This window comes from Cryptomeria japonica, chromosome 10, assembly GCF_030272615.1.
Source record: "Cryptomeria japonica chromosome 10, Sugi_1.0, whole genome shotgun sequence".
Taxonomy (NCBI): domain Eukaryota; kingdom Viridiplantae; phylum Streptophyta; class Pinopsida; order Cupressales; family Cupressaceae; genus Cryptomeria; species Cryptomeria japonica.
In genome coordinates, this window is record NC_081414.1 from 764,405,250 (window position 1) to 764,549,428 (window position 144,179).

General features: G+C 36.9%; 1 protein-coding gene across 3 annotated transcripts; it reads right to left on the minus strand.

The window, feature by feature from the left end:
- Nucleotides 1-25,356: 25,356 nt before the first annotated feature.
- LOC131026991 (phosphoglycerate mutase-like protein 1) lies at nt 25,357-86,539 on the minus strand. 3 transcript variants are annotated; one of them, XM_057956995.2, is made up of 11 exons: nt 86,217-86,355; nt 81,040-81,191; nt 71,058-71,119; nt 70,635-70,742; nt 69,976-70,055; nt 69,529-69,691; nt 68,732-68,806; nt 68,434-68,522; nt 56,900-57,019; nt 26,043-26,087; nt 25,357-25,919 (listed from the first exon to the last, which is right to left on the minus strand). In XM_057956995.2, the coding sequence occupies exons 3-11, from the start codon at nt 71,115-71,117 to the stop codon at nt 25,844-25,846; spliced, it is 816 nt and encodes a 271-aa protein (XP_057812978.2). In that variant the 5' UTR covers nt 71,118-71,119; nt 81,040-81,191; nt 86,217-86,355; the 3' UTR covers nt 25,357-25,843. The 3 variants fall into 3 exon arrangements, with proteins under 3 accessions (XP_057812978.2, XP_059069111.1, XP_057812976.2); XM_059213128.1 differs by lacking the exon at nt 86,217-86,355 and adding an exon at nt 81,486-81,796; XM_057956993.2 differs by lacking the exon at nt 81,040-81,191 and having other exon boundaries at nt 86,217-86,539.
- Nucleotides 86,540-144,179: the final 57,640 nt, after the last annotated feature.

Sequence of the window (144,179 nt, forward strand, 5' to 3'; positions counted from 1 at the left end):
ATCAAAATGATTCGTTATTGCCATCATGAACTCAAGGTCTTGAGAAGACATGGGGAAAGCCACTACCAAGTGGATGCTACTATTGATGATAGATTCCATCTTACAATAGGAAGAAGACTGCTCAATCCTCTTTAGAAATTCAAATAGGTTCACACGACTTATTTTCGTCTCTCTAATATGATCAATATTGGAATGACTAAAGAAGGTGGAAAGACTAGATGAGGATCCTATTTCTTGAGCTTCATGGCCTTTTTACTTGGAGAAGTCTCTTTCATTGATATGATAATAACACTGAGAAAAGAAAAAAAGATCAGTTTTACAATAATACATTTGATCGATCATTTTATTTATCCGATTTGAACATTCTTCAAAAAATGATACAATTAGGTCATTAGGGTTTCCAAAACCCTCTTGAAATCTCCAAAATAAATTTGACGTGAAATCTCAATTTGCGTGTGTGTAATAAGCGAATTTCAAGTTTATAAGAAAAATTCACCTAAGAAAAGTGTGGATGAGGGTGTAATTCGGGTTTCTAAACCCAAATTGCACTTTGGAAGAATAAAACAAAGGTGTAATTCGAGTTTAGAAACCCAAATTACACATCAAAAAGAGAAAATACAAAAGAGGTGTAGGGCGGGGTTATAAATCCGCCGCACATCTTAGTTAAATATTCAAAAATGGTGTAGGGCGGGTTTCTAACCGCGCCTTACACCTTGGAAGAAGACATCATTTTGGTGGAGGGTGAGTTTCTAACCTCTCCCTACACCAAAGAAGATGGAAGGGCACCGGTACTTGGCGAGGTTATAAACTCGCCAAAAACCATGTATGTGACTTGAGTCAGTAAATGATAGTGGTGGTGGCAATTGGGGTCGCAGACCCGCCACACAACACAATGTGGTGTGTGGTGGGCCTATGGCCTCGACCAACACCATATTGGTATGACAAAAAATGAAAGGAAAAAGGATGGTGTGTAACGGGGTCAGAGACCCGTCACGCACCATGTTGTATGGTGCTCGATGGGCCTATGGCCCTGCCACACATCAACACCAAAAGGAAGTGCAATGCAAAGCATATAAAATTAGTGTGGGTTAGGGTGTTAAACCCATCCAACACCATAATTAAATTTGGTTTTTGGAAGGTTCCTCACCCCACCAATACCTCTGATAAAGGATAATGATGTAAAGGAAGTATGAAACGTTTCTAAGGTCTTCTGACCTGAACACCAGCACAAGACGTTGTGTTGTTTGGGCTAGTAAAATCGAATGACGCCATGATTATGTGATTTTTAAAACATTAAGATATGATAATCATTCAAAACTAAAGGGTTTCTAAACCGTAAAATAAGGAAAAAAAAAAACTTACCTGAGAAAAACGGGATGTCTTGAGATGACAAATCCTCCTCCACGTCCTCCACAATGTGAAATGAAAAATGAGGAAAAAGAATGGAGGAAAAAAAGATATAATCAAAGAGATAGATTCCTAAACGAAAACCACAAATAAGAGTTAACTCAAGTGAAATAAATACATGCAAATCAGGTTTGTAAACCTGATTTGCACCTATAAGCTGTAAATCGGGTTTACAAACCCGATTTGCACCTAGAGGAGCTAAACAAGCCAATTGAGGTGTAAATAAGGTTTGTAAACCCGATTTGCACCTAAAGAGAATACTTGGTGTAAATCAGGTTTACAAAACCGATTTGTACCAAAATTTCTCTTAAGAGAAAAATAAAATTCATGGGAAAAAACATGCTTACAACAACAAGATGTCTTGTAAAGCATGCATAGAGCATCAAAACCACATATGGGTAGGAAATTGTAGGGTACCCTCAGATTTTTGCAATGCAAAAATCGAGGATAACACACTTGTAGCATATAATGTACTAATCCATTAGAGGAGAAAATCAATTATAGTTCCTTTTAGAGAAACTAATATTATAATTGGTACAAATTCTGCATCTACTACTTTGTGGCCAAAATGATTGTATGAAAAACAATAGCCATGAAAGGAATGTTGAAACCTAGTTATATGTGGCTATCTTTTATGAAAGGATTTTTTGAAGTTGTCCTTGTTTGCCTTTGGAGGTGGATTGTTCTTTTGTGGGACTTTATTCTTCTCATTCTTATTGGCTTCCCTTTTGGTAACACTCTTGAGAACCTTAATGTAGCTTTTGGCTTTTCTTCACTAATCTTTTGTGGTAGATCTGTAGCATAGAATTTGTAGCCTCCTTTGTCTTTTGATTTTAAACAAAAATAAGAATAGTTTTAATAAATGGTGGCCTTTGTGAATTGATGATATCATCCAATATTTTAGTGCTTTTGTCAAATTTCAAGCTTTGATTCAACTATTCAATAGATTTATCTAACTCCTTTCTTAAAGAAACGATTTCAAGTTCCAATTTTTTACAATCAAAATCTTTTGCCTTAAGTTGATCTCTTATAACCTCCTCAATCTATTTTATTGCAATTCAAATCTATATTCATTTTATCTACATTTTCAAGATTTTGTTTTAGTTTTTCTTGGGCTTCACTATCCTCTTGAATTCATACCTTTTGTTTCAAAATTATTTTCTTAAGCTTCTTTCTCTCTCTATAAGTATAATAAAGTTCTTCCTCAAGATATTCTTCCTCTTCCTCTTCATTGCAACCTCTTTTAAATATTTTTCTTCTTTCTATTCATCTATATCAATCTTTCCTTCCATTGCCACAAATAGTATTTCTTCTCCATCACTACTTTAACTTTCTTCACTTCTTCCCTTCGGCGAGCTATCATCTTTTCTTGAATAAAGACTCTTTTTGTATTTGTGAGAGTCCATCTTCTTCTTTTCATATTGACCTTGCTTGTGGCTATTCTTTTGATGATTTTTTCTTCCTTTCCTTGTACGTTGTGATCCTCTTCATCCTTGCTTCTTTCATTCTTATCCTATAGACATTTAGAAGAAAAAATATGTATTCTACCACAATTAAAGTATTTGAATGGTAACTTTCCTTGATGTTTCTCGAATACTTTCTTTAACTTTCTTATGAAGTGAGCTTCTTCCTCATTCATTTCACTACTTGAACCCTCACTTGGTTCACATGCTTTATTATTTTCCTTCCTTGATGATTTAAAATTTGCCTCTCTTATTGATGGCTTGTCTTTAATCTACATTTTGTAGGCAGTAAGAATCCTATGCAACTCATCCTTTATCCATTTGTCTAGATTCTTATTTCTTCAATTGTTGAAACTTTGGAATCAAATCTTAAAGGCAACAACCTTAGTACCTTTTGAAAAATCATGGATTATTTTGTTAGTTAAGATGAGGGGGGGGGGGGTGAATCATAAAAACTCACAATACAATATATTCACCAGATTCAACCTCGGTAGCCTTTATTGATATGCAACTATGACTGTAAATCATTCAATACTCATAAACAGATACACTTAAAAAATCATAACACATTTAACACTAGATTTAACGTGGAAACTCAAATAGGGAAAAACCACTGTGGGATTTCGGACCCACTAAGAAATATACCCTTCTAGAGTATGCTCGATTAAAAGCCAATCCAGTTATAGATTACAAAAACACATTGCTAGATGTGACCCGGTTAAGGGATTTCCCTCAGACTTGTTAGAGTCTTGCACTTTGTTAGAAGTGACCTTGTCAAAGGATTTCAAACACTCCTTGAGAATGTTACCTTGCTAGAGGGTTTACAAATAAGACTGTTAAGTCCACTCGGTTAAGAGATTTCCTGTCACTTACAAAATAAATAATAGTAATAAAATATATCTGCAACTTCACATCTGAAATGCTAAAGCAGATTCTATGTGCTCAAAACAATCTTGTCATAAGACTTATCTTGCTTCTTGTTGGGCTTCTCAATCTGTTCTTCAGTCTTCTATGCTTGGTGATCAGTACTGTAGTGTCACTGTTCTTCTATTTTGCCCGCATCTTTTGTTCGTCAACAGTTTCTTATTTATGAACAATACCTAACCGCTGAATCTCCTTGATCACATTTCCCATGATCAATCTTAGCCATCAAATCTTCAAACATGACTAGGTTCATTGTATCCTTCAATCTGAAAACGTTTTACCTCACCTTGGAACTTGTGCTAGGTTATGACCATTCAATCTGCGTTGTAGATCTATCTCTTGTATTTTCAATGTCGTAGATCCTCAACAAACTTCTTGCATAATATACCAATCATCTGATCAACTCCAACTCATTAGTATTCTACATTTAATAATGTATTTATCCATCCAATGAATTCTGTTATTACTCGGTAAATACTAAACTTCACTCGGTAGATATTCTGCCTTCTTTAACCGATAGTGATAACCTTAGGGTTTACCGACTAGCATCTTGCTCGGTAACATAGAACAGTATCAAGCCTTAACTAATTCTATAGCTTGAAATATTTTCTCCTTCTTGTTCAGTCTTTGAATACTCATATATAGGATATCAAAACAATCAAAACAACATAATCTCATCACTGTCTAACTCCGTAATAGTTACCCATTGAATAACTTATTATTCCCCTTTTATTTTCACATTCATTATGTGTCTCTTACCGACATCTTTGTACTTATCAAAACATACTCATTAAGATATGGCAACATCATACTGAATCAGAAAATCAATTGCTTGACATCAATGACAAAATAATATTATTAAGATAGTAATCATCCTTTCTCAATTATATCAACAATCTCCAACAACCTTCTCAATATCCTCATACCAACAAACTTACTGAGATGCTAACAATCTCCCTTTGTGAAAATGCTAACATATTCAATGTCTTTACCAAGAGTTCTTATTGTTTTTTCGATCTCATCAACACAAAGAAAATAGGAGGCTATATTCTCTTCTTTCATCTTGAGGCTTTGAATTGGCTTGGATGGGTTTGAAGCTTTTTATTCTTCACTTTATCATCTCTCTCATGACATTCTTCAACTTATCCCACATATTCTTAGCTGATTTACAATGCATAATTTTTACAAACTCCAATTTAGATAATCCACACAAAATCACATGCTTGGATTTCCCATTGTTCTCTCTTTCTTCCTTTCTTGATTTGCTGGAGAATTGAAGGGGTTTCGTATCTATTTACAACTGATTGCCAAATATCATACCCTAGGGTATTCAAGTAGGTTTCCATCCTTAGGCTCTAAAAGGCATAATTTGTTCCATCAAACAATGGTGCCTTGTTTGATGAGAATATATATCCTTCTTGCTTGACCATATGTGCTCTCTTAGATCTTCCTTCAAGTAGTTAGGCTATCTCTAAAGGAACTCGCTCTGATACCAAATGAAGAGCACTCAGTTACACTAAGAGGGGTGGAGTGAATCAGTATAACAAAAAACTTTTACTTTTCAAAAGTTACTTAATCACAATTGCAATACTTCAAAACTCAATTATCCACAACAATAACACAAATGCAATATCTAGTAATTAGAAACATAAGATGGACACACGATTTACGTGGAAACCCTTGTGAGAGAAAGTCATGACAAAATATTGCTTTTATTAGAAACTTCTTACAATCTTTGTAGGCACAAACCCACTAGAGATACCAATCTCCACAACTAAGCACCAACTCAAAAAGAGACATCAATCTCCTTTAATACAAGGCACTGACCTCTAAAAGATTAACGTGATGAGTACTTGATCTTCTGCTTGAATAAGATCTAATTCTCCCTTATAGTTCAACTCAAAGCTTTGCCAAAATATGCCTTAACATATCTCTTAGACCTACCCAAAATTCTTCTCCAAATCTACTTATAATCTTCATCATTTTCTGCTCATAAATATGCAATAATATTTCTCATAAATCTACAATAATATCCTTCATAGGTCTATTATAATATCTCTTCATAAATATGCAACAATGTCCTTCATAAGTGTGCTACAAATGACTTTAATATATGCTCTTCTATTAAATATATTTAATGATTGTTGACCTTAACACCTTCTCACAATTGCACCTTTATATTTTCTCTAAGGGGGTTGAATACATGAAAGGAAATGATGCTTGCCAAATAAAATGATCTCTTAATTAATATCCATCTCTTGACACAACCTTTTTCACTCTACAAGGGGTCGGCCCCTTATAAAGAATATATAAGTTTATTTTTGAAAATTAAGTGCCAAGGGCCAGCCAACAAAATAAAGCATAATTTTATTTCTTTAATACAAATAAAAAACTCTAAGTTGCGCACCAAAAGGCTAATGGTCGGCCCTTAGCAAAAAAAAAATTATTTTTTATTTTATTTCAATTCCTTCAAACATGTGTCATCCCATGCATAATTATTTGTGCAATTTAATATTTAAATTGCTTCCTTCCTTGTCCAATGAAGTCTCCAAAATAGGGTTATAATGTTGGCGCAATCTAACCTCCATTCTTGGTCTTCGAACGCCTTTGACATCAATGACAATAATCCAACAATCTATTAGTTCCAAACTCTATCCAATATTTCCAAATGAATATTAAACACAAAAATTTCTAAAATGTTGTGATTTGAATTCAATAAGGGAGCTCTATCTATAGGAAATGAACTAGAAATAAATGACGGAAAATAACCTTTACCTTTAAAACAAAAAGGTGAAGAAGACTATGATCAAGGAGATTCAATTAGAAAATGGCACTTCTTCATGACTGCTTCAAGAGCTTCCATCTTTTAGTAATGGTTGTCCAGGGGAACATCTTTGCAATAATAAGACCAAGAACTTGATATGTATTCTCAAGTAATTGTTTAGACTGATAATATATTGAGGAAATAATTTCATGTTGCTTTTGATGTGTATCCTTTTCTTTGCATCAAGTTATTTTCATACTTATTTAACTCTTGGTCTTGCAACATGGATATTGAAGTTGAACAAATAAAAGATGTTGAAAGAACCTAAACATTGAATTAATTGTTCAAGAAGGTTCAATCTACAAGGAAACTTCTCACCAAGGTGATTCCATACTAGCCAGTTTCCCGCTTGACTAGATATTACAATCGAAAAGAGGAAAAAGTTTGTGAGGTTACTAATGGATGATTGTCATTCTATTTATTTGATAATTGATAATTTTTCTATTATCACTAGAACATGCACCCTTGTTGAACTCGGTTCAACCATTCAGTGAAACATTGGGATGGCCTCACAAAGTGTGTGCTCTGATGGTTTAGACCAAACCTCTAGTTATAAAGCTGGTCCATTGTTTGAGTATCTCACCTAAACTAACACTTTCATCAAGAAAAGGGAAAGAAAAGACTTAAAGCGAAACACTAAAATCTAATAGGTGACGCACCAAATGCTTATGACATGCACCATTGCTTGACATATACAATATGTTCAAAGAAAAAACTAAACTAAGCACAAATCAATTCCACATATTTGTGCATGAGTATTTCATAGTGAAGTTGAAGCTTTTGAAAGATTTCAGGAGGAGATTAAGATATTTTTCACAACGAAAAGGTTCATAACTTGATAACATAAACAATGGCCTGCACATATATGTATTTCCACATGAAGGTGAACTAAAAATAAGATAAAATAAATGACATATCAAATATCACAGTATTGCATCTATCATTCTAAAAAATTCACACAATATGGAGGATCTGAGTAGGCTAAAAAATTTTGCTCTTCACAACCAAGAAGAATTTGAATCTCTAATTAGAATGCATGTTTTAAAAAAAGAAAAGAACCCCCTTGCCTAGACGTACTATTGCTTTTTATTTTCCTCCTTGAGAGATTATCAAAGATATGGATTAAAGGAAATTAATGAATTTGTTTTTGGCTTTGACTAATTGGCTTCTTCAACAATCTCCACTTGGTGCCTAGAACCTGTTTTATTGCCTTTTCTCCTTCAAAAACCCCAAAAAAATCCCTAACAGAGTGCAAGGGTCATAAATTGTTTACTCTTTCAACTAAAAGTTGAATATCTCTATAATATTTGTCTTTTGCATAAATAACCATTAATTACCCACTATAACTGTGCTTAGTGATCACAAATCTACTCTTCTTGTAGGAATATGGAACACTTTTTCTAATTGTTTGCAATTGCTATGAATCCTTGATACCCATTATTTTTCCCAAGATCTTTACCTACTTCTTCCATAATTTCTTGAAGAAGTCTTTGAAAATTTCAAGCAAATGCAATCAACATGTAAGTCGATTTCCACAGCCTTTTCCCTCCAAATTTGCCATGAACTTCCCATGTAAGACTTGAAAATTATTACGTATGCCTTAAAAGAATTGATATGGAGTTTTGTAGCATTGCCTCTATTAGAAAACATGACACAAGTATGGATATCAATATGTTGAAAACCAATGATCTTCATTTCAAACTAAAACAACCAACATCATCGTTCTCTCCTTTACTTTTGAATAAATGAGATTTGGTCCACTTGAACTACATGCTATTACTGTCTTGACCACATTTCTCTCTACTTGATCTGTGTGGGATGTGATTTTATCAGACTGCAGTCCATGACTATTGGGTTTCGCACAATTTTTTTAATATTCTTCGATGCTCTTGATTTCACATGAAGCAACCTTTACATCGTAATTCATGATTTTTGGACAAAACTTGACAATATAAAACCTCTGTCGATAAGGTTCTTAGGCACTACATTTTTATTGTCTAACCATGGAGTATTGACACTTGCAATAAATTATTGAAAGCCATGTCACGAACTTTTATGAAACTCATCCTCAATTCGCTTACCTGTATCATCCCTAAGAAGATCAATACGAATTGCAAGGGCAACTTTAAATTGTCCTTCTATGAGAGAAAGGAAGATAGTGTAAACTATTTGCCCCTCTTCTCTAAGATCAATCTGCCCATTCAAAATAAACCCATACTTAGCTATCCACAAACATGAATTGGATTTTCATGGGACCATCCTGTCTACATCTTCCCATTCACATTCATGTCTTTCACTTTCTAATAAAGACCGCTTGCATGCACTCCTGTGAAGAGTTGTTTGAAGAGAGGCTCGTTTCAAGCATTATGTCAAACAAATCATGCTTTTTGTTTTTGGCCTCACAATTTGCATGCTAAGCATTTACAACCATTATCAAACAATAATGGGCTTTTATGAATGTCTATGCCTCTTGTTTAATATTCTACAAATTATTTCTCATTTTATTTTCACCATATTTCTCATATACCCCTTGTCAACACCTATGCTACATTGACAACTACATATCTCTGACACACTATTGGAAACTTGAGTGATTGTGTTGTCATTGATGCCAACTTGTCTTGTGTTTTCATTGATATCAACCTATCACATGTTGCAGATGAATTGTTGTGTTATGTTCACATTAATGTCAATCTATCTTGTGTGCTATGCGTTGCAAATGGTCTGAAAAAAGTATGGTTTGATGTTGTTGAGTTGTTTGGTAATGACATTGTGTAAGTATGAGGTGTTTTCGAAAGTTTGGTGTACAATATGTAGGAAACAATATTTATGTAGGATAGAGTATTTAATATCCCTATGGAAGAATGCTTTGCATTCCTTTGGTATGTGAAGATTATGGAGTGCAATTATAGATATAATTTTTTATGACCTATGTGTATCATGTTTATAGGTCCTATGTTGCTCAGATGGTTGTGTTAATTGTTCTCTTTGATAGTGGAATGTCTGTCAAAACTGGTTCAAAGAATGCTTGGCAGTTCTCTGATATGTGTCTTTATGTGTTGCAACTTTGAGGACATGTTTATTTGATTTGCGTAATGTTCCAATTCAATTTTCTAGTGATGGTTCGACCCGAAAATGAAGTTACGATGTTCTAAGTTTGATACTATCAGTTGGTCTAGGTTCCGACTGATTGAGGTAATGTGTTTTATTTGGATCATGCCTTCTTGGTTCGAACATATTTTGGTGATTAAATTTTGATATCGATATGGACCTCACCATGGTTTTTTTTATCCACATTAAGTTGTGTGCATTAGAGAATGTTTTGGGGCTAATTGATTGGTGTGCGACATTGTTTACTTACATGTTTCACTTGGTGTCGATCTAAGAGGATGTATTAGCACATGTAGTTCATTGGAATCAGTTGGAAAGGTTGTATTATGATGTATTTGGGTCCTCTCTATCTCTTGGAGTGGACCACAGTTGATGTTATAGGTCTGGGTGGGCCAATTTGTGTAATAGTGTGTGGGTTTAGGGTTTCAATGAATTATCTTGTAGATATAGTAGTGTGGATGTATGAATTGAGTATGGGATGGAAGTGAATTGATGTAAAGTGTACATTACTGATGTGCAAGAAGATTTGTTATTGCAGAGCTACGAAAGATAGTTGGGAAGAGAGTTGAGAAAGTGTTTGTGATCAAATATGTTTTCCATGATATTGGTTGCTTGACATAGTGGTTCAAGGACAGGATCATGATTAGGAGATCTTATTCATTTTATTTCATTGATCCTCTGCACCTACCAAAAGAAAGTGTGTTCCTTTTGGTAGTTTGTACAACCCTTGTATCATGCCCCAAGGTTTTGCGCCTTAGTCTTGCATGTCCTTTTAGGGGCAGTGAGCTCCTTGCCCTTGAGCCTAAACATTGTAATTATTTATTCATATTGTGAGTGCAATTCTTGTTGGAATCAAGGAACACTGAGATGGGGGGGGGGGGTGTGAACCAGTGTTCTTCCACTTAGCAACTTTTATGATCTAACTTTAAACCACTAGAAGCAAATGCATGAAACTGAAATGTAGAAACACAAAACAACCAACCACAAAATAATAACACCAAGATTTTTACGTGGAAACCAAAATGGGAAAAACCATAGTGGTATTTGGACTCACAATATTATTCCACTATGGCCAGTAGCGAAAGAATATTACAAAATGGAGAATGCACTTGCATTCAGGCATACTGCCTAGAGCTCATTGCTCAATTACAATAAGGGCTACAACCCCGGAAGGCTCATTGCCTTACTTATTAATTACAATGATGAACTACAACAAATGAACTCTGAAATAGCATCTATAATGCCTGGATGAGTTTCGATTAAGTGCCAGACACACTGATTGTATCACCTATGTTGTTTTGTTTTATTCTCTATCTCAGTCAACTACTGAATCAAGAATGCGCATGTGAAACTGCGCTACAAAGGATTCTCGGTCACCACTCGCTCGCATAAAATCATACCATACACCAAAAAAATCATCTACACCAGTCTTATATATCCACAATCACAAAATAGATCATTCACCAAGTCGGCATGCTAATGTAATGTGTAGTCATATGTCGGCTTGACAAGATCACCAAAGATAAATGTAGATCACCAAATTGATGATAAAATGATGTCTCTATGTCGGCCCAATCATTCTATACATGATTCATAGCACCGGAATCACTGGAAAGCTTCTAGACCAAAACTGCTATGTTCATCTTGAAATACCGGTTATCTGGCTACTGGTTGATGTTCGCTTTTGGATATCAAGATCTGTGATTACTGGATGGGAATTTTATGAAGAGTTGCCATCAATGACAACCCTAAACCATTAATCAAGTATCAAAAGCCACCGGCTGAGTGTCATTTGCCAACAATCTCCCCCTTTGGCATTGATGGCAACACTCATGAAAAATGGCCAAGTGTTGAAAACTTGTACACCAAACCAAAAGAATTTCTAAGGCTCCCCTTAGATAAAGAATTCTGAAACCTGTAATTACACTTTTCTACTGTACATTTTTCACCTTTACTCTCCCCCTTTGACAACAATGCCAAAGATGGGGTGCTATCCAAAACTTATATACAGAGATATTTACCAGAGACTTTACAAACATTTAAAGATGTCAACAAAAATGTTCTTCAAAATTTCTAGGTGAGTGTCCCACCCACTCTTCAAGTTGTCCAAAACTGTAATGAAGGCACTAAAAACATATGCATGAATCTCCACATCCTTCAATTCAGATGGAACAAGTTATCCCATAGCCTTCATACAGTCAACCTTATTGCTCAATATGGTGTCCAACCGGGGGCAATCAAGTTCTGGAGTTCACCAACTCTCCTCAAAAATTTGTCCTTATCCACATTAAGGCTTGATATTTGATCATTTAAATCCAATATATGTCCTTCTATGTTGTTGGTAAGGGATACATTAGGGTCAAAAGACTGTGAAATACCAACAAGTTTACCCTGGCAAACACTTATTTGCTTGTATATATCAACTATGAACTTTGGCAAAATTAGACAAGACTTGTATATTTTACCACCTTCTGTCAATACATCTGAAATAGTTTGCAGACCTTTATTCAGTCTAACTCTATCATCTTCAATCATTTTCTGGAATGTCTGCATTCTTACCTCCTTAAATCTATCCAAAACTCATTTAGTAGTAGCCTTCTCCAAAGAATCAAATTTTGTATTTACATTATTAATCAGATTCAGTAGTTTCTCGAAGGGTCCAACATTAGGATCTGACTATACACCCGAAGCCACCTTCTGCAAAACATCAACTGACATCAAAATGATCTTTTTATCTTTGGACTCTGATTTGACCAGATCCAGACTGTCCTAAGCTTGAACAGCTACTGCAAGCATTAGTTTCTCAGCAGGTGACATTTGTCCAAGATTTAGAGGACCATCTCGATTGATAGAGATTTGAGGTGGGGTCCTTGTGACTAGAGGAGTGTCAATTGTCAGATCAACAACTCCTTTACCCTTGTTTACCTCAACATCCTTTGCTTTTGCTTTCTCAGGTTCCTTTTCAGCTCCATCCCCTTTATCTTGTGCATCGATGTTTCCACTTGGTTCAGTATCATTCTTATGAATCTCAGGGACTACAGAACCGAAGGATTATCACCGATCTCAGCATCAAGGGTTGTGTTGCCTTGATCTTCCAGATGTTCCTCGGTCTGAGTTTCATCCTTCTGACCACCGAAAACACCTTATTTTCCTTTCGACTGAGAATACTTAACTGCATCTTTATACAAAGGATAATTCTTCATGATTCTTCTCTAGATATCTTCAGTTTCCTTTCTTACTTCTTCCACCTTCCAAATCATCAACCTGTTCACCCTGTTTTTGCTTCTGAATTATTTCTTGTTAGCTTCCTCAATGAGACTTTTGGCTTCATCAAGGCATACACAGGTGCAAATATTAATCAACTCTCTCTCCTTCATTTCCTTATCAATCTTACTAGCTATTAGCCTCCTTGCATCAATAATGTTGTATAGATTCTTAGGGATGCTCCACTCCAACTCAATCAAAGCTTTGCTAAAGTTATGTAAATACAAAACAACAACTTCTTCAACTTTTCTTTGATCTGCCTCATCTAGATTTTTATAATGTACTCCAATATTTTTCAAATTTCCATCAACAATTATTTCATCAATCAGTTGATTTGTTGGCAATGGAGGAATAAACATATATTTACCTTTCAGATAACCTGACTCAAGATCTTTGTCAAATTAAGTTCTAACCCTTCTTACTCTCTTGGGTCTTCTGGTAGGGGCAGGTTCAGATTTGTCTTACTTGCTTTGATGGGCTCCACTGGACCACGACTTCCTCACCACACTTACAAATTCACCTTTCTTCTTAGCCTTGCCTGCTTCCTCCTCTGACTCAGTCTCAAAGGCCACCATAGATACAACAACATAAGTTCACCTAGGTTTCTCCTTTTTCTTTAAAAATCATTTTCCGGATGGGCTTTGTCCTGAAGATAGTGCTACGGGAGCAGGGGTAGACTTGTTTTCTTTTGGTTGAGCTTTAGAGGGGACCGGTTTGGCCTTAGGCTTTCTGGTTTCTTCTTTAGCCTCTATCTGTGCATGTTTCTCTCTAGCCTGCTTCACCTCCTCCCGGGTGAATCCCATCTGAACAACAACTTTCTCAGCCATCTCGGAAACTTTCCTCTTCCTTGTAGGGGCTGTGAATTGTTTGTGCAACTCTAAGTCTTTCTTCTTGAATGTGCCAAATCTCTCTTCTTTTTCATCAACTGGATGACTCAACATATGTTGAGCATAGACATCTATGGTAGTAGCATCAAATTCATAGCCCATAGGAAGAATCCACACATTCCTTGGCTCAATTGCTTCTGTTAAGAATTGGTCCTTATCAATCATGAAGCAAATTGTTTTCTCATACTTCTCCACTATTTCTTTTGGGATTCTTTCCCTGCTTTTCATTGTGTCTTGAAAAGTTTTGAAATAACCCCATAGAGTAGATATCCTCATTATGGCATCACCAATTCCCATAATCCCTTCCCGAATTTGTATTGCAATCAACTTATCATAGGCCCATTGGACCTTTCCTTGAACACTAGGGATTTTATTCATGAAATATAGTGCCAAATAGATGATAAGGGTGCCAAACTTAAAGGTGTGCTTCTTGTCTTGTTTAATTTTCTTCATATTACTTAGCAACTCATTCAAGAGAACCGTACATAAGTCATACCTCTTGTCTTCCTTCAACATCTGATAGGAAGAGTATATGGTTGTACCAGAGATAGAGTCTGCTTGACTGGTATACTTTATATCCAACTACCATTGATGCAAACTTGACATCATGCTCTAGAATGTTATTGATTGGCATAGCTCTTTTGTCAAACTGAGAACTAGTGGCGGCAATCACAATGTAATTTGATATTTTCCTCTAGCTGGGAACTTCACCGGATGCGCTCAAACAAGTCACGACCTGGATTGCTTGCTTAGTAATCTTGTGAGGCTTATCCAACCAAATTAATTCATTATGGATTATGTTGAGTGCGAACCATATCCATTCTTTCTCATCAAATGAAAGAAAATGCACGAACTGAGTGAAACCTTTGGCCAACAAGTGTTGATATTTCGACTTGAGATTTCCCAAGTTGTCCGCTAGATGCTTGTTATAAAGGTTCATAATGTCAGCACTATCGAGTTCATCAAGATCACAGTGGATATATGCCCTTATATCTTCATTGTGAAGAATGTTGTAGGGACCAGAGGAAAATGCTCCTTCGGGATCATCCTCGACTAATTTGAAAGGATTTTTCTTAAAAATGGGTTGAGCTCTATCCTTGATTTCCACAACCAACAGGGTAGCAATTCCAGAAGTTGAAGCCATTTAGAACTTAGGGTCCGCAAAAACTGATAGTCTGAAACAAATAAATACCTTAACTCGCAACCGGGCGCTGGAATTCTCTTTAGGATCGTTGTTAAGATTGTCAAATCACTTTGCTCTTCTTCTCTACACCTATCTCTTGATTGAATTGTGAAAAATAAAGCTTTCAAATGTCTTTTTATTCTTCGAATACCTAATTCTCCATTGTAATAAATGCTACAACCGATTACCTTGATTTTCATGGAGTCGTTTACCGGAGCATCAAATCTTCACTAAATCTTCTAGATAACATCTGCATATATGATTTACGCCTTCTGCGACCTTCTAGAATTGATTGCAGATCACCGAAGAGGGGGCTCTTATAATCTACATGAAAAGTTTTCCCTAAGGCAAAAAGACCTAGTTACCAGATGAAGATCCTGCACTGAATTCGGGTGCAGATCCATTGTCTGCTTTGGATTCATCTTTTTTGACCCACATCTTCTGATGTTTGTCACTGATCTCCTCTACCTTTCCCTTTCCTTTCTCATCTGATTTGTTCTTGTCTACTGGAGAACTCTTTTTGCTTCTACAATATTTTGCAATGTGATCGGTTTTATTGCATGCACAACAAACAACATTCTGCATCAGTCTAAATTTCATTTGATTTGGTCTCATCTTGTACTAGTTAGAAATATGTCCAAACATCCCACAAGCATATCATCTCTTGTTTTGAAAGCTATTCATTACTGCTCTGCACATATTTGACTCATGACCAAAATTATTGTATATGAAACATTGACCGGTAAAGGTAGGACCATTGTTTACATTATTCATCCTGCTTCTGCATTGATTCGCCACATGACCAAATTTATTACAAGTAAAGCATCTACCATTGAATTTATGAGCATTAGGTTGTCTTACCAGAGGATTCTTGTTCTTCTTCTTATTAGGTTTCACATTGCTTTGTCTAGATCCAAAGGATTCTCCTTTCTCAAATCCAATTCCTCACATGTCCTTTCCATGTTTCTGACTTTCCAGCATCTCATCAAGTCTTGTTGAGCTAGCATTGAATTTGTCTTTGTATTCATTTGCAGTAGCAAGTTCATCTCTTAGGGCAACAATTTGTCTTTCAAGTTCCTGATCATTATTCCTTGATTGTGTCAACTGCAACTTCAACTGATCATTCTCATAGGTAAGCCTGAAACTTCATCTGCTCATTGAGTCAAATTCTCTTCATTATTCTTCTGGTCCTCAATCTCCTTAGTCAACCTCATCACAATGGATTGCATCTCATTCTTCAATACAACATTCTCTCTCTCAAGCTTGTCAACTTTGTCCTGATTCTCCATGCATTGATCTTCTTTCTCCTTCAGCTTGTCCATCAGCTCTTTCCTCGTCTCTTGAAGTGTTCACTTGATCCTTCAAATCATTAATGAAGTCTTCAGTCGCATTCAGGTTTCTCCTTAAGGAGTTGATTTCATTCCTTCTTGTATCAAGATCCTCAAGTGCCACACTAAGTTGTCTCTAAAAACCAGAATCCATTGATTCAATCTCTCGGACCTTCCTCAAGCGGTTAGGCTTCCTCAGAGGAATTAGGCTCTGATACCAATTGTTGGAATCAAGGAACACTAAGAGGAGAGGTGAATCGGTGTTCTATTGTTCTGATCTAACTTTAAACCACCAGAAGAAAATGCATGAAACTAAAATGCAGAAACTCAAAACAACCAACCACAAAATCATAACAACAAGATTTTTACATGGAAACCCAAATGGGAAAAACCATGGTGGGATTTGGAGCCACAATATTATTCCACTATGGCTAGTAGAAAAATAATATTAAAAAATGTGGAATGCACTTGCATTCAGACACACTGTATAGAGCTCACTTCTCAATTACAATAAGGGCTACAACCCTAGAAGGCTCACTACCTTGCTGATTAATTACAATGATGAACTACAACAAATGAACTCTAAAATAGCATCTACAATGTTGGATGAGTTCCAATTAAATGCTAGACACACTGACTGTATCACCTCTATTGTTTTGCTATGTTCTCTGTCCCAGTCAGCTACCGGATCAAGAATGCACACGTGAAATTGCACTACAAAGTATTCTCGATCACCACTCGCTCACATAAAATCATACCATATGCCAAAAAGATCATCTACACTTGTCTTATATATCTGCAATCACAAAAAAGATCATTCACCAAGTCAACTTGCTAATATAACGTGTAGTCATATGTCGACTTGATCGGATCACCAAAGATAAATGCGGATCACCAAATTGATGATAAAATGATGTCTCTATGTTGGCCCAATCATTCTATACACGATTTATAGCACCACAATCAACATAAAACTTTCGGACCAAAACTGCTATGTTCATACTAAAATACTAGTTAACTAGCTACCGGTTGATGTCTGCTTCTGGATATCAAGATCTGTGATTATCGGATGGGAATCTTATGAAGAGTTTCCATCAATGGCAACCCTAAACCATTAATCAAGCATCATCAACCACTGGATGAGTGTCAATTGACAACAATTCTCACCGTGTTTTTTTCCTATTTAGGTTTTCGATGTAATTTTGGTGTTCATATGTTAGTTGTGTTTTGTCCTTTCATGTTTCATAATTGCAGTGATAAGCTAATTGTGGTTTAAAATTTAAGTGAAGTGTTATGGGGTCTAGACTGATTCACCCCCCCTCTCAGTCCTATGGTGTGTTCAACACACACAATCGCCTAGTGTTGAAAGACTAGGCAACATGAAAGTTGTAGTGTGAATGTATTGGCCAAACGGGTTCTTATGATTATAACTAAGAATGTCAATTGAATCAACAAATTTAAAAAAGTAAATCCCATTCTTGTCTTGCACATATTCCCTTTTATTAGTCTCATCATCTGCAGCCATGTTTTGCTCTTTTATTTTAATCAACATCTCTTTAAGGATGGAGACTATCTTGGCAAGAAGAGGCATTAACGACCACCGCTTTGGAGCTAATTCAACCATTCATTAACTATGTCGCTTGGACTTGAACTTAATCAAGAGACCTTGTGCATAGACCTTTTCCAACTTTCATGTCATGAAGCCAATATTAGACACAAAATTGAGTAGTGACCTTGAATTGGTAAGAGCCATATATATCACCCTTTTGCTTGGTCCAATCTAACATTACATAGACTAGTGAATTTTCATAGCTTTTAACTGAAATAGTCATTAGTGAATCAATAAACTGGCCAACATCTGGAGAACTCGTATGGACTAGCTTGGAAAAGACAAGCAATAATGAGTTTTCAAACCTGCAATCTCTGAAGTCTTTCTTCATTGTATAGAGCTACAACAAGGTCTCTGAGTTGTTGCACCGTGTATGGTGACAAATGCAAAATGAGCTATAAATATAGCTCCCTAAAAAGAGTAATACAAAACTATCCATTTTTGGGGCAAAAAACTTGCAGTTGCATCAAGAAATATTTTCATAGTAATGTTGCTATTATCAATCCAAATCAACGATGCATCTTTCCCCATAACACAAAATCAACCGGACATTCTATCTTATTCTGCAATTGACTATGATCATCGCTTTCAAGAACTATTGGAACAATAGGGAAGAATTTTTATTTTTTTGCATAATGTGCACAATGGCTTATGTATATTGTTTAATAATAACATAGATTTGAGACTCACTTGAACTCGCTTGGACTGACCAAGCCCCAAGCCGGGTGACCCTCAGTGAGTTCCAGGGGCCCGATCTCCGACTCAGATGAGTCCTGATGAGTTTCAGACTAGTCCCATGAACTCACGACTTGACGTGCACTCAGTGAGTCTCGATGCCCAAACTTCACTGACCACAACACGATGAAAAAAGTAAAAAAAACATAAAAATAAAATATTTTACTTGCCTTTTTTTATATATTATCTCTACAACCCTAAAAATGAGTTCATTTCATTGTGTTGGCAAAATAGTTGGAGAAAAATGAGTTGTGAGAAAAAATAAGAGTGCATTGTAGGGCAACCAACAAGGAGGAAGACCAAGAATTCATCAAAAAATCACATTTGAGCAGCTTAATACTTACATTTGGCACATCAAGGGCTCTCAACCAATGATTGGAAAGAGGATGCATTTCATTTCAAGTTTGTTCTAAGAGATAAGATTGATTTTTTTGGATTTTGTATTTTCTAAACAAAAATTTCATTGTTTTTTGTAAACATTTCAATTCATTTCCTTTCAAAGAAAGAACAAACCCTACATTTTTTTTTGGAAGAAAGTTACAAACCCTACATTTTGTTTTGAAGTGAGCACTACATTATTTTTTGAAACAAACCGTACATTTTATTTGTATTAGTTTAATAAAATTGCAAAGTACAATGCATAAAATTTTTTATTTTATTTTTAATTGTGTCTTATTGCAACAGTCCTGAGCTTTCGAAAATCATTTTTTTCACAATGTCTACTCCGGGAACTCCAGCTAGAAAGGACCTAGCTTGGAAACATGCTAACATTTTTGAAGGGCCAAAAAAAGGAGAGGCCAAATGTAAATATCGCAAGACAATTTTTCATGGAGGCATAAATAGATTGAAATACCATATTGGCCGCATACACGACCATGATGCTAAATTGTGCAACCTAGCACCTCCTAAGGCTATTTGTGAATGCCAAGTAGAAATAGAAACATTTGAAATATAAAAGGAAATGAAGAAGAGGCAAAGGGAAGAGTTGGTGAGCAGTGGTGTTATTGGAGAGGCTTCTTCCAAGCCTCCATTTCATCCTAGTGCTTTTGATAGTGTTGGTGCGGGTTCTTGTACTAGTGTCAGTGCCAGTGGTAGTCAGACTATTAGCATTGGTTCTAGAGTTCGTAAATCTAGGATGGATTCATATTTTGAGCCACACACTACTCCTAGTTCCCAACCGCCACTCGAGAGATGGGTTGGAATAAGGAGGTACATGATGCAGTTAGACATGCAATTGGCCAATTTTGGTATTATTGCACCATTCCATTCTTTGCAGTCAAGTAATTCTTTTTTATTTGATTGTTTTACAATTATAGTTTTATTCTTTGTCTAATAATTTTTTATTGGACATACTTATCTTATTTAATTTATTTGTGACATGTGTTAGGTCTCCTTATTGATAGATAATGGTTGATGCCATAACTATTTGTGGAGCAGGGTTCAAAGCCCATTCTAAAGCTAAGTTAAGTGGCCTAATTTTGACAAAAACAATGGTTGATGTAAAAGGCACATTAGAGAAGCAGTGCAAGATATGGAGCAAGAAGGGTTGTACCATCATGACCGGTGGTTGGATCGATAGAAGAAATAAGACAATCCTAAATTTTCTTTTCTTTCGCGGGAGATTGATCATTCTACTTTCCTCAATGCAATGAATAATTTGAATTTGACTTAGTAATTAATATTTTTAATTTATGATTTATTGAATTGATTTTGCATCATTTTTAGATGGCACCATGTTCCTCATGTCAATTGATGCTTCCTCAATTCCACATGGATCCTTTCCATTATGAATTTAACCACCTGACCATGTACTATTAGGAAGCCTATTTAATCTAATGTAATGGATAATTATGTAACCGAAAGGTTATTGAGAGTTGTAGTGCTAATAGGGCTCTTGTTTAGTTTATGTTTTTTATATTGTTGTTAATAAATCTCTCTATTTATTGGGATTGAGTTGTAATTAGTTAGAGAAATAGTCATATGAAAGATGGTATAAATAAGGTAGTGCTTTAACTTGAAAAGGTTAATGAGTTATTGTCCTTATGTTGTTAGCTATGTATTCTTCAACGTGAAAACTATGATCAATACATATGATGCATCTCTAAGTTGAAGTGTAATCTTGTGAACCAGTAATTAGGTACTTACCCAAGGGGGCCCACTTAAGGTACAATATCGTTGTTGTTAGTATAGTTTAGATTTGGCCGTGTTTCTACCATTAGAGAAAGTTTCTGAATTATATTAGAATAACTATCAACTGTTGTTTTTCTTGCAACAAATATAGTTGTGATTAGAAATGTAGAATATAGTTGAAGTAGTGATAGATTTGATTTTTGTTTATTGTTTACATTCAATTGTTGTAGTATAATGTTTAGCTTTCATTGTTCATGTTCTTTCTTTGATATTTCTATTTATGTTATAGTAATATTTAGTAGTTGTTTTCCAATACTTTACTACCATTTTTGCAATTAATGTAGGACAACAACCATTGATAGGATTGTAATGCACAATACCATGTTGCACCATTTCAAGTTATACAACCTTTGGTTGATAACCAAATGTAGACTTTTAGGCCACAAAGGGTCACTTAGTATGGACCGAACAACCCCAAGTTGTGAAATAATATTCCAACCTCAATTGGAATTAAAAGACCACTTTTTTTACGTTGTTGTCAAGGATGGTGTCAGATTATGATATTATCTGGGTTGTTTAGTAAATTTTCGTGTTTTCATAGATATAGAAGTTGTTTTCGGTTAGTAGGATCTTTAGTAAACTTCCCCAGTTTTTACTAACCACGCGTAGTTATGCTGGGATAAGGGGTACAATTCTTGTATGCATAGGTGGAGGGACCCTCGTGGAACATTCCTTCCTCATAGTGACACTCAAACCTTACAAGCAACTCTGACAAAAATTCAATACCTTTCACCACCATCTTCTCAAACATCCATAGCAAGGTCAAATTCATCCCATCATTCCACACCACATAATTTTCCACCTAGGTACAAAATGGGGGATGCAAACCCATATGATGGAACTCCTACTTTCTATTTTCCCATTGCTCGACAGGAGAGCAATATTGCTTTCAAGAGCATTCCACCTTCAACTCTTCCTAACTTCCATGGGCTAATTACCAAGGACCTAAACACCTTTTTGAGTTTGATGTCATACGCCATAGATATGATTACATTACAAACACCCATAGGTTGAAACTGTTCCCTGTCACTCTTAAAGATGCTACCTTGAGATGGTTCATGAGCTTGGGGAGAGATGTAGTGGATGATTAGGATGGTATGAAGACAAATTTCTAGAAGAAATACAAAGATCATTGCAGAGGGGGAGATTTGTGTGGAGATATCTTCCATGACTCGGAAGGAAAATGAACCATTAGAGGATTACCTTGAACGGTTCTAATTATATTTGCAAAAACTCAAACATAACACTTTACGTAGAGACTCTCTTAAGTATGCCTTATTTTATGGGATTGATGAAGATTGTTTGGGTGCCTTGAACTTAATGTTAGGAGGAGATGTGACTCAAGCAACTTGGGATGATCTATGCCAACTTGCAAGGTTATTCAAGGTCCACTATGAAGAAGACTAGAAGCATATGAGGGCTAGTGCCAACTCTGCTCCTAGAGTATCACAAATGAAAATTAGTAACCTACTTTAAAACTTGAAGCAAGCTATTATCAACAATATGGCTAGTCAAATGGGTGCATTGTAGGCAAGAAGCAAGAGGAGGTAGATGTTGTGTTGGTTGAGTACTATCCTCATTGTTGATATAAGAAGAAAAATTGCAGATGTAGAAAAGTTGCACATATTGAAGACATGCCTAACTTAAGGGCACTTGAAGATGAGCATGGCTAGGTGTTCTACCTTTCCCAACAAAAACCATGGAATCCAAGGTCAAGTACACCTCAAGATCCATTGTCTTCTAATCCTTCTTATGGTAATTTTAATCAATGGCAAATTCAGCCTCCACCGAATTGGATGAATCTTGGACCCCTTGGAATCCTCCTAGGGGATGACAACCTTTCCAACCATTAAACCAGTATTGAAATTGGCAACTACCACAATGGAGAGGTAATCAACAATGGGCTAATCCTCATCAGAGATACAACAATTACCAGTTCAACCTGCCATTATGCCTAATCATGCCAATTGTCTTGCACAACCTCCTAAGTCCACCCAGTTACCAACACAACCTGCACCAAAATCAAACAACCATCCAATACAACAAGCATATGTTAATGATGCTTAACAATTTCCTACCTACATACTCGACATTAATAATATACACCTTCATCTTGCCTACGTACTTGACATTAATAATATACACCTTCACTCTTGAAAAACTCTAGCTACACCGACATGCTCAATAATTATATAAGTGTCATCAGATGATACCTCACTTGATGTGCATCCTTTGCTTAGTAGCCAATATTTAACTCTTGACTAAGAGTCTAGTAAGGAACACTTGCCTCCATTTCCAAAGAGGCGTACTGTGTGAAAACATGAGTATGAACCTACATTTGATTTCTTGGACCAATTGAAGAATGTTAGTGTTAAAATCCCCTTAGTTCCAAGCAATCAAGGATGTTCCTATCTATAACAAGACTATTAAGGAGATGGGCTTTAAAAATCTAAGCAAGAAAAGAAAGGACCCTACAACTATCCATGCAGTGGGTCAACTAGCAAATATTATGCTAGGAAAAGCAATGACTCCCAAGTACACTAATTTGCAGAGCCCTGTGGTAAATGTTACAATCAATGGTTTACTTATCCAGAAAACTAAGATTGACCTAGGAGCGACAATCAATGTGATGGCCCAAGAAATTATGCAGAATCTGCAATTACCTAATCTAATACTCACACCTACTCTCCTACAACTTGTTGATAGTTCCACAGTTAAACTACAAGGGATGGTAGAGGATTTGGTCATAACACCAAACTCTTGGGAAAACCTTGCTGATTTCATCATTCTTCAACCGAAAGCTAATCTTGGAGGATATCCAATTACTCTCAAGAGACCATGGCTTGCAACAATATATGCTTTTATAGGATGCAAATTAGGCGAGATGATCATCCCAAATGGTAATATCACAAAGAAATTAGTTCTCTATCCCCCAACTCAAACCTCATCAACAAGGTGATCAAGCCATTTGGCCAAATTTTGGAGATACAAAAGAAGATAGCCTACAAGCATTAATGACGATAGAAAGGGATCCTATATTGCAAGGACAAGATGAGGACACAATCCTTGAGCACATAATCCAAAATAATTAAAATAGACAAAAGGAAGCATCATTATGCTTACCATGTAAAACTTGTCCTACAACCTCTTCTGAGACATATATGTCAATTACACATTTACTTCACCAGTTGCTACCCCACACACAACCTCGATTACATGCCTGAATACAACCTCAATGAGTCTACTTAACACCCAAGTGGAGATTACCCCTAGAAGATACTGAAATCTCAATAGTAGACACCTACCAGAACAACAAAAACAATTGGTGTCTTTACTCCACGAACAAAAAAACAGCTTTTGATTGGGATTATAATGATATAAAAAGATTGGGCCCTAATCTATGTACACATAGGATATACATCAAAGAAGATTGCAGATTGATCAAACAACCTCAAAGGAGGATGAATCCAACAATCAAAGAGATAGTAAAGACTGAATTGCGAAAAACTAAAGTTAATTTAATTTGAAGAGTAATCAATTTTAGTTGTTGAAGTGATAGAGGGCAACCTCCTAAGGTTTGAACCTTGGTTGTTGACATTACATGCGAGAATCCCGACCATTTCACCACAACGTTTCCCTTGCTAGTATTTGGTTTTTATTAGAGGACAAGTAGGTTTTGAAGGGACCCTGACACCCTTTACAAACAACAACAAACCACTCAATTGCACTGAAACAAGTTCTGAAGGAATCCCAAAACTCTATACTTTAACATTCTCTAATATGATAAGCTTAACCAACCGACCGCTCGACCACAACAAGAAGCAGCTAAACATTGTCTGACTTCTTCCTACAAATCCGCACCCCCTCAATTCTAGGATGAGAGTTGGAAATCGATTTAGGAAGACCTTGCTTCCTTCTTTGGACAATCATCCAAGAAACATCTTCCACTAGGTCAACTGAATGGGGAGAGTGGACATCGTCCTCCCCTACTAATGTCTTCGAGGATACAACAAAAGAAGTATCCAAAGGAGAAGAAAGCTCCAGCAACTACACAACACCACAAGACCTCCTAGAGTCCCCAGATACAGTCAAAGGAACAAAAGAAGGCCTATTATTATTTGTATCAACATGATGGGTAGATATTAAAGGAGCAACAACAAGATCTGCCAAGAGAGAAGCATAATCCTCAATCACCAATGGTGGTGAATTAATAGAGGCATCCACAGTCAAATGGTCGAGAAGGGCATCACGCCACCAAGTAGAAGACTTCACACTACTGTGACATGAATGATGACAATCAAAAGCCATTTGACCGGTGATAAAGCACTGCCTTGCTAGTATTTGTTATTTTCTATTAACATTCAAAGTTTTATTAGTTTTACAGATTTTCTAAAACATTCAAATTAAGTTATTTTTCTCCACAATTTTACCTTTCATCAACATAAAAGACAAGTAAATTAAGAAATTTCTAATAAATATTTCTTTTGGGGACAAACTCTGTTCACATTTCTTCTGTATTCCATCCATGTAGCAGGCCTGGAAAGCCAATGTTAATTGGCGCAGTGGCTCAAATCTAATCGTACTTTTGGATATTTATTACACCGTTTTCCCAAGAGTCTCATGCGTATTGCAATTAATGTGTTAAAGAAAAACTGTAACAATATTAAAAGAAGTGCATTTGAAACAATGCATACAACTTGCTCTCTAAGGGGCGCCCAGCTTGATTAACAAGAACGCATTTGACAGAATAATGAAAATATGAAAAATATAAGTGAGCTGTATTGGCATGGGATTTCAGCATATCCAGAATCATGCCTCTGATATTCCTTAGCTTGCTTGTTTTTATTTAAAAAAAATTGAATTCAATATAAATGGCATCTTCTGTCAAACTGCCGTATATCTCTTTCTTTATATCTTCCTAATCACTTGGAACATCAGGACCAGGAGGAATGCCTCCCGGAAAGTCTTTTGTAGGCAAATTGTTCCCAATTGCACTGTAAACAAATAAGAAATGGGAATGTCAAAATTGCACAAAAGGAAACAATAGAAATTGTGCAGCATGTTATTTAATGAATTAAAGGAATCATTAGTAAAAAGAAACATAAACTTATAGTGACCTTCTGTCTGTTATAACAACCGATCGAAGTTCACAGTTTGCAAATCTGCATGGAAAGAGAGAAAACATGAAAAATAGGGAGTAAGTTTGAACAATAAACAAAGAGATCAGATTCTTCAAAAAATGCTTTGAGCCTGTAAAAAGTAATAAATGAAAAGCAAAACATCTGTATCACTTTTAATTTTTTGGTATCACCATTCACGTGTCTAGTCATCTGAAAATGTCATTGCATTTCTCAAATAAAATGTTATTAAACAATACATTCAACACATGAAATAGTAAAATGGAGCTCGAAGTAACATGCATGATGTTATCTAGACAATTAGTGTCATAAAACGCATAATTTCATCGGAAAGACTATTGTCCAACACTTGCCCAGCATTCCTCAACTAATTTCTGGGGCATCTTCAATAACATATAACTCCAAGTCACTAGGTGACTCGGGGATGCATGTACAGGTAGGGAAGCAGGGACACCCTTCCAAATTACATTAATGGATAAATGGATTTACATTTAAGGTTATAAGCATATTACACATATGGTCAACAGAACATGTCAGAGCATGGATATAATGCTTACCTCTATATTGGAGTTTACAGGAGACAATTTAAGCTCCACTAACTTTAGTGTACAATTTCTGTCATTACTACATATCAAGCTAATAAACACTAAATGTCAATATGAAATCTAGATGCGTTATTATTTCTCCTATTGGCTACTAAAACTTCATTTGTGTAGTGCATAATTTGATACTGTATAAAGAGAGGGCCACTTACAAGAAGGATGTTTTGTTTGTTTCATAGGTTAAAAATCTGGCAAGTATTCAAGGTTGATACAGCTAGGCAACTGATTTTTTGGCAAGAACTCACCAACAACTCATTCAAAACCCAGAAAAAACTGAGTCCAAATTAAAAACTTAGTAACAAAATACATCAGTCCAACCAAAAAAATTTATTCTCATATTTTTTTGCATCTTTTTTTTCATGCATTCAAACTGTTTGAGAGTGAGGATTGATCAAGATTAACAAATTTATTGAGCACATTTGACAGGTACGTAACACTCATACCTTTTTTTTGTGTTCTTTTTCTGCATTCTTCTAAATTTCTAGTGCAAAGGTTTGGTTACTAAGTATTTTATTCTAGTTTTCTGTTAGTTTGTAGCAGCTGTTAGGTTTTTTTTTAATTTTTCTGTTTTGCTATGGTTTTGATCCATTTTTTTCCAAGAACAAAATGTCATCTGCAAATAGGAGAGGTGGAATCATTCCTAAGTAGCCCACTTGGAAACATGGAAAAGCGGGTACAAAGCCAGGAACGGTAATCTGCAACTGTTGTGGGTTGCAAATGGGAGGAGTACTTGGAAATGACAAGTCTAACCTATTTAATTCTCGTAGGCTAATTTAGGGCTAAATCAGAGAATAAACTAATTAACTAAATAAGGTTGTCCAATAAAGCAATTTTACAGATGACTTTACTTTATAAAGGTGCTTAATGGAACATTTTAAGTGGAAAATTAAAAGGTCCCTTTGAGAAAGTTCCATGGGAAAATATAAAAGGAGAATTTGAGAGCTCATTTGCTCATGTTTGTATATTTTTCTCTATTGTGGAGTTTTGAGCTTCTTGTTCAAGCAAACCCTAGGACAGAAACCCCAAGGGAAATGGTTTTGGTGGTGAAAGATCTACACTAACCAGTTTGCAGGTAGAACCACACAGGTTTCATGCAGCAATTTAGCAATTGAAGATTTACAATTTGTGAAGTCTAAATTGTTAGTATCTGTATGATTTAACAAAAGTTCCTCGAGAAGATATTGCCGCCATTGTTGGAGGAATGATAAACTTTGGTGCTGGGCGTGAACTTACCTCTTTTGTTAGGCATTTGATATTGTTGGTTAGACGCTATATTCAAGGGTTGGAGTTGGTGTGGAAATACTTCTTGTTGGGCACTGAAATACCAACCATTGTTGGACATGGGCATGATTGTTGGGCAAACTCGTTCATAATCAGTGGCGTAGCATTGGTGTTCATTTCTTAGTCATTCGTGGAAGAAAATAGGTTGGAGGCTTCCTTGTTGAGGATGGCATAAGAGTTGATAGGATTATGTGAAAGCATGGGAGTCTCTAGAGGCCAAAAGACCAAGGGCATAGTTTAGCTGGACTCACATTTGCTGTTCAAAGTCACTTTCAGACTGGAATGTGAGAGTTGGAATGGCTTAAGGTGGGACCTGATGCAAATTGGAGACATCTGGAGTGCTGGGCGATTACAATAAATGCACAGAATTTTATTAGAGGTTTGTGCTGGAAATTTTGACAGGAAATACAGCTATCAATCTCATGGTCAAACTGGTAATTGAGATCTAAAATTCAATCTGCTGTTATTTCTGTTTTCTGTCATATCAAAACAGCAGTATGTATGGACTGTTATCATTCTTTGTTTAGTAGAAGTTGCTGTTTACTAAACCATTTATGAATGTCAAAACTGAGCTTTATGTAAGGCAATAAGACTCAAAACAATAAGCAATTTCATAGCATATTTCCAACTGAAAATCTCAAAAAAGAATGCATGCAAACTGTTTGACAAAATGTCTATTCTCTAAACATTGAAGAAAGGTGAAAAATTTCGGCATAAAATTGGCAAGGGCCTTTACATGTTATGCCATATCCTTTTATAGTGGGGCATTCGTGTTACATATATAATTGGAATCAACTAGCTATACCACAATCAACTTCTTTTATTCATTAGTCGATCTTCAATCCTACAACTTAACAACTTACCTCTTAACCTTTACCACTTACTAGCTTTACCTAGAACCCTACCTACTCTTTCTCTTACACTTTACAACAAAATACCCTACCACTTTCACTACGCTTTGTAGTGGGGCCCCTACTTTGAAAAGCGCAACTTTTCATTGATGTGAACCCATCAAATTCAGATTCGGAGTTTATCTTTAGGGCAACCTAACTATAGTAGTCAGCCAACTACTGCATCTAGTTTTGCTACTGTTTATGACTTTCAGATCAAGAGCTCATACATGTGCTTAAACTTGGTAAACTAGATACGGTGCTACTAGTCCTTATTGATCAAGAAAATCATTATCCATTAGATAGGGTACACATTAACAAATCGATTCATTGTTGATATTTCTTCCGTGTGATGAAGATGGATATAGGGTTATCATTCTAAACTACTGCATTATACTCATAGAATGTTCCTGTTTGCTAGGCATAGAGATATACCCGTTATTGATTATTGATGTGCCCTATCTATGGAATGCCCTAGTCAAGTTCTGTCAAGTGAGTGCATAAATTACAATGACCATTAGACATGTGGGATTGGAGAAACAGGTTATCACAACACAAACTAAGTGGATCTAAGTAATTTTCTTGGGAGCATATTCTGTCATGACTTCCGACACAATTCGGGACAACAATGATTTCAGGATATGCACAAAATAGATTCTTTGAAAATGCCTTAGAATCTTGTAAGCAAATGTAATTGGCAGGTGTGAAGTCTGGGTCTTTAACTTTTGTCACTGTGCTCTCCTCCTGTGCCAAAAAGGGAGCTTTAGAACAGAGTATAGACATCCATCAAATCCTGTCGCACCAGTCACAACATATCAGCCAATCTAATGACAAAATTGACAGTCACACTTAGAAATAGTTAAGCACATCTTCTCTCTCTTCATTGAATAATTTGTCTTTATAACCTCAGCTCTTAGTTTGGGTTTGATTACTCATTGACAATTTTATCATAAATTAGACTCCAAATTAATATAGGGTTACTTTATTTCCCTACAATTCCCACTTGAGGCCAACACCCAATGCCTTACTGTAATGCCTAACACCAAGCTTTCACAATGTCATTGATATGGTATCAGAGCCAAGTTATTAGAGAATTAATTAGACAGCCATATTACTCATAAGCAATTATCGGAAGTAAATAACATATAGACGCAGAGGCTATATACGCAGAGGATATATCCGACTAAGAAAATATTCAAAATGTCAAGTAATATGAGAGTGGAAGATAGACTCGAAGGAGCCTCACACTTCGTTTCCTGGAAGATACGAATCATTGCCATTCTTGAAGAACTGGAATTAGAGTATTGCATAGAAAAAAATCCAGACATGCCAAATGATGAACCAGAGAAATCTACCTGGAAAAGGCGTAATAATAAAGCAAAGAAAATAATTATTGACTCAGTCAAAGATCATATTCTTCCATCTATAGCCAGACTGCCTAAAGCATATGAAGTATTTAAAACCATTAAAGATACATATGAAGTTAACAATGCAAGCAGAATGTTAACCTTGAAACAACAACTCTTAAACATAAAGATGAATAAAGATGATACAATATCTACATACTTTTCAAGGATATCTGAAGTAAAAGACCAATTACAAACTATTGGAAATGAGGTAGATGACCAAGAAATCTCTCTCATAGCCCTAAGAGGATTACCAATTTCACGATAAAATATTCCTTAAGAAATGTGAAGTATTCCTTAAGGTGGATTTCAAGATAAAATATAAGTGTGGATGAAACTAAAAATTCCATGAGATAGAGATCAATGAATTTATCCATGGAGTGCTAAAATCCACGACCCATGGAAATCCACAACCTACAAAAATCCACAACTTTGGGGTCATTGTGGGCAATTGTGAAGGTAAGTGACGCTATCTAAATGTCTTGATAGGCAATGACGAGATACCTTGGATTGAATTGAGTGAGGAAATCGACATGATGAAAGTGAAGTGAAATAAAGTTTGTCAAGGTGAAGGTCGCCTTTATAGTGCTTATCCTCGAGTTGCTCATATCCACGACCTAGGTGGGAAGTGATGACCTTTTCCTTGAGTTGCCAAAATCCACACCTCAAGCATGGAGATGACAAGATTGAAGGTTGGGAAGAGGGGTCTAGAGGCTGATCCTCTAGTAGGAGTCCTGTGGACAGACCTGTCTCCTTCAACATTTCTATTATTCTCATTGCTCCCACAGTGCTCAGCTTCATTCCTTTGGTAATTGTTATTGTTGTTGGACTCCTGCTCCATTTTGCCCAACAATCGTGACATCATGTCCAACATGGTGTCAAACTTCCTTTCTATCCGAGCATCTTTGTCATCTTCTGCCATTTTTCCAGCGTTTCTTTCCCTCAATGCTCCTGATAATGTGTCTACGTTAGGTACTTGTGGGATTTGGTACTGCTGTCTCCTCAGTTCCCTGTTAAAATACCTTACTTCCCTTGCACTCATTCAACAATTTTGATCACAAGATGGCAGGATGAAAGCTCTGATACCACTGTAATGTCCCTGCTAATTTCTGATATGAAATCCTAATATTTTTCACTTACACATGTCAACAAACACTTGACTGTCATGGTTTATCATGCTGTTCTCAGTTTCAGTTAGACTTCAAAGACATTCTAAGCAAATTCTTCATGCAAGATGAGTTTCAACAATGATAGAATATCATAGGAAAGATTCAAAACAACTACCCCAGTGAATTAAGGACAAACAGGACTCATATATCAGTCACAACTCTTGCTGTCATTTAATCAAATATTTGGCATACATCTTCAGAATACTGTCTAAATAAGATGCAGTCCTTAAACTAATTCAATCCTCATTGAGAACCTTTACAACATGGTATTAAAGCACCATTATATGGACTGATCACAAGGACCAAGTCTCAGAATTCTGAGGACTAAGGACTGAGAACTACCCACACAATTATAACTGATAAAACAAGGAATGAGAGGCTAGGAAACTTGTATGTAATCGCCAAGGTAGACCATGTAAGATGCAAATAAACCCCCAATGAAGATGGCTCCAATGTGCAAGTTCAAGTCCAATTATGTGCCGTCCCTGCTGCTGTTGATGAAGGTCTGAAAATCTGCAGTCTATGGTCTTATTACTCCTTCAAACTGATCGAACCCTCCTCTAGATGACAGTGCCTTACTTCCAAGGGTTTCTCAAGTTATCATATGCATCTAATAGTAAAAATCGAATGTCATGGAGGCCACGGACCTGCCTCAGATCAGACTCACGGTGTGATCCAAATTGACACCAAAAAGCCTTGCAAACTATCCAAAAGATATTGCCCTGCTCTCCTATTAATTATGGAATCATCAAATGACAAAATCAAAGCAAATTGATGGAGGTATAAACAAAATCATGGGTATGAGGTTCTGCAACAGCAAATAGCAGCTCTGTATACTTCGATTTGCCACTAACAAATGATGATTAATATTGCCAAGATGCCCAAAGGTAATCGCTATCTAATAATGCCCAAAGGATGCCTACACCATCACACAAAAGGAATCCTCAAATCTGCAAGTCTGAAGCACTACCATAATCCGATATCAAAACTCCTTATGCTCAATATGGAAAGCTGAATGCTTCCCACTCTCTTCGCAACCCTTCAGAGGGTCTTTCACCTCCTCAGTTATGCTGACCAAAGGGAGGTATTGTTCCCCAAGATCTTCTGTGGACAACCTGTGTCTCCACAACTCAACAAGAGATAACATGAACAACTGATGCCCATCCCTCCATTTCCCTCTTCTATTTATTCTTTTCATAACCCCTTCATAAGATTCCTTCTAGAAGAGGGTAGTGTTGTGACCTAATCACACATCAACCCATCCCAGATAGGGACCCCCCTTTGCGTTTAGGCCCTTTTGGTCGTTTGGCTTTCATTTTTGTGTGTGTTAGTGGCAATCTCTTCAATCTCTCCGCGTTACGGGTGTTTGGGAGTCAGTTGGGGTTAATCTGCTTCTCTGTCAAGCAAATTTTGTGAGGTCTAGGGCCTGTTTTGTCCTTTTTCTAGGGTTTTGCCTTCTGTCCTAGATTTTAGGGGTTCCTGTTAGGGTTTCGGAAAAACTAAGCATACGACTGGAGTCGGGACCCTTCAGGGAACCTCCCAGCAAAATTTGAGCCCAAACGGAGTAACTTTCTATTTTTAGAAAGTCCCTATTTTTTAGGGATTTTTCCGAGTCCCAGAATGTCGCCATTTTGCCAAAAATCAAACTTACTATTTTTAGTAAGTCATCTTGCGCTCTGTCTTGGGCTCTAACTCTGACATTTTGGAAAGTTTCTATTTCGGGAAAGTCTATTTGTGGCAGGATCAGGCTAGCAGACAACGGAGAGTCAACATGCACAATCACTTCTAAATCTGGAAAGTTGAAAGCATACAGGTAGGGGTCTAATATGGCTAAATCTGAAGAATCATCCCTGGAGTGGAAGGTCAAAATATTCTAAGTCTGGAAGTCATTCACAAGCAAGAAATTCCGCCTCTCCATGGACATGGCCAAAATGCGCCCAGGTCAGGTCTGAGGCACCAAAACCAAGGATGAATTCACAAGTACAATTTTCCGCCTCTCCATGGACATGTGCAAAATGCGCCCAGGTCAAGTCTGGGGCGCCAAAACCAAGGATGAATTCACAAGTACAATTTTCCGCCTCTCCATGGACATATGCAAAATGCGCCCAGGTCAGGTCTGGGGCACTGAAATCAAGAAGACATTCACAAGTGGAATTTTCCACCTCTCCATGGACAAAGCCAAAATGCGCCCAGGTCAAGTCTGGGGCGCTGAAACCAAGGATGAATTTACAAGTGCAATATTCCACCTATCCATGGACAAAGCCAAAATGCGCCCAGGTCAGGTCTGGGGCACTGAAACCAAGGATGAATTCACAAGTGCAATATTCCGCCTCTCCGTGGACAGAGCCAAAATGCGCCCAGGTCTAGTCTGGGGCGCTGAATCCATGAAGGCATTCACAAGTGGAAAATTCATGAATCCTTGGCGTGGCAAAATTTCACCCAAGCAAAAAAATTGAAATTTCGCCTAAGGCACAGAATCCAAGATGTCAAGGAGGAATAAAAAGCAGAAATTCCCCATCCAATGAACTTGACTCCTAAAATTTAGGAAGATCCCTAAAAAAAAAGGGATATGGAGAAAAGCCAGGAAAGTTCCTTCGACAGCACGAGATGACAAGTCGAAGTGGAATTGAGCAAATCCCGAGAAAGATCCTGCAATCTCCCTCCAAAATTGGAAAGTATGAAATCAACAAGTTGGCAAGAGGAATCTTCCAAGTATGACACATGACTTGGAGCATTTAAGGAAAGTTCTAAATTTGAACTCACACGCATGGGAAATTGCCTTGCATGGCATAGTAATTAAGGAAAGTATGACGTGCCATAAATACAATTACTAATTCGATGCCTCTTGGGAATTCTATATAAGTTGGGAAAAACATTTCATTTTTCATGTGCAAGATTCAGGAAAGAAAGAATAAAGAAGTGAAAAGTTTTTTTATACTTAGTCTCTATTTCATCATTTCGAAGTATTCCCAAGATGGCAGAACCTAGCAGGACAGCTACTATCTCCAAGCAGGCAATGATCAAAGCAAAGATGAAGGATTTCTTTCCCCATTCTCGGTTGAATTCAAGATGGGAAGAGATTAGTGATACCAACTTCGGCACGTTCAACTGGGCTGCATTCAAGATAAGAATGTTCGGAACTGCAGGACACAACCCATCTCCGACAGCTGTCAAAATTGTGAGAAGTGGAATAGTTGCAGCAGCTGGCTTTCCTCCCGCCATTCAATGCCTAGATCTAGTCTTGGAATGTGCAGCACATTACAATCTGGAGCGGAAGACAATCTCAATGCCAAACGGCAAGTTACTGGCAACTTTGACTCCAGAAGCAATTGGCGAAGCCTTCGGAATCCCTTCACATTACTCCATGACGTACAGGACCAGCAACGGAGCTCAAACAGTCTATGAAGCAGGCCCCGCCAAATGTGCTGATTTGATCAACAAGCAATGGTTGCTAAAACCTAGAGTACACGTTTCCAAGATGCCCAAAACTCTCACAATCTTCGAGTTCAAGCAGGAATATGTGGACATGATAAAGATGCTGAGCAGAGTAATGGGATGCTCACATTCGGTGAATTTCGAGCCTTGGATGTTCTTCTACATTGGCGAGATCATGAATTCTAATACACTGATCAATTGGGCTAGATTGATCAGCCACTACTTGCACGAACAATTGAAGAACCTGCAGGAGAAAAGGTCTCAGTCCTTTTCCATGAGTTCCTACCTATTCTATATGCTGGCACGAAGGGGTGGATTCGATGGGCTGCCAGCAAGAGGAATCATGGGCTGCGGCCCAACTCAGCTAAAGGTGCATGAATGTTATCCTCAGCTACATCTCCACAACGTGAATTCTTACAAGTTGGTGAATGACACCTTCACCATGTACCTGACACGACTTATGCAAAATAAGTTGCACATGAGGTTGTCTCCGCAAGCAAGTGCTTTGGTCTAGAAGTATGGCGCCGCGTTCCTGCAGTTCCTCAAGTTCACCTACATCAGGACGCAGGGCTTCTCATTCTAGCCTTACAAATTGCCTAGATATCCGTCGGATAAGTTGATACTGCTCGAGCTCATGAGGCAATTGACTGCCTACGATCAGCTGCAAAAGAAGAAGAAGAAGAAGCAATCTACTGAATTTCCAATTGTCTTGGGGGATTTCATGGAGATATGCCCAAGATTGGAGGCCGCTGAAAGTGCAGCAAGTGAATTGGCGTTCTACCGCCTACCATGTTACACTTCCAGGGCCCAATATGATCCTTACAGCCAGATCAGGAAGGTTGCCGGTGTCAAATTCATACATAGATTTCACTTGGAGGATTACTGGGTAGGTGCTAAGGATGACTTTGAGGTCCGGAGAAGAATGCACTCCAGACTGCCCCTTGACACCATCAGAATAAGTGAGATTCATCAGGTACCAGACCAGGTGAAGGAAGACTCAGATTTGATGCAACCTGAATTTGAAAGGATAAAGGATCAACCTATCCTGTTGCCAGATTGGTCAAAGCCTGAGGTAGATGATTTGAACACTTTGGCCAAACCAGTGCTAAAATTCACTAAGCACTGGATTGACAGGCAGACAAGAGAGTTAGTGGAAAACCATGTCCATCTGACATACCAACTGATGGGAAATCTGGATTCTCGCAGCAAGGCAACTGAAGGCTCTTCACAGGGTTAGGCAGAAAGAGAGACACGGGTGGACAAAGGAAAAGGTGCCCCAAAGAGGCCAAGGGTAACAAAGACAAAGGATATCCAATAGGAAATCCCGTGCGAGGTTCAGCAAGAAGCCCAACAGGAGGAGCCTCCACAAAAGAGAACAAGGACAGGACGGGAACATTCACCAGTCAGCTCCGCAAGCGTACAAGAAGTAGAAATGTTCCCACATCCCGCAGGCCCACTTCCAGGGAATGTTCCAGCACCTGATATACTTAGCATCAATGCTTCACAGAGCCGTCATCAGCCAAGAAGTCAGAGACAAGAAGTTTCCCCGCACCTAGAAGAGGTTCGCCAGGATAATTTCATAGAGACTATCTTTGGCGAATTGGAAGAGGAATCTCAAGAACGGGAGCATGCAGAGGATTACAGCCATTCCATCCCCGTGCCAGATTGGTTGGTAGGCAGATTGGGAAATGAAGCAGGAAGGGAACCCAATCCTGCTCAAGAATTAGAGGAATTATTGAAGAGGATGGATCAGCCACCAGAAAGAAAAGCCCCCCGGAAGTTTTCCAAGGTAGTCAAGGAAGAATCTGGAGCCCGGACCTTGCACATTGCTGAACCCGCGGTGGATAGGGATAGGAGTGAGATTAGGCAGGAAAATTACGTCATCAGGCAGGTGGATCTTGGCCATGCTTCCACCGGTCAAGTAATGGGAGATTTCGACGATTCTTCCTTTGCCATGAAGGAGAAATTGCTGAAGTGAAAAGCAAAATGTAAGCGGCTGAAGGAGGAAAACGGACTTCTATGCGAGTATGTCAGGAGTTTCAAGAAACCCCTCAGGGAAGCAGGTCCTTCATCCACTCCCCCTCCTTTCCTTCCCAAGGAAGTAATTGATGATGCAGAACTTACAAAGGCAATGGCACAGAATTCCAGCGAATGGGTGGAAGATGTTTATGCTGAGACAGGGAAATTTGTAGAAGATCTAACTCAGCTCCATTCGAGATTCGTGGCCCTCCTGAATAGGTTGGAAATGGCAAAAGGACTATGGGAAGATGTTGATGTCTACCAAGATTTAACCATTTCCCGACTCAGGGCTCTGATGAGGACCCCAAGGCAAACACTGGTAGGCGGGAAAGTAATCGAGGAGAATGAAGCCTATGACTTTCCCCGATGGTTCTACGCCATCTGTTCAGGGAAGAACACCCTTGATAAATTCAACATTGATTCCATCACCTTGAAGGAATCTATCAGAGGGATACAGGAAGAAATCCTCAGTGCCATGGAAGCTTTATTTTCAAGGAAACTCAGCGATGGGGGAATAACAGTGAATTCCTTGAAATCCCAGTTGCATGATTTCTTCTTCGTCGGTTCGTTTCCCAAGGAACATTTTGCAAATGTTTCTTCATTCTCCGATATGATGAAGAAAACACAAGAAGCCATGGCGGATTGGGAAAGTTTCTTTTCCAGAAGTGAAGAGGAGATTGCCTTGATGGAATTCAACATCGAGAATGTGCCAAGTGTCTCCATCGGAGAATTGGAGGCCGTCGTCGGTAGGTTCATTGCATACGCCATTAATGAGAGAGATAATGGTCGTCTGTTTTTGGACGAAAGTCTTTTGACTGAACAATAATGGCGTATTTATGGCTGAAGGGAACATTGACTAGGCGCAGGACCAGTCAACGCATGCCGCCACAGGATAAGGGAATCTTCTTGCATGTCGTCCCCTCATAATGGTTTTATGACGGATTCTTCTTGCATGTCGCCGTCGCTTGGAGGGTGATGGGCATTTATGACGACGTCAATTATATTCCGAGCATGATCATCATCATGGGCGCTATTTTAGGCCCTTTTAAAATTTATTGTAAGTGGGCATAATGGGTTATTTAATGCAAATTCCCACCTTGTTGCACCTTGAGTGGGGAATCTTTAGGGAAAACCCTAATTAGGGTTTTGCATGTAATCTGGGCTTTGAGGCCTATATAAGGGGGTGACCCCCTCATTTGTAAACAGGAGAGACTATCGTCAAAGATTGTTGCTAAGAGTTTTTGAAGCAAACACTTAATACATTGTTCAATTGTTGGTGTGTTCTTGTGTTGTTTTGGAACTCGCATGGTCTCGTTCTCTTCATAGATTAGATTTGTTTTCATGCTATTAGATGAATTGGATTTGATAGGATCGCTTGTTGCCAAATTCTTGCTCATACTTTTGGTGTGCAGCTGATTGTTGCATACCGTGCAAAGTTAGTCTGAGCCTCGTTATATGTGTATGTTCAACTTCGATTGTTAGAAGAGATTGTTCTATTTGATGGTTTCTTTTGACGATTTGAAAATCTATAGCACTCCCCTTGAAGATTGCATCGCCTTCGTGTAAGTTGTGCTTTGCTGGCGAAGCGAAGTGCGGTTGGATTTTGCACAAGTTATCCCATCTCCTCGTTCCTAGGATTAGATTACCTTTAGTTTAGTTTCCCTCTGCCCTATTCCTATTTACTTTCTGCATATTTCAAAATCTAAAATCTAAAACTTAGAGCTTTATTGCAAATCATCCGCATCAATAAATTCTTGAGCTTGCACAAATTTCTTCGACATACGTAAGGCCCCCTTGGATTACCAGCAATCATATCAGCCAACTGAGTCATATCTATAGCATAAAGGTACCTTGGAGTCGGTTGTCTGATTCTCCAACTATATCAGCATGCAATCGTACTTTGATCAAGAGAGAGTGAAGTGACCGTTAGGCAACTTTATTTTGTGTTAGACGCGGTCATAAAAAACACGTCAACAGGTAGGTACATTTTATTATTTTTAAGTGACTTTTTAATTATTTTATTTTTATGCAGAAATTGTTGCCAAGCTTGTAAATAAACATCTTTTTCATTGAATTAATGGTTAAACGTGTTGTTTCTTCTACATATTGCATGGTTTCTCATTGTACCCTCATGTTAGATGAAGTTCATTGATTGTGATGGAGTAATGTGTGGATGTTGATACTTCCTTAGTTCATACTATTTGTGGTTGGATGACTTTCAATTACAGTGCAGAGTTATCCTGAACCTTAAAATTTGCTAAGATCAATTGTGGATATGTTTATTCATGTTGCGCTAGTGTATTGGGTATTTGGGTGAATGATTCATGGCATGAAAACCTTTCATTTCCTTGGAAGATTGCATCGGTTTTGTGTAGTTGTTGGCAACATAGTGAAGCAAAGCTTGGCTAAGGAACGTGTGTGTCCTAGAATGATCCAATGCTATCATTGATTTTAGGAGTAGATTATGTTAGTTTTTAGTGATCAGATTAGCAGTGTAGAACAGAAAATCAGAATGCAAAGTAAATCATACACATAACACACATGTACCCTAGGAAAACCTCCCTCTTGGAGGAAAAACCCAACAACCAAAGATCTCAGATCTGATTAGATTAGGTATAGCAGCAGATTACAATACTGCCCTTCTAGGGCATACAAAGAACCTATCTGAATCACAGTTCAGGTCAAATTTGAACAATCGCCTAGATTGTTGATTACAGATCATGTGAGGGAGTTCGCTTGCCCTAGAACAGATGTAGCACAGCCTGAAGTAACTTCAGCAGCATTGGAGCAGGTTCGGCAGCCTTGGGGCAAGCTCGGCAGACCTAGGAGAAGGTTTGGCAAACCTAGGAAGATGTTCACCCAGCTAGAAGACAATTTCGCTGACTTCAGAATGTAGTTCGCTAATCTTTTGGAGCAGAACAGATCGCATTAAGGCAGATGATATTCGCTTATGTTATATGACTTGTGACCTCAAGTCACTTCCTTTATATACATACCCTTAACCCTTATGCTTAGGTCAGCTTGGCACCAAATTACAAATTCACAAGTTACATTATAGGGTCAGACCCATTTATAACCACAAGTTACATTCACCATTATAGGGTCAGACCAATATCACAAGTTACATCAGTTAGGACCTGACCAATAACACTTTCCAAGTTACATATTAATAGGTCCTGACCTATTGAATTTACAAGTTACACAATATCCCAGATAGGCCGATACACAATAAATTTTAAGGCCGAAGGCTACATTAAAATTTACCAAGCTAGGTCGGCCCAATCAAGGGATACGACCTAGCTACATTTTCAACAGATTAGATTTCTCTAAACCCTCATCCTTTTTATCTTTTTTCAAATCAAGTAAATCTCCATGTTCCAACCACATTCAAGCAAGAGTTCATGTATAATGTAAGCCCCTTTGTGATTCCAGCAATATCACATCAAACCATTGAGCTTATCCACATGTCAAGAACTTACATTTGGAACCTTGGAGTCACCTCAAGTGATCACTTAGTTCATCATTTAAGGAAATTTTGTTAAAGAGAGCATAAGATACCTTGGTATTTTATTCTGTGTATGAAGTGCATAAAAAACACATCAACAATGCCTTAAGCAAATAGATAGCAGTGAGATGAATCTAAGTTGTTTAATTTTCCCTGCTACTTATTAAATTTTTCTTGTTGATCTGAGAAGAGGAGCACAAAGCACAAAAGCAACAAAGAGAAAGATGAAAAATTAGAAGTTGGACCTAGGCTTTGTACTGTAATTATTTATTGTGAAACAAAGCAAGTATTTTGATTTATGTTAGTTTTATGTAATTATTCAAGTATGGAAAAGACAGAACTATAATAATGATTTCTTATTGTTTTGTATTCTTTATTTTGTTTTGCATAATAAATTGCATCATGACTAATTAAAAAGATGGATATATATTAATGTAATTGTGTAGTGTTTCTGTAATGGTCATTTGGTTAGTTTGTTTAGAATATTTCCTTTTCATAGTTTGATTTTATTTAGAATGCTTCTTTTCAGTCTTTCATTTCTGTTTTAGAAACTTTGCTTGTAATTGCTTATTTAAGGAGCCTTTGTCTCCTTTGTTAATACAACATCAAATTATCATTTCCATATATACCCAAGCAAGTTATGATTTCACATTTCCGTATCTTTCTTTTTGCATACATGTTGCATATGGATTCAACTGTAAGCTATGGCACAACGTACATCTTTCCGATGACTTTTTTCCTACTTGAACTGATACCTTTATCACAAGATTACCCCTAATTAGTGTGAACATCTTTAGAGCTTTCTTCAATGAGCATATCTTTTGTTACCCTCCTATTTAATATACATGAGGTTTTCTTAGTCCATTATATTGTAAGGAAAAGTTTGAAGAAAATTGTGTTTGTTATTCACCACTGTTTTGGATCACACTCCCCATGAGCCATCATTTGCTCTCATCTTGCTAGTGGATAAATGGAGTGTGATCTGAAAGGTTTATGAATAACAAAATACACGAAGTATTTTCAAGAAGCTCTTACTTATAAAATTCATACTCTGCTTGCGATTCGAGCCTTCTGAAACGTATTTTTATGATATGCAGGAGATGGAGTGTGCGCGAGTGTTGCAGGTCCGAGCTAGGGCATCCGAGCCCTAGCCCGTGGGGGGTTTGTGTTGGGCTGTGCGAAGAGGGGGGGTTTGTTTTTTGCTTTCGTGGGGTGTGGTGGCTTCTGCAGAGGAGATCGGTGGCTGGTGGCAGGGAGGACTGCGAGGTGGCGTTGGGTTGAGAGCTGGAGCGAGGTGTGCAAGGAGTCTGGAGTTTAGCGGCAGCGGAGGGAGGAGGTTGTGGGGTGTGGAGGGTTGTGGTCGTTCTCTCCCCGTAACAGAGTTTGGGTGGAGTGTGGGGTTTGGGAGGAGTGTTCAGTAGGTAGGGTTTTGGGGTGTGGGTTTTATTTTATTTTATTTGTGTCTAACCCTTCTCCTTAGTGATGTCGGTTGTTGGGGGAGAGGCCTCGGGGTACTCACCCGGTATGGATTTTCGAGGTGCGTTGGGCACGAAATCCCCATCCCAAGGTATCAAGACCTTCGATAATGATCTCTTTGTTTCGGATTCAAGGTTTACTAGGGTAGGTTTGTTCGATGGCTCTCGAATTTCAAAGATTAATGGTTGTCTTGAGAGATGCAAAGAGTAGCCGAAATTGGTAATTCTACCTGAGATGATTGTTGAAGATGTTGAATATTTCTCAAAGCACTCGTTATACTGCATTTTTTTGAGGAAGAGGGTTTCTCTACAGTTTTTGGAGAATTGGGCTCAGAGGACTTGGGCGTCGAAAGGGGAAATGGATGTTATGTTGTTAGCAAACAATTACTTCATGGTCACTTTTAATTGCATGGATGATCGCAATCGGGTCTTTGAGGGAGGCCCATATTTTTATAACTAGGTGGGGTTGTGTTGACGTGTATTTTGTACACTATCAAACACAGAATAAAATACCCAAGGGTACCTTATCCTCTCTTGAATAAAGCCTCTGATTGCTGAAGATGTCGCGAAAAAGGATCAATCAGGATGACTCCAAGGTTCTTCGATGTAGGATCTCTACGTGTGGATAAGCTCTCTGTGGTATGATGTGATTTGTTGGAATCACAAGGGGACTTACACTTGATGCCTGAACTTCTGATTTGCTTTGAATATTGCTGGAACACAGGCTCTTACTAGCTTTGACTTGAAAAAAGGAAAAAAGATGAGGGCGAGGAAAAGATCTAATCCTAGCACTAAGAATGTAAGAGCAATGAATGATCTTTGATGAAATTTTAACTAAGTCTTGTTTTGACATCCCAAAACCATCTCCACAAGGTTAGTGCGATCTTCGAAGGAAAGCTTTATGATGTTCAAATCATCACTGCAGGCATAGACACCATCAGGTTGATGCATATCAATGAAGAAGCGACAATTGAAGTTAAGCTTAAGCTGAATGATTCCAGTTGACTACGCAAGGCAAGTCTACAATCAACAAACTGCTAGTAGTATGGATATACGAATTTCACCATCAATCAAGCACATTTCTTCCACTCATCTAATAACATGAAATCAAATATGAGAAGTATAAAGACCATGCAAATTGTCGAATCGACCCATAAATTTCACTATTTCTTCAATGAAGTTACAAGTCTTTTACAACAACATCTTGGCAACAATCTTTGCCTTCTCTCTCTACTCTACTTTAATTGCTATTCTATCAACTAGCTAATCACCTTCTAACTACTCTCTATCTATCTTCTAACTGCTTCCAACTATATCTCTTATCTCTCTATTCCTTTTACAAAATGAAGAGTCGGGGTTTATATAGTGCCCATAATACAATTCGATGGCTGAGATCAATTCGAGATCAATGGCCAAGATTCAACAATGAAAACCCTAATTAGGGTTTGTTACAACCATTACATAACATTTAATGCTTGACCAATGAAATAATTGTATTGCTTGGACACATGTCCTCTCTGAAAATTCCACCAATGGATAGCTGGGGTAGGTACATCGGAGTTTGTGCCACCTTCCATGAGTTAGGTACGTTGAATCTGGACATGCTGAGGTGGACCAATCCAACTGGAGAAGTGATGACTAGGATGCCACCTCGTCTGACACTTGTAACTTGGTAGATATTCAACTTGATGTTGTTGAGAAGCTAGCTTTAACTAATTCATCTGGAACTATTTGCTTCTTCAACGAACCCTTTGCTCTGACTCCTTTTGTCTTTGATGTGCAGGATGTTGATGTACCTCGCCTTGGAATGCTGGATTGGAAGAGGTTGCCTTTGTTGATGTTTGATCGAACAAGGTCGTCCTTGTCGATGCTAGGCTGGAGGAGGTCGCCCTTGTCCTTGCTTGATCGTCCTTGATGAGAACCTGCCGACTTGTAGATCCTCCGGGCTTTGGATTCGCCATCTTGATACCTACACAACATTTCAAAATTAGTAATATATCTTGAAGTGTAGAAATTAGGATTCAAAAGGAAGATTTAAGATTTTAATTAGGAAACTTCATGATAAATCTTGAGTTATCATTTCCTAATTAACCATGTAATTTTCAAAAACTTGGAGTTCAAAATTCAAAATCTCAACATTGGGACTAGGATGATCTTGCCATACCTCCACTTGAGAATTAATTCTAAAAAATGATGCAAAAATAGGGTGAATTTTGGCTAGGCGAAATATAGATCAAAGTCCTTCCTTTAGCAAAATGCGTCTCCTTTAGTCTTCTCAAGCATCAATTCCACCACCTTTAGTCTTCAACACTTCAGATAATTCGCTCCAAATAGGCTAGCTTTCGCACCTCCTTCCTTGCTCCTCAAATCGCACTTTAAGTAATGAATGAATGACGATTAAAATTGTTTAAAACAACCCTATTATACAAGGCACTCACCATTTCACCTCCCCATAGGCCGACTTGGCAAAAAAGGCCAAAAAATAAATAAATTTGCAAAAACAAGAGGCCGACCTAATAAAATGGATAAAAATAATACTTCAAGCGCCCCATTTTCGATTTTAATTTAATAAAAATTAATTTTAAATGCCCTTCTAATAAAAAATCGATTTTTTTAAGGCCTAAAATCAATTTATTAAATGCCAATTTAATTTAATTTTTTCAAATATTTCGAAGTTGGCAATTTGGCATCTCATGTGATTTGGAGGATATCAACATTGGGATATTGCAAAATAAAGAATGCACATGTTAAGCGCTCTGGTCCCTTGGAGAGGGACGGGAGCACTTTTTCATTTTTAGGCTAGGATTCTCAATTTTTGAAGTCAAACCTTTGTTCACCATGCTTTAGAAGATTCTTCCCATCTCATACAACGTTGCCTTAGCATAATCTCAGAGGGAATTTGTTGTTTTCAAAAAAAAGTGGGACGATCCTTCAGTGAGGTACGGGAGCACTTTTGAGTCCATTGCATGAATTCTTGATCATATTAATCTTCAATTTACCCTCAAGGCGTAGAATATCACATTTCACACCATCTTGAGCCTTGGTAAAAAATATCATTTCAAAATGCAAGGTAAATGGTCATATTTGGAAAAAGTGGCACGGTCCTTCAGTGAGGGATGGGAGCACTTTTGCCAGTTGTCGTCAAAATTTGCAACTCTTGCATCTCAATTCAACTTCAAGGCATTTTAAACACTTTTTCAAACTTGCGCCTTGGTCTCAATTCTTCCAAAATTGGTGAGAAAGGCAAGATAATATGTTAAGTGCTCTGGTCCTTTGGTGAGGGACGGGAGCACTTTTAAAAAAGTGGGACGGTCCTTCAGTGAGGGACGGGAGCACTTTTGCAATTACAAGCCAATTCGTCCTTTGCTAGTCTTCCAAATTATCTTCAATGGATGAATCTTGCCCTCCTTCATTCATTTCAATCACGCAACTTGCCTTGCCTTTGCCAGAAATCTGTATTTTTAGATAAAGTGGGATGGTCCTTCAGTGAGGGACGGGAGCACTTTTAAAAAAGTGGGACGATCCTTCGGTGAGGGACGGGAGCACTTTTCTCATCTTGGCGTACCCTTTTGTTCTTTAAATCTCTCAATTGCGTCCAAGGCATAAAACATCATTCGTCTTTCCCATCCAAGTCAAGTGTTATCATAAAATATCGAACAATGAAGAGAAACTTGAAAAAGTGGGATGGTCCTTCAGTGAGGGACGGGAGCACTTTTTGTCTTGGTCCCTTGGTGAGGGACGGGAGCACTTTTTGACTTCTTGGCATACTTCTCTGTCTTTTAAACCTTCGATCGTGGTTAAGGCATAAAACACCCTTTCTCCCTCTTATCCAAGTCAAGTTTTGCCATAAAATATCGAATAATGATGAGAAACTTGAAAAAGTGGGATGGTCCTTCAGTGAGGGACGGGAGCACTTTTTGTCATTTGGGTTGATTTACTCTTTTGTAGACTGCTTAAATTATATTCAATGGACAAAACATGCTTCCCTTAACCTCTTCAAATCATAAAATCACCTTAACCTTGCAAAGATAGTGCAAATTTGAAAAAAGTGGCACGGTCCTTCAGTGAGGGACGGGAGCACTTTTGAAAAAGTGGGATGGTCCTTCGGTGAGGGACGGGAGCGCTTTTCCTTCTACCTTCAAAATTCACCAATTTTGTGCCTTCAAAATCTTCAAAAGTATCAAGTCATGTCCAATTATCATTCCGGAAGACCCTGCACAAAACAAAATAGAAAAGTCAGTGACAAATAAGAATAAAATAACATTTGTGCTCTGGTCCCTTGGAGAGGGACGGGAGCACTTTTGTCCTTTCTGGCTAAAATATTCAAAATTTAGGTCTCCAATCATTTCACAAGGCAGAGTTAGGTCATCTTCAAGGCCAGGAATCAGTTAGCAAGCTCTCGCAAAACAAGAAATTGCACTTAGAATGAAATTCACCCTGGGCCTCCGGTGAAGGACAGGAGCACTTTCTCTATTTCAGGCATCATCTTGCTTCCGAATTTTGATCAAAATTTACCTAGGCAAGAATATACAATTTCATCTTCAAAATGCTAACACTTAGACAAAATTTGAATTTTCCCTCAAAAAACCCTGACTAGACCTAACCTGAGACATATCTGACTTCCTGATAGACTCACCTTAATAATCAACCCTCGGGAGGACGCTTAGTAACTTTCAAAATTTGACTGGACTCAGCTTGAAAAATATCCAAAAGAAACCCCTAAGGCTTAGCCCTAGCCCAGACAGACAACTCACTCATTCAAAACCCTAAAAGCAGAGAGAAGAACAGGCAAAACAAAAGCGAAAAGAGGGGGTCCCCATTTAAATGGGGCGATGTGTGAAAACGTCACAACAGGTTGTTCATCAAACCTTGGCATGCGGGATTTAACCCTTCGAAGGAGCTCCCGAATCGGGTCCTAGTGTGGGTTTGATTACCTCGTTTTCCGATGGAATGTTGTTGGGAGGATGTGTTGCGAATGCTAGCTTCATTACTTGGGAAGCCTATTGGATCTTCAACGCAAACCTTGGGGAGAAAGGTAATGACTTTTGCTCGTATTTGTGTTGAAATTGATATTAGTAAGCCTTTGCCAGATGTTATAGATACGTGTGCGGGCTCTTACTCTTGGGTTCCACAGCTTGATTATGATACTTTACCTTTCTGGTGCCATCTATGTCATGAGTATGGTCATTTGCAGCACAAGTGCCCTAGGTCTAAATTGGCTGAGCATCAGCCTCAACAACCATCTCGTCACTTTGATGGGGCTGATAAAGGAAAAGCTTCCATGTCTGGTGTGGCTGCAGGTGCTGATGGTTTTGTCCCGATTAAGACAAAGAATAGGAACCGAGGTCAAAAGAGGTCTTTGCAGGAGTCACGAGGAGGATACCTTTAATAGATTTGAAGCCTTGGATGATCTTAGCCAGCAGGAGGTGAATTTGGGGATGATTCCTTTGGATCATAGTGCAGCAGGGTTGATGCCTAATAGTGTGAACTTGGATACTACCCAAGGTCTGCAGGAGGTTGGAAGTCAACAGATGGAGATGGATCAACAGGTAGTGGCTCAGAAGGGACCCATCTCTAGTGCTGAAGTGAAGATGGTTGGTGGGGATGTTTGTCCTGCAGCACAAAAATTGGACTTTGTTGGGGTTAAAAGTAATAAGATCTCTTTACATCTAGGTCTTCTTCAAAAAGACATTAAAAAAGGAGCAATGGAGAAGATTTCGAAGGTTGGCAGAGAGAAGGACTTGGATAAGATTAAATTGATGGGGGAGAATTTGGATGAGTCAGGGTCAGTAAAGACTCTAGATTCTCATTTTTCTAATCCCCCGAAATGATTGTGCTATCATGAAATGCAAGGGACTTGAATAGTCGCCTTAGACAAAAAGTTGTTCGGGAATTGATAAGGAGTCATTCTCCTAATGTCTTTTTCTTGCAGTAAACTAAATTATCAGTGGAAAGTATGTTGGGTCTGGTGCCAAAGCTATGGGGGAGAGGCGAATGTTAGTGTATAGGGGCATTTGGCTCCTCTGGAGGTGTGGCTTGTCTTTGGAACCTCTTGAGGATTCGTCCTATATGGTGGGTTTCTTCCAGATCATCTTTATTCGAGGTTGCCTCTAGTTTTGAGACTGGGGAATATATCTTGCTTACTAACATTTATGCCCGCACTAATCTTCAAGGTAAGCAGAATTTGTGGTTTTTATATTACTTTTACGCGTGGGTTTTTTCCTTTTCATCTGTGGATTATAGCGGGTGATTTCTATGCCATCTTTGACTTGAGTGAGAAGAAGGGTGGTGTTATGCAGTTGGAGCCTTCTTCCTTCTTCGAGATAGTATATCAACCTTGAATCTTGTTGACATCAAGCCTGGTAATGGTCTGTTCACTTGGAACAACAAGCGGATAGGGGAGTATTGGATTGCGGAGAGGTTGGATCGCTTTCTGGTTTCTAGTTTTTGGGTTGGTGGGGGATGGTCCACATGCTTTGAGATTTTAGATTGGAGAGGTTCGGACCACTGGCCCATCAAATTGGTGTCTTCTTCTGCTCAAGTCACTCGCACTCCATTTAAATTCCAACTTATGTGGTTGCGAGATTCTTCTTTGCAGGATCATGTTGCGAAGTGGTGGAAGAAAGCGAGGCCAGCCTTTGGCACTGCTATGTACACTTTTGCCAAGCGGCTGCAATTTTTTAAGTTTCAGCTTAAACAATGGAATCGTCAATGTTTTGGTAATATTTTTCATGCTATGACAGCTGCTCAATTAGAGCTGAATGGCATTACCAGAGAGATAAGAGAGCATGGATTGTCAGAAGCCTTGCTTAGGGAGGAAGACAGGGCAGTCAAGGATTTAGAGGAGTGGGAGAATAGGGAGGAAATCTACTGGAAATAGAGAGCTCGTATTGATTGGCTTCAAGCGAGGGATAAGAATATTGTGTTCTTTTTCAATTCAATGAAAGCAAAAAGACATGGCAATTCCATCCCTGTTCTAGTTAATGATAGAGGTGAGCAGTGTTTATCCTTGCAAGAGATTTCTAGGGAGTCTATGCAGTATTTCCAATCCCTTTTGGGATATTATCAAATTGGACTTATTGGAGGTGGTCCAAGAGTCCCAGAGGAATAAGCAGATGCTTCGAGCTTTGAATGCAACTTTCATTGCGCTCATCCCCAAGTGTGATGGGGCTGACCGGTTAGGCTAGTTCTGCCCTATTTCTCTTTGTAATGTGATTTATAAGATTATTTCTAAGCTGATAGCGGAAAGGTTGAAGAATTAGCTTGGGGGTGTCATTTCTGAAGAACAGAGTGGGTTTGTGGAGGGTCGTCAAATCTTGGATGGAGTGGTCATTGCTACTGAGACCATTCATTCTATGGCAGCTTCCAAGGAAAAAGCTATGTTTATCAAGATGGACATGGCAAAGGCTTATGATAGAGTCTGTTGGTCCTTTCTCCAAAAGATTCTTAGGGCCTTTGGTTTTGTTGATGAATAGATCCAATGGGTTAAGAGTTGTGTTTCGTCTACCTCATTCTCCGTGCTAATTAATGGAGATCATACTGAGTTGTTTGGTGCGTCCAGGGGTCTTTGTCAAGGGGACCCTCTTTCCCCGTACTTATTCATTCTTCTGGCTGAGGGTTTGGGGAGATTGATTAAGTATAATGTGGGACTGCGTATTATTCATGGTTGGAGTTGGGGTAATGGCATACCTCCTCACTCCCATTTGCAGTTTATGGATGGGACTAGCTAGGATCAGAGAAGCTATAAATTTGCGTAAAGTCTTGGATGTCTATCTTGCTACTTCTAGCCAGTTGATCAATGAGGATAAATCTTTCATTCTCTTCTTCAAAACACCTAGAACTATTTAGTTGAGGATTGCTCATATCTTGAGATTCCAGGTCGGTTCTCTTCCCTTGACTTACCTAAGTATTCCTATCTCTATTGGTAATCCTCTCAAGGACTCTTGGCAAGGTATTTTGGACAAATTTCACATGAAGGTTGAACATTGGACAAACAGATGGTTATCCTTTGTTGGGCGGGTTCAACTGATCCAGTCGGTGGTTCATGCTCTTCTGATTTATAGGTGTATGCTCCAAGTGGCCCCAAAGTGGTTTGTGAAGGAATTGGATTCTTTGGCAAGGCAATTCTTATGGGCAGGCAACCTGTCCTCCTATAAATGGAGTCTTGTCAAATGGGACTTGGTGTGCAGCCCGAAACAGTTGGGTGGGCTTGGCTTAAGGCAGTCTACTTTATTTGGGGAGGCTTTGGCGGCAAAATTGTACTAGAGGTGGTGTATTGAACAAGACCAAGGTTGGGCTAGGATTTTGTCTTACAAGTATATGCAGAGGATCCCGAAGGAGGAAATTCCAAGATATTCGCTTGCGGGAAAAGGCTCTATGATTTGGAGTACTCTCAAGAGAGGGGCTGCACTGATCAAAAGACTTTTTTGGATCTGTAAGAGGGGGGAAGAGGTGCTTCTTTGGTTCAATTCTTGGGATGGCTACCCCCCCCCCCCCAAATTATTGATCAGTTTCCTAATTTAGTGAATCTTTGCCAGAGGTTCCTGGAGGCAGGGTGGTCTAGAGTGAGCGACTTTAAGTTTGTTTATAGGTGTGGGCAATTGGAGATGGTGCGATGGAAGGTTCCTAATGAATGGTTGGTTGTTGGTATGTGTTGTGACGTATTCACATATCGCCCCATTGCAAATGGGGACCCCTACTTTTCTTGCTTTCGGGGTTTGCTTTCTAGGTCTTTTAGGGTTTTGTCTGTTAGCCTTTGCATGCTGAGTGTTGCCAAAAGGATTATTAAGAGAGCAGGCTCTGTTTCAGCTAAAGGTGAGTCAGTGGATGCTCCGGGTTAGGGTTTCTTTGAAAGTCTTCCTTAGGGCCTGGTTTTGCTCTTGTTGCTAATTGTGTCTTGCTTGGTGAGTGAATATCCTCTTTGAAGGTCTAAGTTAGGTCAAGTTGGTGAGTGATAAAGTCTGGAAAGTCATCCTGATCTTCAAATGCCCTGAAATTTGGCTAAGTCTAGAATGTCATCCTGATCCTGAAATTTGGGTGTCTGGAAAATTGAAGAATCCTCCAAAAACTAGATTTTGCATTATAACTCCTGGAGGTCCGAAACCACTCTCAAACATCCTGACAGTATATATGGAATATAACTTAAAGTGTCACTTATACTTAAATGTTATATTCCATAAATGAATCCTGACAAAGAAGCTAAAATGTCAAATTTCGTTCCTAACCCTTCCAAAGGGTCCAGAGCGAAAATTCACCAAGGACTCAAGATCTCACCTAAGTCAAAGAGTGGTCGAGCAAATTTGCAAGGATATGGAAGGAAATGGATCTAGGATCAAGTCTAAGACAAAGTCAAGTCAGTTTGAAGGTGAATTGAGCCTAGAAGAAAGAATTCCTCTACAAGACACTCCACCTTAACCCAAACTTTGAGCTAACCATTCCTAGGCTTGAATGAAGGTAAACACACTTGTTTGAATGAAGAAATGTGAAAATGAAGTCAGGATTTGAGCCCAAGGAGGAATTTCGCTCCTGACCCTTCCAAAGGGTCCAGAGCGAAATTCATATAAAACCCTATTTTTCTTCACAAAGTCTCCAAATGGATGCCAAGGTGAGCTTGATAGAGATCAAAGGAGGCCTAACAAGTTATGTCCAAGCCAAGGAAAGGGTAAGGGAATCAAGAAATGAGCCTAAAATGAAAATTTTGCTCCTAACCCTTCCAAAGGGTCCAGAGCGAAATTCATATTTCCTCTATTTTGCTCTTTAACATGACCAAATTTGTAACTTCTAAGACATGGTTTGGAGGCCTTGGATACATGTTTGCCTTTGAAAGGAGGTTTGAGGCGATAAAATGATGGAAATCAACCTAGAGGATGGATTACGCTCCTGACCCTTCCAAAGGGTCCAGAGCGAAATCCTCAGTTTGACCCCCTATCTTGCCTATAATGATGAAAATCAACCTTTAAGGAGAATTTCGCTCCTGCCCTTCCAAAGGGTCCAGAGCGAAAATCCCCTTAAAACCTCAATTTCTCACTTGTCAAGGCCAAATTCCTAGTTTCTAAGGCATGTATGGAAGTGTTTGACATGTTTTTTGCCTAAGGGAATGACTAGATGTGGAGGAAATGGAGGATTTTAGCCTAAAAATTGAATTTCGCTCCTGACCCTTCCAAAGGGTCCAGAGCGAAATTCTTGAAAACACTCATTTTTCCCTTTAGCCAAAGTCAGGACCAAGATGGAGATGCAAGGAGAGTAGTCTATGTTTGCCCCCCAGAGAAGATTGAAGAAGGAAAGATGAGCAATCAAGCCCAAAACATTATTTTCGCTCCTGACCTTTCCAAAGGGTCCAGAGCGAAAATCTACCTAGCCCTCATTTTCTTCCTTGTTTGATCAAAATTTTAGTATCCAAGGCATGTTGGAAGGAAAATGGATATGTTCTTGCCTTAGGGAGGAATAAGCTCAAAACAAGATTTTCGCTCTTGACCCTTCCAAAGGGTCCAGAGCGAAAAACCCTAAAACCATCTTTTCCTCCAAAATTTGTATGAAGTCAAGCCTAGGCCTAGGTGAGAAAAGCTCTTTGGATTGCCTTTGAATGATTTTTGATCATCAAAAATGTAAATTTTGAGCTAAAACAAGAATTTCGCTCTTGACCCTTCCAAAGGGTCCAGAGCGAAATTTTGGATAGGTCTTGTCCCTGGCTAGATTTTTGAGCGAATTTTTTCCTTTTCAAGGCTTTTGAGGATCAAGCAAATGTTGCCAAGTAGAGAAAAGGATTCAACAAGGGAAGTCTAGAGGAAACAAAGTGAAAAGAATGGAATTGAGTGAGGATAAACAAGCAAAAGGTGAATTTCGCTCCTGACCCTTCCAAAGGGTCCAAAGCGAAATTCTTCAAATCCACTATTTCCTCCTTGTGTCAAGTTAGGATTTTGATTCCTAGGGTGTGGTTGAGATTGGAGTAAGGTTATTTAGCCTTGCAAGATGAGTTGAAGTGAAGAAGATGAAGAATTAAGCCTAAAAGGTGAATTTCGCTCCTGACCCTTCCAAAGGGTCCAGAGCGAAATTCACAAAATGTCATGTTTTCTTCAAGATAGTGTTGAGCCAAGTCAATGATCAAGGTGAATGGACCTTAGAGATTGTCTTAGAAGAGATTGTCAATGAAACAAAGGTGAGTTTTGACCTAAAGAAGGAATTTCGCTCCTGACCCTTCCAAAGGGTCCAGAGCGAAATTCTCATCATCGCCTAATTTGCCCATGTTAGAAGCTAAAGAATTGAATCCCTAGGCTTTGTTGAACTAAAACTAGCATATGCTCACCTTTAAGAGGATTTTGGACTGAAAAAATGAGGCAATTAAGACAAAATCAAGGAAATTGCTCCTGACCCTTCCAAAGGGTCCATGGCGAAATCCTTGGAAACTCCTATTTTTCACCTTGTTTGGGCCAGGTGAAGAGCTAGTTGTGAGGTAATGTTGAGAATGAGGTCCGATTGAGCAACTTTGTCAAAATTCACTCCTGACCCTTCTAAAGGGTCCAGGGCGAAATTCTTATAGGGCCTGTCCCTAGGGAAAATCTTGAGCGAAATTCCATTTTGATATCTTCTCATTAATGATTTAAAGTGGAAAATGCTTTGTTGAAATGAACATGTCATATGTACTTAATCACCTTTTGGTTTATTTTGCAAATGGAGAAAACCAAGCCAGGGCAAGGACGACCTCTTCCAGTCCAGCATCATCAAGGACGACCAATTCCAGTCCAGCATCATCAAGGACGACCTCTTCCAATCCACCATCGTTAAGGACGTTCCACAGGCAAAAGGGAAGACTCAAGGTGTTCAAGGAATTGCCAGCTACCTCCAGAACCTTCACTTTGCCACGCTAAGGAACCACAAGATGACAATGAAAGGCGTTGCCAACATTTCAAGGAAAGGTACACCACCCATCCATCACATCAAAGACAGAGGAGAATCAAATAAGGTCAGTGCAAGGGTCCATTGAAGAAGCAGATAGTCTCAAAAGAGTTAATTGAACATCAACCTCATCAAATTGAACATCAACCAAGTTACAAGTGTCAGACAAGGTGGCATCCCAGTCATCATTCCTCCGGTTGGATTGGTCCACCTCAGTGTGTCCAGATTCAATGTACCTAACTCATCGGGGACGACACAAACTTTGAGGCACCTACCCCTGCTTCTTATTGGTCCTCACCCTTGGAATGTAATTTTCTCATTGGCTAGAGGAAGTTTGTTGTAACAAACCCTAATTAGGGTTTTTATCTTGTAATCCTAGCCATTGATTCTAAATCAATCAGAGTCGTCTGTTTGTAAAGGGCTCCCTATATAAAGCCTTGGCTCCTCATTTGTAGAGGTTAATAGTGGGTTGATAGAGAATATCTAGTTAATAGTTAATAGTAGGTTAAAAGAGAATAGATAGTAGTGAATAGTCAGAGAGTAAGAAATAGTTAGAGTAGAGTAGAAAGAGAAGGCAAAGATTGTTGCCAAGATGTTGTAAAGGACTTGTAAACTTCATTGAAGAAATGGTGAATTCTATGGGTCGATTCAACAATTTGCATGGTCTCTATACTTCTCAAATTTGATTTCATGTTATTAGATGAGTGGAAGAAATGTGTATGATCGATGGTGAAATATGTATATCCATACTACTAGCAGTTTGTTGATTGCAGACTTGCCTTCTCGCTTCTTCATTGATATGCTTAAGCTTAACTTCAATTGTCGCTTCTTCATTGATATGCATCAGCCTGATGGTGTCCATGCTTGTAGCGGTGATCTGAACATCATAAAGCTTTCCTCAGAAGATCGCACTAACCTTGTGGAGATGGTCCTGGGATGTCAAAGCAAGACTTAGTTAGAATTTCATCAAAGGTCATTCATTGCTCTTACATTCTTAGTATTAGAAATAGATCTCGTTTCAACCCTCCTCCTTTTTCCTTTTTTTCAAAATCTAGGACCAGTAAAATCTCATGTTCCAGCAATATCCAAAGCAAATCAGACGTTCAGGCAGTCAAATGTAAGTCCCCTTGTGATTCCAGCAAAATCACATCATACCACGAAGAGCTTATCCACACGTAGAGACCCTACATACAAGAACCTTGGAGTTGCCTCGATTGATCCTTCGGCGAGATCTTCAGCAGTCGGGAAGCTTTGTTCAAGAGAGGATAAGGTGCCTTTAGGTATTTTATTCTGTGTTTGATCGTGTACAAAAGACACATCAACAGTATGGAGGAAGACTGCGCTGAGCTTCATGGCATTTTGGCTAGTAGACACTGTAGTTCCCTTAAGGATAGGGATAGACTTGCTTGGTCCCCGAATCCTAAGGGTGTTTTTATTGTTGCCAATGGGTACCAGAAGCTGGTGTCCCGTAAATTGGAGGGGAGGGAGGTGCACTAGTGGAAATATGTTTGGAACAATTTCTCTTGGCCGAAGTGTAATTGTTTTGCTTGGACTTTGGCTTTGAATAGATGTCTAACCTGGGACAATATTCACAAGCGTGGGTTCCCTGGGCCTTCCATCTGTGTTTTGTGTGGTAATGGAGAGGAGGATTCTTCACACTTGTTCTTCAAATGCCCTTTCTCGTTGCTGCTCTGGCATTATTGGTGGGGGGTGTGGAAGCACTCTTGTGTTCACGCGAATTCTTTGGTGGAGTTTTGGAGCAGTTTGGGCACGCCTCCTATTTTATCCTTTTTTCTCCAAACTATCTGGCACATTAGGCCCATTTTCATACTTTGGCAGATCTGGCTAAAGAGGAATACGAGGATCTTTAGGGAAGTCAGACTATTAGTTCAGCGAGTGTGGAATAGAATCATTGGAATGATCCAGGAGACGGTGGAAGCTAAATGTGAGGTGAATTTTCCTTTGGATAGAGGAGAGGTTGATATTGTGAGTAGGTTGGGTTTGCAGAAGATGTCTCTTGTCTCAGCTTGTGTTAGGCGAGGTAGACATGCTAAGAAGAAGGTTCAAAGGGTGGGAAGATGGTTGCCCCCTCAGGATGAATCCATTAAGATTAACACTGATGGCTCCTCTCGGGGTAATTTGGGTCCTACTAGAATTGGGGGTGTTGGTAAGGATCATATGGGGGACATGGTTTTCTTCTTATCAGTGCATAAAGGGCAACAGTCTAATAATTTTATGGAGGGATTAGCAATTTTCTATGCCCTGGAGCGTGCATATGAGTTGGGGTGGCGCAAGGTTATCTGTGAATCGGATTCATAGATTATTGTTACTCTGTTGATTGAACAGAAGGTGAGTGGGATTAATTGGCAGCTGGCAGGGATTGTGCACTAGATTTTGCAAATTAGTGCTATGATGGAGAAGGTCTCTTTCATCCACATTCCTCGTGAATGGAATAGAGCAGCTGATTGTTTGGCTAAGTGGGCTTCAAAACATGGTGATGATTGGAAAGTTGGGGGTTGGGAGCATCTTTCGCCCGATTACTGTCAGGACTTGCATAAGATCTTTGCTGAGGATATAGATAGTTATGAAGCTGGATGATAACTGGTTGGGTTTGTTGTTCTCTTCTAGAGCTTTGAGGCTCTGGTTTTCTTATGTAATGCTTGTTTCTGATTATTAATAAAGTTTTTACCCCTTTATTCAAAAAAAATTCATACTCTGCCAAATTAATTTAGAGAATCATGTGGGAGGACACATATGGGCCAAAAAATATTGATCTCCATAACAAAAAAGAGGAAATATTTACTGTAACAGAGAAACAACAAAGATTTCCTAACTCCAAGATATTGTAAGGTACTATGATTGCACTTTCATGGGAACTAAAATTGATCTTCTTCTGTGCAAATTTTGTGGATAAATAAATGGCATGCCTATGGTCCATACTCATGCATAAGCACTTTTTCTCCATTCATTGTTTTGAGAAATTATGCAGGACTCTAAAATTAGTATATTAGTTGATGGGAACAATTATTGTAACTCAAGAGAATGCACAAAACTTGATGACAAGACTTTCATGTATGCATGTTCATGTTATTTAATATTTATACATAAAAAAACTCTATCCACCACAAAAAGAAATAGCTTCTTTACAGTTCATCCACTTACCCTTTATGAATCTCACTTCTGACCAAGGGATTGCAATCCGTCCCAAAGGATTCCAGTGTGTGCGTTAGAAATCCACTGTGTGAGACTACTGCTATTTCCTTCTCTTTTCGTGTCAATAACCTGCAGACACAAATAACAGTCACAATCACACTTTTACAACAAACATTTCTTTATAATGATCCAACAAAAGTTTAACATCCTCAAATGTCATATTGATTCAGAAAAGGAGCATAAATTAAAATACCCCGTGTCAAATGTTTTTGATGTTTTAATTTTCAACTCTATTAACTCAGAAATGTGATCCTAGTGCTCAGATACAATCTTTGGTAATGAAGTAACTTTATTGTACAGAATCTTGCAGATGTATAGTCCTCCTCAACAAAAAACTAAAAAGTGTTCGGCTACAAATCTTTGGCAACATAAAATAACTTCTTGATTGTACAAAATCATACAGATGTAATAATCCTCTTCACAAAAAATTCAAGCACATTTTGCTTGTGAGTTCATCTCCCTATGCCAAATATTTCTGTTAGTAGTTCTCCCTCAAAAACATCTAAGTATGGGTTCATCTGTCAGTAATGTATTCCCACTATTATCATAAATCTAAAACAACACTAAAATTAGAAATAGTCCATAGCATGCCGTGAGGCCTGTATTTTGGTTTTTCCCATTTTCTACAACTCTTTGCTTCTTGTTTTTTTCCAATTATTCCATCAAAACAGTATAGTATGCATTAGTTGATACACCAAAAGGAAATTTCCCGAATCCTAGTTTTATTGTATAAAAGTTCAAAACTATCTTAACCTGATGAGTTTTTGTTATAGTGAAATAGTGTATGGAACAAAATAAAATAAAATACAAGGTGGTATTATAGACAAAAATATCACAATGCACAGAACCAGTCTTTTTTATCATAGCAGCAAAAATCTTTTGGGAAAAAATCAGCAAAGCAAAAGTAAAAGATTTTTCCAAAAAAATGGAAAAAATAGAGTAAAAATCAGATTATCAAAACACATATAAAAAAAGATGAAAAAAGAAAAATCTACTGCATTTTTTTATAGGCATTTTAATAGAATAAAGATATAGAGAGAAAATAAAAATGAGAGTAGGGGTCTAGGGTGGCAGCACCTAGCATGGTGGAGGAGCAACGTCTCCAATGGAATCAAGGGACAAAACCCCTTGAAGGGTTATGGGGGCAACACATCCAACGGGGTCAAGGGGCAGCCCAAATTAAAGCCTTTGAAACCACACAAATCTTCATGGGTATTGCTTTTTTCCATAACTTGACTGCTTTTAACCAAGCTTCAAGACTCATCCAAACCTTGCCAAAAATGCTTGACTTTCAGCATCTATGCTTTAGATTACATCCTTTGAGCATAGGTCATTTTCACTTGGAATTGCATACTGTAATGTCCCCTTCTCGCACATAGTCAGTTTGGCTTCCCGTCAGCCCACTCCTGTAGGCTAAATGGAGTGAGTTAGGGAACGGTGTGGAGAACTCAAGCTTGTGATTTTACGGTGTTTCAGCAAAGTTTCTATTTTTAGCATATCCTATTTTTAGTAAGTTTGTCCACTTGGTCTCAATTTCAATTTCCTCTTGGCTTCAGAGCAAAATGTTTTCGATTTCAGTCCCTTGGTGAGTTTCCTAAGGTGAAGTGGATAATATTTATAATTCTCATTTAAGTGATCAAAAAGGTAAATTCAATTTATAACAAAACTGAATAGTGTCTTTATAAAGTGGCCTCCAAAAGTAATGCCTAGGTAAGGGGGGATGACTTAGTGAATAAAATGTTTTTTAAGTGGCCCAAAAGTGGACACCAAGGTGAGAGGAAAGATTTAAATGAATTTTAAAAGTTTTTAAGACATATTTTGAAGGAAAATATTATAATTCAAATTGGTGTTGCCCTAACTTTTCCCTCCAACTCTATATATATGAATTGTGGCTGTAATTTCTGCATTCTAAAATTGCCAACATAAGGAAATGCTGCTGGAATGAACTTGGAGAATTCTCTTAGTGCTGGTTGAGGACAAAATCCCTCTTCAGTGGTGCAATATCCTCCGTAGCTGGTTGTAGCTTACAGATTGAGATTTCAGTATTTTGGCTTGCTGTTTGGAGATTTGGGTTTGAAGATAATGAAGATTTATGAAGTATGTTGATGTGGATTTTCAGTTTTTGGTGTGGTTTGATCTTTTTGGGAGCATTGTTCAAGCTTTTGCGCATTTGAATGTAACTTCTCAATGCTGGTCTTCATTTTCAGAGATATAGGTATTCACATTTCTGCTCATAACTCCATGAGTGAATTGCATATCATTCTGGGTACTGATTTATTGGATTCCTCATTTCCATATGTTATTTGCTTATTTTCGTGAAGGAATGATTTTTGGCATGAAATTGCCCCTCTAAGCTAGGGCACCTCTTCCTACCTTGGCACGTAGGAACTTTGGAGGCTTCAATCTGCACTTTTGATGTTGCTTATTCTTCCTTTTTGAGGCATTTGGGTTTGGAGAAGAGTCTCTTAAAGTTGGGAAGCATTTTGGAGTGAGTTCGAAGGTGCTTTTCAGGTTTTGGATGCTTGGAGCAGATATATTTTGCTGGTCGACATGCTGTTCACGACTTCAAATCTCCAGAAATATCACATTTCCAAGTCTGGTTATTGTAAAGCATTAATTCTAGATTATATGTATTGATTTAAACAATTAATGGTGAACTTATTATTCAAGCTTCTTGGAATTTAGTCAGTCGTTTCTTGCAAATGTGTTCAAAACTTCAATGTATGCCATCATTTGGTAAATGAAACCTTAAAACAAACAATCAGCAAACAATTTATGTTGGTTTCAAAACTTGCAATGAATCAAAAAAAAAACAGGGCTGCATATTACAGCTGCTAAGGTATTGGGCATGGTCATATGGTTCTGTTGTTTGAATACTATCACTCCCTATAGAATGGAGTTTGACTTTTTCTATTTTTGACACATTAAATTGACCTATATGCCAACCCTACAAAATGAGTTTCTTAGTGCAAATGCCGCTCTTTGAAAACTTGATGTGCAATAGAATAGTTTAGATGTTGAAACTTAAACATATTGATGTGCACACATATCGCATGTTTGCAGGCACGTATCTTTTAATGTGCATTAGTGGTCTGTAACGTTAACTTGATCGCATGTACATAGTGGCATGTACATATCCACATTTAATTTTTCAAATGTACATATTCATAGGGCTGTACTAAGTTTATCCTTACTGGCTTCAAAAACGTTTCTAAATCCTTATCTCTTATGCCTAACTTACCTATATGCCTTGCTTTTTAAATGCCTTTAAACTCTAAATTTCAGAGACAATAGATAATTTATAGGTTAGTGTGGTTTTTTGGGAAACTTCATGTTGGCATGAACGAGAATTGTGATCCTTTCATTCTACTGTTAATATATTTTTAATAAATGGTAGGTACATGGTAACTACCTTATATAGTATGCCACTTACTGTCTTGCTTGAATAGGTTATTAAAGAGCACTCAGTTATACTGAGAGGGGGGGTGAATCAATTTAACAACAAACTTTTTCTTTTTAAAAACTTAATTAACTACAATAATACTTCAAAACTTAATCATCCACAGCAATAACAAACATGCAAGACCTAGCAATAAGGAACAAGAGACAAACACACGATTTACGTGGAAATACTTGCAAGAGAAAACCACATCAAAATATTGCCTATATAGATCGTCTTACAAATTTTGTAGGCACCAACCCACAAGAGACACCAATCCCCTCTTGAAAATTCATAGGCAGCAACCCACTAGAGACCAATCCCCACTACTAAGCACAACCCTGTTGTGACGTTTTCACACATCGCCCCATTGCAAATGGGGACCCCCACTTTTTCGCTTTTTAGGCTAGTTGTCTTAGTTTGGTAGTCTAGCTTGGCAGTAGTTTTAGCTATTAACCTTTTACTTGAGTAGTGTTGATGTGTTTTTTAGGCACAATCAAACACAGAATAAGATACCCCAAAGTATCTTATCCACTCTTGATCAAAGTCTCTCAAATGTTGAAGATTCACATAAGGATCACTTGAGATAACTCCAAGGTTCTTAATATTTCGGGTCATGACGTGTGGATAAGCACAAATTGGTTGATGTGATTGCTGGTAATCCAAGGGGACTTACGTTGAATGATTTGAATGCTTGAATTGCTGGCACTTAGATTCTAGCTATTTGCTTGGAGAATAAAAAAGGGCAAAAGAGATGGGTTTAGGAAGACTACGCTACTCCTAAGAATGCAAGAGATGATGAATGATTAGGTGAAATTCAACTAAGCTTCGCTTCGCCATCAACGAACAACTCTACAAGACTTAAATTCTTAATGCAATCTTCTAAGGAAATTAGATGATTTTCAAATCATTATGAAGCATAGACACCATTAATTGAATGCATATCAATGATTGAATAACAATTGAACTTAAGCTCATTCAAGTATTCCAATTGACCACACAAGGCGAATTTGCAATCAGCAAGAAGCTAGTGGTATGGATATATGAATTTCATCATTAACCATTCACAATTCCTTTCATTCATCTAATCAACATGGAAACAAATGAGAAGTAGAAACCATGTAGCTTGTTGAAATAGCACATTTCATCATATCTTCAACGAAAAGAGTATTTCCATTTACAAGCCTTAGCAACAATTTCTTCTTCTCCTAATCTATTCTAACTCCTTGCTATCTAACATCTATCAACTATTCACTATTTCTAAACTATCCACCATTCACTATTAACCCTTACAAATGAGTAGAGTGAGCCTTTTATAGATAGCTCTTTACAATTCAAAGGCTCAAATCAATTTGAGATCAATGGCCGAGATTTTACAATAAAACCCTAAATAGGGTTTGTTACAACAAACTCTATTCTGGAAAAAGAAATAATTACAATATTTGGACACGTCTTCTCTTGAATATTTGACCAATAGATAGTGGGGGTAGGTACATTGAAGTTTGTGTCCCCATGGGTAAGCTTGGTTCATTGAATCAAGACATGTTGACGTAGAATCCTCTGATTGATGGAATGGTGACTAGGATGACACCTTAGTTCGCTTGCACTTGGTAGATCAACACAAAATGTTTGAGCAATATCTCTTGATACTCAACATTATTCACTTGCCCGATGTGGTGATGATGATGGGAAGCATCGATATGGTCAAGTCATTCCTCCATCTTTGCTTGCTTATCTTGCCTTGAGATAGTGGCATGATCTCTCCTCTTCACTCCTTTGACCTCCTCATGTCATCATGCTGCAGTGAGGATTCTTGAATACCCCTCGAAGTTGCATGGTGGTGTGGGTCTTGCAATTCTCCTTCTTTTATTCTTTCAAGGTATTGTTTTGCAATTTGCATTATCATCCTCTCACATCTGCAAAACAAAATAAATATGGTATCAAACACACATGATATATAACCTTTCCATGCCCTCTTAATTTGATATGATCTCTGATTTTTTTTATGTGCTGCAGGTCTGATAAGTGCATTTTTAGGGGAGATTGCTCCTTTCTATTGGTGAAGGAAGTGAGGTTCGCTGTTTTGCTTATGTGGAGAAGGAATATGCTTGCTTCAAGTGAACAAATGACTGATTTTGAATTAGCCTTTTTAGGGGTGCAAGATGTGTCTTCTTAGCCCTAGAAGTGGAATTCGCTCCAATAATGGAGTAAAGGAAGTGTACTTCGCTCCAATCAGGGAGCAACGGAAGTGAATTTAAATCACCATCTCCAGCATCTCTTTATCAAAATCTCTATAAATCTGATCCCTTCACCTGCTCATGCCATGTCAATATGCAAGGTGGAATATAGGAAGTGCTCAAGGTTTGTCCTCCATGTGTCAAAGTTCATTAACTCACCTTTTAGGATGCAATGGAGGGAAGTTCCCTCCTAAGGAGGAGCAAAGGAAGTCAACTTCGAATCACCATCCAACCTGCTCTTAACTGCTTTTTCATCAACTTGTCACTTTTTACCAATCATGCCTAGTCTCCATGTGCAAAAGTCATTAAATTACCCTCAATGAATGCCTTGGAGGTGACTTTACTCTCATGAAGGAGCAAAGGAAAACAAGTTCGCTCAAATTGAGGAGCAATGGAAGTGACCTCTATACTTAGACAAATTCAAGGTTGCTGGTTGAGGATTAAATTCTTTGCTCGACAAAGGCAGCATATGATGATTTTAGGCTCCTTAGAAAACAATGGGAGGATTTTCGCTCCTAAGAAGGAGCAAAGGAAGTGCACTTCACTCCAAGGAAGGAGCAATGGAAGTGCATCAAAAATTCGCTCCAAACTGGGAGCAAAGGAAGCCTATTCAAGAAGGTCTGCTCCAAACCAAGAGCAATGGAAGTGGTCCTCCAAAAGTTTGCTCCAAAATGGGAGCAAAGGAAATGCCATATAGTGAAATTCGTTTCAAGACTTGGCCAATGGAAGTTGCTTCAAAATTTGGGAGCAAAGGAAGTGCATTCACATCTAAACTCTTAGAATCATCTCCTCACTTATTCATCAATTTGTCTTGGAGTTTTGCTCTCCTTGTAAGTTCGCTCCATTTGAGGAGCAAAGGCAATGAATTTCAATCTTAAGGATGAGCAATGGAAGTATTCGCTCCAAAATGCAAGCAAAGGAAATGCAAGTTCACTCCAATTGGGGAGCAAAGGAAGTTCGCTCCAAATGAGGAGCAAAGGAAACTTTCATGTACTTACCAAATTTATCCCTTGCAACTTGCCTCTCAATGAAATACATTTAGACCTCTTGATTGACAAAGGAAACTTTGTGCAGGTAGTGAAATTTGATCCAAGGGATTCATCCATCAACTTCCTCCTTGTCTACCTTGTCCAACTTGACCTCTTTTCCATTCAATGCTTTGCCACCATGATCTTTGATCAATCAGATTGACGACTTCACATTAACCTTATGCACTCAATTTGTAAGAGATGAAATGCTACAAGACTCTAGAGCTCATCCTTGATCCTTTTGACCTTTTACACTTCCTCAACACAAAGGTTAATAGCAAAAGACTCTGCAACAACTAACAGCTAAGAAGAAAAGAGTGGGGGTCCCCATTTGCAATGGGGCGATGTGTGAAAACGTCACAACAAGTAGGTGTAGTGCCTTAGGTTGTCAAGGTCAGGGAGTGATCAAGTCGTCTCTCTCTCTCTCTAAGTTGGAATTGAGGTTTCTTTAGCTTTCAATGCCTTGGTGATAGCTATTTAAGATGATCATTTCATTTGATCATCAGCATGTGACTTTCAAGTTCTAGGATAGGAATGTTGAGTCTAAGTGTGGAGAATTGTCGAACAAAGTGGGATGCTTGATGATGAGGTTACTTTGATGAGTGAATGGGGAACTCTTGAAATGGATTAAGTGATAGAAGCAGCAAAAGAGACAAGTCAAGTCACTTCCAGTGACACCCTAAAAGTCCTACCAGCTTCTTCAAGTCACTTCCAGTGACCCTCCAAAAGTCCGATCAGCTTACAAGACTTCCAAATGGTTGTCATAAGCCCGATCAGAAAGAACATGTCCTTATACTTGGTGAGTTGAACGTTGATGGAGGTGAATACTTGATGTTTTGAAGGAAGATATTGCTTGAGGTTGGTGAAGTTTGCTGAGTTTGAGTGAAAGCACATTGAAATGTTCATTGAGCAAGTGATATTGACTCTTTGGAGTCACTTCCAGTAACCCTTCAAATCCACGACCAAGCATGAACATTTCCACTTGAGGGTGAAAGGTCTGACCATTTGCTAACACTTCCAATTGAGGCTGAAAAGTCCGACTAGCTGATGGAGACTTCTAGTTGAGGATCAAATCCATGACCAGCTCTTCCACTTGACACTCAAAACCCCGCCCAAAGACATGAATGATGTTTATGCTACTAGGAGATCAGTGATTTCACTGTTTAAACCTGCAAGTGACAAAAAATGATGAAGAGATGCAAATAAATATGGAGGAAGATGTCACTTCCAGTTGGGGGTGAATCCACGACATCTTATAGCCACTTTCAGTAGCACCCAAATTCCACGACTTCCTTGCTTCATTTGCAGTAAGGGGTGAAAACCCCGACCTGCTATATGTCACTTCCAGTGCCACATGAAAACCCTGACCTGCTTATGGTCACTGTCCGTGACACTTCAAAACCCTGACCTACTCCAAGTGACTTCCAGTAGGAGCCTAAAAGTCCGACCAAGCAGTAAAACTTCAAATGGGGGTCAAAAAGCCCGACCACCTAGAGTTAGTGTCAATGCCTCTCCAAATCCACGCCCAGGAGCAGAAATCAGTCCTCATTTCTAGATTAAGCACTTGATTATTTAGGTGTTTCTCATGATGTTTGATACAAGGTATTGTGGCTAGTCTTCCAGGTTTGACACAAGGAGCTCACGAAGAGGTAAAATCTCAGACTCAGAGCAAGGAATTAGATCAGACCAGCGAAGGATGAGATCAGAAATCAGAGCTCAAAGAGTATTGTTCTCAAAGATTGAAGTCTTAAATAATTTATGTTTGCTTTTCAGGTTCAAGGTTCGATGCGAGTCAACATTAGAAGAAGCTAGTCCACAAAAGGAGCAAAGATCAAGACAAAGGTCTTCACAAGGCAAAGGTGGATCAGCATTTGAGAAATATGCAACATCAAGACAGGGAACACACTACAAAGATGTAGAAAGAGCAAACGCAAGTGGAGGAATCATGTTTCAAGGATGAATAATCAATACCTTCAAGGAGGCCATTGAATGAAGGATGAAAATACAGCGATGAGCATGCAAGATCAGGAGCCAGGATATTCAAAGACATCATATTGATGATGAGGAAAATGTTTATAATCTTGAATTCCCTTTGGAAATCCAAGAGTCATTGCTAGTACTTCAGGTGAAGGACTTCAAAGTGAAGGAGATTCGTGATCAGATATCATCAAGAAGTCAGCCAGTAGGAAGGCAAGTTGATCAAGACAGATTAATCAAAGCAATTTAGGCAAGCAAGGGTAAAGGGTTGACCAAGATGATGCTTCCCCATCATCATCACACCAAGCTTGAAGATGTTGAGCATCAAGAGATATTGGTCAACTATTTACACGTGATGAGGTACCAAATCTATGGAGTGAATTGAGGTGGCATCCTCATCCAAGTTCAATGTATTTGACTCATTCAATGAAGGCACAAAATTCAAGATACCTAACCTCATTTTCTATTGGTTCACATTCAATGTGGAACATATGTCAAATCAAATGTAATTTTCTAATCGGCCGAAAAGGAGTTTGTTGTAACAAACACTAATTAGGGTTTTCTATCTTTCAATCTCGCCCATTGATTTGAGAATCAATCTGAGCCATTGAATTGTATTGAGAGCACTACAAAAGGCTCAAATCTCTCATTTGTAAAGGTGAATAGTTCAGAAATAGTCAATAGTTAATAAATCAATAACAAGTAGCAAGCAGTTAGTAGTTAGGAGTAGAGTACAAGGCAGAATTTGTTGCCAAGGTTGTAAATAAACATCCTTTTCATTGAATTTATGGTGGAATGTGTTGTTTTTTCTACATAATTGCATGGTTTCTTGTTATATCCTCATGATAGATGGTGTTGATTAGATGGATGGAAGCTATTGTGGATGATTAATGGTGAATTTTTTATGTTCATACTACTAGTATTTTGCTGATTGTTAAGTATCTCGCGTGGTCAACTGAACTCTTTATAAGCTTAACTTCAATTGCTACTCACCCATTGATATGCATCCTCTTGATAGTGTTTATGTCGTTGGTGGTTTGAATATCATACGACTACCTTAGAAGGTCAAACTAAACTTTGTGGAGTTGTTGCTTTGCCTTGCATTCCTTGTGAATTTCCATGTTCCATTAGCATTCAAACATTCAAGTATCAATGTAAGTCCCCCTTGTGATTCCAAAAAATCACATCACAATCACCGAGTCTATCCATGTATAAGGTCAAGACCTGACTATTAGAACCTTGGAGTCATCCCATTTGATCACATAGTTTAGCACTTGGGAGGATTTTGTTCAAGAGAGGATAAGATACTTAGTATATTATTTTGTGTTTGAAGGTGTCATAAAAAACACATCAACACAACCCAACAAGAGACACCAACTTCCAAACATGTAAGTTCCACCTTTAGCATGTTGCTTCTTCAACAGATGATGGAGATATTTCTTTTTTCTAATCAGATTACATTTCCTTTACAATTCTGCCCTAATATCAGCTCACCAATTTGCAATATTTCTGCTCATAGATCTGTAACAGACTCTTTAAAATTTCTGCTCATAGATCTGCAATATACTCTATAAAATTTCTGCTCATAAATCTGCAATATACACTTTTATATCTGCTCCAAAACACTAGATTATGTTCAAAAGAAAAAAAACCAATTGAAAGGATAAATACAATTTATTATAGCAGACAACAGGTAAACATTATCATCGTGGGAATAATAACCACAAGCTAGAGAGGGCCCAGAGGTATGACATTGAAATCATCACAATCAAATAACCTCTCAAAGCTTAGGAGGTGCAAGATAATTGATCTCAATACATTGTTAAGATCTAAACTCTCTAAGTTCATTTAAAAATCAATATTAATCTTCATGGGAATGAAGTGAGATGGGATTTCTGAGCAGCACCAAAAGGGTGGGAGTAGGTTTGAGGAAACATCAATAAAGTGAAGAAACAAACTTGTTTTAGTAATACCGACACCACCGTCTAAGGAGAAACATTGGAGCAACTTAATCTTAAGAACTGGGAAATAAATAAGATCATCTAATCTCCAGCGGAAGCTGAACCATCAAGGAACTTGCATCTGTGAGAATATAGTATGCCTTAATACACTCTCAAGAGAAAAAGGTTGGGTCAAAAATTTAAGTTGGACAATGCACTAAAGTAACTGTTTGTTTAGAATAGATCATATATTTGAGCACACTAGTTCCTCCTTTTCAATGTGTGCCTGATCAAAAGGAAGATAGCACAAGTCCTTGACTTGTGGAACAATTTTAAAGACTGTGATGACAAGATCTAACTCCAAAAGGATATCCTTGAAAAGCTTATCAAAACCATCATTACTTTATAATTAAAAAAATGAGCAAGAGAGTCCAATGCATTGTCTTTGCAGCCAATCATATATGCAAACTTTACCAAAAAGTCAGTGTTCAATGCATCTTGTGACAATTAGACAAATAAGCAGAATGAATGTATCAGCATTAAATTGAAATAAGCATTATAAGTACATGAACTCCAGCACAATCACCCAAGTCAAAACCAAAAAGTCTGCATTGTAATGATACCATGTCTTTGCTCGCTTCTGTACAATTGCAATAGTTGAAAGCAAGTGCTCCCCAACCATTATTGTAATTAATGTGCCCAATTCATTATTACAATGCATGAGAAGACTTGATTCTGATATTAATAAACCTAATTCAAAACATTATTTCAATAACAGTGAGCTTTCCATGTACTGTTACTGAATTTCTCAAACATAAAATTATGCATTTATGAAAGTAAACTTGATGGAAGTTTTACATACCAATTAAGAAATGCTCTTCCACGAACTACAATTTCTTCTATTTTTTCTCTAACATCTGGCTTCCACAAAACATCTTCATCTGTTTCTACCTGCATAAAGAAAACAATTATAAAGGTTGTAGATTTCAGCTCTAGAGGTTCCATTAAAATGTATCAAGTAGAAGCATTCTGTAATTAATTCCAAAGGCCAGAAAATGCAGTCAATGAAAGGAGATGAAAAACAAGTAGCCTTCAAAGCACCTTAAAGAAAAGAACAAAAAGAGATTAAAACAAATCAAGGCAACTATTTAAAAACTTACCATAGAAAAATCAATGGCAGGGAATAGATGCAGATATTCACTGATGCTTCTCCTCTTATCACATGGATGTACTCCCTGGTACAAACCAAAATATAATTTAATCTACATAGAAAATATAAATAAAGGCATATGAAAATAAGAATGATGACAGAAATGCACTACTCCCAAATTATGTGATTCTCATAGGCATCAAAAACTGAGAGAGAGGAACTAAAAAGAAAGAAAAGAACATGAGATAACTTACAAGCACCCCACATGTAGTTAGGATGAATTGTTGAATATGTATGAAACAAGAAAATTTATGGTTTGCAGAAAAAGAAAACATCTTAAATACGACATCAAAAGAGATCTCCACATCACAGTGGATGTCTTACCAGAGACTGTAATGCTTCCGCCCTCTACTGTATAACATTTATTTTACCATTATTCACTTCAAAACTGGTCAATTTATAATCCAATACAAACAGTGGGCCAGTAGAGTACTTGTCATATTCTAGGTAAACTATAACAGCAATATTCTAATTTCTGAAAATCTAATGCAAAACAGCTTTCCACACGACAAAGAAAGTAACTTTATAGACAAGTCAGCTTGTTTTCTTAACTGACATTAGATCTTCATGGTGTTAAGACTGCAAAGCTACTAGTAGCTTCCTATTTTATTCCTGGTGAAGTTCTTTTAAGCTCCAAAATTAAAATCATTTATGAATTCATCACAAAATATTATACTATAGCAACAACAGACTACCACAGCAATTATATAGCATCATGCAAACTTTTAACAGTCTCCCCCTACTCACCAAATGTTCCCGACACCATTCAACAGCAACAAAAGGTGGGCAATTTGAACTTGAAATTGCATCTTGACTGCTCTTGCCGGTACCAGCCACCATTAGTGGAGGAGATGAATCCCCATCAATATAGCCCCCACCACCAAAAACACCCACTGCTGTCTGCATAGTCCTGGGATGACAATTGTGATGTTCAACATCAGATTTCAAGTAAACATTGAATGAGGTTAGGTACTAAATACAATGTGGTGTCAAATATTCTCAGATAGATTCAAGATTTTTTATTTGCTCTTTTGCCTAGTAGGCTGCACAATTGTACATCTTTGTGAAACTTTGCTTCAAACTTGAATGAAACTGGTTAAATGTCAGTTCCATATCTTGTCACTAAACATCCAATTGATTACAAAAGATGAGAGAGAATAAGTTGCCATTGATATGTGCCAATTATTTCAATACCTCATCAAAGGAGAAGTCACAACCAACTCAATCCGAGAAGCAATTCCATTATTTCCAATATGCTTGCGAAGATTGCTAACCTGTCAGGCATGTTAACTTTGTTTTAATCTATTTTTTGGCAAATATGGTACCGAATAAAATTTACTCCAATAGAAGAAATAAAAATAGGATGGTTTATGCCACACCGAAGAGCATGCTTAGTGAAAGTAAAATAATTGTCATAAAATAAAAGTTGTTAATGGGAAACTATAACATAAGAGAGTGAAAATAAGAGCTCATATCTTCGATAATTCATAATTATTTTGACCCAGGTTTGTATATTGTATTGTAAACATAAAACAAGTACAGATTTCAGAAATGTAATCCAGAAATAGATTTTGTTTGCCTTGGAAATTCTCTAAACTATAGCCAAGAAGCAGATAATGTGTTCTTGTATCAAATTATGAAGTCTTGTCAGTGGGTAACTAATATGACTACATCAAGATGCTAAAAAGAAACTTGATGGGTCCATAAATTTGTACAAGCATTAAAGCTATTATGTAACTCTAAAATATCAGAAGGATTGATATTTGTGTGGTTTCAACATTAAGCAGACTAATTATCATTGATACATCAGAAATTAAAGAGATCATGCAAGATACTAAAAAGAATGTAAATACCTGCTCCCATCCTAATGGAGTAAGGCTAGCATCAAGAAATTCGGGGGACATATATGCCTCAAAATCCTTCTCTCCTGCCACATTGTGATAACCCTGCCCATGCCTCACCTAGATAAATTTTGAACAAGCTAATTCATATTAATTCATAAAAGAAAGATCCATAAATGTCCACTAGTATGCAACAAGACCACATGAAATTCAAATAAGGAAAGTACATCCAGTTGAGTGAAAAAAATAATTATCAGCCTTTTGATGTTCATAATATCATATAAAAAGAAAAGATGAAAAAACAAATAAATAAGACATAGCAGTTGCAGAATTTTAGGAGAAAAGACACAAATAAACACATAAATAATGCATAATAGGTGCAGAATTTTTCAAAAAGAAAAACATATAAAGTATAAACATATAAATAAGATATACCAGGTGCAGAATTTTGCAACGGTGCAAAGGATATAAACCTGAGTCGGGAGTTCCAGCCATATCTGGAGACAACAATGACCAATAAAATGATAAAATATTTAGATTTTCGAAAAACATTTGGAAAAAACAAATCTTAATATAAATTTCCTTTTAGCTGATCAAAAAACTGTCAATTCAGAAAATAAACATTACAAAGAAAACCCTATTATGCATTGCTACTTGAAAAGTAGCAATTTGTCTCCATTTAAACTTTTCAATTTACCATAATTTATTTGTCAGTTCTATCAGAAATAATTTATAACCAGTATCATGGACACGTTAATTTTATTTTATTTAAGAGTTATTTTGTTTATTGAAAAGAGTTATTTTATTTTATTTGCTTAAGAGTTATTTTATTTCACTTTAGAACTATTTAAGAATTATTTTATTTTATTTACATTGTTTAATTTTATTTGAAGAGCTCTCTCTAATGTCATTTTATTTATTTTAGGAGTTATAGTTTTAGTGTTTCTAAAAATATGTCTACAGTGTGTTGATTTTTATAGTTCTTTTATTTACTTTAGAGTTATTTTATTTTTCTTTAAAATTGCTCAAAAATTAGATTATTTTATTTACATGAGTTGTTTTTATTTAAAGAATATTTATACTCTACTTTAAAACTATTTAAGAATTGCTTTATTTTATTTATATTGTTTGCATTATTTTTTATTTGAAGAGCTTTTTTTTTTGGTCAGGGGTATCCCCGCAACCCAGCCCAGCACCCAACCAAGGGGCGAGCTGAGGCGAGACTAATCCCCTGCAGGTTAGATCCACAGCCTGAAGCAGTTCCCCCTCTTAAGCCTGGGAGGGGAGTCGAACCGGAATTTGAAGAGCTATTTTTATTTACTGAAGAGTTTTTTTATTTTACTTCAGAACTATTTAAAAATTATTTTATTTTATTTACATTGTTTACTTTTCTTTTCTTTTTTAAGAGTTATTTAATAGTTTTAGTTTTTTTTAAATATTTGTTGGCTCTGTTTTAGTTTATATTTGCATTTACAGTAACAACATTAGACAGATGATGCCACTGTGGAGTGCCTCTTCGCGTAATTGAATCCTTGCCTTGCAGTATTTCAGGATACATCTAAGGTCTTTCCAATTATTTATGTTCAAGGGTTAACTACTTGATGCAGTCCAATGATCCCTACCAAAAAAACTGCATACATCAAGAAAGGCTGTTAAACATTAACTAGATCTGAAAAACAATTATTCCACAATCCAATGGTAAAGTTAATGAAGTAGGTAAGTGATAAGTCAGGCTTAGTAACAATATTGTCCAGATAAGCAGCTGCAATCACAGTTCCCAAATGGACAAATTGTTGAGAGTGTGCAATCTTTCCTTTACTTAAAGCTCAACTAGACCCAAGGAAGCTTCCCAGAGGTGTCCTAAACAGGATTACTCACAAAATAGATGAATAGATTGAAAGAGCTGGCAATATATCCAACATATGCTTGGCTCCAAAGGTTGCCACTGGTTCAAAGACTGACCTACTACACATAAGACCTCTTATTAAGCTGATATGGACATCATTACAACAGTAAGATGTGAGAACACAAAATGTAATTCCTAAAAATAAGAACAGTTATGGATCACTAAATTGTTGGATTAGTTGTCATTGATGTCAAAGGATATCAATAGTCAAGCGAGATTAGTGAAGATGGAGATGACACATCGTCAAAACTCATTGAAGTTTGGTGCCCATGTTGATGAAATCTTTGAAGATGATGCTATGGTTATGCTTTTTAGGCAAGAAAGAACAATCTTATAGTTGCAAGAGTTGAATAAGGCCATCAATGACATCTTGGCAAGATCCGATGAGTTTAGGAAGCAATCTAGAAGAAATGCATAAGTTTGAAGTGGAATGGTATGTGAGAATACATGAGAGGTTTTGGGTCATGATCGGACATCAAAACTAGATGGTGGGATGAAAGTCCCAAACTTATATGAAAATCCATAAAAGGGGTGAAATGAGTATAGGAGACATTATGGAGAGATGCAGGTAAAGGATGTGGGACTGGACATCAACACAAGATGTTTAAGTGGAGAATTGAGTGTCAAGAAGTCAGCTAAAACCTTGCACAAGAAGAAATGAGTGGCAAATGGCTTGTGAAACTTTTGAAAGAATTCAATGTGGAAGTGAACATTGAAACTAGACATATGGTGGATGTTTGGAAGTTCGATAAAAATCTACAAGGAGAGAATTTGGAGGGAATGCGAGAAAAAGTGTAACAACAAGATCTTGCACAAGTAAATGGGGGAAGTAGATGAATCGAAGGAAGAAAACATCTAGATCCACTTATGGATTCCACATAGGTAGGATAGGAGGTTCAGACGTAGCATCTAAGGAAGAAGGTTTGGACCACCACTAGGATTCCACAAAAGGAGGGAATACAGGAAAATGGAAGGGATGAAGGATGCGAAGAACTTTGTGGAACCAGAGACTGAAACTGGATATTAGACTATTAAGAATATCCAAATGTCCACTAAAAGTGTGCAACTTTTGCATAGACGCTAGAAAAAGACCAAAAACACCCCAAACTTAAAACTTTCCTAGGATTTTGCTACTTCCATCAATTAATATTAATTTAAGTGATGGATTAGATGATGCTTAGGCAATATTGGTCTAAGGGGAGCCCATTAGAAGTTATCTCGGATTGGTTATAGGTGATGGATTAGGGCTCAAGAAAATGTATATACTACAAAGTTGAGCACCAACATGCTGCTGCTCTTGTGGTAGACAAACTTAATGGGTTTCTCATTGACAACTCATGGCTCCAACATGGGAGAATTGACCAATCCTCAATCTTGGATGGAGAATCATTGAACCACTCAGCAATAAGATTTAGATGCATCAGTAAACCGTTTTCACAAATTCTTAAAAGGAAAAAAACAATGCTTTAAAAAGCCCAAGAAGAACTTGAATGTTTAATCCAAGATTTTTTATGCAACAAATCAAGTTATTGGATTCACCAAGTACTTGGTGAGTTTTTTTTTTTAAATGGAATCTAGAATCCATGAGTTAAAATGGCAAAAACTCACCAGTAAAAAACTGAGCAAGTACTAGGTGAGTTGGCAAACTATGCTTTGCACTATTCCTAACATTTTAACTCAATGTCAAATGACAGTTTCTTTGCCCCCGTTGATATCTAATAACACATTGGTATGATATTTGTTATCGAAAAGGGGAAGGCTCTAGATCTAGATGGGTTTCCCATTTGAATTTTATCAAAACTTTTGGGAGGTAAAAACCCCAACCACTTGAGAATGGTTAAAGCATAAAAAAATTCAAATAGTTGTTTATAACCTTGAATAATATTTTCCTAGGTCTTGATCCTAAAATGGAGAAAGTGATCTCCCTCAATGCCTTTAGGCCTATAGCGCTATGCAATTTAGTTTACAATATTATCACTAAGATCCTCAAATAGATGTTTTTAACTAATTCTCAATCGATCATTTTGAAGGGGCAAGGAGGGATTTGTCGATGGAAACCCTAGATAGTATTGTGATCACTCAAGGGGCACCATGTATTCTATGTTGATAAATCCCAACATATCCAAAGCTTACAATGCAATGGAATTGTACTTCCTTTAGGACTTTACAAGGACATTTAACTTTATTAAGATTAAACTACTTGGACCTATAATTGTTTCTCTTTAGCTGTCCTCTTTGTTATTCTCAATGAATCTCCTTCCAAAATGTTATTAAGCTCTAGATGCTTGTGTCAAGGAAAACCCTTTGTCACCTTATTTCAATCAATGTACTTGCTTAGGTGTTGGCTGGTTTATCTTCTATTCCAAAGAGATAATTTGAGGGGTATGAATATCGCAATCATGGATAGAGCCTCTCACTTGCTCACTCTCCAAATGAGAGGAGGCAACCTTATATAGGAGTTCAGAAATTATCAAGGGCCCAGATTGAAAGATCAAAACCCTAATTAGGGTTTGTTACAACTAACTACCCTTCAACCAATGAGAAAATTACATTTGGGGACACTTGTCCTTCTTGCTAAATATGAACCAACAATAAAAATAGAAGGTTGTTGCATTGTGAAGTGTGCCCTCTAGAAGCTTCTGTGGATAAGTCAGGTTCATTGAACTTGGACATATTGACTTGGAACAATCTGATTGGTTGGAAGATGACGAGACGCCACCTCAGCGTGTTGGATGTCTTCCTTGAATTCTCCAATTTGTGTAAAAAAATTGTCTAAGTATGGAAATTTGTTTCTTCTTGTCACCATCTGATTCTAATTGGGAGCTTGTCTTTAATTTCTTCCGGAGATGAAATCCTTCAAGAAGTTGTCCTGCTTGCTCCAATAGGTTTGGGACTATGGATGAAATTTCCCAAGAAGTCTGAAATTGTTCTCATCAAGCCTGAGGACGTTTCTTTCTTGGTGCCTTTAGATTCCTTCAAGTGCCGTGAATTTGGAGAAGAATTCCTCTAGGCCTTCATCATAATAGCTCTTCCCATACTTAGCAAAATTTTGGTCATCTTTATGCTCGAACGAACCTTGCTTGTAGACTTGTCTTTAATTCTGAATTTGGCTTGAAACTCCATTTGTGTTTTTGGCGATGATCCCGCCTTCAGTTGCCATTTATGACTTGTAAAACTAAAAGAAAATTAAGTTAGAATCCTCATTTTGAGCGTGAATTTTGATGGTTTGATAGCTAAGTATATCATGATTTTCACTCTTTCTCCAATACTTAGCCTTAAAATGGGGTTTTTCAACACTTGGATATTCTGGAAATCTCAAGAAAATCCCTTGAATATAACCAAACTCAGGAAGCTGCATGTCTGATTTCAATCGAAAATCAGAACTAAGTCCAAGACAACTTGATTGAGATCATACTGACTTGTTCACAAGGCAGAAAATGAGAAAGAAGGGAAGGATAATCTGTTGGATTCATTCTTTCTTTTTAAAACTTTGAAGAAAACCAGGTTGAGAACCCAATACTCCGCCCATAGAATCCATTTTCACCTTTCGAAGACTCAGGAAGGGAAAAGAAGCTGCCAAGGAGGTAAAATCAGAAGTTTAACTCAGAAAATTAATGAATTTGCCCTCCAATCAATCAAGGTTCTTCCAAAATCTGTGTGCAAACTAGTGGAAAATGGTTGAAAACTCAAACTTAACTCGAAATTCTCTCTTGAAATCTTCTTTCAACCTGCAAAACTCTTAAAAATTCTCTCAAAATGTCCTTCGCCTGCATAAAACCTCTTAAAAACTCTCTCCACTTGCTATCCAAAATTCGAACTTCATGTGAGAAAATGAAAGAATGAATTGTATTTGTATTGGAGTTCGAATTCTTCATTTAGAAACACAGAAGATCTAAAATTTGTTTCTAATTTGTCCTTCATACATCGAACTTGGACATTCAGTTAATGAGCTCGATTTGAATCACTTAAGAAAGTTCTGATTTCTAAAATGAAAGTTTCTATTTTGGATTTCAGTCCATGATTCAAACTTAATCTTCAATTTTCCCACTTCAAAAACTTTCTAAATTTGCCTTGTTCAAACTTGATCAACATCTTTGCTGACAGTATGAGGGAATATTCTTTTACTCCAAATTTAGCATGTTTCTTTGAGGGCGGACTTTGTCTATTTTGTTTCCCTTTGCAAAATGTTGCTGTCTCCACACACATCAAGGCGGACTTGAATTGCTTCTCTCCCTCTTCTCCTTGCACATGGCGGACTTTGTGAGTTTCTTTCTCCATCATGGGGTGGACTTCATCAAATTTAGGAACTGCTGGTTGCAAGGTAGGGCGGAATTTGTTGATGTTATGCACCAAGTGTATGCTGATGTAGGGCAGACTTGGTGAACCTTAGGAGCCATGGAGAGCGGACTTCATCAGCTTCGTATTTGCTAGGTGGACTTGCCTTGACTTAGGAACCATCTTGATATCCTTGGGCGGACTTTGAGATCATTAGGAACCAAGGATAAGCGAACTTCAAGAATCTTGTGTACCAAGGTAAGGGCAGAGTTCATCATTCTTGTGCACCATATCATGAACTAAGGGCAGAGTTCATGAGATTTAGGCACCATGACTTATCACCTTTGGCAGACTTTATCACTTCCTTGCACCATGGTGAGGGTGGAGTTGGATCATCTTAGGCACCTTTCTCTTAGACAAGGGCGGACTTGGTGAACCTTAGGAACCATGGAGAGCGGACTTCATCAAATTTGTGCACTCAACTCTTGATAGGGCGGACTTTGTGAAGGTTATGCACCAACTCATGGCGGACTTTGCCAACTTCAAGAACCAAGACAAGGGCGGACTTCATGAACTTCATAACTCATTGCTTCATTTTCAAGGGGGATTTCACCAAAATCAGGAACCAAGACAAGGGTGAACTTCATGAACTTCAGGAACCACATGATCAAAACTTGAAATTTCCATAACTTGTGCATTTTTTGTCAGATCATCTTGAAATTTGAAAACCACCTCCCATTTATCCATCAAATTCCTCAGGATCCCTAAAATTTAGGAAATTAGCTTTTTGGGTTTAAAAACTTGGATTTTAGGAGGACTTTGCCGATTATTTTCAGTGAATCTCAGAGTCAATAGTGCGAACCCTAGATATACTTTCCAAAGATAGAAAAAGCAAGGTTCCCTAAAAAATAGGAAAAACTTTCTCCAAATTAGCTCAAATCAATTGCGATCTTCGTCCTTTGGGCTTTCTGGACACAATGATGACATCCAAACTCTGTTCTAACCATGGCTTGCACACACTGACTCATAATGTTCAAAACTCGGGTCACTCAAAACTAACAAACTTGATGCGAGAGGTCACAAGGGACTAACAAAAACCCTAGAAAGCAAGAAAAAGGGAGGGTCCCCATTCGCAATGGCAATGTGTGAAAAAGGTCACAAGAAGTAGTTAAGAACAAATTATTGAGGTTGGTAAGACCTCCTTCATTTCTGGCTCTATAGGGGTTTCCCTAAGATGTTGTAATCGATATTATCACAAGAACGTAAAACTTAGTCTAGCGCAAACCATACCCATTGCATAGTGCACCCCGATTTCAGTTTTCACTTTGTCCTTAATGCTAATTTCAAGAACTCAAAGTTAAGCACCTTATTAGAACAAATGATCTATCATATGAGTGTTTGAGAATGTGTTTTATGATGACCCCTTAGATGTTATGGACATTCAAACATGACAGTTGGAACACATTACAACTTATGGGACTACAAATCTTTTTAAGTATTGTGAGTGTGTAGAGGACGATAGGTGGAAAAGCCAAATAATAGATTGGTGCCTTTATCTAGTTGGGCAAGAGAGCCTGAATTCATTCAAACATACAATAACTGAAACCAAGGTGATACCTTAATCAAGATATCACAAAAGACTATGCCTTTCAAGATGCACAAGCAAGCTACGGTCTACACATACATTTAGAAAAAAAAAATGGAACGTTGCAGATGGTTTATGATAAAACTTTGCCAACATATGTAAAACCTAAGTCACTACGTTCGTTCGAGTTCAAATTTGAATTCGCCAGCAATAAAATTCGGATGAAATTCAGCAAGAGGAAAAAATTCGAAAAAAAAATCGTCAAAAATTCGCTTTATATAAATTTGATTTTTTAGAAAATATAAATAACATATCTAAAAAATATCAGAATAAACAATATTAAATTTGTTTAATTTAATTTATATATTTTTATTTTTATTTGTCAATTTTTTATATAAATTATTAAAAATTTGAATTAAATATTCTAAAATATTTAATTTTTAATATATTAAATGGTAAATCTGACAACTTATAGTAAATGTTTATCTCTCTTAAGTTTTGCTTATATTAGGCAATTTTATATCTCCAACTTTTACATCCCAATAAAGTTGGTTTATAAAGTCTTTTGGAGAAGAAGCACGATAAAGTATTTATATCTGGAAACTTTTGTATCCCTTGTCTCTCGACGCAGCTGTCTGCAAACCCTACCGGCAGCAAGGCATTGCGTTGACCTATGGCCCTTCCGCAACCCTCATACAGATTGACGGCGATTTTGAACTGGTCATCTGGCAATGCTCTGCATGTTATCCTAAAAAAAAATTAACGAATATTTGTGAATTTCATACCATTTTTACGAGTTCACCGAATTTCAAACTTGAAGCCGAAAATTCAGCAAACACGATGACTAAGTGTAAAATTATATCATAAAATGATCTTATGGTTTGTAAGATATAATTGTTTTTACATAAATAGCACATCAAAATATGTCTTTCTAAACCTAAGACATACTTTTTTATATAGGTGCATTGTCAATAGTACCTGACACCCATACAAGATTTTTGATTGAGGAGATAATCCCATTCTCATGAATGAGACAAGTACCAGGAAAAATAATGTCAAAACCAACAGATCACATAATGCAGCAATATGTAGTCCAGGGTCATCTAGTTCAATCTGGTTGAGTGAGCCACATTCCAGAGGAGGTTGCAGGACCACACAAGGATGGAGGATAGCCACAAATCTTGAGTTCACTGCTAACTCAGAAACTGGATTATTGCTATAGTGGTAATCCAGAGCTAAAAAGACAATAAAGCCGAAGATGATGGTCACTAACGAACATGATAAAAACTGTACTCCTGTTGCAAATGAGACAAGATTAACACTTTTCAGTGAGGCCCAATCCTACCTAACAATGTAGTATAATCAGTTCCCACTACTGGTGTTATAATTGTTTAGTGACGTCAAATCCCACTAAGGAAATGTAGTGACATCCAATCTCACTGTGTTTCTAGGCGAATATTTGAGTGTGTTCATATTCTTATATCATGTTGTTATGAATGGCAGACTGTATCAACATGCATAGGAAGTGTAGTGAGGCCTCTCCCACCATTCTCACTATAGAATGTAGGCATGTTGAACTGAGAGTATGTCCCAATTCACATACAATGTTGTGTTTCCCAGCATTGGAACTATATGTAATAATGGGGGGGATGTTAGAAATTATTAAATATAGCATTAGGAAAGAAAAATGGATTATATTATTTATAATATATCACAGGTTAGTAAATTACAGTTATGCCATAATTAAATGGTGAATTGTAAATAGGTTGTTAGTTGGTTATAGGTTTAATTATGTATATCTTTATAGTGTTTTGTTCAGTGGTTCCCACACTCATGTAGATGGTTGAGAGATGGGCAAAAAGAAATGAGATTTGATTTGTACAAAACAGGATCAACTAACTGCATAAATAGCTCTCTACATGGCTAAATAAAATTGTTGTGCGTTGCTTACAACCTATCATATATTTCTCACTGATAAACTTCAGCCTAGGCAAGTATTCATAGATTCTATTATCTCTTGTTGCTTGCCCACAGCAAAGAAGAGCCCCACAACCCCAGTTTCCAGACGATAGTTTGGTACCCTGCTATCTAGAAAGTTTCTGCTTTGATTATTAATTGCATCAAGGATTTCATGAACATTAAGCAAATTGAGGTCTGTTTTGACAATTTCCTAAGGGTTTGAATTGTCAGAGTAAGGATATTGGAACTCAATGAGCAAAAACGAATTCCCTTGATGTTATTAATAGAGACCCATGGAATGAAATCTAGAATATGAACAGAAATACCAGTAGGCAGACTAATTGTGGGAGTAGATGCACAATAGATTTAAATGGGCTGCACTTTAAATGAGTTAATGCCAAACTTGGTGAAAGTGGTCACAAGAGAGATCCTGGCTCTTGCATTCAAGTGTAAAAGTTTAGAAACAGAAAAACACATTGAGGCAGATGAGCTTTAGCATAAAAGGGCATCTTTCACTTTTTGTAGCCATATCTTGGATAGGGGCAAACACCATCATGTATGTGAGTCTCATTTCATTGGGATCGGAAATGATGGAAGATGCAGCGTAGATAGAAAGATTCCCTTACTTTCATACAAAGCCAGATGCTCATCATCCTCCACAGAGATGGGTCAATGAGAAACATGCTCTCTACCTTTTTGTTTTCTTTACTGCAGCCTTAGATGTTTTCCTAGATCTCTTGTATTAGGGAACAACAGGAACTCTACTTGCTTTCTGTTTGTTCTTTCCTTTCCTAGAGCGCTATAGAACTTTTATGTTGCCTGCAGCTCCTTCTGGGACTCATATCTGCAGAAAAATTGATAGTGTTAGTGGACATATGATTGTGGTATCTTGTATTATCTAATCAAAACAGTGTACATGGACAAATTGGTAAAACGAGCCACAATGAGGATTTTGCAAAGGAAATCAAGCCTGGGTTGCTTGAAGAGAATAGTACTGGGAAAAACAATTGAGTGGGGCCAAATGAGGGGTGGAGTGGAATCGATGCCTTTATTAGGAGTTCTATCATTTTTGTTGAAATAAAGACATCACCAGAAACTATCCACTCTCATCACTCCATGGTAATTCTTTTAATCTCACCTTGAATTCCTTATGACACCTCTAAACAAGCTATGAACATGAAGAATGTTTATTGTCTGATGGAGAAGGATGATCTGCCATGGTAGGTCACAAAATTCCTGAGGACCATCAATTGTTCAAGGACAGCATGAGGGAAGTCTTATGCTGTCAGAGGAACAATCTCATGTATATCTTTGTGGGTGCAATGATGATCAAGGGCGTTCATATTTAATGCTCTGAAACCTGCAGGAATAACAGTGCATTGAAATCAAAGCAACGAGATGATATGTCATCTGTTGTCTTCCCTTTAAAAAGAGAGGCTTATTAACAATGTTATTCAAATACACAATATAAAATAGAGGAACGAAAGCCCTTGCAATCTTTCTCAAGTGTAAGATAAAGAGGACTAAAATCTCATAATATGTAATAACTTTGCTCGAATTTGCACCACAATTAAATTCGAATTAAAGGAAAATGAACACATAAAAATAGATCAGCAGTCATAATGTAGATCTGATAGGCAAGGGTGTGAAGATTGCAACTTCTATTAATCGCACTCGGTAATCATTACAAAATAACCACGAATTCTGCAAACCCAGAGCGCTTCACCAGAACAACTGAGGTACACAGTTCAGAATGAGCGAAAAGTTCTAAGACGCTGATTTAGCTGGAAATGAATTCGCAGATGGTGCGATCCTGGGAGAAATACACAGCTTCTGATGTGGATGGCGGCAAAACACACAGCCTCAGATGTTTGATGGCAGCGGCTATCTCCTGAAAGTAATTCGCTGGAAGTGACAACTTGAGAGCAATTGTCGTGCCTGCCCACAGTCGCGCCAGATGCTTAAGCCAGATCTGCCCTTGTATAAATCGTGATACTCCAGCTATCACCGGCCAGAGCCGAAGGCTCTGCCTGGACGGCAATAGAAGTTGCTCCTTGCTCGGCGCTAGGGACCCTGCAAACGGTAGAATTCGCTGTTAAATGGATGCCGGACCTGAGGACTAAAAACATGTGTATTCAGGATGCTACGCACCTGAGTGGAAGAGTCGAGCAGCTACACCCTCAGACTCAACCGGATTCAGTTCCAATTGACACCATGCCTAAACTCCAAAAAGAAGCTCCTATAAATACTACTCAAAAGCCAACTTGAGGAAAGGTCGACCAAACATCCTATAAATACTACTCAAAAGCCAACTTGAGGAAAGGTCGGCCAAACATCAAATAAATTTAAATTTCAAACAGGCGCCAACAAGAAGAAGTCGGCCAGAGAGAGGTCTTATAATTATTTCTTTATTTTAAAATACTGTTTACAAACACTTTTGTTTCACCACTGAAGCCGGCCCACTCAATACTTGTTTGGGACATTACATGATATCCTAAAACCATGCTTGTAATTGTCACTGTTTCATGCCCATTAGATCTTAACCTAAAGTTGGAGGTGCCAATCTTTTGAATACTGCTGTGTACCAAAGAATATATGCTAAAAAAGGGCATCATTCTCAATAAAAGTTAGCAATTTTGATCCAGAGGACTGAACATATGGAAGATTTTATATCGAGCAATATACAATTGTAGTAGATTTCACAGCAGATGTCCTCTGGGATCTCCTCACGAGTATTAGTTTACAGGTTGGACAATGCACAGAATGTTGTATTTCAAGGTTTATCAGTTATCAACTCATCATTTTGCAACTATAATATATAACAGGAATATATGCAAAGAAGGTTTGATTAATTTAAATATATGATCGGATGGTAATGACTACTAGCTAGCATCATTGGTTCACTTCCAAGTACCATCAGTGCACATCGTTGCCCCACCATCATAATAAGTTAGGTTGTGAAACTCATATTAGGGAAAAGTGAAAAGGAAAAGGGACTTTTGCGCTCACATGAAAATCCCAAGCACCATGCTTCCAAATCAACTAAGTCGACCATTGGACCACACAAGAATGAAAAAAAAAGAAGGATAGAGATAGTGATAATTGGGGTCAAGCTAGACTCAATGGTAGTTCCATCTTACAGGCTCCTCACAAAAACTCGAAACAAGTTTAACACTGAGAGACCAAGTTCAACTAGAGAACATAGGAATCAAGAGAACTGCATTCAGTGCAATATTCACAACTCAGTGCAGGCAACACACTAATGAGTGCACATCAACAAACAAGAGACAGAGCAGCAATCCAATAAGTAAGAACCACTTTAGGCAAGCGGTTAAAGGCTATGGCAATACCAAATGATCATGCCAACAGCAGACATCCATATTAACACAAAAAGACATCTAATGTGTGAATCTAAAGGACCATGTTCTAAACTTCTTTGCAATGCCTGTAACTCTGTGCAAGCAACACACTAATGGGAACACAACAGCATTCCAATAAGCAAGATCCACTTTAGGTGAGCATTACACCAGTAAGGCATGACAATAGCAGACCAATGACATACAAGGGTAATAGAAGTCAAATCTAAGTTAGCATACCTTAAGCTAGTGGACCAGCCAATACATGTCAGCTCTGCACAAGCAAGTGTGCTAGTGGACAATCAAGTACACATCAAAAAAAGTTCCACGAAAACAGTATACTGTATAGTAAACATAGTGCATTTCCGTGGAGGTAAATTAGCATGTCAATGGACTTCAACCAAGCAATCCAGCATGCCAGCAAGCTCCACTAAATTCAACAAATCCTGCACATTTAGTATGGTTATGCCACTATACCAACACATACATAATTTAATGCGTTTTCCAACATGATACATCCGTTCAGCTTTCTGTATCCATTCAACTAGTGCCATCCCAACAGGCAACTAAATCTTTGTAATTACCAAAAAGATAAGCAACAGTAGTGAATCATGAGCCAATCCATGTTCTTTGTATTATAAGAGTACAATTATCACTATGGGAATGATATGAGCATGTTTGGTTCTTCATTTTACTCATTCTCATTTAATTCATTATCTTTTGTATGGAGTTTTCGTTTTAATTCTATAGGTGCTATGTAATCATTTGTAGTCTAAATTCTTTATCATGTGGTCATAGACTCATCAGTGGTTTTGCTCTGCCTCCAAAGTCAAATTTAACACTTTGTGCTTCCGCTTATGCTAAATATATGCATTTAGGATATGTTTTTTGTTGAGTTACAGCTCATTTTGACCAGCTAGGACCTTCCATTTGCTGCTGGAGTGCTCTACCAACAGAGCTACTGGCCCCTCTTAGCCAGCCCATTCTCAGTCCAAGTGTGGCTTATTTCCAACCCTCCCCCGACTAAGCCACACTACAGATGGTTGGGGCTCCTAGCCTGACAATGAAACCACATTTTTAGCTACAGCCATTTGGACCAGCTAGGACTTGAACCCAGAAACTTCCATTTGCTGCTGGAGTGCTCTACCAACTGAGTTACTAGCCCCTCTTGGCCAGCCCATCATCAGTCTGGGTGTGGCTTATTTCCAACATTTTTTTCATTATACCCTGAGATTGAGCTGCTGTCCCCCATATAACCCAGACAATATAAATCAAATTTACTGTCTACGAAGATTGATTTAAGAATATGGTTTTACAAATACCTAATTGTGATCCCAGTATTTGTCTGGATGATAAGAATCATGTTTACGGTCTAAATATATTGACTCGGACGATATGTTCTTAAATATACAGTTATATTCTATAGCAAAAATAATTTTGTTGTGACCTATATGCACTGATTCGCTACACTTATGATCAAAACTGAGAACGAAAACAAACTTTAATCAACGCAGAACGAAAAAACATAGACAAAATGTATGCAATTGTAGTAATTTTTTACCCTCCCTTTGAATAATTCTTGGATTTTCAATTCTCCCAACAACTGCTCATATACAATTTCAGCCTTGCCATTCGTAGCAGAGCAAGATTTGAAAAAAAACTGAGAAAAAGTTATATTGCTAGATACAAAATGATTGCCAGATACAAGCCTGCATGCTAAGCGAGGGTTATAGTGTAATCATGAACAAGTTCATAAGTGCACCTCCCAGGTTCAGATCCCACTTATCACAATAAGATAGGCCTCAAATGCCAGCATACATGTTAAGGTTATGGTGTAATGCAGGAATTTGGCCCAGGTTTGACAGGATAAATTATAATCGAGGACCAAGGCTTAAATCTTAAGAATGTTGCCCAAACTTACCCACCACAAAAATGCAGTTCAAGCTCGCCCCAAAATAAATGCAGTCTAAGGTCACTCTTTACAAAAATTAACTCAAAGCTCGCCAAACAGAACATTAAAGGCAATCGATAACCTCACCCAAGATTTCTAAGCAATAAGCAAACATGAAAAATTCAATTCATCCTGGTGGTGGATCGTGCGATGTAATCCGAAACATCGATTTTAAAATTTTCACGTTGCTTTTACAAGTCGCATTCTAAGAGATGGTCTGTGAAAGCTATAACGTCTAATAAACACAAATTCTCTAATGTACACGATCTTGGGATAAGAAGAATTTATCAGAATTAAACTAGGAAGATCCCTGCGTATTTTCTAAACATATTAGTAGCAACTAAACCCTAGAATGCAAAATTTAGCATTGCGACTGTTAGGTGCAACTAATCCCCAAAATGTAGTACTGATGATATGCATAGAACAAGGAAAAGAGGATCTGTACACAATTCAAGTCTAGCTCTAAAAATCAAACCGCGAAGGAAATTTTAAAGCAAACTTTCACCTGCAAATCATGTTTCAGAATAATTGTGTGGCAAACTGCATGAAAAAACAAACCGACCTTTAGAAAATAAGGCGCAACGAATTACAGAGTTTCTGGAATTCCTGCTAAGATGCGTGAGGCGATGGGCTCGGAAACTGAGAGCAGAACGGACCGAAGAATGAGAAGAAGACAGAGCTGGTCCAAAGCAGGAGGTGGAAGACATTTAATATTAGTGAAATAACGGGGGACTGCAACAGCAGCGGCTTTATTGGGATTGAGATTGTGATTTTGTCTCTGTTTGTTTCGTGGAGAATGAAATACTCCACTGCATGTTCCGTAATCCTTCGGAAATGGAATTCATGTGCACTTTCTACTTCCTAATTGTTTTTGACTAATTTCAAATTTCCAAAGCTTCCAGTCTAGTTTTATTGGCTAGGTAGTTGTTTATAACGGGTCCCATTTTAGATTCCATCGTCTGAATAAAAAAATTTTAAAGGAGAAAATTCATAGGAATTTATTGAAAGTCAGGTCTTGCTTTTTTATGTTTTTTGTCTTCTATTTGGATTTGGTCTTTTTTGCAACCCATTGTTTTAAGAATATTATTATTATTATTTTAATTAATAAGAAACGTGTAGGTCTCATTCTAAAAAAATATGAAAAAAAATTGTGCTCCTTTCTTGAAAAAGAATTGAAAATTTTTGTTTATGTCAAAAAAAAATAGTATTTAATTATTAAAGTTGTCACACTTTAATAGAAAAGTTGGTTTTTCCTAAAAGAATAATGTATTTTTTAGTTGGCATGTGTTCATATTTTCTTAATGAGTGGATCTATGGTATATTTTAAGAATGTAAGTGTTGGTATTTAAGTTAGCATTATAATTTGTATTTGTGATGGTAAAATTAACATATTCATGTTTTTTTTCATTTAGTTTTGTGTACATCTTAATGGAAATGTCTTGATGTAATAATAATATATGGACAAATGTCATATTCTTGTGTTAAGTTTGGTCAGTTGTTCAATCTCTCTTCATTTTATTACGTCGAGAGGTGTTCCTATACAGCCACAACACGCCTGTGTACATAAAAAAGAATGTTTATGTAACTGACACCTTCATGCAATTCAATTCACCTGTAGGTGGCTTAAGTAATTGATGAAAGTGAAAGAGGAATTGCATGGAGCACTTGAATTCACACTTATATCATTGGCGTCTTCAATACATTTTTGTCTTGTATTTCCACAATTATCGTTTGCTTCTTTGTTTGTTATGAATTTGTTGCATGGACACAGTAGCAACTTCTTTAATTGTCTAGAGCTTAGAAAGATTGTTGTGTGATCCTGTCTAGAATAGTTTTCCTCCTTTCCTAGTAATGTCTTCACCTCTTTTTCTTTTGCCCCAAGTTTGGGTAGGTTATTTTTTTCTATAGTGACATATTTGGCAAACTACAAATGGGAAAAGAAGTCGCCATATCTACTATGTTCTCCATTACTCCCTCTACAAATCATTGGGCATGTTGCAATATTCCAAAAGCATGGGTCAAAATTTATTTGTAGTCATGTTTGTTTTTTGTTTGTTTTTTTAAAATATGTCAATTTACTCTCATTAATTTTATATTGCATGTTAATTTGCTCTTATTAATTTCCTTTAGGCGATAAAGGAATTGTTTATTACACCCTTGCTCATAAGCTTAGATTTGTCTCTTTCAAATTGAATATTAGCTAATTTTAGCTTTCTATTTTTGCATACAGGGATGATGGAAAGATATTTAGAATTTTTTGTTGGGATTGCAGTGTTGGTATTCATTGCTCATACGATAAAACATTTTTTCTTTAGAGAGGTTGCAAAAAGATTCATGAAAACCCTGTGTGAGATGTCATTCTCTGTTATGTTAATGAGCTCTATTATTTTCTTTGTCTTATTTCTTTCCAAAGAAATAGAACTGAGTGTAACAAATAACTTTGGATTGCAGCAATACTAGGGGATGAACTTTCATGGTTTGATAAGTCAAAAATAGCTCAAGTTTTGTCAATGGACACATCATGAATGATACAACATTAGTGAATTCAATCATATGTTATCATATGTCTATGATAGTGCAATGCATATCATACATTTTGATTTCCCCCATAGTTGGTGTACTCGTGAATTGGAGAATGGCTTTAGTGGCATGGGTTGTAATTCCTTTCCATCTCAAAGGAGACTCATTCAAGCATCTTAATCTTATCAAATATTTTTCAATACTACTTTTTGGAACCACTCAAACTTATTAACTTTGCTATCTATCACCATTTTTTAAATTATAATAGGAAGGATACCATTTATTGTTGGCAAACATTTATGGATGGGCTCTAAAAACTTAAGGTACTACATTTAATATTTTATGTTGTTCATTCATATATATATAATAGAGCATATAAAACTTTGTAATTTCCAATTCTTGTTGAGATAGGAATAGAAATGTTAATTGTTTTGTTAGGTTTTATTAATTCATAAGGACCCTTGAATCAATTTGTGCAAATGGAGTTAATATAAGATATTTTTTATGGGATTTAACCCTGACTTTTTAAAGTTATACTTAACTTATGGCAGGCTTGGTGATCAAAAGGATTTGCAAGTGATTCAGCCAAAGCACATGCAAACATAAGACAATTGGGAAGCGAAGCAATATCAAACATTATAATAGCAGCATGTGTTATTTATGAGGATAAAATAATTAAATCTATCAAAAATTGTTTGAGCACTTCTTTGAAGAAAAGTAGACTAGAAAGTTTTAAATATGGAACTATAGTGTAATAGCATATCACCTTTTCTCATTAATAAACACCTCCATAACTGAGTTGTGATCAACCATTCCTACAATTTCAAGAGGGCCATGAAAGTCCTCACTCCAATAATGAATATATTGAGAACAAATCCCCAAATAGATGATAGCATGCAATTTGAATTCTTAGAAGGCCGAATTGAGTTCAAAAAATACTTTTATATTTATAATAATGCTTTGGATTTTCACGCAATTGATAGATTTAGAATGTATTTAAATATGCTTAGGTTGATAACAAAGCTCTATGCTTATGTTGGTATGATGGTGTTTGCATAAAATGTGAATTTATAGTTTGCACCAATGGATTTGTAAGTTATGAATTATCACTAATGTTGGAATCATAGTTAAAGGCTTTGTTATCACTATGGTTGACAATTCATGATTTAATTTGAAGAAAGTCTTTGATTTAAGAATACCTTCATCTAGTGGGAATGTTGAAATCAATATATTTTTCTAACCATCTTGATTTATGCATTCAAGGAAAACTTTAGAGAAGAGAAATTCTTTTACACATACAAATTAGTAGGCAAGTCTATCGAACTTAAGAAATATGAAAAATACATAAGTTGTAAGTCAATTCTAAAGAAAAATATAGGGTTTAATGAGATGCATTTCTTTTTTCTCTGAAACTATCCAGCTACCCGCAAGTCTTTGAGATACACACAATAAGAAAAATGAATAAAAACATGGGATTTATTGAGTTAAATTTGTATCAAAATGCTTTACTAGCAGAATTTGACAAAATATGGACAAATTTTAAATAAATTCCTTGACTTGTTCTTTCAATAGTTTATGGAAACTTAGCTTGTCTATGTCAGACAGTAACAATAGTATTGAGTGGATGAAATCTCAAAAGCCTTGTTTTCTTCTTATACAATAGGAGGGCATAAAAATTAGGGATAGATGCTAAGTAAAATCTAAATCAAAATTAAATTTAATAGGATATAGACAAAGTTGCACAAAAATTTGCATATGCATATGTATTTGATTGGTGAAACGGGGACCACCCTAGTAGCAACATTAACATCACAACAATTCACAATTGCTAGCCCACTGGAATAGCGAAGGTACAAGCCTGAGTTCACAGTAGCCTAGTGGGATTTGAACCTTTATAGCACCATTAACAGTGCCACACCTTAACCAATACATTATGAGATGAACCCCAATGCTTAAAAAGTGTAAACATGATTATACATTCATTTTAGTTACAATTAGTAAATATAAACATGGAAAAAATATTGCTATAATAGATGGATGTTATATTATGTCTTTGTATTTAGGTTTATATTTGAAACATGTAAGTCATTGAGTGGATTTAAGAACAATAAAAAATAGCATCAATAGGTTAATGCAAAATAATGCAAAGTGGGTTGGAAAGCATAGGGATAGCATTTAGATCACCTCTAGCTAGATACTAAGAATATATTTCTATTTCTATAACATCTAAAAGATGTAAGCTCATTATAATTTCCCATCAACGTAGTTTAAAGTCAACCTATTTATAAAAAAACAAAATCAATATCGTAGCTACACATAAAAAAAAATCCATTGTTTACATTTATTGGTTGACCAATGTCTAAATTTGAAATGATTCATCAATAGTGGTTTTATTTTATATATATATATATGACCATCAAACTATCTACCTAATTAAAATTTGAATCTAATTATTTTAATGCAGTACATTTCTAAAAAAATCTTAAATAAATTTAATATAGTTTAATAGTGGAACAACTACTTGATTACATGTATGATTTCTAACCTTTCCTTTTTATAAATGGGCTTTGATTCAATTCCATGATTTGAGTTAGTGACTCTCAAAATCTAGAAGTCATCCCTCTTGTGTTAGAATCACATCACTTTCTTTAATAAACTTTTCTTAAAGTTGTAAAATAACAATCATTGATTTGCAACTTGAATATAACTTAATTGGAAATTTCAAATTCATTGAGAATATTTATTTTTAATAAAAAATATATAAATATTTTTTTTCACTATTCAATAAGAATGAGGAGATAAGGTTTTTATGCAATTTTTTAATATATAAATTGGTATATAAAGAAAAAATGATATATAGAGGTGTTGCTTATCAAAAACATGATTCCATTGTTTTCAAGAATTGCATTGAAACCTAAAGAAATAGATATGTCGCCAAAGGTGAAAGGTGGTACTTAAAATCATTTAATGACATGAGAGGACCAATAGTTAAAGGTGGATCTTTCCTCCTTTTTCTTTGAGTTCTACTAGACCAAATGGTACTTCTTAAGGACCATCTTTTAGATGGAATAGAGATAGACGGTAATGCAACTCGACCTTGAGGTAAATCATATCTAAATATATTATAATCTATTAATTTAGAATTAAAAATATCAGATCTCAATGTTTTGGGTCTAAAAAGTAGATTAAGTAATAAGTTATTTTAGGTTGAGTTGTGTTTGGGTCCTACATGAGAGGCATGATTTTATTCTAGATTCTTTTGCATAAACATTTTCCTATCAAAAAAAGCATATTTAATGTATGTTTATTTTTAATCAACAATTATTTTCTCGATGTTGAATTGATATAATAGTTAATATCCTTAGGATCAAATCTTAACACTAATCCTAACCCCCAATTGAAACCTAATTAAATTATAATACTTAATCAAATCCTAGTTCACTCATAATCGTAACACTAAGTTTGATTGAACCCTAACCCTAACCCCAATATTTATCCTACAATAGTAACCCTACCCTAAAGTAACCTTAATTCTAAACCCAACCTAACCTTAATATTATCCCTAATCTAAACCTAATTGAACCCCAACCCTAGTTGAATATTTATGCCAATGTAACCCATAACCCTAATTATACCTTAACCCTAGGCTTAAAACCAAGCTTTATTATAGAACCCCAACCCTAACATAATGCTTTATCCTTAATCCCTAACCCTATTTGAATCCTAACACTAACTCTAACCCTAATTAAACCATAACTAAATTGGAATGCTAACTCAATTCCCTAGTAAACCCTAACACTAATTCTAATTGAATCCCAACCCTTACCCCAAGCACGATCATACAATAATAACCCTAATTGTAATGTAATGTTAACCCTAAACCCAATCTTACCATAATTAAAACTTAACCATAACCTAACCTTTAAATTAACTCTAACCCTAGAATTAAACCCCACCTATAATTGAACCCTAACCCTAACCTAAACCCTAATCCTAATTGAATTATAGACCAAACTATACTCCTAATTGAACTCTAATATTAACCTTAACTATAATTGAACCCTACCACAATCAAACCCTACGCTTGACAATATCCTTAATCTAAACCTAATTGAACCCTAATCCTAATTAAATATTTATTTTAACTTAACCATAACTCTAACCTTAAAATCAAGATTTATTATTGAACCTTATCCTTAACACCATGATTTATCCTTACACCCTAACCTTCTTTTAATAATTATACTAACTCTAATCCTAATTAAGCCCTAATTTAATTGTAATACTAATCTTATTTCTAATTCAACCCCATCCCTATCCCTAACACTAATTCTAATAGAACCTCAATCCTTATCCAAAGCAATATCCTAGAATACTAACCCTGATTGTAGCGTAACCTTAACCCTAAACCTAATTTTAAACCATAATTGAATCTTAACCATAACCTAACCCTAAACTTACCTTTAACCCTATAATCAAACCCTAACTACAACTTGAACCCTAATCTAACCATAATTGAACTCTAATCCTAAATGAAATCTAGTCCAAACCATAATCCTAATTGAGATCTAATCCTAACTTAAACCCAACCCTAATGTAATTGAATCATAATCCAAATTCTAGCCTAATTGAACTCTAATTATAACTCTAACCATAATTAAGCCCTGTTGGGTGAAAATTTTGTAAACTAGTGAAGGTTCACAAAATGTGTTTCACGACAACACATGGGATAATATCTCTCAAAATGTAAGATGCGCTCCCTCCTAATTATAAGGGAAGGATCCCCCTTTGTATTGCAATTACTATTTATTCTAACTACCTGCTAACTTTACACAAATCCCAGGTACAATAACAACTCAACTCTCTTTTTTCAAAGCCAGTTCTATCCAATTCTCTCTTTTAAGAACATATTTCTCTTAACTAATTTAACTCAAAACTTGTAGTAATATTTAAAACTAATTTAACTAGGAAGTAAAGTGTTTGTGAAAGATCAAAGTCTTTTATTACTTCCTCTCTTCTGAAAAATAACTTAGGAATGGGAATTACATACACTTAAGAACTCAAAGATTCTCTTATATACTTAACTCCTATCAACCACTGTAACCCCTAATATATTTTCAACTCAAAGACTTACAATATATTTAAAGATCATCCACTCAACCAAATAATTCATAAATCACAGACTTTACTTCTTACCTTTTCAATACAAAATCTAGAGATAACCTATATAAGCTCAAAGAGTTAGAGCAACCTTCTCTCAACTAGTTTCCAATTCTTGAAATTCTAAAGTAACTCAAAGATTACTTGCAAAACTAAAAAAATCTTTAATTTATAGCACAAAGAACTATATCCAACTTTAATCATTCAAGATTATATGATACCAATGATATAAAAACACTCATATCACATAAAATATTGCACTCAAAACAAATTTTTAATGTCTAGCTTCTCCCTTTCTTGATTAAATTGCAAAATTACAAAAAAGAACACAAAGTCTCAATTTGTTCTTCACTTGGCCAAAGTTTTATTGCATAAATAAAGATCGAAAAGGATCCTTACTACAATAATAACCCTCATATATGTAGAAGAGGGGTGTAACATGAAAATAGGAAATTATAACTAAATCTAAGGCTAAGTCAAAAGAAGAGTTCAAATTGACTTAGGACTTGTGCACACAACAGGTGTACATAAGCAATTACAAAATGACACCTAAAGTGTCGATGGATGGAATGAAACGCCATCGAGAAAAAATTCCCCTAAGCTAAATCTTGCTTTTGAAACTCCTCAAACTTTTGTAAAGCATTCTTCATTTGAACTCCATTGGGTCCCTGGGTATTGTTGGTGATGACCTTGACCCTGGTGATGGAATCCTCTAAGTCGATGCAATATTTCTTATGTTTCTTTAGAAGCGAATCCAGAAAATCCAAGATGAACTGAAGGTCAAGCAATTTGTTAATAGAGGACAAAGAGAAGTCCTCCCTATCAACCTCAGTTGTCACAAACAAGTTGAATTCTTTGATGATTTCATTCACATTAAACACCTTTTCATTCTCATCAAGGAAGGCACATGGAATCTCATTTTTTTTTACTACAATCTCCTTCTTCTTATCCATACATTCTTTTAGGACCTTCCTCATATCCTTGACTAGGTGTTCAAGAATATTCATTCAATGTTCCAAGGCCTCTCCCTGCTCAATGTACATGCATCGTGAAGGAATGATACTATTTTGGACGAGATCATCCAAATCATAATCTTCAAACTTCAACCAGGCTTCAAAATCCTTTTCCTATGCTTCGAGCTCCTGGGAGAAGACTTCTATGGTGTTATCTATCTCTTCCCTCATGACATCAAGGTTTCTGACAATGGTGCATGTTGAACTTAAGAGTTGTGTGTCTTGACTCAACATCTGATCCATCCATTCTCCTACGACTATGCTATGTGATGTTTCTTGTTCGACTCTTTTTATAACTTTCTCATCCAACAATGAAGCTACTGGTTCAACAAATTCTGAAGACTTGGTCACTTCAATAAGAATTAAGGTGAGTTGCTCAATGTATTCCTTGAGTTGATCTATCTTGGCCTTGTCTTCATCATATCTGGAAACTAAAGCTTCCAAGGCTGATTGAGCATCTTGTGCCATGGAATCATGAGTTTTCTTCCCTAGATTAATCCTTTGAATAACATAGTATAAGTCTTGGAACTGTCCAATAACTACATCTGGAGGAGGGTTAGCAACCTCAGCATACTTATTCTTATTTGTTGTCCTCATTTTTGAATTTTCAAAACTATGACTACCCCTACAATTTTTTGCTTAAAATGTGTTATTTTTGTCTCTAAGGTACATTTTACGAGGTGAAAAACTCACATTTGTTAGTGTCAAACCATTGGGGGTGTCTTTTCCATCATTGTCCAAGTTTTGGTAAGTTTTAACCTTCATTTTCTTAGCTTTGTGTGCAATTTTGGGTTTCAGAGTAGGCACTGCAGGTTGAAAATTTTACTCTTAAGGCATGCTTCCCGAGGCAAAAAAAAATTTTCTTGCTAGACTGGACTAATCTTCGGTCCATCCTCAATCCACATTTTAAATATCATCGCGTTCTTCTAAAAGTTCCTACTTTATGTCTTTTAAGTTGTAGGGATTTTATTTCCCTATTGCAAGTTTAAATGCTCCTTATATTTATGCTCTTCCTCATCTAAAACCCAAATTTTCCCAAGTGTGAGGAAAAGTGAAGTTTTTTTTTTTTAAACTTGTAGAGGGGTTTCTAAAACTCGATTGCACCTCCTTGGAGGCATTTTATCACTTGTTTTTGGAAGCCAAGAACCTGACCTACATCTTTCTTCTTCCACATCCATTTTTGGTGGTTGTTCTTCCCCAAAATCTGCCCTAGATGCATGCCAAATTGTTGGAAGTTAATGATTCTTGCCATGTTTTCCCCAAAATCAACTAGGGTAAAAACGGTTTGCATTGTTGGAGGCATTTTTATAGAAATTTTTATAAACATTTTTACAAGTGGATTTCTTGATTGTTACCACGTCTTGGGGCTTGCATTTCAGTTTCTTGTTGATTGCAAACACGTCTTTCATTAGCAAGTGTTTGGAGCCAAGTATCTTTCTTCTTTAAAAAAACGTGGTGATCTTCAAAAAATGTTTTTTGTGGAAAGCTTTAAAAGCAAAACCGATTTGGTTTGTTGGTTGCAATCAAGACATGAGAGCTTAATTCCCTATTTAAAGAGAATTTCGGTTTCTTTCAAGTCCATTTGCTTTGATCTAGGGCATTTGCTCTTGATTTCAGGTTTCTTCAAGATCTTCCCCAAATTGATAAGTTATTTGCAAAGCAATTTGTGAATGTGCAAGATTTCCCCCCTTTTTATTTTGCCTTGTATTCAGGATTTAAAAACCCGATCACAAGTAGCTTTGGTTATGTTGTCCTTCCCTTTGGTAAAAAGAGTTAACCATCTTTTTACAAAAATTACAATGTTGAGTTTTTCCCATTTTCCAAGTTGCCAAGATGAGAATGTCCCTCTTCATATCTATCCATGGTCACATAAATTTTTCCATTACCGGTTGGTATCATTTTTACCATTACAAGTCCACTTGCATTCGAAATTTTAAAACCTAATTGCACTTGTGTCTTTACTTGCAGTCAGCCTTTCAGAACTTGAAATTGGTCCAAAATGCACTCAAAAAACACTTGAAAATGAGTCTTAAAGGTCCAATTACAAGTGAAAACTTGTGTTTTCCCATTACACGTGAAGTTGCATGTTCATCCTCCACAATTGCAAGTTAATGCTCTTTATTTTCCACACATGTAATGCAGCTTCCAGAACCTGAAATTTACTTGTGAGACCATTTTTGTATCAATTTATCCCTTCCCTTGTTAGTCATGTTTGCACACACGACCTACCAAATCAATGGATTAAGGCATGGGCCTTATTTTGCTTGAAGATTTTCAAAACAAAGGATGATACAAAGAAGAGATACAACAACAATTCATTGATGCAAATTATAGAATGCTTTCAAGACAGAGATGGTCATGACATGAAAAGAGGAAGGCAACCCTTTCCCTCTTGAAGAAATGGTATTACCCCAAGCATGTGAAAGGTTGGAGTTTGCTAGTTAAAGACACAAAGACTATCAAGAATGCAAATTCCCGTTCCAGTTCAAGATGTCTTCACCAATCTTGAATACTTCAAGTTCTAGCATCCTGAAGCAGCATGAAGATTTTCAAAACAAAGGATGATGTAGTTAGAGTCATGTCTTCAGACACAAAGAATAGTTTTAATTATGTATTTGTAATTTTATTTTAACAAATTATGTGTAATGTCAAATTTGTATTTGCAAGTATCACTTTACTTGCATTTTTGTAATTACATATAAAGCAACTACAAGTTGAGTTCAATTAGGACTGTAGTTGGAATAATTCATGGTGGTTGAGAGAATTTCTCAAGTTAGTTAGGATTCTCCCACCTTTTTCTCAAGGCTCCTCTCCTATAAATACTTGAGGGGATCTATTGTAATTTTATCTTTTGGCAATGCAAAAAAATTATGCTAGTTTGTATGTGCACTCTAAGACTTTGAGCTTAGATGTAAATCGGATTGCTTTCAATAAAAGAGGCAAGTTGTGTTGAGACTATGTCAATTCAAGTTGTTATGTGATGACATTTTTTGGAGTTGATTGTGTTTTTGTTCTAATGTTCAAGAGGGATTTAAATTCAATCTTGCAGACTTTGAGTGGCTAATTGTATTTAGAGTTATATGTTTGGTTTTCAGATTTGGTCTTGTAGACTTTGAGCTGCTTATCATATTTGAAGCTAGTGTGGAAAGCTCAAGTGGGAAAATAGCTTGTAGAGTTTGTTTTGCTTCTATTTTTAAGACTTGTTCATTTAAGGTGAAGTGCATCATGTAGTTAGACTTTGAGCTACTACTTACTATGCTTAGTTAGCATAAAATCATCTAAAAAGGTTGATAGGAGAATAGATAGTTGAATACTTTTAGCTTTCTTTTTGTTTTCCCATCCTGAGAAAGTGACAGAGGTCTTTGCACGCTTTCATGGAAACTTTGCTTCCCTTTACATTCCAAAAATCCTACAAAAAAACCTCATTTTTGTATTTGTTGTTATTGATTTTCAATCGCTATTACTTTTTTGTGAAGAGAAAAGAGTAGTTTTTTTCTTGAAAGAAGAAGAAAGATTGTTGTCCCACCCATATTAGTTTAGTTTAGTTTGTAGATAGGAGAAGCATTCCCTAAATTAGGAGAGTATTATACTCTCACACTGTGGCTAAAACCACAATCTTGCACATCCCCCACATGTACAAAATATTTAACCAACATTATTCTTGTCAACTTTTACCCTTGACAAAGTTTTAGCTTTTTTGACAGTCTTGGGTTTGATAGAATCAAGTTGATTAAAATCAAAATATTTAGGCGACACTACTGCTTCTTTCTCTTAGGAGTATTTGACCTCAACCATGGTGTTAAAGTTGAATCATCATCCTCACCTACTACCACATCCTGAGAGGGATTGATAGAATCCTAAAAGATGTTGGTTACAAGAGGGGAAGTCATGGTAACAACATGGGGAGGATTTTCAAGAGATGATTCATTGGACCTAGGAGCCAACTCATTCATGAATTTATCAAAATCATCCATCATGGTCGTAGATACCTTAGACAAAGTGGGAAAAATCGAGAAATGTTGTCGTGAGGAGTATCTAGAGCGGACTCACTAGCACTAGTGGAGGATACATGGATAACATTCGTGGGGGGAGTGCAAGTGACCATAGGAGGTTCAAACTCAGAAGTAGAGATAGGAACCTATGATATAGGTGAGGAAAGAGACACCCGAGGTAAGGACTTATCAGCTTGTGATAAATCCTCATCAAACTCTCCTTGTTACTGGTCTTCTTCTTGATCTCCTTCCAACTGATCAATATCAATCGATTCTTCAGCAAGGTGCTCACCCTCAGGCTCTTGTGTCTCATGAATATTAGAACTCGAAGGTTCTCCTTGAGCTTTCCCTTTCTTAGTTCCAACTATGAATTTTAGTTTAGAATCCTTGGCTGGAGTGGTAGGATCTTGTTTGTTCTTGGTCCTAATCTTAGACCTCCTTCCCATTGGGCTAGCAGTGTGATCATCAAAACTAGAGGAAAAAGGTTTCAACGAAATACCTTTGCTTGAGAGCCATGTATTTGTATTTGCAAGAATACTTTGAAACCTCTCTTTGATGGAAGTACACTCCTTTTGTGACCATTAGATGAGAGGCAAAGGAGTAGAGGAAACTTTGTTGTCAACATAGGCAATGTCCAGAACATTGTCATCATCCTCTAGGACATCTAGAATATTTGTGAGATCAAACTCCCTGATTTGATCAATTGTCAATCAACAATAGTCAAGTTTCCTTACATCATGCTTGGTTCTACAATCAACCCACACATCTTCAATGCAATGCAAGTGAACATAGACCTTCTTCAGCTTATTTCTCATTCCCTTGTAGTCAAAGTCCTTCATGGCTTTGAAGAACCTCATAGTAACTCTCCTCATTTCTTCCTACATCGATCTGGCTTTGAAAATGGAAGTAATGGAATACCTACCAATGGTTAGAGAAAACTTTAGACTTTTCTTATGAGAACCGGATTGGGCTACATAAACTGCCACCATTTGACAAGCTAGCTCCATCAACACAATTTTATTAGAAGGATATCTTGGGAGCGTGAAAGGCTCACCATTGAAGCATCCAACCCTAAGGTATGTGAAAGTTATAAAATGTAGATAGAAGCATCCATATTGGTTAACCACGTCCCAAGAATGGTCATACACTCTCTTATTATATAATTCCTTATTGAGCATACACATATGATACCCAAAGAAGGCATCATTGACTCTCCAAAAATGACTGAAGCTATTTTGAAGAACTAATTGAGCGTAATAATTATGTACCTCAATCTCCCTTCTGTCTCCAGATGTAGATAGTCCTGGAAAGTGTCTCATGGAAGTGACAACATACACCAAGTATAAGGTCATGTAGAACTTGAGTGGTAGGCATGTTGGTGAGCTGCTCACAAATAGCATCATTGATTTGTTTCTCCCCAAAATATTCTCCTTATTCTGCCTGATCATATGGATGCATTGATACATCCACTTGTAGAAAGTATTGGAGGTGGGAAGACCCTTCACCCTACTCAAGAGAGTTATCAAATCATTGACTTCTTCCATGAAGTCACATCTAGGAAGAGTTTCTGGCCATCTTGCAATGGTAGGTCTTGGGGTCTTCAAACAATTATCATTCATGTTCTTTCTACACTTGTCAAAATTCCTATCAAAGTAGGCCAGAGCTGATTGAATAGTAATATCCGAGTACTTCTCAATGCTGGAACACTTGGAAACAATGTTGAAGAAATCCTCATCAAGCCTAATAAGTTTCTTGCCACTGGTATCTTTGACACTTTTTTTTGAAGGGTCAAAGTGATTTCATCTACCATAACAAATTTAGGATCTTGTGTGGACATTAGAAAAGCAAAAACCAGATGAATCCCGCTATTGATATCAGCTTCCAAGTCATGATATGAAGGTGGATTCTTAATCCTCTTGAGGAACTTAGCTAGGTAAATATGACCTATCTTTGTATCCCTTATATGATCATTATTTGAGCTAACTGAAGAAGGCATGAAGACCGAATGGGGATCTTGCTTTTTGAATTTCTTTGCCCTCTTGCTTGGAGAAGCTTCTATCATTTGTGTGATAATAACACTGAGAGATGAAAAACCATCAATATTATAATAAAACAATTGATCAATCTTTTTTTTTTCATTTGAGTTGGACAAACTTCAAAAGATACATCTAACACCATTAGTGTTTCCAATAATTTTCATAGTAACTTGATAAATTGGGTTCAAAAACCAATTTACGTGTGTATAATAAGTGAAATTCGAGTTATAAAAAGTCTAAATTTCACCTACAAAATATGTAGACAAAAGGTGTAATTTGGGTTCAGAAACTTAAATTACACTTAATAAAAATGTAATTGCAAAAAGGAAAGGTGTTGGTCAGGGTTATAGACCCATCAAACACCTTGGTGATACAACAAAAGTGGAGCTACTTCAGTGGAGAGAGGGTCTACAAACCCACTTCACACTTGCCAAACAAAGGAATATTGGTGCTTAGTGGGGTTATAGACCTGCCAAACACCATGTTTGGTGTATGACGAGCTGGTAGCCTCACCAAGCACCAAGTTGGGTATTACTTGTGAAAGTCAGTGAAAATGGCAGTGGTGGTCGATGGGGTCGCAAACCTGCACACACCACCAATAATGTGGTGCATGGCGAGCCTATGACCCCGCCCAACACCACAAGGGTTCTTTAATGCACATGAATAAAGGATGGTGGTGGTCAGGGACACAGTCCCACCACACACTGCAATGTGGTGTGTGGCAGGCCTACGACCCTACCCAACACCACATGTCAAAAGTTCACAATGGTTAATATGTAGGGAAAGAACAAGGTTCAAGGCAAGGTTGCAGACCCACCACGCACCACAATGTGGTGTGTGACAGGCTTACTGCCTCGCCCAACACCACATTGGGTATGACATAAACTGGTAATAAAAGGGATGTCACCTGAGACCCTTGGCCCACATGACACCTCAAATAAGTATCATATATTGTTGGTCATTACTGCTGCTAGGATATGTTATTGTCATTGATATCAACATATTCCTGTGATTTGCTTCGGTGACTACAAATTGGGAAGATTCTCTGATCTGGTTTGTAGTATTGGTTTGTTGATCACTATTTTGTAGAGGTTGATATTTCCTTCGATATATTCCAATGTGATCAGATCCGGTGCTGAGATTTTGGGATATTGTTTGGGTTGGTCTTGTGTATCTTCATTTTAGTTAGATCGTGATTTTGTGCTCCACAAGTTATCTTTCTTCATGGCAGTTGTTGATTGGTTGTGTTCTTGAGCTTTCAGACATTGACAAATGAAGATTTGAAAAGTGGTGCTGGTGCAGTTGTTCTCGATGATTATAACATGCTTGTTGGTGTTTCCTAGTCACGTCCTATTTTTTTTACGATCCTCATTGATCATTGTGCGAGTTTTTAGTGGTTTCTATCAACCAGTGGTGATTTGCGTGTTATGCGATATTTATGGTGGTGTAGCATGTTGCGGTTGATCTTGGAGTGATTTCTGGTGGAGTTGTGCATTTGGGAATTTGAATTAGGACCATGTTATACTATGTAAATCATCATATTGGTCTGGTGGTCGATCTTTGAATCGTGTGATGTAATTTTGTAATTGAGGGTTGAGGATTTAGTTGACCTTGTTATCAAGGTTGATGAATTGCATATATAGGTGATATAGTCATGTAGTCTGTGTGTCGATGTTGTGTCTGCATTATCAGAGAGAGGTTTGTGTGAAAACAAGTTATTTATCCTTCGATGTTAAGTTTGTGGTGAGATTGGTGTTGTAGGGCAGACATCTGTGCTTAACCAGAATTGTAATTAGGCATTTGGAGATGCTATTCTTTCAGTTCATTTCTTCCGGATTATAGTTTGGATCTTATTGTAAGTCAGTGAGACTTCCTTGAGGGTTGTAGCCTTTCAGGCCATTATATTTGAGCAGTGAGCTCTAGGCAGTGTGCCTGAATGCATGTACATGAACCCTATTGTAATATTTTCACATATTACTGTAGAGTATCATCTTATTGTGGGTAGGTTTCCATCGTGGTTTTTCCCTTAACTAGGTTTTCCATGTCAAAATCTTGGTGTTGTGTGTTGTGTTGTTAATTTTCTTATCTGTCTTATTGCTGCAGTTTATCAGATCTGTGTTTTGTGGTTAAGTTTGTTACTATAGTGAAGATTGATTCACACCCCCCTCTCAGTCTTCCCTCTTGGCTACTATTAACAATAAGATTTCATTTGGCTCAATGATCCCATGCGACATCACTGAGTTTATTCAAATAAAAGAAAGCATTCAAAATTTAAAAACAAAGGTTTCTAAACCCAAAAGAAAAACCAAGAAGAAAAATACATACATGGATAGGAATTTGCTAAAATCTTTTCTCTCCCAGCTTCAAGTAGGTAAAAACGAATTGAATGAGAAATTGAAATAACCAAATAAAGCTTTAAAACCAAAGGAAAAGACTCCTATTAGAAATTATTAAATGAGTAATTAATAACTCTTTGTGTAATAAATATGTGCAAATCAGGTTTGTAAACCTGATTTGCACCTATGAGGTGTAAATCGGGTTTACCTGCCCGATTTGCACCTAAAGGGCAAAACTAAACAAAAAGAGATGTAAATCGGGTTTGTAAACCCAATTTGCGCCTAAAGAGTAAAATTGTTGTAAATTGGGTTTACAAACTTGATTTGCACCAAAACTTCACACTTAAGTAAAAAAGAAAAGTCAAGGGGGAAAAAATGTACTTACGACGATGACGTAACGTCTCAGAAAGCGTGAATAGAGCATCAACATCACAAATGGGCAAAAAATTTGTGGGGTACCCTTAGATTCTCATAATACAAAAATCGAGGAAAACAAGCCCTAACCATAATTAAACCCTAACCATAGTTGAACCCTAACTTCGATTAACTATAACATTAACCCTAACTCAAAAATTTCCCCCTAATTGAACCTCAACCCCAACCTAATATTAACCATAACCCAATTGTGCTTGAACCATAATGCTAATTAAATTATAACTCAAACTTTATTTGAACCCTGATCATAACCCCAAGATTTATCCTATAATAGCAACCTTTCAAATCATAACTTAACATTAACCTTAAACCTAACATAACCTAACCTTAACCCTAACCATAATCTAAATTGAACCTTTATGATAACCTAGAACCCTAAAATTAACCCTAACCATTATTAAACCCCATCTTGAACATGAACCCTAACCCCAAGGAAACCTTAACCCTAAACCCAACCCAACCTTGACCCTATTCCCAATCTAAATCTAATCGAATCTTTATGCCAACATAACCCATAACCCTAATTAGACCTCAACCTTAACCTTAATACCAAGCTTTGATATAAAACCCTAACCCTAGCACCATGCTTTATCCTTAAACCCTAATGCTATTTGAATATTAATACTAACTCTAACCCTAATTTAATTATAATACTAACCTTAATCCTAATTTAACCCTAGCCCTGACTGTAACACTAATTGTAATTGAACCTCAACCCTTACCCCAAGCATTATCCTAGAATTATAATCCTAATTGTAAACTAACCTTCACCCTAAACATAATCTCACCATAATTAAAACCTAACTATTACGTAAACCTAAACTTAACTCTAACCCTAACTCCAACTTGAACCCTAATCTAACCATAATTAAATTTTAACCCTAAACCACAACCCTAACCCTAATTATATTCTAGTCCAAACCCTAGCCTTAATTGAACTCTTATCTTAATTTAACCCTAACCTTAATGTAATTGACTCATAACCCTAATTGAACTCTAATACTAACCCTAAACATAATTAAACCCTTACCATATTCAAACCCTAACTTTAATTAACTCTAGCCCCAACCCTAACTCAAAGAGTTCCCTCTAAATGAAACCCAACCCTAATCTAATGTTAACCCTAACACTAATTGTACTTGAACCATAATGCTAATTAAACTATAATGAAACATATTTAAACCCTAACCATAATTTAACCATACCCGTAAATTAAACAATTAAGGTTGAAATAGAGTTAAAGTTATAATGCTATTCTTATTTTTGATAGGTAAAATTTATAATATTATATTAATAATAATAAAAATTACAATATCTTTTACAAAATTGTGTTTCAAATCCCATTCACCAAAAACAACACCATTTCTATAGTATATGTTACAACCATGCATCCACTCTATCCTAGCATACTACATATGAAATTTCTGCTAAATCACAAATAAGAATTTTTTACTATACTAGTCATGTCTATATGGATTAGATTCGTCCATGGTCAACACGATATACAATTCCACTTGTAAAACCACCCATTTATCTGTAGAGACATAGGAAGGACCTCTTAGTAGTTAGAGGATTCACCCTCAGGCATTCCCTTGTTGACCCAATAGTCTTCCTTTCTAAAATATTGTTTCTTCTTTCCCTTCTTTAGGTCATTGCCTTCTTGATCCTATAGTTCCACCTCTCTGTTCCTCAAGTATTGTTTGAAATTTCTCCATCCATCAAGAGTGTTATCCTTGATTTTTTCATTGAAAAAATCTAAGGGTACCCCCATAGTTTTTTACCCATATGTGGTTTCGATGCTCTATGCATGCTTTACGAGACGTCTTGTCATCACAAGCATATTTTTTCCCTTGACTTTTCTTTTTCTCTTAAGTGAGAAATTTTGGTGCACCAAGTATGCCCTTTAGGTGCAATCGGGTTTGCAAACCCGATTTACATCTCATTTGGCTTGTTTAGCTCCTCTAGGTGCAAATCGGGTTTACAAACCTGATTTGCATGTATTTATCAGACTTGATTTACTTAATGCTTATTTGTGGTTTCATTTAGGAATCTATCTCTTTGATTATATCTTTTCTTCCTCCATTATTTTACTTCATTTTTCATTTCACATTATGGAGGGCATAGAGGAGGATTTGTTATCTCAAGATATCCTGTTTTTCTTGGGTAAGTTTGTTTTCCTTACTTTAGGGTTTTGAAACCTTTTAGTTTCAAATGATTATCAGATCATAATGTTTTGCAAATCACATGACCATGGCGTCACTCGGATTTACTATCTCAAACAACACCACATCTTGTGATGTCATTCGAGTCAACAAACCCTAGCAACTTTTCATGCGTCCTTTACATCATTATCTTTTATCAAAGGTATTGGCAAGTTGAGAAATCTGCCAAATGGGTTTACCACCCCGAGCCACAATTATTTTATATGCTTCGCATCACATTTCTTTTTATTGCATGTGTGTGGCGAGGCCACCACATACCATACAACATGGTTTGTGATGGGTCGACAACCCCTTCACACACCATCATTTTTCCTTCCTTTTGCTATCATACCAATGTGGTGTTGGTCGGGGCCGTAGGCCCACCACGCACCACATTGTGGTGTGTTGCAGGTTTGAAACCCCGATCACCAGCACCACTATCATTTACTATCGTGAGTCACAAACATGGTGTTTGGCAATTTTATAACCCCGCCAAGCACCGATGCACTTCCATGTTCTCAGGTGTGTGGCAAGGTGAGAAACCCACCCTCCACCAAAATGATGTCTTCTTCCATGGTGTAAGGTGGGGTTAGAAAATCGCCTGACACCATTTTGAATATTCAACTAAGGTTTGTGGTGGGTTTATAACCCTACCATGCACCTCTTTTGTATTTTCTCTTTTTGATGTGTAATTCAGGTTTCTAAACCCGAATTACACCTTTGTTTTGTTCTTCCCAAGTGCAATTCGGGTTTAGAAACCTGAATTACACCCTGATCCACAAATTTTTTTAAGTGAATTTTATTAAGCTTATAAACTTGAAATTCACTTATTACACACACATAAATTAAGATTTCACGCGCAATTTATTTTTGAGATTTCAAGATTTCAAGAGGGTTTTGGAAACCCTAAGGACCTAATTGTATCATTTTCTGAAGACTGTTCAAATCAGATGAATGAAATGATTGATCAAATGTATCATTGTAATACTGATGATTTTTCTTTTCTCAATGTTATTATCATATCAATGACAAAAGCTTCTCCAAGTAAAAAGGCCATGAAGTTCAAGAAACAGGATCCCCATCTGGTCTTTCGACCTTCTTCAGTCACATCCAATATTAATCATATTAGAGATACGAAAATAGGTCATGTGGACCTATTTGAATTTCTAAAGAGGATTGAGTAGTCTTCTTCCTACCATCAGATGTAATCTATCATCAATAGTAGTATCCCATGTCTACTCAAGATCCCAAGTTCATGATGGCCGTTGCAAATCATTTTGATCCAGTTAGTAGAAGTGTGAAGGATGAAACTCGAAAGAAATTGATCAGGCTTGATGAAGAAGCGTGAAGGATGAAACTGGAAAGAAATTCATTAGGCTTGATGAAACTTGGAAGCATGAAGGATGAAACTGGAAATAAATTGATCAAGCTTGATGAAACTTGGTAGCGACTTTCCCCATGTCTACTCAAGATCTTGAGTTTGTGATGGCAGGTGCAAATCATTTTGATCCAGTTAGTAGAAACATGAAGGATGTAACTAGAAAGAAATTGATCAGGCTTGATGAAACTTGGTAGCAACTTTCCCCATGTCTACTCAAGATCCTGAGTTCGTGATGGTAGTTGCGAATCATTTTGATCCAGTTAGTAGAAGTGTGAAGGATGAAACTGGAAAGAAATTGATCAAGCTTGATGAATAATTCTTTGATTCTATCTTCAAATATCCTAGTATTGAGAAGTAATCTAATATTACAATAAAATCATCTATAGCTTATTTTGATAGAAATTCTGACAAGTACATAAAGAACATGAATGATATTTGGTTGAAAACCTTGAGACCTACCATTGTAAGATGGTCAAAAACTCTTCCCAAATGTGATTTCATTGAAGTCAATGATTTGATAACTCTCTTAAGCAGGGTGAAGGGTCTTTCCACCTCCAACACCTTCTATAAATGGATGTATCAATACATTCATGTGATCAAGAAAAATAAAGAGAATATATTTTGGGGAAAACAAATTAGTGACGCCATTTGTGAATAACTCAACAAGGTACCTACCACACTCAAGTTCTACATGACTTCATACTTGGTGTATGATGCAACTTCAATGAGGCATTTTCTTGGATTGTCCATAACTGGTGATAGGAGGCAGATTGAGTTACATAAATTATACTAATCCCAGTTGTTTTTTCAGAATAGTCATAGTCATTTTCAGAGAGTAAATGATGCATTCTTCGGTTATTATATGGTTATGCTCAATAAGGACTTGTATAATAAGTGAGTATTTGATCATGCTTGGAAGGTAATAAACTAATATGGATGCTTGTTCCTACAATTCCCAAACTTCACATACCTCAGGGTTGGTTATTTCGCTAGTGAGCCTTTCATGTTCCTTAGGTACCCTTGTGATAAAATTGTAGTGATGGAGCTAGCTCATCAAATGAATGCAGTACACGAGGCCCAATTAGGTTCTCATAAAGCAGGTTTGAATTTCTCTCTTACCATTGGTAGATATTCCATCAAATCCATCTACAAAGATAGATCAATGGAAGAGGAGATGAGAAGAGTTACCATGATGTTCTTCAAAGCCAGGAAGGACTTTGATTACAGAGGGATGAGAAATAAGCTAAAGAAGGCATATGTTTATGTGCACCGAATTGAAGATGTTTGGGCTGATTGCGAGTTTGAGCATTATGTAAGAAAACTTGACTATTTTTTTAACAGTTGAGCAAATTGAAAACTTTGGTCTTGCTGATGTTCCCAATGATCTTGAGGAAGATGGGGACATCCTAGATCCTATGTATGAAAAGAACAAAGTTTCTTCTACTCCTTTTTCTCTCATTCAATGGTCGTAAAAGGAATGTACTTCTATTACAAAGCAGTTTCAAAGTACTCTTATGAATACCAATGTTTGGTTCACTCTGCATGGTGTTCCATTAAAACCATTCTCTTTTAGTTTTAATGATGACATTGTTGGCCCAATGGGAAAAAGATAAAAAATTAGAACCAAGAACAAACAGGATCCGACAACTCCAGCCAAGGCTCCTAAACTAAAATTCATAGTTGGAACTAAGAAAGGGAAATCTCAAGGATAACCTTCAAGTTCTAATGTTCATGAGACACAAGAGTCAAAGGTACCAAATGAACAAGTGGAAGGTGAGCATCTTGATGAAGAGCCAATTGATGTTGATCAATTGGAAGAAGGGAAAGAATAAGGTGATCAAGAACATGTTGAATTTAATGAAGAAGAATTACTATAAGCAGATAAGTCCTTATCCCAGGTACCTCGTTCTTCATCTACATTATAGGCTCCTATTTCTACATTTGAGTCAGAACCTCCAGTGGTCACTTGTATTTTTGCTTCAAATATTATCCATGTATCTTCCACTAGTGCTAGTGAGTATGCTCTAGATACACCTCAAGACAACTTTGAGAATGTCTTCTCATCTTTTCCCATGTTGTCTAAAGTGTTTATCACCATGATGGATGATTTTGATAAATTCATGAATGAGTCAGCTCCTAGATCTAACGAATCATCTCTTGAAAATCCTTTTCATGTTGTCACAATGACATCACCTATAGTAATCACCATCGTTTAGGATTCTATCAATCCCTCTCAAGATGTGGTAACAGGTGAGGATGATGATTCAACTTTATCACCTTGGTTGTTTTCCAATGTACCAAAGAGAAAGTAGCAAGCAGTTTCTCTTGAAGATTTTTTTTTTCAGTCAACTTGTTTTTGTCAAGCCCAAAACTACCAAGAGGGATAAAACTCTATCAAGGGTTAAAGCTGACAAAGGAAGGAACAAGTATGCTCAAGTTGTTGTACCTCCTCCAAACATAGATATTGATAAAATCCAGGAGTTAGATTATGTGATTCACAAGATTGAGCTAGGAAAGAAAACTCATGATTCTATGGCGCAAGATGCCCAGTCAGCTTTGGAAGCCCTAGTCTCCAGATATGATGAAGATAAGGCCAAGAAAGATTAACTCAAGGGAAAATTTGAGCAACTCACCTCAATTATGGTCAAGGTTTATCTAAGTCCTCAGAGGCTATTGAACCAATAATATCATCTTTAGATGAAAAGGTTGTCAAAAGGGTTGAACAGGTAGCATCGTGTAACAGAGTTGTAGGAGAATGGATGAATCATATGTTGAGCCAAGGCACATGACTCATAAGCTCAACATGCACCATTATCAGCAACCTTGATGCTGTAAGGACAAATGTAGATGACACCATTGAGATTTTCTCTTAGGAACTTGAAGCACAAGAAAGGGATCTGAAGCCTTGTTAAAATTGGAAGATTACGATTCAGATGATCTCATGCAAAATGGTGTTATCCCTTCATGACGCATGTACATTGGACAAAGAGAGGCCTTAGAACACCGAATGAATATCCTAGAGTGCCTAGTCAAGGGCAAAACTCAAATAGAATGTACAGATAAGAAGAAAGAGATTGTTGCAAAAATCTTGAGATTCCATGTGATTTCCATGATGAGAATGAAAAGGTGCTTGATGTAGATGAATTAATCAAACAATTTAGCTTGCTCATGACTATCAAAGTTAACAAGGAGGATTTCTCTTTTTCCTCAATTGACAGGTTACTGGATCTTCAGTTCATCTTAGATTTTCTAGATTCACTTCTGAAGAAACATAAGAAATGTTGCACTAACTTAGAAGATTCCATCACAAGGGTCAAGGTCATCACTGGCATCACTCAGGGACCAGATGGAGTGCAAATGAAGAATGCTTTGCAGAAGTTTGAGGAATTCCAGAAGCGAGATTCACTTCATGTTTTTTCCAGTGGCATTTGATTATGTCAATCGACACCTCAAGTGTCATTTTGTAGTTGCTCATGTGCACCTGTTGAGTGCATAAGTCCTAAGTCAAATTGAACTCTTCTTTTGAATTAGAATTAGAATTAGTTATAATTTCCCATTTTCATGTTGCGCCCCTCTTCTATATATATGAGGGTTATTTTTGTAATAAGGGATCTTTTTCCATCTTTTTTTATGCAACAAAACTCTACCCAAGTGAAGAGAAATTTGAGACTTTATGTTCTTTTTTGTAATTTTGCAATTTAATCAAAGAAAGAGAGAAGCTTGGCATTCAAACTTTGTTTTGAGTATAATATTTTATGTGATATAAGTGTTCTTATGCCATTGGTATCATATATTATTGAATGATTAAAGTTGGATATAGTTCTTTGTGCTAGAATTTTTTTTTTTAGTTTTGCAAGTAATCTTTGAGTTACTTTGAAATTTGAAGAATTGGAAATTGGTTGAGAGAAGGTTTGTTTAAGTCTTTGAGCTTCTACAAGTTATCTCTAGAATTTGTAATGAAAAGGTAAGAAGTAAAGTCTTTGTTCTATGCGGAATATCTGGTTAGAGTATAATATCTTTCAATATATTTGTGAGTCTTTGAGATGACAATATATTTGGGTTACAATGGTTGATAGGAGTCTTAGTACATAGAAAGAATATTTGAGTTTTTAGATGTGCAGATTCTCATCCCTAGGTCATTTCTAGAAAAAAAGAAGTAACAAAAGACTTTGTTCTTTCACTGACACTTTACTTTCCAGGTAGATTATTTTACTACTACTGCAAGTTTTCAAGTTATTTAAGTTAACGAAAAATCTATTCTTAAAAGAGAATTGGATGTAACTATTTTCAAAATAAGAGAGCTAAGTTGTTAATGTATCTTGGATTAGTGTAAAGTTAGTAGGTAGGTGAAATAGAAAGTAATTGTAGTAGAAAGGTGAGCCTTCCCTTATAATTAGGAGGGGTTATATATCTTTCCTTCTAAGAGATATCATCATGTGTGCTATCGTGAAACACACATTTTGTGAACCCTCATTAGTTTACAAAATTTTCACCCAACAAAGAGCTTGAGCTCTCTCTGCTTCATAATCCTTATCATCTCCCCAGACAAAAAAGGGCCTCAGGGGTGCCTTGACTTTTGTAACATGAACCCACTCCCCGCCCTACATGATGAAGCCCTAACCATGCCTATCCATGACAAAGAAGGAACTCAACTCTCTAAAGCACTCCCTCATAACCCATTGATATCCATTTTAGTGCCAAGCTTTAGACACCATGCAAGAAATATTTAAGCAACGTCTACGTTGGTTCAAAATCTGAGAGTTGACTTCATATATGCCTCCCCCTAAAACACATCCACCATTCTTAAGAATTTAGGGTCCTCCACCTTGAAAATGTCACATCTCCTTATCAGTGATCACCCTTTGAAAGCACATTATTGTTTGGTTGCTCCTAGAGAGAAATTGGCTTCCATTTCTTATCCTTGCATCTTACTACCATGTGTGTTGACTTGAATTTCATCATTAGAATACTACCTGCAACATGTTAGTTTCACAAGATACAAAGGAAATGCTACAGGAAATCCAAACTCAACCAATGAAACTACATGAAATTGATATTAAAAATAAAAACATTATTTTTACCTTAATGATTTAAGTCTCATTGTGTCCTAAATCCACTATTCCTAGTTGCAAATGGTGTGCTCTTAGATAAGCACTGATAGCTTCCAAGATGGCATATGAAGAATAGACTGATAACTGATAGTTAACTGATACTATGATATGCAATGCTAAATTACTATGCTAAATGATTATGCTTTTTTCTTCAAGATTAAAAATCACAGAGGCATAAGTTTTCACAAATGATTAGCTTGAAAACTCACTTGAAGACTAACTTGAAGACTAACTCTTTCTCAACTCAAACTCCTGATTTTATAGGCTTTGAGAGTATAAGATGATGTGGCCCAGATCAACGGTCATGATCAAATCTGTAGATTTGGATGGTTGTGAGCAAAGGTGAAGGTTGAGAGAAAGGGGGAAGGAGAAGACAAGTGTCACTCATCTCACCTTGACTGGGTTGCTAACTGAGGGAATCTAGGGATGGTTAGAGAAAATTTAGGCATGAGAGGACAAGTGGACTCAAGTCCTTCCTATGATGTAGGTATGTTGGAGAGAATATAGAAGAAGGTTATGAAATATGTGTACGTACACACTATTTCATTAAATTTGGAAGTTGAAGATAAATGATGAATTAATATTTAGGAAATATTAATATCTTTAGCCACATGATTGATGAGTTGGCAAAGGAAAGATGAAGTGGAGATGGAAGGTGAGTTGGATAAGGGATTAAATAATTTAGAAATTATTTAATATTTGAGACTATAGGATAGAAGAATAATCATTAAATATTAGATATTTAAATGATTGAAGGAAATAATTAAATATTTAGATATTCAATTAATTGATCAGAAGAATAATTAAATAGTGGATATTTAATTAATTAGAGGAATAGGATAGATGAATTAATTAATAAAAAAATTCAATTAAATTAATTAATAGAAAGACACAAAATGAATTAAATAAATTAATCTTTTCAAATTAACTATTTAATAGAAGAATAAACATTAAATAAATATTTAATCGCTCATAGCCATTTTTATGTGTATACACCATGTTCTTCCCTTTCTATTATTTTGTCTTAGATATTTGCATTACTAGTAGATATAACTCCTCCTTACTCAAGTTCTTCTCCCAACGTCATGTTTGGTTAACAATCTTGAGTGGAGAGCTAGACAGTATGTGGTTTGATGGCATCCTCAACCTGCAAAAACATGCGATACTCAAGCTACCTGTCTATCTTTGCTTATCTCCATCCCATCAAATGTACTTGCCTCCTCTTCTTTAGTTTCAAATGGAACTAAACTTCCATCCTCCCTCCATTCTATTTGGTTGTTATAATTTAAACTACATCCCTAGTTCGATGCTCTGTTTTCTATCATGATCCCTTCCCTTCTAACATGTGAAAATTTAAAATCTTGAAAGCTTTGCAATTGTTTTTTATTAAGAAAAAATAGGTTTTAAGGGACCCAAAACTTGCTTACAAAACGAAAGATGAGCATGAAAGAAACAAGACAAAACAACTGCAAAAGACCAGCACAAAAACCAGCAACTAGGACAAAAAGACAACAAGGAGCCAACAAGAAATTGGCATCCAAAACCCAGCATTACATATCAATTGAACACTTTTATAGACTCCTCAACGTTCTGAACCAAAAGCATCATCGCCTTATCTGCTTCCCTCAGATCATTGCTCTCCTATTTCAACTGGATGTCTTTCATTTTGGTCTCCATCCCAGTGGTATTCTGCCTAGTCCTTTGCTTAGAAATTTGATGGGTGGAGTTGGAGGTTGGTATATCTTCAATAATTACCAAAGTTCTTATCCTGATTTTTCCTCTCTAAGTGATCCACCAAGGCATTCATACTATGTGATGAAACTCTTAGTACCTCAAGGCTGTGGTTCATGAAGCTTTTCAGAGCCTTCTCAATTCGAGCAATCCGAGTATTGATATTGTCTTTATCCTCCTCGGCCCGTTCTTTCACAATTGTGATAACATCCTCAAGATGTTTCAAATCCCCTTTAATCAGGTCTTTTTTTAGCCAGTCCTCCATCTTGATTTCCTCCTCGGCTTCACTGGTTTCCGTCTCCTCATTCTTTTTCCCCGAATTTGTTTCCTTAATCAAATTGTTTATCTTATTTTCTAGGTCCATATGTTTGCTCTGAATGCTAGTAATGTTGTCAATAACCCATTTTTGGAAGTTGAAGGATTCTAGAGTACAGTTACGGGCAGTATTCAAAATAGTATTCGTTGAATCCCTACCCTACTCAGTGCCCACAGAATTAGGGTTGTCTTCCTCCTTAGAATTCAGGGTAACATTCTTGCTATCCGAGCCCATAGGGTTAGAATAAGGGTTTTCAGAGTTAACCCCTTCTTCCTCTTCACCAACGTTCTCATCCTTCTCACTCTCCATTTTTGTCTCAATATCCTTCCCCTTTTCCTCCTGCAAATCACAATGCACCTCCGTTTCCACATTATCTATATCAGCTCTCCATTTTTTATGGGTAGGGGCATTAGGCTGATCCTCATTCGACTCAGAATCTTTACAACACTCAAAAATATGTGCATTAGTGACCGGGTGATCATCTTTGCTAGCCCTAGCTTTTTCCTTCAGGTATTCATAAATGAGCAAGATGAGCCCCTGATGGGCTATGGGGTAAGAATTAGGCTTTTTAGCGTGATCAACCAAACTCTCATTCAGAGAAGATGCTAAGTAAAAAGGTAGGGAGATTTTAACCCCATGACATAAGTGATTAAGAATTGCAAAATGATAGTTATAGATTTTAGTGAATCTACCATCAACAGTGAGAAACTCTATCAAAACCCTTAAAACTTTCTACCAAAAGGACTTTACCTGCTGGGGAAGGTAGTAGGAGATGTTTTCTTTCTTGACAAGCTTGGCCTTCTCATCCTCCGATTTCAGGAAGTTTTTGAATGCTTCAGCAGCACACTTCTGGTCTTTATAGAATTTAGTGCCCTCCTTCTGAAGACCCGTGACCTCCGCAACCAGATCCTCATCAATTTGCCATATCTCCCCAAACAGTGTGACTTTGTTGTTGTTCCAGCCTCTAGCAAAGCCACGTGACACCGAATTTCTGCTTCCATGTAGCTTTTCCATATAGTCAATAAAACCATATCTATGAAGCCTCCTCCATACTTTTTGTTCACTCTTTCGATTTTCGCAACCAGGGGGCTCATTCCTGTTTAAGTTACCACCCATTTTGAACAGCAAGTAGAAGTACCCAAAGATGTATCTCACAATCCACAGGTTTAACCCCAAGTTCTTGTGTAAAATTCTGGAATAACATAATAGAGTCCCTTTCGTAGTTTTAAAGCTTATGTTAATGGCCGCACAAAACCAACATTTATTATTATAATCCCCCTCACACATTTGATCATATAAATGATGCCTAAAGGCAATCATTAACTGACAGTTAATCTGCCCCCAAACTCTGTCTTTGGAATCCAGACCCCAAAAGATAATCATGATATTAACTTGACCCATTGATGCGATCAAAAAATAATTGCTCTCTAACATCCCTTTTACAATGGGTCTCTCCAATATATTTAACATCCACCTCTAAATTGACCCCTTCATTAGCTAAGAGGTCTGCAACCTTAATGACTTCTCTTAGAGTGTGAGTTATGATACTACTAACATAGTTATTTAATAATTTTTTAGCACTTTCAACTAAGTAATATTCCAAGGAATAGAACTAGTACCTTCAAGGGCCTGGATGATATTTAGGGAGTCCCCTTCCAGCTAATTTTTTTTAAATTTGAATCCCTGAGCAAGTTGGAGGATTTTTAGGATGGCCAGAGCTTCAGCCACGTGATTATTTTGGACCCCAAAAGGAGAAGCAATAGCCGCAATATAGACACCTTGAGCATTTCTGATGACTCCTCCACCACCAAACTTCCCAGGGTTGCCTTTATCCGCCCCATCAAAATTCACCTTTATCCAATCATGATCAAGAAAGTGCTAGACAATATTATCTCTCCTATTCTTATTGTCAGATCTGCAAAATTTGTGTATTAAGTTCCATTCAGTGAGGATGCCTTTTTCAATTTCATTCATATCAATAACAAGCCATTGCTTATTATTCCTGTGAGGAATATTTATGTTCTCTTTTATAGCCTTGCAAATTTTTTCAAAGACCATCTGAGAGGTGCACTTAGCTTCCCTAAATATTCTATTATTTCTCTCTTTCCAAATTCCCCAACAAGTCATGGGAAGGATTAGGGACCAAAGGTTCTTGATAAGAGGACAATTGGTGGGGAATGTCCAATGCCAGATAATTTCCTTGAGACTCTTGTTCATGACCCAATCAACTTTCCATTTCTCCCACAACTTACTCCAAATTTCCTAGGTAAATGAGCAGTGGAAAAATAGATGATCAACTGATTCTTCCTCTTTCTGGTATAGCTCACACCTGTTAGGGAATATGAAACCTCTTCGGACCAAATTGTCAATAGTTAGGATCCTATTGTGAGTAGCAAGCCAAAGTAACATATTGACTTTAGGGATCAGAATTATGTTCCAAACTTTACCCCAAATGGGGTTACTGGTTTGAGTGAAAGTGTTTATGTAGGCAGAAGCAACTGTAAAGTCACCTCTAGGATTACTTTTCCAGAGAAACACATCATCATAGTCTTTGTTAATAGAAAAAGACAACAGCTCCTTTTGGAGCAGGGAAAATCTAGCATGTATAACATCAAGCCTCACCCATTTGTTCTCCTTCTAGTAGTCACACACCATAGGTCCAAACCTCCTTTTACATTTCTCAATAAGTTGACTGTTGCCTTGATCAAAGAGAGGTTCATTGTTCATCCAAGGATCCTCCCAAAACCTTATTTTGTCACCTTTTCCAAGGACCCATCTAGCTCCAGCTTTGGCCACTTTTATGGATTTGATAATACTATTCCAAATGAAGGATATGACAGGGATGTCTTCAAAGTTAAGGAAATCCTAGAGAGGATGATTCTGAATATATTTGTCAAATCAGAATCGGTTCCAATCTTTCTTGATGTCATAAGCTCTCCATATTTGTTTTGCAAGGAGAGCTTTATTAAAAGTTTTTAGAGCTTTAATCCCAAGCCCTCCTTTGCTCTTTGGTTTACACACTTTGTCCCAAGCAACCAAGGATATCCTCTTTTTTTCTTCAGCTCCTGACCATATAAATCTCTTCTGGATTCTTTCTAATGCTTCAACAAATTTAGCCGGGATACCAAATAAGCTTAGAGCATAAACAAGGAGATTTTGGAGAGTAGCTTGAAGAAGCTGCAACTTCCTAGCCTGAGATAAAATGGATCCTTTCCATCCAACAAGTTTTTTGTTGAGTTTGTCAATAAGCATATTCCAGAAGGAGTTTGGGGGAACTAGACCCAAGGGGAGACCTTGGTAGGTGGAAGGGAGCATGTCCACCTTGCAACCAATAATTTTAGCAATTCTCTGTTGTCTTATGATCAGAGTGTTCATGAAGTATGTAGCCGATTTGTCCCAATTGACTTGCTGGCCAGTAGCCAAAGCATAAGAATTAAGAGCACTTTTGAAGGCATCATCCTCCCCAATAGACGAATATCCCATAAGGATAGTATCATCAACAAACTGTTGGTGAGAACAAAAGACATTAGCAGAGGAAGGTTGAAGGCCTTTCACTTTCAAATTATGGATCAATCTACTCATGCTCTCTGCCAAGATAGTGAAAAGAATAGGAGATATGGGATCTCCTTGTCTGAGCCCCCTTGACAATTTAAAGAATTTAGTAGGAGATCCATTAATGAGAATTGAAAACATAGGAGTGGAGATCAACTCTCTGATAATTTTGATTATCTTCTCATCAAATCCAAAAGCTTCCATGATTCTGAAAAGAGCTTGCCAATCCACTCTATCATAAGCTTTCACCAGATCCAACTTTATCAAAAATCCTTCTTTATTAGTAGCATTGAGGGAATGAATATTCTCATGCACAAGAATGATAGAGTCCAAAATCTGCCTACCAAGAACAAAACCTTTCTATTCCTCAGAGATGATGAAGGGGAGGATAGCTAAAATTCTAGTAGTCAAAACTTTAGATATGATCTTATAGAAAGAGTTACATAGACTTATTGGCATAAATTTTCCCATTGAATCTACCCCAGCAACCTTAGGAATTAAGGCAATAAAAGTGGAATTGAATTCCTTAAGGATTCTTCTAGAGCCAAAAAAATCTTTTACTGCATTGACCGTGTCTTCTCCCACAATATGCTAGAATTCCTGGAAGAAAAACATAGGGAAGCCATCAGGACCCGGAGCTTTATCCCCTTGAAAAGACAAGACAACTTTTTTAATTTCCCCAGGAGAAGGGATAGCAGAAAGGGCCTTATTCTGATTAGGATTAATGATCTTGGGAATGATATTAACCAAATCTTGTTGTTGGGTATAATCAATATCCTTGTTCCTGGTCAGGAGTTGAGAGAAGAAACTAACAACTTCATCCCTAATTTCATCCTCATTAAGAAGAATTTTGTCCTCAACAATTAATCTGGAAATTCTGTTCACAACTTTATGTTTCAAAGAAGTCGTGGAAAAATTTAGTGTTTCTGTCCCCAGCCTCCAACCAAATCGCCATAGATCTCTGCCTCTAATAGATTTCCTCCCTAGAAATGATGTTGTGAAGTTTAACTAAAATATCATCTTCCATAGCTTTGGGATACTTTTTATAGTCATCTTTCTTTATAGAGTTTTGGATCTGTTCTAGCTCCTCCCTCAAATTTTTCTTTGAATAAAAAAATATCACCAAAGACCTTCTTGTTCCATATCTTAATATTGACTTTGATGTTTCTAAGTTTTTTAGCAACTTTATACATGGCAGCTCCATTCACATCAATATTCCACCAGTTGGCAATAGATTTTTCAAGATAGGGGTGAGAAATCCACATCTTCTCAAACCGGAAAGGGAAGCTCTGATTATTCTTAAAGTTCTCAGCAACAAAAGTAATGGGATAATGATCCGAACCAATTCTATTGATGATAGACATGGAGCATCTATGAGAAAGAATCTACTCATTAGTAACAAGGGATCTATCAAGTCTTACCTGAATGAGGTCTTCACCATCCCTGCAGTTAGACCAGGTGTATGAAGCTCCATTAAGATCCATATCAATAAGAGCATTGAAATTGATAAAGTCCATCAAGTCAGATCTGCTATCCGGTTGAGTTTGAGTTCCTCCAGATTTATCAGTGCCTTGTAGAGGAGTATTGAAGTCTCCCATCACAACCCAACTGTTCTTAGGGAAAGATTTTCTTTTTTGCTGGATTTTATCCCAAAATTTGCTTCTAGCAGATTTGGAATTAGGGGCATAGATATTGGTAATCACACATTCCTTTCCTTCATAGATGCTTTTAACTTTCATGGATATTATGTTACCATCTTCATCAATCATTTCTCCTGAAATAGTTTTCTTGTTCCAGAATATAGCCACCCCACCAGATGCCCCATTCGAGATGCTACCACATACCCCTCCATTTTTAAAGAAGTTTAAATTATCCACTTTTTAAAGCTTTGCAATTGTTAATATTATCTTTATCCACTTATTAATTTTCTATTTTTGGGCCTCCCCTAGTGTAATCACATTAACTATGATCTGGGAATCGCCCTCTAAATGTAGTTTTGTCACTGAAAAAAGTCTTGATAGCTTGATGGAAAGAAGTGCAACTTGCACTTCTACCTCATTATTCATGTCATCCTTAAGTTCCTGGCCCCAATTGCAACTATAACTCCATACTCATTTCTCACCATACACCTTGCTCCTTAAACTCTAGGGTTGCCTTTAGAAGCCTTGTCAAAATTGATTATAGTCCAACCTCGGTCTGATTTATCCCATTTGACTTCCTTATTCTTACTAGGGAAAGGATCAACCCTTCAAGACCCATTACATAGGCCAAAACTTGAGGAAAGGCCAATTGAACGATTATTTTATTTGTCCAAATTGTGTTAAAAGGTATTTGCATTGATTGTCTCAGATATAGCTGATTCCAATCGAATCAACATTCTATCAATAATTTCCTCCTTTTCTTGAAATACTCCTATTTTTTTCCTTTTTAAACCTCCCAAATCAAAAGTGAGGGTGCTATATACTAGATGCTAGAGTATATAGATCTTTCTCTTACCATATATAACAAGAAATAATTATTTCAAGTTGCTAGGCAAGGGCGTATACCATTGAAGTTTTTACAATAGGAATTGCCAACATTCTGCAGTATACTTAGACTAAAGCAGGAGGTGATCAAGAGTCTCTTCTACTTCTCTATATAGCAAGCACCTAAAGGGACCATAAAAACCTAATTTACTTAATCTCACTTGTTAAGAAATGACCCCTAACTACCAACCATTCAAAAATGCCCTTACCTTGGGGAGACAACTTTTATTCCAAAACAACTTATAGGGCCAAGCTTCCAATACTAGATCATATTCCTAAATTTTATAACCCACTTTTACTAAGTATTTGCCATTTCTTGCACCATACCAAATAATTACACCTCTTTCCCCCAAAAGATCTATCTCCTTGCTTTGTAATAGTATTCTAAGAGATGCTTCTTGTTGGGGTGGAAGATTCAACTCACTGACCTCTTTCCACTCTCACTTCTCCTCCACATTTTTTCTATGGAGAGCAGTGTAATCACAAACTCTCCACCCCCATTTCTTTATAGTTTCTTATGTTAATGTGAGGATCCAGTTAGTAATGAGAGGGGGGGGTGAATTAGTAATAACAATAACTTCAAACTTTCACCAATCTGAAAACACTTCACCAAAAACAGTTGATAACCAGTACCGGTAGCATATCAAACAATCTCCAAATTAGATTTACCAAAACATTACCGGTAGCAACTTGAGTGTTCATCATTAAGCAAACATAGTAAATACATCAAATGAATAACTCAACAATACATCCACAACATGAACACAAACATTTTTTCATGTGAAAACCCAAATGGGAAAAACCACGGTGGGAATTGGTATACACAAAATATTTGCACTCTTTCAGAATGTGCCCTGTTAAAGGCCTAGCCTGGTTAGGAGCTTTACAATAATGCTCGGTTAAGAGCAGACCCTGTTAGGAGTCACCTAGTGAAGGGATTTCAACCTCAACTCTGTTAGGAGCTCTACCCTGTTAGGAGTAACCTTGCTAAGGGATTTAAACCCGAGTTAATGAGCCACCCAGTTAAGGGATTTACAACATCATGCCTGTTAAGACCTACCCGGTTAAGGGATTTTAATACTGCTGCAACTGTTAGGAAACAACAGATAAATGATCCAATCAATGCACTCTCTACTTGCTAATACAAATCCATTTCAGCTCTAGTCTGCTTCACACATGCAGACATCTCAATCTGGTTCGACACACTCTCCTTCTCTGATCACTGACACACTAAACCTTCTCAAACTTGACCTAAATAACCTTTACAATTAGGTCGGTTACAAAAACCTAACCAAATTCAAAATACATTGAATTTACATCATAGATCATATCTGATTATTATAAATCATTACAGATCATTACAACAAATTTCAAGACAATTACAACCATTGAATGATCATAACACATCATCGTACATCAATCTGATAAGTTGTCAAACCCTTATCACATTTTGCTAAGCACTTCAATATTTCCCAAGAAATTTGCTCCATGTACGCGCTTAAATGCAATCTTATCATCACACACGCTTTCTGACATGTCACCACTAACTTATGAACATGATAAGATTTACCGCCAAACCATAAAGCATCACCGGTTAAAGATCTTGTTACTAGTTCTCAAACCCTTCACTGAATAAACAATAGTTAATTACAAACATGACTTTTGTTTCTCCAAACATGATGCGGTTCCAGTCATAGGCTCATTACAATTTTATAAGCATATATTCTAAACCACAATGCCTAACTCAACACGGATCTCTATCGCAACCATCTCCTTCATTGTTTTTGCTTACAGGTTCACTGTCAACTTAGCAAACATTCCATTACAAGTTAGGCTTATAAAACCTAGATGATATACCAAACATAAACAAACATGGTTTCCATCAATGACAACTCAAATAGCTGATCATCATATCACAAATATATCATCAGCAACAATCCATCAATATATCATCACCAACAGTCCTTTATTGGTACATCATCATCTCTATCAGTTATGCCAATATGCCAACATTCTCCCCCTTTGGCATTGATGACAATACTAAAATAAGGCAACAACTAAAACAATCAACTGTTGACAAATACCAAGAACTCATCATGCCATGTTGTACCAATATGTGCTTCACTTGATCTTCTCCTTTGATCTTCTCCTTGTCATTGTTCTTCTCCCCATGACAGTTACATTTCTTCTCCCCCTTTGACAACAATGCCAAAGGTGCAAAGGCATCTTTTGTCTTCATTTTTGCTGCTTCATCTTTGCTGCTCCCCTTAAGGAGTAGCCCACTTATCATCAATCTATAGTGAAATCTATTTAATGAGTCCACTGGATTGATGCTTCCACATCTTCTTAGTTGACCCTAGGTAGGGGTATAACTCCTAACTTATCTCTGAGATATTCGAAGGTAGCCTTAGGTAATGGCCCAGTGAATATATCAGCCAACTGCTCCTTACTTGACACATGCTCCAGTCTCACTTTCTTTTCATGAACCATATCTCTCAGAAAGTGATACTTCAATTCAATATGTTTAGTCCTGGCATGCAGTACCGGGTTCTTTGAAATGTTTATAGCACTAGTGTTATCCCAATGTATGATCACTGGTTCTGTCATATTCTGCTTGAAAACTTCCAAGACATGCCTCATCCATATAGCTTGCGTATAATTCATTGATGCAACCACATATTCTGCTTTTGCTTTGGACTAAGATATACAAGTTTGTTTCTTACTAGTCCAAGCTACCAGTCTACCACCTAGAAAGAATGCACCATCGGTTGTTCTCTTCCGGTCATCTACATTTCCTGCCCAATCAACATCAGTGAATACTTGCAAAGAAGAATTCCCCCTGTATGGATACCACAATCGATAATCAATTGTCCCTCTAAGATATTTGAATATTCTCTTCAATGTTCTCAAATGTGTCTCCTTAGGACTCTTCTGAAATCTCGCTACTAAACCAATTGCATGGGCAATATCCGATCTACTATGAACAACATAATGAAGTTTCCAAATCATAGATTTGTATTCCTTCTCATCTACTGAGGGTGAATCATCTTCTTTTGACAATCTGCAACCTATAACCATAGGTGTTCCAATCGATTTACAGTCTTCCATTCCAAAGGTCTTTAACACTTCCTTCACATACTTAGATTGACTGCTAAAAATACCACCTTTCATCTGTTGTACCTACAAACCAATGAATTTTTTTTATCTCACCTATTAGAGACATCTCAAAGTCTTCCTTCATCTCATTTGCAAAAGTCATACTCATATCATCATTTCCCCCAAATGTGATGTCATCAACAAATACTTCTGCAATCAATATCTTGTCTCCTTCAGTATTCAAATAAATATTGTTGTCCTCACTGGTTCTCTGAAATCATATCTTTATCAGACGTGGATGAAGTCTCTCAAGCCATACCCTTGGTGCTTTTTTTAATCCATATATTTCTTTATGTATTTTGCATATCACATCCTTATCTTATGTCAATGCAAACCCATCCGGTTGTTCTATGTACACCTCTTCTTCAAGAATATTATTCAGAAAAGTTGACTTAACATCCATTTGATAAACTTTGAAACCTTTAAAAGATGCAAATGCAAGTAGCATTCTAACACCTTCAAGCCTAGCAAACGGTGCAAAGGTCTCTCCATAATCTTCACCTCTTCTTGTGCATACCCTTTTCAAACTAGTCTTGCCTTGTTTCTAACAACTTCTCCTTTTTCATTCAGCTTGTTTATAAATACCCACTTTGTACCAATCACATTTTTATCATCAGGTCTAGGAACAAGTGACCAAGTGTTGTTTTTCTCAATTTGATCAAGCTCTTCATTCATTGCCTTTATCCAATCATCATCCTTAAGGGCTTCTCTCACTATCTTCAGTTCAACTGTGGAAATCAGACATGCACTTTCTCTGATTTTTCTTCTAGTTTGTACTGCAGCATTCTTGTCACCTATTATCTGGTCTTCAAAATGATTTAACCTTACATACCTAGGTATAACCTGTTCCAGTGCAATAACCTCTTCTTGTTCTTCATCTTCTTCATCTTCTACCGGTTGATCATCTTCATTTGCACTGTTCTGCTCAACATCTTTCTACACTTCTGGTTCAATAATCACAAGTTTTTGTTCATCATTTGCTGGATCAACTTTGCTGGTATCATCAAGTTCATCAGAGTATTCATCAACTTTTACATTGATTCTTTCCACAATCTTCATTGTTCTTTTATTAAAACAATTGAAAGCTTTGCTCTTAGTAGAGTAGCCAAGGAATGTTCCTTCATCACTTTTAGGGTCAAATTTACCAGTATAATCATCTCTCTTTATAAAACATATGTTGCCAAAAACTTTGAAATAACTGACATTAGGAGTTCTACCATACCATAACTCATAGGGTGTCTTGTCATTACCTTTCTTCACCAGTACCCAGTTCAATGTGTATACTACAGTGTTGACTACTTCTCTCCAAAATATATTAGGTACATGTCCCTGTATCAACATAGTCCTTGTTGCTTCAATAATGGTCTGATTTATCCTTTCTACAATTCTGTTTTGCTGTGGTATCCTTGGAGCAGATAATTGCCTCTTTATTCCATTTTCATCACAATATCTCACAAACTCATCAGATGTAAACTCTCCACCCCGATCAGGTCTCAGGCACTTAAGATTCTTACCGATTTCCTTTTCTGCTAAGGCCTTAAATGCCTCGAACTTGCTGAAAGATTCTGACTTTTCCTTCAGAAAAGTAACCCACATCATTCTAGAAAAATCATTAGTAAAAAACAGGAAATACTTGTCACCGTAAAAACTTGTAGTCCTCATAGGACCACATAAGTCAGTGTGCACCAAATCTAGAACATGCTCAGAAGAAAAAGATTTTCTCTTAAAAGTAGATGTAGTCATCTTACCAATTGACATTCTTTACATATTACATTGTTTGGTTTAACAAGTTGTGGCATACCTCTAACCATATTTGACTTGCTGACCTTAACCACATTATCAAAGTTCACATGACCAAACCTTCTATGCCATAACCAACTATCTTCAACCTTAGCAACCAAACAACTGTTAACATTACTATTCAGATGGAATAAGTTACCTTTAGTCTATTTATCGGTAGAAATCAATTCTCCTTTACATCTTAAAACCCTACACACTCTACTCGTAAACTCAAGATGATAACCTTTGTCATTCAACTGACCAACACTCAACAAGTTATGTTTTAAACCTTCAACCCAATATACATCATCAACATTACTTTTACCATTCAAAGAGATAGAACCTTTACCTTTTACCATACAAGGTGAATTATTTCCAAATCTTACTACACCCCCATCAAATTCTTCAAGAGAAATAAACTTGTTCTTATCACCGATCATGTGGTGTGAGCAACCACTGTCAATAATCCATTCATCATTATTGTCAATGTGAGATACTAAAGCCTTCTTATCAGACAGATATTCCTTAACAACAACGAAAACAATCTCCTAATTATCTTCATCCTCAAATTCCTCATCAGTAGACCTTCATCCACTGCAACATAACATGGTTTCTTTCCTTTTCCCTTATATTTTCTAAACTTTTCTTTTTTATCACTATTAGGACTGTTTACAACTATATGTCCTATTTTGTTACAAGAGAAACACTTAAGAGGAAGCTTGCCTTTGTACTTAGTAGTGCCTCTAGGAAGTATTTTTGCTAATAGAGATTCAAACTCCATCATATTATCTTCATCATCCACATCATCTTTTCTACCTCCATGATGACTTGACCTGCATTCATTACTATGACAAACATCTTTCCCTTTTCTAACTAGTACACTAGATACAAATGCTTTGAAAGCAGATTTTGTCTTAGGTACACTGTTATCAAATATATTCAACTCAAAAGTAGTGAGCTTACCAATCAAAGAATGAATAATAACCTTATCATTACTAATTGACCTCAACTCTTGAATAGCAGACACTCTAATGGCATAGGTAGACAATAGGGTTCTAAGCATTTTACTCACCATAGTGTCTTCTTCTATGGTACCACCAACAATTTAATTCAACCGACAACTTCTTTTATCTTCCATCCATACTGAGTGATATTTTCTCCTTCCATCATTCTCATATCATTAAACTTTCCTCTAAGGCTTTCTTCTTTAGCCTTTTGAACATGCTTATCACCACCATAGATTAATTCTAACTTCTCCCAAACTTCAAAACCAGTTTCTAAACCATGGACATCAATATATTCAGTATCAGAAAGTGTACTTACAATAGCTTCCAATGCTTGAATGCTTTCATGTTGCTCCTTAAGTTGATCTACTGTCAAAGGACTAATAGAAGGTACATACTTAGTAATAACATGTTGCCAATACTGAACACCCATACCTTTGATATAAATCTTCATTCTATCACTCCATATTATGTAGTTGTCCTTAGTGAATTTGGGACTCTCCTTCTTTATCATCTTCAAATCTTTACCTCAAGCGGTTAAGCTTATGCACAAAGAGGACGTAATTCTCTGATACCAACTATTAATGTGAGGATCCGGTTAGTACTTGTAGCGTCGTAAATTGTACGCACTTGCTAGGGTGGTACAATTTCACACCTAGTTTAGCACCCGCCTTGGCACATTTTGCATTTTGCATTTTGCATTGCATTTCCCCTTTAGCACTTAATTAATTAAATTAATTAGGTCTAAGGTTCTATTTTATCATCTCCCATATCATAAAGTTGGGCCCTTTTCATTAAAGTGTGCCCCTTTCATTTTATTCTTCCAATGCATCATTTAATCTAAAACCCTAATTAGATCCTATTTCGAACTTGGGGGCTTGATTTCGGGGGTCAAAACATCTCGAAATCACCTGTAACTTCGGGATTTGCTCTAAAATCATCATATCCGACGGCCCCGAAAATTTGGTGAAAAGTTGTCGGGACCATGGCGCCCGGCGTGCACATGGTCCTGGACATTTTTCCTGAAATTTTAGGAGTGCGATCCAATCATAAAATAAATCTTAACCCCAAGAAATTGGCGGGATATTCAATCTCTAGGTCGGCCAAAAGTTGAAATTAAGACCTAGGGTTTCATATATAAGAGCTCTCTTTCTTCATTTGAAAGGATCCGAATTTTGTTTTCAGGAACCTCATATGCAGTGAAAGAGCAGATCTTTGAAGACTTCAACAACATTCAAACATCCATCCATCAAGCATTCATCAAATTCATTCATCCATTTAGGGCTTTGAAGACATTGAAGAACAATAAGGGATCACCGACTGAAGATTGGCTTGTACCCCTCCCTTGGGGTTGGGTATGATTTCATGTTGTTTTCATGTCTTTGCATAAGCTTCATCATATCATTTGTATTCATGCTTTAGATCACTTTGCATCTTGATTTGGAGCATTTACATTATCATTTACAAGCAATTAGGGTTTACTTTCTAGGTTGCTCTAGTTTGCTTACTTGCATTTTAGGATCTTGCACACACACAAGGTCTGCACACACACTACTTTTACAATACAACTTGGCTATTCGTGGAGGTGGAAATCACTGAAGCGGGGGTTTGACTAAGGCAAAACCCTATATAGCCACCCAAACACCTTTTTCAGATATAAGTGCAGATTTTGGGATTCAGACGACGCCGCAAGTTGCAGATCCGAAAGAAGCAGATGGAGACGGAACCACACATCAAGTTTCAGAGCAGAAGACCAGGACAAGGGCGTGGGGTGCCCTGGTCCTACCAGGACAGGGGCGCTAGGTGCCCTGGTCCTTGGGACAGGGGCGCTGGGCGCCCTGGTCCTCCTGACAAACAACAATTTTTAGCAGTTTAGACAGTTTTCCAGGTTGCAAAGTGGCAGTTTCAGGTGCAGTTTCAGGTGCAGAATCAGGACAGTGGCGCCTGCACCCCCGTCCCGAACATTTTCACTCAGATTTTAACTCCGGGTACGCATTTGCATTCTTGTCTTGTCCTTGTGTTCACAGCTTTCCATTGTTTAAGTTCAATTCTGCAATCTTGTTATTAGTTCATACTTGCACTTTGGGGTTAGGAATTGAACTTGCATCATTTTATCTTTCAATTACAACAAAGGAATATAAATCCTAATAGGTAGCCCATGGCTCTCTCTTCCACAAAAAGAAGTAGCCAATTGTGTGATACCTCTAGGCTCTTTCGTATTCCACAAGTGTGTGGTTGAAAGTGAGATTAGGACATGTTAACCTAGTCTCGCTTTTTCCCCCACACATTTTGGTGAACCCGACGTGAATCTTATTATTTCTTTCTCTTGCATTGCATTTATTAGATCTAGATCTAGATTTAGTGTGTTTCATTTAAGTCCATTTTCAAAAAAAAAAAAGAAAAAAAAAGAAAAAAAAAAGAGTGTGCATTGTGTGTTTAAATTTTATGCAACTTTTTCAAAATGTCAGATTTTTATTTGCAAGATGTTCATATTTGTGATGATTATGAGTTAGATGAAGCTTTAGATGAGTTTTTGAAACCTAAAGATACCAAACCTTCATTTTACCAAAAACTCATAAACATTGTTACTATGCCATTTCGTTGTGATGAGAAAGATAAGTCGAATGATTCCTCTCAAGGGTACATTCCTATCAACTCTTCCACTAAATCTAGTAGCATGGTTGTTTTCAATGATCCCCTCTATGAAGAGATATCTCCTTTTGAATCAAAAGATAAACCTTTTAATAGATATGATCATACTTTGTTGGATGATGCCCTTGATGACTTTGTGACTCCTAAAAAACGCTCCCTTCATGAGGATCCTTTTGTGCAAAAAGATGACATTATCCCTACATTTCCTAGTGATGGCATTTCCTTTTCCAACAAAATTCCCACTAGAGATGATGAATTAATGATAAATGCTTACCCTTCTCCTAAAGTTTGTCTTACCCATAAGCATCCCTTAGAGAAAGAAGATGAAATAAAAAGCAATTTCCTTAATTCTCTCTCCCCTAAAGATCATATTGAACATATTTTGAGGAAAGAGGATGAGTCTAACACATCTATTGATGTTCTCCCTCCTAAGGATGAGGAATTAATAAACAATGTTATCTCCTCTCCCGAAATTGACAATGCTTCAAACATTCCTTTCAACAACTTCACTATTTGGGATGAACCATTAGAAGAAGGTGTAGATTATTCTCTACCCTGTGAGAGGACCCTAGCCAAACGGGATGAAATCAAGATTAAAAACTCCCTTGATAGTTTCTCACCTTCCTTGAATCTCAATTATTCTCCCTCTAAAAATAAAGCATCTCCCTCTCCTCAACTTGGTTCTACTCATAAGGAAACCCTAGCTCAAAGCAAGATGGTCTCTCAAAAGTGAGACTTTAGAGAGTAATGTTGATCCTTCTCCTAGAGAGTTTATTCCCCATGTAGATCCTTTGATGATAGAGGATGATATGACCTTTCCTAGTATTACTTTTCCTACTAGAACATCAATGCCTACCCCTTGTCTCTCTCCTAAAATTGATTTAATCCGTGATAAGATTTTAGTGCAAGAGAAGACTATCAATAATTCTTCCAACACTTTTGTTCATTCCTCTAAACCATCCTCAATCAATTTGGTACATGTGAATGAAACACCTAACAAACCTCTCTTCACTGTCCAAGGTGCTTGTCCTTCTCAAAATTCTCAACCTTTAAATAAGCCTATCTTAGTGGTTCAAGGTGGTTATGCTAATGATTCTTTTTGCACTCCTAAGAAACCTATTATTACTGTGCAAGGAGGTTATTCTACTAAGAGCCCTTATGAGTATGTTAAGCAAATGACTAGAGAGAGTTATAATGCGGTTACTCATACCTATAACACAAGAAATAATAGGCAACCTAATCCTCCTCCAGTTATCCCAACTTCACTTCCTCCTTCCCAACCTATTCTTCCTCAAGCTCCTCGTATTTCACAAATGCTTAGTAAGGACTATAATCTCATAGAACAACTTAAAACTACTCCTGCTAAGATATCCCTTTGGGATTTGATCCAAACTTCTTCCGCTCATCATGGAATGTTACAAGATGCCTTGAAAGATTTGAATGTTCCTCCACCTAATACATCTAGTAATATAGTGTCTTTGGTTAACTCTGTGATGAATCCTAAAGCTCAAATTGTGTTTACTCAAGATGAGTTGCCTACTAGCGAAATTCAACATCAATATGATCCCTTGATGATTGTGGTTATCATAAATGACACTGCTATAAGACGAACACTGGCAGATAATGGTTCTGGCCTTAATGTGTGTAGCATTAATCTATTGCATAAGATGAATGTGGATACATCCCTTATTGAGCCTGACTCTCGTCCCATTCGAGGCTTTGATAATGTGGCTAAGTCTTCATTAGGTATTATCACCTTACCCATCACAGTGGGACCTGTTACTTTGCCTACTCCTATCCATGTTATGTCGGGAAATCTAACATACAACTTGTTATTAGGGAGACCTTGGATTCACAGTATGCAAGCTGTCCCCTCTACATTGCATAGACAAGTTAAATTTATTTATAACAATAAGACATATACCTTGATAGGTGATACTAATTTTCAAACTTGTTTGCAAACATCTACTTCCAAAGGGAGTTCTTCTAAGCCTTCCTCTTCTAGTGATGACTCGTTAAACAAGATACCTATGGATGAATCATCACCCTCTGATAATCAAAATTCTTTGGATGAGTCTGAAGTTCCTGAAGAAGATTCTTCTCAACTTGAATCTACACATGAAAAGGCTTTTGATCCTGAGAAGGTTCTCGCAGAAGACGATTGGGGATCTCTTGATTTCAATCCCACCTTTGTAGGTGAGTATAGGGTTCCTCCTAGAGAGCTTAAAGTTAAAAAGAAGGAAGAAACTAGAGATCAATCAGTCTTACTTGAACCTATGAGCAATAATTTTGTGGCTACTTCTCAAACTTCCTCTCCTCACACCTCTATTCTGAAGAATTTGATTCTTTGTCTTATAAAAAACCACCTTTTCTTTCTGAGATGGCTAATCGTTATGGTCGTGGTTTTCATATTTTGGCTAAGAGTGGCTATAGTGGAAATGGTTGTGGCGCAAATGAACAAGGAATTAAAGTTCCTTTAGAACATAACATGCATGAATATTCATTTGGACTTGGATATAATCTTTCTAAGCCCACCAAAGAATCTAAAAGACCATCTCTCAATGTGAATGCTATATTTAGTAGTGATGATGATCTCACTTCAACTAAATCATCTTCTACTTCTATCAACTCTCATTCCCCTCATAAGGAAATCTTGGCGATGAACAAATCTCTTTATGACTCCCCTCAAATTTCTAAATCCACTTATGAATCTTTATCTCCTATTCATCATAAAGTCCTTTCCTCCAGGGATAAGGCTCTAATAAATTACACGCATCCCTCTTCTAAGATTTCTTGTAACTCTTCTTCTTCAATTTTTATCATTTTATACATGTTTTTGATCTCACTTATAGCTGAGCATTCATCATGTCATATTCAAATACCTCATTCAATCTATCATGTCTTTAAATAACATTAATGGCTATTATGTTGCTCATCATTATGTGACATTGGTAGCTCATTTACTGGGGGCTCATTGTCATTCATGATGGTACAATTTCAAGTGCAATCATATTTTTGAAGCAACATAATAGCCTAATTTTTCTATGTTATCTCTTGTTCCTATGGGGTAATAATGTGGAAATATTGATCATCTTTTCTTTAGAATCCTCTTTTCCTAGATATGGGAGAAGATGTGTATTCTCTTTCTTATCCTACCCACTTCTTGTGAGGAGCATTTTATGTACACTAATGTCTTGCTTCCATGAACTCATTTTGTAAGTCCTTCTCATTGTCCTTATCCTTGGGAGGCAATGATCTTTCCTTATTTTTATCTAAGGATCCACTTTTTCCTATTTCGTGGATGGTGTGAACTTTATTACTTGATGTTATTCCTTGTATGCATTTGTTGTTGTTTGTTCAAGGATTCTCTCTTACAAGGGGTGTAAGTCCTTGACTACAACCTCTTTTGCACTTGGTAAAATACATCCATAATGAATTCACTCTCCCAATTGGGTTAAAAAGAGCGTCATCCTTCATTAAGAATCACTTTCACCTCGCAAAAGAAGGAAGTATTGCATTCTTATTCTCTTCTTTGTATTATTCTAGAAGATGTTATATTTGTCTAAGACAATTCCTCTTGGGGATAGGTGTCTTTTGTACAAAGATCTCTTCTCGTCTAAGGATCTCCTTTACACATACTACAAGATATCCCTTTTCAACTATCTTATCCTGGCTTAAAGAGTGCAAAACTCTCTTGCTTGGATCTATGACATTGTTGCATTTTTGGGGTATCTTTTTTTGTGATGAAGGTAGGTATCCTTGTTCTAATTTGCTTATGACATAAACATTACACTTTTTGAGCAGTGGGTCATTCTCGGAACCAGAGCACAGACTCTTAGAGTGAGATGTCTCCATTTTTCTTTTATGCAAGGTGATTATTCTCGGAACCAGAGCACAGACTCTTAGAGCGAGATGTCACGCTTTTGTACTATACATATACAGGTTGTAGCATACTCGGGCATAGACTCCTATGAGGTGCTCCTAACCTCCCTTACACACACATGCACGAGGTTGAGTGGAACTAGCGGCATAAGGCTAGACTTTATCACTCTCCTCCCTTACATGGATCACCTAGACAGACTCTAGGGGCTAGTTTTCCATGTCCTTTTCCCATGGATCACCTAGACATGATCTAGGGGCGAGAAGTCCATGTTTTCTCTCTCACTATTCTTCTCATGGATCACCAATATGTGTATTCATGCTTTTTTGCCTTTCTTTTCTTTTCTTTGCATTTTGTTTCCATTTACATACTTCATCTTATGTTAGAGAACTCTCAAATCCTCACACTCTTTGTTGTGTTGGAATTGAGATTTAGTCCTCTTTCTTACCAAATGATTCTCCATTAGTTTTTGATCTCATATCAAATCTTCTTGTGAGCATTTGTCATCAATATTCTTTAACAATTCGAAGTGGTAAACATGATACCCTGTTTCAACTCACTAAAATTAGCAAGCCGAAACAGGGGGGGGCATATAGCTACCCTCGAATTTTCATCACCTTCCTTAGTAAGCATTAGGTGATTTTGTGATCTAACGTGTGTTTTGTAGGGTGCGGTTCCTAACTGTGTACTGCAGACACCGCTGGGGGCTTCGTTCAACAGACTTATGGATATATCCTTTTCAAATAATGTTTACTTTTCTGTACTTTAGCTTGCATATGCACGTAGTGTTCATATGACCGCTAAAGTGGGGGCTAAATGTAGCGTCGTAAATTGTACACACTTGCTAGGGTGGTACAATTTCACACCTAGTTTAGCACCCGCCTTGGCGCATTTTGCATTTTGCATTTTGCATTGCATTTCCCCTTTAGCACTTAATTAATTAAATTAATTAGGTCTAAGGTTCTATTTTATCATCTCCCATATCATAAAGTTGGGCCCTTTTCATTAAAGTGTGCCCCTTTCATTTTATTCTTCCAATGCATCATTTAATCTAAAACCCTAATTAGGTCCTATTTCGAACTTGGGGGCTTGATTTTGGGGGTCAAAACATCTCGAAATCACTTGTAACTTTGGGATTCGCTCTAAAATCATCATATCCGACGACCCTGAAAATTTGGTGAAAAGTTGTCGGGACCATGGCGCCCGACGTGCACATGGTCCCGGACATTTTTCACGAAATTTTAGGAGCGCGATCCAATCATAAAATAAAGCTTAACCCCAAGAAATTGGCGGGATATTCAATCTCTAGGTCGGCCAAAAGTTGAAATTAAGACCTAGGGTTTCATATATAAGAGCTCTCTTTCTTCATTTGAAAGGATCCGAATTTTGTTTTCAGGAACCTCATATGCAGTGAAAGAGCAGATCTTTGAAGACTTCAACAACATTCAAACATCCATCCATCAAGCATTCATCAAATTCATTCATCCATTTAGGGCTTTGAAGACATTGAAGAACAATAAGGGATCACCGACTGAAGATTGGCTTGTACCCCTCCCTTGGGGTTGGGTATGATTTCATGTTGTTTTCATGTCTTTGCATAAGCTTCATCATATCATTTGTATTCATGCTTTAGATCACTTTGCATCTTGATTTGGAGCATTTACATTATCATTTACAAGCAATTAGGGTTTACTTTCTAGGTTGCTCTAGTTTGCTTACTTGCATTTTAGGATCTTGCACACACACAAGGTCTGCACACACACTACTTTTACAATACAACTTGGCTATTCGTGGAGGTGGAAATCACCGAAGCGGGGGTTTGACTAAGGCAAAACCCTATATAGCCACCCAAACACCTTTTTCAGATATAAGTGCAGATTTTGGGATTCAGACGACGCCGCAAGTTGCAGATCCGAAAGAAGCAGACGGAGACGGAACCACACACCAAGTTTCGGAGCAGAAGACTAGGACAAGGGCGTGGGGTGCCCTGGTCCTACCAGGACAGGGGCGCTAGGTGCCCTGGTCCCTGGGACAGGGGCGCTGGGCGCCCTGGTCCTCCTGACAGACAACAATTTTTAGCAGTTCGGACAGTTTTCCAGGTTGCAAAGTGGCAGTTTCAGGTGCAGTTTCAGGTGCAGAATCAGGACAGTGGCACCCGCGCCCCCGTCTCGAACATTTTCACTCAGATTTTAACTCCGGGTACGCATTTGCATTCTTGTCTTGTCCTTGTGTTTACAGCTTTCCATTGTTTAAGTTCAATTCTGCAATCTTGTTATTAGTTCATACTTGCACTTTGGGGTTAGGAATTGAACTTGCATCATTTTATCTTTCAATTACAACAAAGGAATAGAAATCCTAATAGGTAGCCCGTGGCTCTCTCTTCCACAAAAAGAAGTAGCCAATTGTGTGATACCTCTAGGCTCTTTCGTATTCCACAAGTGTGTGGTTGAAAGTGAGATTAGGACATGTTAACCTAGTCTCGCTTTTTCCCCCACACAGTACTGAGAGGGGGGGGGGGGTGAATTAGTAATAACAATAACTTCAAACTTTCACAAATCTGAAAACACTTCACAAAAAATAGTTCATAACTAGTACCGATAGCATATCAAACAGTCTCCAAATCAGATTTACCAAAACATTATTGATAGCAACTTAAGTGTTCATCATGAAGAAAACATTGTAAAGACATCAAATGAATAACTCAATAATCCATCCACAACATAAACACAAATATTTTTTCATGTGGAAACCCAAATGGGAAAACTCATGGTAGGAATTGGTACCCACAAAATATGTGCACTCTTTCAGAATGCACCTTGTTAAAGGCCTATCCCGATGACGAGATTTACAATAATACTCGGTTAAGAGCAGACCCTATTAGGAGTCACCCAGTGAAGGGATTTCAACCTCAGCTCTGTTAGGAGCTCTACCTTATTAGGAGAAACCTTGCTAAAGGATTTAAACCCAAGTTAATGAGCTAGCTGGTTAAGGGATTTACAACATCAGGCCTGTTAGGACCTACCCAGTTAAGGGATTTTAATACTGTTGCAACTGTTAGGAAACAACAGATAAATGATCAAATCAATGCACTCTCTACTTGCTAGTATAGATCCATTTTAGCTCCAATCTGCTTCACACATGCCGACATCTCAATTTGGTTTGACACACTCTCCTTCTCTGATCACCGACACACTAAACCTTTTCAAACTTGACCTAAATAATCTTTACAATTAGGCCGGTTACAAAACCCTAACCAAATTCAAAATACATTGAATTCATCATATAAAATATCCGATCATTACAAATCATTACATATCATCATACAAATCATTACAACAAATTTCAAGACAATTATAGCCATTGAATGATCATAACACATCACCGTACATTGATATGATAAGCTGCCAAACCCTTATCACATTTAGCTAAGCACTTCGCTATTTCCCAATAAATTCACTCCATGTATGCACTTAAATGCAATCTTATCATCACACACGATTTCTGACACGTCACCACTAAATTATGAACATGATAAGATTTACCGCCAAACCATAAAACATCACCGGTAAGAGATCTTGTTATCGGTTCTCAAACCCTTCACTCAATAAACAATAGTAAATTACAAACATGACTTCCGGTTCTCCAAACATGATGTAGTTCTAGTCATAGACTCATTAGAATTTTATAAGCATATATTCCTATTAGACAGTTCAAATAATCAGAAGACAACTGAGAGGGGGGGGTGAATCAGTTGTCACAGATTATCTGAACTATTAGTAATTAAAACTTTAATACTGGAACCCAAAACATTAATACCGGAATGCTTAAACCAAATACCGGAATAGAAGTTAAACCAATTAAGCATAAACAATAATCATAGAATAAATATCATCCACATGACACCAAGATTTTTACGTGAAAAACTCGATAAAGGGAAAAACCACGGTGGGAAGCGTACCCACAATCAGTTAATACATGTGCAATAAGTATGTGAATTAGAATTGAGGGGCCTCCACTTGCTGGAAGGCCAACAACCTAGAGCACATTTCTCATCACAAAAGGAGTTTCACTGACTCCATAGAAATCCAGACTATAATCTAGAGAAGTGTTTGAACTGCAAAGATAACATCTCCTATGCCTGAGTACAGTTCCGGTTAAGCTCAATATTGGAGGACTAAATCGGCCTCTTACATAAACCCAATTCAATCTCCAATGATCTACGAAATCCTTTGCCTAAATGATATTACATTATTCACACATTACATATCCATATCCCATTCCCATGATCTCTACCATATGATCTACAATGAGATCTTACATCTATATACAAACCCTCGACCATAAACATTGAGGTCAGCCACCAGACAATAAACCAAATACATAATTACAAAACATGTCAGCCTTAAACCAAACAAATAATATCCAACACATAAGACATCCCATAAACATATCGAGAAGTCCAATCCACATGCTTCATTAAGCCGTTCCATAACCTAGATCAACCGGGACCCAATATAGGTCCACACTCTACAACAATGATCTCCATCTGCCAAGTCTCAAACATGATCACCATCATCATCCTGAAACTCCATTAGAAGATGAACCATCATCACTTATGCAATTAATCAAAGATCTTCATCAAAAGCTCTGCCAGTGAAACCCTCGCCGGAACCAGAAGCCAAGCTTCTAAGCAAACATGATAGCATCTGATCACTAGACCAAACCAACTGACTGAAAATGAACACGAGTATCATGAATAAGCCAATTCCATAACCAAATCATACCAGAGACTGCCGGATCATGCTGGATCCAAACCAACTAGAAACCACTCATCCTACCGAGACCAGAAGGGTGTCGGTAAAGCATCCAAACAGCTAGTGTTTGCATCAATGACAAAACATCAATGCAACACATAATCAATTCCTCCAAATGGCCAACAATCTCCCCCTTTGGCATTGATGGCAACACTAGATGTGAAAAACATCTAAGTACAAAGAAATGCCAAACAAGTATCTCCCAATGGAAGACAACCAACAATCTCCTACTCAAAGATATAGCAATGAGGTTCTGAAACAAAGACCAAACTCCCCCTGTGAATGATATCTTTGAAAAGATCATAAATCTCTCCCCCTAATGTATACAACTCCTTAGGTTTTTCTTTTTCACACGAATATCTCTCCCTCTTTGAAATCAATGCCAAAAATCTGACAAAAATATCAAAGCAAAAACATAAACCACTGAAACACAAAGCTGACTACTCCCCCTGAGCAGTAGCATCCCTACATCAGTGCCAGAATGAATAGTATCTCTAATAATACATACTAGACTGATGCCAAACCACATCAATCACGTCTCTACCGGAGGGGCAGAAACTCCCAATCTATCTCCGAAGTACTCAAACGAGTCTTTAGGCAAAGGTTTATTGAAAATATCTGCAATCTTCTCTTTAGTGTTCACATTAACCAGTATAACTTCATTTTCTTCCACCTTTTCCTTCAAAAATTTGTACTTGATAGAGATGTGCTTTGTCTTAGAATAAAATACCATATTCTTTGATATATCTGTAGACACCTAAAATTAATATTTAATTAATTTAAGCCTATAACATAATTAATTGACTTAATTGTGTTATCCTTATTCTTCTCAGTATTAATTAATTCCTATCACTATTGTCCAATAATTATTTTATCAAATAAATTAATTATCCCCCTATTCTTCTAAAGTCCCCTCCAATAATTATTTCCTCTAAACCCACTCAGTTAATTAATTCTAATTAATTAACCTAGTCATGTGATTCCTACAAATCACTTTTCCTAATCCCACTCAACCTAATTAATCCTTCTAGAATCTCTCATAATCATAATTATCATTATCCCTCAATTTTTAATTCCCACTCATGTCACATCAACATTGACCCTCTCAAAGAAAATCAAATTTCTTTGAATCCCTCAATGCATCCTTATTTTGGAATTTTTAATTCCTCATGTTTGAAATTCAAATTTCTCCCCCCTTTTCCCAGGGAATTTAATATTCCTGTTTATTTTTCCAAGTCACCCTTGATCCATGCCTTCTATCTCAAATCAATCTCAACCCTTCATGATCAAATCAATCTTGGCCCTCCATTGGCCTCCTCCAATCTATAAATTGGAGCCTACTCTCTTCACAAATCATCCACTTCTCTGCATTGTCATGCTGCCTATTTCTTCTCTCATCCTCTTCTAATCATCCCTCTATCATGTCCTCATAATCCTCCATTATCAAATCCTTCTATCCTTCTATCCATCATCCAAGTCCAATCCAACAATCCACTTACCTTGTTGAGCATTTGGAGAGCATTCCACATCCATCAAGAAGGAGCCCATCCAATCAAGTTGAAGAGATGCGCTATTCAACTTCACCAAAGGCTCAATCCGAGGGAGACATAAAATAGTAAGGCATAAATGGTTATTCTTTGTGTTTTATTTGAATACTAACCATTAATCCTCCATTGCTCATTTTCCCGTCTTCAATATCAATAGCAACAAAGTTACCACAGTGAATAACTACCAGTCCATTACAATCCACCTTTATATCCTTCAACATTTGCTTCATCCATAAAAATTTTGTATAGTTGGTAGTAGCAACAACATACTTAGTATAATGCCCCACTAGGAAACCCCGAAGGGATAAGCTAAAACACAAGAATAGAGTGCAATATTTTTTTTTTTAAAGATAGACACAACATTAAGATACAAGAAGATATCAAAATTCAGATTACATAGCGGAAGCCATCAACTAACACCTACAGGGTTTTCCAACATGATTACTTAATCCCACATTTCACTTAACTCACACTAATAAATCCAATAAGCTGATTATCTTATAATGAGATAATTCTTAAACAAGGATAATTTCTTTCAGAAGATGAAAATATAATTCACAAAATAAAGTTCATCCATTAAGATTTATCTATGCCCTTTGTTCATACTTTTCATTAAAATATAAGCCATGCATCTAATTTAACAACACACTTGAATTTTATCATAAACTAATGAGATATTTCCATGCATACTTAATTTCCTTAACAATAACTAAATATATTCCATTATCCTAAGCTACATTCTTTCATGTTCCCATTTACTGCATTAAAAGATGACTGCATACATGCATTTACAATAAATCTCGTCTAATCCATTTATACATTCTATCAAAATGTCATTCATACATGCTAACACTAAACATGAAACATAAGAACAAAAGCATCACATAACACCAAGATGATCTCAGAGTTCACCCCTGAAGGGCTACATCTTTGGGTCTACTCAACTGTAAGACCCCTTTGATAATTAATAAAGTTAAGAATACAAGAGGTTCTCATAATTTACAATCCTTCCATCAAGGTGAAACATAATCAATATACAAACGACCACATTGGTCAATAAATACATAAAAGATCCCTGAAAAGGAAAGGATCTAGCTGAACATAATCGAAGCTAATACAAGGGTCCACTGGAGCATTCACAAACTAAGACATCGCAACCCAAGGTCTAGCATGAAGTCAGGTTCTCACAAGGGCATAAGCAACCAGACGACTCCACAAACGTGCTCCTATCAAGACAATACAACCACACACTAGCGAACATAGGGACAAGTGTCATCACACAACTTGGTATGGTTATCATGGCAGGTCTTCATAGGTTCCGACCCCATACACTAGGTTACCCTGACAACCTAATCTGAACCTCCGGCCCATCCAAGCCTCATGTGGACCCACACATCCTTTCATGAAGACAAGAATGATGGTTTGCCATTTTAGGCCTTCTCATAGCATGTCGAGTCTGTGTTAGCACTCGTCCCATGTGTGAGGCACAATTATCTTACTTAGAGATTAACATTCTAATCTACTGTTAGGTTATCACTTATTAGACTCACTTTTGATGGGTTACCCAGCAACCACTTTGGGCGCGACCCCCAATTGAAAGCCACTTTCCCATACAACACTAGACTATACTCAAGTGACCTCAGAAACCAAGGAGCACACATGGTCAAGCAAACAGAGTTCAAAAAGGAGGGAACATCCATCTGGTCAAACACGACTCAAAAGAGGTGCACTTACTGATGGTACTCTAACCAGAGACTTGACCAACTATGGTCAACCACAAATCATCATTCGACACCCACATAAAGGATATGACCAATTACGACACCACTGCAAAACAATAGTCAAACTCGAAACCGAGGACTGAAACAGGTACCCCAAATCAATCATACGATAGGGTCCAATCAAACAAATCAAGGCTTGCCATCACATAAGCAAAAGCGAATACAGAAATGAAATTTGCATAGACAATAACTAGCAGATACAATCTTTTCTGAATTGGTTTAAACATTAAATGTCGATCAAGTTTTCTAAATGATCTAAGTTTCCATTATACACTAATAGGAAATCATCATTACTAGGTGAATACAATACCATAATAGCAATAGTACCATTTGTCTATTTCTCAAAACAGAGGAAAAATATAATTAAACCATTTATTTTACTAAATGAAAATATCAGTAACTTAACAATTTTTCCAAAAGATACTTAATTACATTTTCAATAATGCCAATAGCATATTGTTTTAAATTCATAATGTCCAATGATAAAATACCTCATTTTCAATTATTCAAATACTATATTATTTCATCTCTAACATTTGCAGATGACCTATTGACATTCAATTCTTCAAATAGGATATTCCTGAATAATATATTTTATCTCAAAAATTTTCCAATTAAAGTAATACTCTATCTTTTTCCAAAAAGATATTTTCCCATGATTACAGATCCAAAAATTAAATATTAATTCATATATATTCATTAATCCACGGTTAATAAAATATACACAATTAATAATTAATAATACACAATAGCCCAATTAAATATTAATTAATATATATTTATTAATCTTCATTAATAAAATATATATTAATAATAATTAATATATTGCACAAATTTCAAACTAAATATTAATTAGTATATATATATATATTAATTTCCATTAATAATATATATTAATAATAATTAATAATTAATTAAAAACTTTATTAAAAAAAACTTTAAATTTAATAACTTTTTTTTTAAAACCCTAAACTAATAATAATAATAATAAAAAACTAAGGGGCGGCAAAAAGGCAGTCGTGCCCACCTCCCTTTCACGGGGGGTTTGGGGGCAGTCGTGCCCTAGCCGCGGGTGGCGCCACCATGGTGGACGCAGGTCCTGCGGCACCCTCGCGGCCACCGCGAGGGACCCTGCGACCACCGCAGGGGTCACAACTAGCTGCGGCCATCGCCGGTCGCAGACCCACACAGGGGGAGGAGGCGGCGGGTTGAGCCTCCGCTCCCCGCTCCTCCAATCCCCAAATTATTATTATTATTATTTTTTAAACAAATATAAAATTTTGATTTTAAATAAAATCGATTTGTTATGCAAAAAGATTTCTTTGTTTTATATTATCTCTTTTCCTTTAACAACAAACCCCATTTTGTTTAAAACAGTCTCATAATGAGACTTAGAATAAAAATTTCCAGCATGATAGAGGTTTTCAAAATTGGAAGAATTTGTGGGATAACCATCCAAATAAATAATCTTTTTGGGCATAAGAAAGCTCATTTTCATACAAGATACAAGCAATCAGCCAATCTTAACTAATTTCCACAATAGTTCTTAATCTTGGGGCAATCAATGGAGAATTTGAAACCAAAATTGCATGAAGAACATTCAAACCCATTTAAAAAAATTTAAACAATAACTAAATTGATAAACAAAATTCCTACCTCAATAAGCATTCCTGGAAAGGATCTGATGGAGAGCCCCAACCCGCAGCTCAAGAAATCCTTCTCCTTCCAAAATCCCCAAATTTTTCATCCAAAAATATTTTCCAAAAAATAATTTCCCCCAAAAAATCCATCTCCCCAAAATAATTTTCAAACCTAGGTTAAATGGGAGAAGTTTGACCAAAATTTTTATTTTTGGATTTAAATTTTTTATTTAAAATAAATCACAAAAATCATTCTTTCAAACTATATCAATAAATTAACTTGCTTTTCAATTTAAAAATGATTTTTCCAACTAACTGAATTTAACCTTTCTATTTCCAAAATGCCAAGAAGATAAAATTAATTCTATTTCAATTAAATCTAAATCTTTCTTTTCCAACAACATAAACATATTAAGTTTAACATTAAAATTAACTATTTAATTGAACTTGCTCCCAATTTAAATCGAGCAATTCAATTTAACGATAATCGCATAAAGAAGCCCTATTTAATTTAGTCCATTAATCTTTAATGCACAAACACATTTTTAATCAAATTAAATACTAAGGACTAATTGCTCAATTTAACCATACACACAAAATGCGCAACCCAAGAAAGCCACACAGATAGATGACCCGCATACCCAACCAAAGGGGATACCGACGACGATTGACGACACTCACTTGAGCACAACTATGGTCAAACGAGGATATCACGATCACCTAATCCAACTCTAAGGATTAAAGAGGTAAACTCAAACCTGCAAATCCAGGTGGAGACGAACCTCGCACCCATACGGTACTGTACCTGAAATCTCCTGCAACCAAGAGTCATACATGCATACATATATAAATTTAATGAAAGTGTTAGCCCGAGATAATAACACGAAATAGGAGAATTAATAACTTGCATACAAATTGGTGTGAAAACCACATTAACAGGTACACACTAAAATCAAAACATTTGACTATAATCATTATATTATGATAAACTAACCAAGGTCAAACTGAGATTAGAAATTGATTAGGGCAGGGGTACTACACTCAACTTCAACAGTAGATAAAGAAGTAAATGATTGTTTCTTGTTGATCCATGAAACCAACTTCTTTCCAAGAAAGAAAGTTCCACTGGAAGTACTTTTCTGGTCATCAACATCTCTAGCCCAATCACAATCTGTATATGCACATAAAGTAAAGTTATCATCCTTAGGGTACCACAAACCATATTCTGATGTACCTTGCAAGTATCTAAAAATCATTTTCACCACACTCTCATGATTTTCTCTAGGATCACTCTGAAATCTTGATACAAAGCAAACACCATTCATTATGTCAGGTCTAGTCTGAGTAAAACAAAGCATACCTCCAATCATAGATTTGTATCTTAAGGGATTTATCAATGCAGAAACATCTTTTCTTGTCAATTTATCACTTGTAACCATAGGAGTACTTACCGGTTTTGAATCTCCCATACCAAATTTCTTCAACAATTCCTTAGCATATTTAGTTTGACAAATGAAAATACCTTTGTCAGTCTGAGTAGTCTGCAAACCTAAGAAAAATTTCATCTCTCCAATCATAGACATTTTAAATTATTTCTCCATATTGTTAGCAAATTCCTTACACAACATATCTTCACCTCCAAAAATAATGTCATCAACAAATACTTCAATAATCAGTATATCATCATCAATGATCTTATAAAATAAATTACTATTAGCATTACCCTTAGTATAACCAAGCTTCAAAAGATATATGTCGAACCTTACATACCATGAAGCTCTAGGTGCTTGTTTCAATCCATATAAAGCTTTCCTTAACCTGCAAATCATGTTTGTATCATCTGATAGTGAAAAACCATCAGGTTGCTCAATATAAACTTCCTCATCAAGATCCCCATTTAAAAATGCATATTTAACATCCATCTGATAAACCTTGTAGTTCTTATGAGCAACATAGGCAAGAA

Excerpts from the sequence above, each read along its gene's own strand:
- LOC131026991 (XM_057956993.2), bottom strand. The coding sequence starts at position 86,361 with ATGTCTTCCACCTCCTGCTTTGGACCAGCTCTGTCTTCTTCTCATTCT. Across the intron at positions 71,120-86,216 it reads TTGCGCCTTATTTTCTAAAG|ATATGGCTGGAACTCCCGAC; the intron begins GTCGGTTTGTTT and ends TGTTGTCTCCAG. Across the intron at positions 25,920-26,042 it reads GTTGTTATAACAGACAGAAG|TGCAATTGGGAACAATTTGC; the intron begins GTCACTATAAGT and ends ATTTGTTTACAG.